Here is a 144,179-nt window from a genome sequence, read left to right on the forward strand (position 1 = left end):
TTGACAAAGTAGAGATTCACAAGGAATTTTGTGGTGGAGAGATGGCATGGCCAATTGCCACTTTGGGGTCGAGAGGCAAATTTTCCTTTTTTTTTTCTTTTTTTTTTTGGAGTGGGGGGAGGCATCATCTGGACTTGGAATTGGGGTCACTATGGGTGGTCAGGTAACTGAATTTCCTACATGCTGCTGGGGGTTGGAATAGAAGACCCTGGAGGTCCCTTCCAACTCTATGATTCCACGATTCTACTTCTTCTCCCCCCTCCCCCACATACACACACTTCCTTTCTGGGTTAGTGAATGGATCACTGGAGGAGGTGGATCGAGTTAACTCCCCCACAGGTACAACTGTTTCACTTCAGAGAATAAGGTTTTTCAGAGGCATCATTTCCCACAATGAAATGAGAGTCACCACATATTTATTCATAGATAGAGGTGGGGGGAAACAAAACGCCAGTTTTTCTTTTCAAGCTGACTAAGGTAGTCAGTGCCTACCATTGAGAACCCCCTGAAATATTCTCCAACCTTCGAGAGACCCTGCAGGCCGCACCTCCCTGCCATGCCCCTGGAAGTCACGCGTCACCAGAACTGACGTTACCCAGCCACTCCCACCAGATGTGACATCACATTCCCTCACTCCCACCCCCAATGCCAGAAACGGCCCAGCGGCCTACTCCATTGGGCTGGAAACAGAACTGGGGCAGGCATCTGCCACTCCATCAACCCCTGCCACCCCCACCCCCCCAGCACAGTTAAGTTAAAACGAGAGTATTGACCTCTCTGGACTCTCGTCTCTACCATGTGCAGTGAACCTCGGCCAGCAAGGATTTTGATAACCAGCCCTCCCTTCCCACTCCCTCCAGGCCCATCATTGGCCATTTTGGGAGCTAACAGGTTGACCTAACTAGCTATGGTCATGTAACCTGATAATTTTTAATTAAAATATATGAAAACTTAATTAACTCCTACCCAATCCACAAAACCATTTCAAGGCCTTTGGAAAACCCCAAGGTTTCACAAAACTCCTGTTGAGAAAGCCTGATGGGGACTGTAACATCAACAACAGGTGTGGATTGCCTTTGCAAAAACAACAATCTCCACATAGAAGAAGAAGAAGAAGAGTTGGTTCTTATATGCCGCTTTTCCCTACCCGAAGGAGGCTCAAAGCGGCTTACAGTCGCCTTCCCATTCCTCTCCCCACAAGATTCGGACTTCATGGAGAAGGCTAACCGAGGACAATTGTCCTTCATTGTCTAGTTTTCTATGGGCAGAAATGTTTTGCATGGAGAGAGAAAAAAATATCCTTGCGGAGAGACTCTGCCTGCAGTCCGAAATGATACATCCCAGACAGAGGTTTACTGCCTGAATGAGATCTAGGCCTATATTAAACTGAAACGTAGAATCCACTTAGCCTTCCCTAATCCAGGACTGCGGGTGTCTTGGTTTTCACCGAGCCTGTGCATTGCAAGGAGGGGTTTTGTAAACAGGAGAGGGAAGAGGACCGATTTGTTTTCCCCTTTCAAAACTGGAAGTATCGCAGGGAGTGTGAAGTCCTTCTGGATGATCCCGTCCCGCTGCCACTGGCTTCAACAAAGGCTCCGTCCGAAGGCCCTGGTTCCAGCTTTACCCCCGTTTCCTCCCCTCCGTTATAAATTCTTCTGCAGAAAGTAAAACTTTTGTGTATTTTGAAAAGTCAAAACAGAGCTTTAAATTTTCTTTTTCTCTGAGAGAAAGCATATTGCTTTTCTATTGAGTCATGCTATGGGAATAGAACCCAGACTCCTATTAGGAATCCTATGAGAACTTGTAAGAACTCGCACAGGCTACAGAGCCGAGAACCAGGGGACTCAGCTGCAGTTAATTTTCATTTGCTGTTTGTATATAAATGCTTTTAATACTTAAACTAAATTCAGTTCAATTAAACTAATGTTGTTTGACATAATATTCCTTGTTCCAAAATCAATATCCCTTCATTTGACAGCCTTTTTTTTTCTTGAATTCAGGATGTTTATTATTCTTAAGGCTTACCTATAGACCTGTTTTTTGTCTCAGATGATGTAAAACAGTTCTTCCTTGCACAGTGTACGCCAGAATGTAATGGGGTTCACATTTCTCTGGTAAATATCTTTAATTGTAAGATCATGTCTCCATTATGGCCCCGGTTTCCTAGCCGATTCCCCTTTCTTCTTCCTTCAGACTGCATTCCTTCAAAGACATCGACAGAAGAAGCCATGTTATTTCTAGTGGAGGCAGGCAGGTAATACCTTTCTGGAATTTTCTTTTTGGCAGGGTGCTGTGTTTACCACTTTGAAGACTCTTTAGTGCTCCACTGAAACTCCATCTCTCCTCACAGAAAGGAGGGCCCCTTTAGCATTAAGAAAAAGAAGAGCTTTTCTTATACCCTGCTTTTCACTACCTGATGGAGTCCAAAAAGGACTTACAAACACCTTTCCCTTCTACTCCCCACAACCGACACCCTGTGAGGTAAGTGGGGCTGAGAGAACAGCTCTGAGAGAACTGTGACTGGCCCAAGGTCACCCGGCTGGCTGCATGGGGAGGAGGAGTGGGGAATCAAACCCAGTTCTCCAGACTAGAGTCTGCCTCTCTTAAGCACAGCACCATGATGACAAAATAACACATGCCCTTCCCTCCATTCATTTCTCTGTGTTTTGTCGTGGATTGCTCGAAACTTAGCTATTAAGTACTATCAGCTTTGTCCTTAGTGGCCTGCAAAACTGGGACTCTATGAGCCAAGGTGTTCCCTCTGGGCCTGGGTGGGGTGCTTGCAGCATGGATGTCCCTCAGGAGTCTGGGTGGTGGTGAGAATCTACTACAGGCTTTCTCAGCCACCATTTCACTAAACTTTGGGGTTTCGTGATGGCCCTTCCCAAATGACTGGGAGTTAATTAATTTTAAATATACTTTTTTAAATTGGCTAAACAGTTATCGGGCGATATGACCATATATGGTCATAGACAGGCAAGCTGTTTTATATATTGCTATTCTATCTATCTATCTATCTATCTATCTATCTATCTATCTATCTATCTATCTATCTATCTATCTATCTACCTACCTACCTACCTACCTACCTACCTACCTACCTACCTACCTATCTATCTATCTATCTATCTATCTATCTATCTATCTATCTATCTATCTATCTATCATCTCCCGCCACTACCTTGATGGCTCGTGGCGGGTCACAATGTCTTAAAACCCCATTAAAACTCCCATTAAAAGACTTAAAACCATCCCAACATGGCAGAAAAACCCCTTCCTAGTGGAGGTGGAGAAGGAGGTCCAACGATATTCACTCAAAAAGCCCGGGGGGGGGGCAGTAGGTGTACCTCACCGACCCCAGCCTCAACCATAGACCTGGCAGAAGAGCTCCGTTTTACAGGCCCTGCAGAATGCTGGTAGATCCCGCAGGGCCTATAGCTCACTCGGAAGCACTTTCCACCAGGCAGGGGCCAGGATCAAAAAGGCCCTGACCCTGGCTGAGGCTAGGCGCGCTTCCCTAGGGCCAGGAACGACCAATAAATTCTCACCCGCAGAGCGCAAAGCCCTGCGGACATAGGGCGATAGGCGGTTCCTCAGGTATGTGGGTCTCAACCCACGTAAAACCCTTAAGGTTAGAACCAAAACCTTGAACCGGATCCGGGCAGCAATTGGCAACCAATGCAGCTGCCTCAGCACTGGCTGGATGTGGGCCCTCCAAGGTGTGCCATGAAGGACCCTAGCAGCTACATTTTGCACTAGCTGGGGTTTTCGGATCAAGGACAAGGGTAGGCCGCGTAGAGAGAGTTATAGAAATCTATTCTGGAGGTGACCGTTGCATGGATCACTGTGGCTAAGTGTTTGGAGGACAGGTAGGGCACTAGTAGTCGGGCCTGGTGAAGATGGAAAAACACCTGGTCAGCTACTTTCTTGACCTGTGCCTCCTTAGTCAGGGAGGCATCAATGGTCACATTGCGTCCTGGCCTGGGACGCGATGGTAAGTTTCGTCCCTGCCAGTGCAAATGTGCTTCCTGGTCCCGCCCCCTACCTCCCAGCCACAGGGCCTCCGTCTTGGAGGGGTTGAGTTTCAGGCGACTCTGCTCGAACCATTCTGTCACCGCTTCCAAACACCTGTCAAATGGTTCCGGGGGAGAGTCCGGGTGGCCGTCCATAAGGAGATAGCGCTGGATGTCATCAGTGTACTGATGGCAACCCAGCCCGAAACTACGCACCAGCTGGGCCAGAGGACACATGAAGATGTTAAATAATGTGGGGGAGGGAACCACGCCCTGTGAGACCCCACAAGGGAGTCTATAGGGGTGTGAGAACTCATCCCCCACCGCAACCCTCTGGGTCCAGTTCTGGAGGAAGGAGCGTATCCAGCGCAAGGCTGTGTCCTGTATCCCCGTGCCGGCGAGGCGGTGGACCAATAAATCATGTCAAAAGCAGCTGGCAGATCTGAGGACTAGCACGGCTAACCCGCCTATATCCAGTTGGCAACGGAGATCATCCAGCAGGGCGACCAACACCGTCTCAACCCCATGGCCAGGACGGAAGCCAGACTGATATGGATTGAGTGCCGAAGTTTCTACCAAGAATGCCAGGAGCTCTATTAGTGCTGTGGCGAGCCCAAGGTCACCCAACTGGCTGCATGTGAGGGAGCGGGGAATCAAACCCGGCTCAACAGATTAGAAGTCCGCGCTCCTAACCACTACACCAAGCTGGCTCTCATACAATCTAAACAGTAAAATACGCCGAATGCTCCATTGTCCTGCTACTTCTTCATGTATTTCAGTGTTGGGATTTGGTTCTGGAGGGGGAAGGAGGAAGGCCCCTATGATTTTATTTGCCCTTGTGATTTCATTTGCATTATTTAAGCAGGGCACTTCCTTATGGTTTGGGGCCCTGCCTTCCCTATGTGAATGCAACTCTCACGCCTGCGCATCTTGGAAGCATGCAAATTCCTGAGTCGTGTTGCAGCTACGACGGAAAAGGACCTTAAAGACTGACAAGTTTACTGAAGCATAAGACATTTTTAAAAATAGAAAATAGTTAAAAGGGGGGGGATGACAGCCAGGAAACAGGGCCTGCAGATGTGCCTGTGTGCCAAATTTTTGTCCACCAAGCCTGCGGTGTGTTAGGAGGGTGACAGCAACGATTGCTATTTAATACACATTTGGGAGCAGCAGTAGCGTGCCAGGTCTCCTCCGAGACAGAGATGTGACCCAGACCCTGCACAGGAGGGCTTACAGTCTAAATGAGATGAATTATGCATTTCCCGTCCGTTGCAACATGTTTCTCTCAACGCGTGCCAAAGGCCGAGCCCGCTTACGCTTTGACCTCTTAGTCATCATCCCCCGATGAAATGAAGCCGAGCCATGCAATCCTAAACAGAAGGACTCCTTTCTAAACCTAGTGGGCTTCAAAGGATGCCACTCTGCTTGGGGCGGCACTGTGTACCTGCTCTCTTTCTTCTTGCGTCAGTCCGGCCTCTCCTTTGCCTTGGATCATCTCTATTCCCCCTTGCTGGTTATCCAACAGACACAATTTCGATTGTGATTTCTTTCAGGCCCCGGTTTGTGAAACGTTTGTTTCTAATGTGCGTGCATTGTTTACGACACCCTTAGTAGCACACTGTGATGGTTTCTGAAATGGAAGGTTCCAATGGGATCTACAGAACGCCCAAATGGAACAGCAGCATTCCTAGCCTCTGTGAGCCGTCTCATTTTTTGTAGGTATCTGGAACACAGGAAAACAAAATCTGCCCTGGATCTTCCCTGTTTGTTTAGCACTGGGTAGAGTTTGAAAAGGCTCACCATTCTGGCACCTGACTCACCCAGATTGCTTCATTTGGAAGGAGCAAGGCACCAGCAGGGTCATGGCCAGCTTGACCAGAGAGGAGAGGAGCAGAGTGGAGAGAGAAAGCCATCAGCTGTGCTTCAGCATCCAACCAGAAGAGTTAACCAATGCACAGGCTGAACACCCTCATCCTTGATTGCATTTGTGTGTGTTTGTGTGTGCAGAATGAAAGCTTGTATTATTTTGCTTGTTCTTAATAAAAGTGATTATATGACTATTTTATTTTGCTGTGGGCCAACATTGCTGCCAACTGTCTACTTTGGGAATATCAGACTTGAGCTGACCAAGAAAGGAACACTAAAATTGGAAGGAAAAGAACCTGGGAAAATTCACTAGGTAAATACCATCACAATTGGGTTTACAATGACTCTTTAGTGCATCAACTAAAATGAATCTCTGTTATTTGTATATTTATCTTCTTTTCTTGTGGCCTTTTACGAGATCCTTATGTTCCATTTTGCCTGGAGGATCATTGTCCATTGTCCATGGGGTCGCGATGGGTCGGACACGACTTCGCACCTAACAACAAATGTTCCATTTGGCATCAGAAAGACATTTGATCAAGTATTGATTATTATCTTCTCAATTGGATGGCTTCTATTACTTTCCAACTCCTTAATGGATATTAGAAAGTAAGTTAAGTAGAGAAGGACCAGGCAAAAATGCCGAAAATGAATTACGGTATTGTAGCATGACGCGTGTCCAGCACTGTGTGAATCTTTCGATTTCAGTTCGAGGCTCCCATACTCACCTGGATTGCGACAGTAGAAAAGGGCAGATACTAAAAAGGTTAGATTGGGGGGTTTAAAAAACTCATGACGATGTGTCCAAGTACCTTCTCCAATGGCCAGCAAAACGGGGACACTTCCTCCCTGGAGCTGAAATTTGACAAGATAATAACTGGAATGGGGTGAGGTTGACAGAGAAGGTTAGAAGAAGAAGAAGAAGAAGAAGAAGAAGAAGAAGAAGAAGAAGAAGAAGAAGAAGAAGAAGAAGAAGAAGAAGAAGAAGAAGAAGAAGAAGAAGAAGAGTTGGTTCTTATATGCCGCTTTTCCCTACCCGAAGGAGGCTCAAAGCGGCTTACAGACGCCTTCCCATTCCTCTCCCCACAACAGACACCCTGTGGGGTGGGTGAGGCTGAGAGAGCGCTGATATCACTGCCCGGTCAGAACAGCTTTATCAGTGCCGTGGCGAGCCCAAGGTCACCCAGCTGGTTGCATGTGGGGGAGCGCAGAATCGAACCTGGCATGCCAGATTAGAAGTCCACACTCCTAACCACTACACCAAACTGGCTCTCAATCAGAACTGGGTCACAGTTGTTCCTGTCTGCTTGAAATGATGGAAGGTACATTAGGTACAAGCCCAAGAATTTCAGATCAGCAGGACGGTGAAGAAGAGTCACAAGCAGAAATGGATTCCCCATTGAACCTCGTGGACATGTCTCTAGAACTGGTCCCTACAAATGAGAGAAATTAGACACTCCTTTGGAACTCCTTTGATCTGGTCTGAGTGATAGGAAGTCGTCATTGGGGTTGGATCCAACTAGCTTTTACACTTAGCTTCGTTCAGCGTCCCCTCCTCATTACCATCTCCATCCCTTGTGGCTGTTCTCCAAGAAGTCCCCATGATGTCCAGCATAGCCTTTTGGGTTGGTCGTAGGACCTGCTCCTCTTTTCAGCTGCTGGCTAGATCCAACCCCTTCTTGTTGTTCTTGATAATGCCTTCAACTTCTCCAGGTTCCTTTTCACTCGTTTTCTTGCCCATCAGCCCATATTGCTCAAGGGGAACGGCTTAGGGCCTCGATTTCTGTGGGATTCTTGACTCCAGGAACCTTTTTCTCAAGCTAGGTTTTAGGCTTTCCGGCTTTTCAAGGCTCCAGGATTTGGCCTGCTGCTTGGATACATTACCCCACCCCTTGTTCCATTTCCAATTTAAACAAATGACAGGTCAGGGCTCCAGCTCTTCTTTGCCTTTCCACTGTGGTGCTTATAAATCTTTCTGGTTCTGTTGTGCCTGGCCCCCGTCCAGAAAGAAACCTGCCGAATGAAGAGGCAACGCTGGAATAATTTATCAATGTTAACAGTGGGAATAGCGGGCCGAACAGTAGTTTTTGTGCTGTGACTGAGCAAAACCACTGCGAGCACTTACCTAATTGAAATAATATGGCATACGCTCCCGTAATTGCTCTCCTTTGATAACTTTGATTAGGTCATGTTTTCTCAGTTAATTGTAATAAAACGTATACGCGTATGAGTAATAAGGAGGCGGGGGCCTGAAGGAAAGGGGAACAGGCCACGGTGGGCCTTGTATTCAGACGCAAATGTTGCCTTTAAATTAATTACAATGGAAATGACAGGCCCTGGCAAGCTTGGGGAATGTAATCAACAGCTATGATTACTGAGTAGCTGGTTCGGGATGGAAGACGCATTAGCGAAATCTAAGCTTGGCTGTCTCCGTTGAGTGCGAGGGGGGGTGGGAAAGAGAGGGAAAGCAACATCCCGGCCAAGTCTTCCTCTGCGAAAATGCCGGCCTTGGTCAGCGTTCCAAAAGGCCTGCTGAGAAACCGAGTCCGACGGGCCCTCCGCGGAGGCGACCACGTTGGCCTTCAGCGACGCCTCACGCCCCGGTTCCCCCCCTGGAGGGAAAAGGAGAGGATGCCCGAGAGAACTATCTGGCAATGTGAGGACAAGGCCTCAGTCCCCTTTCACGGCAGCTCCGCACTAGAGTCCGTGCCGTACTCTTCGTGGTTGTAAAGTGTCGTTTCTGCACCGGCTCCTAAGTGGATGGATTTGGGAATTCACAGAAGAGGCCGAAAAGGCTGTTCCTGCTGGTTCGTTTAAACAGGAATGATGCACCATCCGTACTAATTAGCTACAGGGAAGCCGGATGCCTTTCCCCTAGGGTAGCATTTCTGCAGCAGTGAATATCAGATTTTTTTCCAGCATTAAATTATTCTGTCTTGTCAGTAGGAAAATGGCATTCCTTTCCAGCCGGCCCACCTACTGTTCTCCCAGTGGCTTGTGCTGTGGGATTGCACGGAGCGTAACTTGGTCCATTGATGCAGTTTGCCACCTTCCCTGCCGGTGAACGTTCCTGAGTTTTATTAATACAAGATGAGAATAATAATATTGCATCTTCGGAGGCAGAAAAGCACTTTCTTGGCAATTCATTCCCAAGAGGGATCATCTAAGCCTGTTGGCTAAGCCTGCAGTTTTGCCAGTTTTCACAAAGCAATGAACGATTTCTTTTTTTTTTAAATGTAATGTTTATTTTATTAATACATTTGTATTTGAGCTCTTCTGCTTGAGGTGGCGCGGAGGGAGCAAATACAAAAAATAAACAATACAAAATTCAAACAAAAATCGATAAAGTGGTTAAGAAACATTCAACCAGACTAATTCCTCTGGAGTCAAACCAGCAAGAGGTGTGCTGAACTTAGCAGACAAGAAAAATCAACAGCATAAAACAAGCCTGTACATACAATTAGTATCCCAAATGAACCCTTGACGGTTCATTTGGGTTAAGAGCGGTAGCTTCTAATCTGGGGAGCTGAATTGGATTCCCTGTTCCTCCGCATACAGCCATCTGGGCGACCTTGGGCTAGTCACAGTCCTGGTAGAGCTGTTCTCACTGCTTGGTTTTCATCAGCAGAATGGGAACCTCCACATCCAAAGGAAACCAACCTCTGAATACCAGGGCTACCTAGGTGAAGTCCTTGGATTCTGTATATGCTCTATTTGTGTTGGCTTTACAGGACAATGCGCTGGCCACCATGCAAAAAAGGATGCTGGACTTGATGGGCCACTGGGGTGATCCTCCAAGGCACCTCTCCTGTGATTTATGCTGGGTGAAAGCTTGATGGGTGACCCTGGGCCGGCCACCCTCCCTCAGCCTAAACTACCTCACAAGGTTGTTGTGAGGGTAAAATGGGAAACAGCAAATGTTCTAAATCACTTTGGATCTCCATTGGGGAGAAAGTCGGCTTCTCAATTAAATGAATAAAATAAATAACAATACCAGTTAATGGAAAGTGGAAGAGAATCAATATTTTGTAGACAAAACCAGATCCCCCACTGTCCCAATTCTGCTTTTGTTGGGGTTTTTTGTTTTGTTTTGGGGGTTTTTTTTGGGGGGGGGGAGTAAGCTGCTTGCTTAAAACACTGGAGAAAAAAAATCTGATTCTACTTAAATGGTATGGAACCATGACTCTGAAGGCTGATGATTTTCTGTTGGAATGATAATAGCCAGAAGCAGGACTATTTTTGTGCCTTATGATAAATAGTGAATAAAACATTGTGTTTCTCTTTGGAAACTCTGAAAAGATGGTCTGTATTCCCTCCTCCCGGTTAGAAGTTTTTTGCAGTGAATTATTTTTCTCCCCATTGTGGTCGGATATCCTTCAAAAAAGCCCGACTCTGGATAGTGAATGTACAGGAAAGCCAAGTTACTAAAACATCTTTCCTTTTTTGTCCTTGGTTGTTTGGGGCTCCGGGTTGTCTTTGTATATTTTCTTTTACTGGGAAATATCCCAGCTGTTTGCTTGGAACTGCCACTTCTGTCTCTTGTTAGGGCAACTCTCTTTTCATGTCTTGTGTTTTTCTCAGAAAGGAAACCTGTGCTACCATTTTTACCTTCTAAAAAAAATCCTTCTCCACAGATTGTTTTAACTGTTGCAAAACGTTTGCTTTAAGGACATAAGAAAAGCCATGTTGGATAAGCAGCTTTCTAGTCAAGCGTCTTGCTTGTCAAAGCGCCTAACCAGATGCTTCTGCGAGGCCAAATACACAGAGACCTCAGCTGCCTTCTGTTGGAACCCGCTCCATGCAACTCATATTCACAGGTACACTACCTTTGGATATGGAAGTTCCATTGCATCATGATAGCTAATAGGCAGTGATGGGACAATGCTGTTGTTTAAAGCCAACTACACCAATGGCCATCATTATATCTTTGTGATAGTTTTACAATACCGTACCATTCTGTGGCCATTCTGCCCTTTATTGTATCACACCATTGTGTTTGGGGGAATGTAAAAGATTACTAGTCCCAGGAAGTCATGATCAGGACAAGAAGGCAATAGCTTGGTCCTGCTACAAACCCCAGCAACTAATCAGCAAACTGCCTCTGAATATGGTGGTTCTAGTTGGTCATCATAGCGAACGGGCACAGTGTCTAATCTCCTTTTAAAGCTGTTTAAAATAGTATTTTAAATAGTATTTTAAAGAAGAAGGGGACGACAGAGAATGAGGTGGCTGGATGGAGTCACTGAAGCAGTAGGTGCAAACTTAAATGGACTCCGGGGAATGGTAGAGGACAGGAAGGCCTGGAGGATCATTGTCCATGGGGTCGCGATGGGTCGGACACGACTTTGCACCTAACAACAACAACAAAAATAGTATTTATCGCTATAACTTGTGGCAGTGAGTCCTGTGAGTTCATTAGGCATTCTGTGAAGAACTTCTTTCTCTTTTTCTGTCCCAGATTTACTATTATTGTATGACCCTCACCCCCAAATCTAAGCATTATGGGGCAGGGCAAAATCAAGAAATAAATCAAGAAATAAATCAAGAAACTGGAATATGTTACTTATTTTAATTTATATTACTGTTCAGGGTTAATGTTGTACACCGCCCAAAGCTGGCTTGCTAGGAGGGTGGTATATAAATTGAGACCATTGGAGCAACGGACGTATATAAATTGAAAAACAAGTAAAACAAATAAATTATATTAACAATAAATCTGTCCATTGATTTTTTCCACACTATGGGTCTTTTAAACAGTTCTGCCATGGCTCCCCCCCTTCCAAAAGCTGCCAGCTCTAGGTTGGGAAATTCCTACAGATTTGTGGGTGGAGTCAGGGGAAGACAATGGGAGGGGCCTCGAGTGTGCCAAGGCAGCCATTTTGTCTAGGGGAAACAATCTCAGTTGCTTGGAGATCAGTTGTAATTAGCACCGCAGGAGTAGTGGTACAGGGAGAGAGTGACTCTGCACATACATCTGCATAGGGTCAACAGACATGTATAGGGGGGGGAGTGTCTATGCTGTTTAAGGATTTGCAGGACCCCAACAGAGAACAATTGTGGTGGGAACAGTCACAAGGGGTGGAGAGCCCCCCCCCCAGTGGAAAGAGGCATTGCTCCTAGTCTCCGTTAAGTGGGGTAGGGGGAAAAGAGAGAGCCTATGGCCCTGATGGGCCCCTGGAAGCATGGGGACCATAGCACGTGCTACATGTCCTACACGGATAAACGGGCCCTGTTCCTATTTCATGCCAGGGCACGAAATACCCTTCTGACCTGTCTTTTACATTGGGAAGAGACTAGCAATTGCCGCTGAGCAGTAATTATCATCATTAATCAATAGCTGACGACTAAAATACTGTAGTACGTTATGGATAACCAGTTCATCCATCAGGACCAAAATGTACATTTGTGTCTTACAGAAACAATTTCGCCCTACAGATACAACTGAAACATTTCTGGGTTGCCTTTGATGTCTGGTTAATAAATATCAGAAGGCAATTTAAGGCTGTATTACAGATATAATTTAGCATGTTTATTTCTTTTTCTTTTTCAAGAGCCTAATGCCAAGACTGTCCTTTAGCCAAAACAGTTATATAGCCAGGGTACTAATTAGTAGTAATGAAGGTAAGTTAAGCACCTTTGAATAGGCTGATGAAGCTAAAAGCCACATCAAATGCTGAGATTTTTCATGTTAACGAGCGTGACCTTTCATTGTTATTACACGGCTTTTTTCACAAATGTTTTATGGGTCTGTTACTGAAAGTGCAGTTATTCAAGAGGCCTGTGAGCTGAATTACAACAGTGAATGTTTCATATCTGGAGCTATGGCTGTATTATTCTCACTTGGCGGATTTCTCAGTGCAGCGGCTATGGCTCAGTGGTAGAGCATCTGCTTTGCATGCGGAAGGTCCCAGGTTCAGTTCCTGGCATCTCCATCCACCCAAAGATCAGGTAGTGGTGGGGTGGAAATCTTCTACCTGAAGCACCGAAGAGCTGCTAAAAGTCAGAGTAGACAAATCTGACCAGACTAATGGTTTGACTCAGTGTGAAGCAGGTTCGGATGGAAAAAAGAAATGTAAGGCGGAGGGAAGACTCAAAGTGGCTTTCCGCACAAGGACCAATGTTGCCAAATGTTTTCAGAATGCAGAAACGCTATATTAAATAGTGAAATTTCATCATTCCGCATACCTTTTAGTGGAATATTGAAGACCCAGTAGCGTTGTATTCATTCCCCACAGGTTTCCGGCCTCGCTGGAATCACAACAAAGGAAGCAAGATTTTTCTGCGCTTCTTCCCGCCCCGGGCCGTCAATCAAATAGAACAGCCAATGGACTGTTGTGTTCATGTTCCCGAAAAAACCCTTTCCTTTTAAGAACTATTTTTTTTTAAATGCAAACACACCAGTTGCAACGAATCTGTGTTCAATCGTTTCGGAAAGACCTTTTTTGCTGGCGTAGGAGCTGGAAATTAATCGTTTACACGCTCCTCAAGTAACCCCCCCCCATGGGCGTGATTTGTGGCCGAAATTACGGGCAGTGTCGAACAAGGGGCTGTATTGTGCTTGGGAACTTTAAAGACACTTGCAGTACGGAGCTTTGTTTCACTGTTAAGCACTTCTGTGGAGAGACTTCAGCCGGAGAAGCCTCGCTTGTTCGTTACTTTCCCCGGTCTAAGGGGAAAACATGGCGATCGCTTCTCTGGAAGTTTGAGGGCAAGAGCAGGGGAGGGACATTATTTCTATCGCTACATTGAGAATGCACATGTCTTTCGCTGATGTGTTGCAGCTTGTGCTCAGAAGTGTAGCATTTCTTTCAGGAGGAATCCACTTTTCCCGATTCCCTGAAAAGCGCTACGCCGAAGTGGTTTTTGCGGTAGTGTTGCAGGAGTGTTGCAGATTGTGTGCGACATCATGCAGAATGTTGAATTAGTAGTGTTTACCAAAGGTAAGATTTCTGCTACATTTAAGTCATGCGGAATGGCCCAAAATGTTCATTCTAGTTTATGATAAATCAGGAATATCAGTATAGTTTTAGAGAGGAGCAAACCAACTATGTCATTAGAAGGGAAGATATTATGGCTAAAGCTCACTTACTTGGGACTTACATGCGATCAAACTCGCTAGAAAAATCATTAATGCTCGGCATGGTCAGCGGCAAAAGGAAACGTGGTCTTTCCTATAGAATCGCAGAGGGTTGGATATGACTGAGCGGATAACATCATACTATAGTTTATATATAGTGCCCCGCCCCCATAGAGCACTCTGCTCTGTGAGTGTGAATTTACTGGTAATCCTTGGCCCAAGGGAGGTTTGCCTAGCCTGGACCAGAGCCAGGGCCTTTTCAATCCTGGCCCTGACCCAGTGGAAAGAGCTTCCAGGAGAGCTAAGGACCCTGACAGAGCTTGTGCAGTTCCGCAGGGCCTGCAAGACGGAGCTCTTCCACCAGGTCTATGGTTGAGGCCAGGGTGGGTAAGATCTGGGCCTCTCCTCCTGAGCAAATAAGATCTTGCTATTCCCTATTAACCCCCCTCCCCCCCGTTCTTCTGTGAGTGGGGTTGGGATGGGGTTTTTAGTCAGCTACCAACTTTATTGTTCTGGTGTTTTTTCTTGACATTTTATGGGGGGGGGGTTATGAGGATTTTATTGTGGGGTTGTATTTACCGTTACCCATAAGCTGGTCATGGGAGTGGCAGGATATACATTATATTATAAACAAACAAACAAGTCAGTCAGTAAGTAAATAAGTGAATAATAAGTAAATAAATAAATACAATTCAGACAGTGCTTGACACCTTAACTCTGAAGCCACCACAAAAAAAGACCTCTGGAAGGCAGATTCCTGTTTTTGAAGCCCTGACCTGGGCAGCTCAGGCTACCTTGATTTCAAGAGATCTCAGAAGGTTAATATGGTTGGCCCTGGTTTTTATTTGGATGGGAGACCACGAAGGAATACCAGGCAAGCAATGGCAAGCTGCCATTTTTATTTTTGGCCTTGAAACCCTTATGGGGTTGCAATAAGTCAACTGCGACTTGAGAACACTTCCTCCATCACCATGCATTCTGGAGCAAGATCTCACTGGTGGCTCTTGAAGCCTTTAAAACATCTTCCCTATACTTGGATCCAACATCTCCAGGGTACCTGTAGAACTACAAACAGGAAGAAGCTGTATTTTATTCTGGGCCTGTATATGCAACTGGAAGCCTTTTCCATGGTTGAAGGGAATGAAGGATAGCTGTTCATATGAGCCTTCATTTCCATCTCAAACCTCTAAATCTTTACATCTTCTAATCTAACCCACCATACTAATGAATATTCTTGGCTACACTTACTGAATTCAGATCGATTTGAACTTGGGTCTTTATCTCCCCCCAACTGAAACAGAAAAGTGTTCTGTATGTGAAGCTCAGAAGGGGTGGGGAGTGGGTCAAGTGCAGCAGGAACCTCTTTTTTTCTTTTCTTTAATGAGAGGATGGGGGGGTGGAGGATTGGAGACAGCAGAGGTGGGGGAAAAACCAAGAGGCAAATCTCTGCTGAGAAAAGTTAGGGCTTCTGGAGCGCAGTCACTTTAAGACAAGCCTTGCAACCGTGAACCAGGAAGACGTTGAACTGATGCCCTGGCAAATCAGGGAAGACTGCTTTGGCTACAGCATTGGAGGCGTGAGGCACAAGTCAGCAAGTGAATTCGCGAAAAGCAGAAATCTACACATTTACTCATGGAGGTTTCTGAAGAGGGAAATTTTAAAGTGCCCAAAATCAAAATGCAAATCGAATTCATTGTAGACGGGAGGGTTTCATTCGAACTGGGACTGGGTAGAAAGCCCCCGTGCAGACTACACCCATGTCAGGTGTTCTGGATTAAATATGTCAGCTGATCCCTTTGGCCCCATGGTTCTTTAATAGCAACATTTCATTGCATCTGTCAAAAAAGAATTGATTACCCTTATCCCACAAGACCGAGGAGACCCAAAAGCTTTTGAATTTTGAGGGATGTATCTATGGGTAAGACTAAGCAGGCTCTTCGTAGACCAGGCTCACACAGTGTACAGCCTGCCTGCAAGCCCTTGCATTTGAAGCTCATAAACTGAGTAGCCATTTCATTAAATGTCTAAACCAGTACCAGGACTTAGTCCCATTAATTTTACTGCACCTAAGAATTTCCCAGTTCATTTCCCTGGAATGTCCCATGGAGCACTGCAGTGAGGAGTAGAGTTTCCTTTTCTGACACTCACACTTTAAGATACAGGTTTTAAGTTCTAATATTTGTTTCTCTTTCAAGGGTGGGATTTCTTCTTGATCCCTTTCCGTAGACTTCTGTCAAACCATTTTGTGATGCACAGTGCTTTGGGTGATTGCTTTATTTTTGGAACGTATCCGCCGCAGACGAGTGATGTGCTCTAGCAGGATAACAGGAAGATTTGGAACGCCGTTGCCAACCTCTGAGCATCTGCAGAGTGAAATCTGCAGTTTTGTAGACCCCCACCCCTTCCTGCACTTCCTCTCTTCAAATTTCACTTTGGATGAAAAAAGAAATTGATTCAAAGCAGACTCTGAACTCCTAAGCTGAGGGAGAAAAAAAGGATTGTTGTGTTTCAGAGAGGAGGCGAAAAGGTAAAAAGGAATTAAGAGAATTTCTCTTAACCACACGGGTTCCATCTGTTCACTTATTTATTTTTTCCAGGCATTGATGTGCCTCCATTGAAACGGGTTGGGAGACCCATATGCAAGAGTTCTGTGCGTGCATTGCTATGGGGCTTGGTTTCTGTGCATAGGCAGCCGGTATAAAGCTACTCATGCAGATTTTCCTTTCCTTTCCTTTTTTGAATGGCGTTCGGTTGTTTTCCCTGCATGTCATAGGCACAGGCCATGCATTTAGCAACACAGTCCAATGGTTGCTTGCCATGTTTCTAAATTAGATTAGTCTATCAGCATGACACTCCGCAAATGGCTGGGGGGGAAATGGGTTGTGTGTGGTAGTTAGCATTAACACCCATGTGAAGGACATACCGAAAAGAGTGAGACTCTATTGCTAAACATGATGTCAAACTTAGTTACTGTACATCACTTCCAGACATGAAAGGGGCCCTGTCAGGTCAGATTAGGCTCCACATTTTCTCTCTCGCACACAAAAGGAGTAGCTTTCGCAAATCTTAAGTCTCAAAATGGTTTCATGATGTTTATTAAAATCCTATTGGGATCTCCCCCCCCCCCAACAAGTGAAATGCTCCCCTGCTGAGTTTGCAACATAAGCCCAATACCACAGTACAAGACTCAGCCGACAAGGATTCATGAGAAAAAGAATTTGACAGAAGCATTTCTGCTTTATTGTGTTCTATTTCCTGTAGCAAGTCGATTAAAAATTGAAAAAATTGAGTGGACAGTATTTATAGAATGGTAGAATCATAGAATCATAGAGTTGGAAGGGGCCACACAGGCCATCTAGTCCAACCCTCTGCTCAACGCAGGATCAGCTCAAAGCATCCTAAAGCATCCAAGAAAAGTGTGTATCCAACCTTTGCTTGAAGACTGCCAGTGAGGCGGAGCTCACCACCTCCTTAGGCAGCCTATTCCACTGCTGAACTACTCTGACTGTAAAAAAGTTTTTCCTGATATCTAGCTTATATCGTTGTGCTTGTAGTTTAAACCCATTACTTCATGTCCTTTCCTCTGCAGCCAACGGGAACAGCATCCTGCCCTCCTCCAAGTGACAACTTTTCAAATACTTAAATACTTATTTGATGATGACCAATGCTACAATATGAAAAAAATCTAGTGAGAGACCAACTATCACTTACATGTTGTGGGACTCCTAGGTATATGCACACACAGAGCCACATTCCTTTACCCCCCCCCCCTCTCTTGCCTCTCCCACCTACCTCTCCTTCCTGGCCCCTCCCCTCCCTCTCATACAGAATATGGTTGGGAAACATAGCTGTGTGCACACACCCCTGGGGCCCCTCCATGTCCCCCCCCTCCAGGCCCATCAGTGACCATTTTGGGAGGGTGGTCAACATAACTATATATGGTAATATCACCCAATAAATGTTTAACAAATTAAAAAATATATATGTTCCAAATTAAGTCCCACCCAGTTGGGAAACCCTCCCAAGGCCATTAAGAAACCTTCATGAACCCCTGGTTGAGAAAGCCTCATCTAGAGCGATCCCTTCAGTCAAATACGCAGCTGTATGCATTACAGCTGTGGAATCAGGAAAGCCTTGATTATGGATTTCCCCAATCACATCTCATCTGTGAGAGCTCCCCAGGGGTTCCCCAGCCCTGTGTCTATATCCGGCCTTAATGGACTCACCCACAAGCTATTCTTGGCTGCTTCCATTGATCTGGGGTGCTGTTCTTGCATGGCTATCACACCTGGGAAAGGGGCGGAGCCTGAATGCCTTCTCCTGCCTCAAAGTGACTCCTTCCTTTCCCCCCTCAGTCCTGTGGCAAAATCTTCTTTGGTGGTGAGAAAACCCTGTGTGTTGATTGGGAAAAGTCCCCATTGATCGCCTTGTCTGTTTTTTGCACTTCCTTCATAGAATCATAGATTTGGAAGGGATCTCCAGGGTCATCTAGTCCAACCCCCTGGACAATGCAGGACATTCACAACTACCCAACCCCCCCAGCTGAATGCAGGAAATGCATATTGTCTAGTACTTGACTCAAGGAGAAGGAATCAAAATGATGGCCCGGGTAGAGCAACATCACCATCCCCCCCCCCCATTTTGGACTTATATCCCGCTGTCCCTAGAGTGGGACATACCAGTTCATCCTTTTGCTGCAATCTTGAAATTGCGTTCCTGGGAGCCATGGACTCTCAGGAGCAGCTGGGCAGTGGGGAGGTTGCAAACCGAGGGTCCACTGCAGGAAGGGGGAATTGACGGAAATCAATATCTGCTCTTCCACAAACAAAACTCCCCTTCTGTCTGAAAAGTCATGTGGCTGGGTGCATGCCGATATAAGCCAGTGGGGCTCTTTCAGGTGGTTTTTTTAAAAAAATGAATTAATTTTGAAATGCACATCCCCCTGATTAAACGTCATTCCTGGCTTATGGCTAACAAAGGCTTTAGATTTCTTTAATCACACTTAAAAAAAAAAAAGAAACAATCCCACAACAATCCTGAGTTCTGTTTGCAAGCATGCATTTATCCTGTTCCTACATGGGGAAGGGGTTGATGGGGAAGGGGGGTAAAACCAGAGACATTTTGCCGAGCAAAAGGGGAGGGGGGGGGAAGACTCTCCATCCCAAACTTGGTTAAGTGCACGTCAACATTGCATCTGGCTCTGCTCAACGGCAACCACAGGAGTCTCACGTGAACATACCTTGGACAAAAGAAAAGATTCTTGTATGACTTTCGCTCTTGGTTGTCACTCTCTTTTGTTTAGGTTGTTTGCCGACCTGGAATGTAGCACTTTGTTGAAGCCCTGCCCGGGTGCCTTTCGGCCTAGCTGAAGAGCTTAACTTCACACAAAGGCTCCCGCAAATGGCCTTCTGTCATCAATCCAGGAGGATTAAAGGGGGATTGATTACAGAAGCCGGCTGCTGCTGTTATTTATCCCCTTCTGTATCAACACCTCACCCTAGATAGGTGAAGTTATATATATACTACTGAGTGAATAATTGGTGTCTCTGCCCTAGGATTGCCAGGATAGGAGTTCCAGCGTGAATGCTTTTGTCTCACTGTTTGACTCCCACTCAGGGGTGCCAATCACATGGTTCGTTTTCAAGAGGGCAAACACGGTCCCCACAATGAGGTCCATCCAACCATCCCCTTCTCAGCCTGTTTGTAGAAAGCGACCCAGCTGTACTTTTCCCCTTGGTCAACAAAGCAGGCCTGCAAACAAATGGCTAATGGTTTGTTTGCCTCCGGCCGCTCCTGCCCAAGTCTTTGTGCAGGATATATGTTATACGGAATAATTTCTAATTTTCTTTTTGCGGAAGCGCACCTGGACGGAAATTTGTAGGAAGATTTTCGTTCGGTTTTGATTATTCCTCTCTCCCCCCTCTTTTTTTTTGCTTTCTGGTTGTGTATTCTTTAAAGTTGGGTCTGTAGTGCTGTCAACAGTCGAGTTGTTACCTAGAAAGATATTTATCAACAAAAGGGAAATGGCACGGATGGGTTAGGCTACTGCCTTCCCTTCCATTCTGGAATCCTCCTGTGTCACTCAACTTAATCCTGGCAGGCTTTGTAGATCGCAGCTTTGGCTACAGATCAATGAACATAAGAGGAAATGAGACCAAATTTTCATTTAGTCCTACATACTGTTGCTTACAATAACCAGTCATGTACCTCCTGGAAACCCATAAGGAAAGGGCTGAAGGTGGCAACCAGAGAAGGGGCTGGGAAAGAAGAGAGATGATTCAGTTTCCCTTGCTGTCTCTTCTTCCTCTGCTGGGCTTGTGGGCAGGTGGATTCGGGAGCATCAATCTGTGTCAGGGAAAGATTCGCTCATAGGAGTGAAAGCTGTTGGATGAGTCAGATCACACCAGGAAGCCGGACTGCAGAAGAAGACAATGGCCAAACCAATCCACATCCACTCTTGGTTATGTCCCTCTTTCCTTCAGGGTCAAAAAAGAGCCCGCAGGATCAGACCACGGGGTCATTTGCTCCAGTATTCTTCTCATAATCATGCCGGTCTAATAATCAAAGCATGAAGAAAACAATCATTGCCTGTAGTTCACCCCTGACATAAGAAAAGAGCCATGCTGGATCAGGTCAGTGGTATGGCTAATCCAACATCCTGTCTCATACAGTTCCTGTGGCAAGTCAACAACGGGGCATGGAGGCTGATGTTTCCTCCTGGCACTGGGATTCAGAGGCACAACCATTCAAATATATGCCACCAGAAGTTCTGTCAGGGCTGGCTGTCATTGATTAACTGGCCAGTCCTCTATGCATTTGTCTTTTCCATTTATAAAGCCATATAATCCAGGTTGTATGAGCTCATGGTAAGAGAAGAAGAAGAGTTGGTTTTTAGTAGATATTCAAAGAGAGGAAGTTTTATCTAGGCCTCTCCTCCTCACATAGAAAAGGATGCCTTGCACAAAATACAGGTGGCAGATGGATGTTGATTCATAAAGGGATGGGAAAGGGTGGCAAGAGATGCTAGGAGGGCAGAAGCACATTATTTCCTTGGCCCTACCTCCATACTATCCTTCTGTGACTCACCCAAGTGTTCCTGCTAACGCAAGGTGTGTAAAGGATCTGGAACATGGCTATCAGTGGTTGGAAGACAGGGATGTGCAGACGGCTGATCTCCATGAAAAACTGGTAGCCCTATCACATCAGACTTTCTGAGGCTGACCCAGGGTTACTTCTGGATTTTCGTTCCTCCACACTCCCACCCCACCCCACCCCCTTCGATCGAGTGGTTCTGCTTCAACCTGCCCTGATTGTAGAAGTGTGATCGATGCATTTGCTTCCCCTAATTATTCTGCCAGCCTCAATTTACTGGAATTTGTTTCCTTCTTGCCACAGTTTCTTTCATTTGCATAAAATTCTTGGTGCACAGGAGCACATTCGGCATCTTACGTTTCCATTTACATCAGGTTTTGTTTCCATTAATGCCAGATCAGCATTCTGCCCTAGTCCTTTTCACGGTCTCTTTCTTTCCCCTCTCAGATTTAGCCAATTAAATCACAGCATCCGGTTTCAGCAGGCTCAAGGTTCCAGGCATTGCTGTGCCACCCAAACACCTGAGATTTTTTGGGGGACCGTGTCAAAGGAGGGATGGGAGGCACTGGCAATGCACAAGGTATTCTATTTTCTCTCCAACTGTTTCTATGAGAATTCATAAGGAGGCATATGCTAGTAACTGTGGTTGTAATTATGTTGACAATTACATTTGACCTGCAGGAGGGCATTGTGGGTTGACACACCATGGGAGAGGGAGCTTGACCTAGCAGTCAGCGGATTGCACCCAGGGGATCCACACCATTCCCCATTGGGAGAGCAGTTCCCCTTGCCTATTGGAGTCCACCGCTAAGGGAAGGGATCTGTGAGGGAGAGCCAAATGGGGCACCAACCTCAGCTGGTTGTCCCTCAGACCACCTGGCAATGAGCCCCTGGCCACCCCACTGGGTCAGCCATGCTCATTTACATGCTACCTCATAAGGAGACCCCGAACCCCAGGGAATCCGATTGCACACCGGACCCCCCTGCCAACAGGCTCCATCCCGTGCAAACCCACAGCTGTGAAAATATTAACTTTGAAACATCCACTTGAAACTCTGTAACAAGGGTGTTGACATATCAATATAGGATGGGTGGGTGGGAGGGAAGCTTCTCCCAAAGCTTTCCAGGAGAAGAGGCCGGGACCCAAGCACATGGCATCTTTATAGGTGCTGTGGGTCCTGCCCCACCCCTTGTCACCATGCGCTCTACATATGCACAGCACGCACCACAATCAGGCCTCGGAGGTGGTCGCGTCCGCCTCCAGCCAGGCCTCTGTGGCATCAATATGCGGCTGCAGTGAGTCTCGGCCGCATTTAATTGCAGGTATTGTTGGCAGAAAAAAAATATGTAGCAGAAAAAGAGCTCCTAGATTGATTGGTGGAATGTGCTGCTTATGCCTGAAAGGGCTTTAATCAGGTGAGACTTCTCCAACGTTCAAGCCTGGCATCGCTTTTCACTGTCAATCCAATGGAAACACAAGGAGAACAACAGAAAGCTTTGCCAGCCAGAAGGGTTTTTCATTTCCACTAGACTCAGCACCAGAGTTTTTGTTTTTGATGGTGACATGCCTTGGCTTACGGGAGCTGACCAGGGATGCCGGCCTCCTGGTGGGTTCTGAAGATCCCCTGGAATTGCATCTCCAGACTGCAGAACTCAGTTCCTCCGGAGATAATGGATGCTTTGGAAAGGAGACTCTATATGCAGGGGTGGCCAAAATTGTGGCTCTCCAGGTGTCCTTGGACTAAAATTCCCATGAGCCCCTGCCAGCATGCTCTGAGTATACAGAAGATTGGGAGCATCTGGAGAGGCCACTGTAGCTCTCTAGATTTCCATGGACTACAATTACCATAAACTGCTGCTGCTGGCAGTGGCTCATGGGAACTGTAGTTCATGGACAACTTGAGAGCCGCAGTTTGGCCACACCACTCTATAGCATTGTACCCCACTGAGGTCCCCGGCCTCCCCATCTCCACCCACAAATCTCCAGGAGTTTCCCAGAATCATAATTTATTCTCTTACAGTCTAAGACAAGTCATAGAAAGTTCATACAAAATATGGGATTCAGCATAATAAAATATTACATAAATCAGTAAAACTCTATTCATTATTAAAATATATGAAGTATGTTATTACCTAGGTATGAGCAGAATAAACATTTTAGCCATTCTTTCTGAAGCTTCATTGCCAGGCAGCCATGCTCAACCACTTTGAATGTCATTTCTGAATTTGTATCCTCTAGTATTCTAACTAGAAGAAGAAGAAAAGCTGGTTTTATTCCCTGCTTTTCTCTACCAGAAGGAGTCTCAAAGTGGCTTACAATCGCCTTCCCTTTCCTATCCTATCCCCACAACAGACACCCTGTGAGGGAGGTGAGGCTGAGAAAGCTTCTGATTCTCCTGCTCTGTGAGAGCAGCACTATCAGGGCTGTGATGAGCCAAAGGTCACCCATCTGGCTGCATGTTGAGGAGCAGGGAATCAAACCCAGCTTGCCAGATTAGAAGCTGCCACTCTTCACCAAGCTGGCTTCAGATAAAATATTCTATCTTTCCCGGGTATATATAGCACCTATAACAAATTCACATATTTGTTTATATAGTTGACATTCAAAAATTGCATGCTCCACAATCTCAAGATTTCCAACTCTGCATATACATGAATGATCCTTCCATGGCAACCTCCTCTATTTACCCTCTAATACAGCCTGGATCTGGTCACCCAACCCCCATCTCATGCCCAGCCAGTGACCATGTGCAACGTGGAAAATCTAGAGCTAACAGTAAAACAAGGGGGTTACTGAGCACGTAAAGAGTGACTCTCCTCCCCTTAGTAGAAGTGTTCACCATCAGAAAGCTAAATAGTTACAGGAGAAAGACTTCATTCCTACTGTCATAAAGGGAATTAGCGGTGCAATCCTAAACACACTTCTAAACCCACTGATATAGGGGGGGGGGCGTCACTCGGCTGTGAGTTCTGCTTGGCCAGCCAAAAAAAAAAAAAAAGGTCTTCTATTTATTTATTTTTTTTGGCAGAATCTTCCACTTGTAAAGTTTTCTATTGTTCTACGAATGCTTTCATTTATTTTAATAATGGAGGTATGCCAGTAACCATGAATGCTAAATTTAAAATTTGAGTTGACAAGGTTGATTGTGGCTCTGGTTGGCCTGGAAAAAAAAAAAAGAGAAAATGTCAGCCTGGCATTTGGACTCCTGCCACTTTGTTCAAAGGACGGGATTTTAATCAGGTAAGCTCTAATACCAGTGGGTAGATGGGAATTAGTTAACTAACCGGGCTTTTCTACGCTGCAGTATTCCATTCAAAGTTCACCAAAACACACAAGTTTACACGGGAAGAGCTCAGCACTGTCAGACTCGTTCCTGTTTATTTTAAAAAAAAATCCCAAACCCCACACAATTTCTCTCTTTTCAAATGGAACAGTCCCAACATCATCTTCAGTGGGACGAGGGATAAAAGAGTGAATCAAACGCACATAGAACCCCCTGCCTGTGTGATTTCGATGGGACTAAAATAGAACATAGGAGACAACGCAAGTTAAGTAAAATTTCTGTAAAACACAGCTCTCCGACATTCAGAACAATATAATAAAGTCTAGATTTTTGGAACTTTTGGGCAATATCCCCAAGTTAGCAGAGTGCGTTAGACTGCCAGCTGCAAAAGCTGATCATGCAAGAGAGAAAACAACCAACCCAGCAGAGGCTTCTTTAATCTTTTCAAAGTAATAGAAGTCCTTTGTTAAGGAACTGCATTGCTGGGTCGTTCCAGAGAGAGAGAGGCAAGCTAGGATGGATCCACATGCAAGAGCAATGTCTACATCCACAGTGCCAAAGACGGAGAACTCTGACCATGTGTGCAAGAGAGGGTGCTGTAAAATGAGCGGGAAGGAAGGAGAAGATCAGTCAACGTATCAAAGGGGGGCAAGCAGTAAAAGTCAGAGACAAAGAGGACGCTAGTGTACTAGCCTGTCTATCCCTCAAATTCTCTCATAGCCCCCTCTGAAGGCTGAGACTAAGAGACATGGTAAGGTCCTTCTCTTCCAACATATATAACTAAGGACTGTAACAGAAAGCAGAAACCGGCAACAGGCAATGCCTGTGAATTGAGTAAAGGGACTGTGGCTTGAAACAATGTTGTGGTGAGCCAAGTCCAGCTTCTTCAGTCCATCAAGTGCCAGGTTCTTCCCATGTTCTAGTCTTGTACAAAGCAATAAATAGGGCATCAAAGAAGCTGGGCTATAGTCTTCACCTGGAGAAAGAAGAGCTCATACAATGTGATTTATATGCCGTCCCTCTTGGATACGCCGTCTTGGGGCGCTTTGCGAAAGCTAAAACTCAATAAAATCAGTATATTCCATATAAAACTATGTAGAATAGATTAGAATCATATAATCCTAGAGTCATAGAGTTGGAAGAGACCTCCTGGGTCATCTAGTCCAACCCCCTGAACAATACAGGACACCCACAACCCTATCCCTGACACTGTAACCTGCCACCCCCTTGAATCTTCACAGAATCAGCCTCTCTATCAGATGGCCATCCAGACTCTGTTTAGAAATCTCCAAAGATGGAGAAACCTCCACCTCCTGAGGAAGCCTGTTCCACTGAGACAGTGCTCTAACTGTTAGGAACTTCTTCCTGATGTTTAGACAGAATTTCTTTTGAATTAATTTCATCCCCTTGGTTCTGGTCCGTTCCTCCAGGGCAAGAGAGAGCAACTCGGCTCCATCCTCTATTGTTGTTGTTGTTGTTGTTAGGTGCGAAGTCGTGACTGACCCATTGCGACCCCATGGACAATGATCCACCAGGCCTTCCTGTCCTCTACCATTCCCCGGAGTCCATTTAAGTTTGAACCTACTGCTTCAGTGACTCCATCCAGCCACCTCATTCTCTGTCGTCCCCTTCTTCTTTTGCCCTCAATTGCTCCCAGCATTAGGCTCTTCTCCAGGGAGTCCTTCCTTCTCATGAGGTGGCCAAAGTATTTGAGTTTCATCTTCAGGATCTGGCCTTCTATGGAGCAGGCAGGGCTGATCTCCTCTAGGACTGACCGGTTTGTTCGCCTTGCAGTCCAAGGGACTCGCAAGAGTCTTCTCCAGCACCAGAGTTCAAAAGCCTCAATTCTTTGACGCTCGGCCTTCCTTATCGTCCAACTTTCACAGCCATTCATTGCAACTGGGAATACCATAGCCTTGACTAAACCCACTTTTGTTGGCAGGGTGATGTGTCTGCTTTTTAGGATGCTGTCTAGATTTCCTATAGCTTTCCTCCCCAGGAACAAGCATCTTTTAATTTCTTTGCTGCAGTCCCATCTGCAGTGATCTTGGAGCCCAGGAAAATAAAATCTGTCACTATCTCCATTTCTTCCCCATCTATTTGCCAGGAATTGAGAGGGCCGGATGCCATGATCTTTGTTTTCTTGATGTTGAGTTTCAACCCAACTTTTGCACTCTCCTTCACCCGCATCAACAGGCTCCTTAGTTCCTCTTCACTTTCTGTCATTAGAGTGGTATCATCTGCATATCTGAGGTTGTTGATATTTCTCCCTGCAATCTTGATCCCAATTTGTGACTCCTCCCGCCTTTCTCATGATGTGCTCTGCATACAATAGGCAAGGCAACAGTATACAGCCTTGCTGAACTCCTTTCTCAATTTTGAACCAATCAGTGATTCCATGCTCGGTTCTCACTGTTGCTTCTTGACCTGCAGATAGGTTTCTCGAGAGAGAAATAAGATGCTCTGGTATTCCCATCTCTTTAAGAACTTGCCCCAATTTGTTGTGCTCCACACAATCAAAGGCTTTAGCATAGTCAATGAAGCAGAAGTAGATGTTCTTCTGGAACTCCCTAGCTTTCTCCATGATCCAGCGTAGGTTGGCAATTTGATCTCTAGTTACTCTGCCTTTTCGAAATCCTGCCTGTACTTCTGGAAGTTCTCGGTCCACATGTTGCTGGAGCCTAGTTTGTAGGATTTTGAGCATAACTTTGCTAGCATAAGAAATGAGTGCAATGGTGCGGTAGTTTGAACATTCTTTGGCATTGCCCTTCTTTGGGATTGGAATGTAAACTGACCTTTTCCAATCCTGTGGCCATTGTTGATTTTTCCAAATTTGCTGGCATATTGAGTGTAGCACTTTTATTACATCGTCTTTTAATATTTTGAATAGTTCAACTGGAATGCTGTCACCAACACTAGTTTTATTGTTGCTCAGACTTCCTAAGTCCCATTTGACTTCACATTCCAGGATGTCTGGCTCCAGTTCAGTAACCACCCCATCGTGGTTATCGGGGATGTTAAGCTCACTCTTGTATAGTTCCTATGTATAATTTTGCTACCTTTTAAAATCTCTTCTGCTTCTGTGAGGTCCCTACCATTTTGGTCCCTTATCATACCCATCTTTGCATGAAATGTTCTCTTCATATCTCCAATTTTCTTGAAAAGATCTCTGGTCCTCCCCATCCTCTATATGGCACCCTTTTAAATACTTGAAGATCAGATCCCCTCTCAGTCATCTGCTCTCTAGACTTCCATTTCCTCAGTTATAGAGAATATTTTACAGCATCTTTTTTTTTTGGGGGGGGGGGCGGGGGGAAGACCATCTAACCAGGTATAAAATCCAATTTTCATTGAAAGGATAATGGCGTTTGATTTATCTAAATCAAAAGATGCTCACCCTTGTTAGTCAAGAATCTGAAATGCTGATTTAGGGGTGGACCTAGCTTCAAAAAAAGAACACAAGGTTTCTGCTACTTGGTAGGGAGACCTTCTGAAAATGGAAATTGCATTCTGTTCAGGACAGCGTGTACTCTTGACAGACTAATAGCCCACAAGAACACCCACCCAATTAGTTGCGTACCTCTGATTTATGTTTGATTTCCAGATGAGATGGAGTGGCTCTTTTATATGACTTCCTTTTTGTTAAACAAGTCCACTAAAGTGCCTAGAAAGAACAACATGAAACATGCTGTGATTTCTCTACCACACAGCTGAGAACTGCAGGGGGCTGAAATGGAATCTTTTCTTCTTTGCGTCACCTGTATTCCCAGTAGACCAGTTCATGGCATTTTTAAAAAAACCTTACTGCCTCCAGAGTCTGAGGCAGAAACAAGCAAGGTATGGCTGTGAATGGAATGACCCAAACATTCAGCAGTGAGACATGAGCAAGGCTGGGTGATGTACAGTCATATAGTGAGGTGGAACATTTGCAAAAAGATAGTGAAATGCCTCAAGTCCTGCAGTCGATTGGACTGGAGCAGTGTTGATAAAGGTAGTTCTTGGGTCACTGCTTCAGGGTGAATTTGAAAACTTAGATCTGCATTTTGCATGAAATGTTGTCTGTTGAAACCATGCATGTCCACCAATGATCAACATTTTCATGACTTTGGCTCCACCAAACTTGCTTCCTATTGTTGAGTCTATTCTCCTTTAGTTATAAACAACCGTATTCTCCCAAGAAGCCTTTTGAGAACTGACCTGAAAAAAAGAACATATCTGAGAATTTAAAATAAAGGGAAACATGACAGATTGTGAGGGAAATAGGTTTGTTGTGCATATTTAATACACCCTACTAGCATAAACATTTGAGCTGTTCCATAGGATTTTCTTGGCAAATAAGTTTTACAAGGTAGTTGCCAGGTTTCCCCTTAGCCCTCCCCATTTATCTGTCTTGGGACTGGCATGCACAGGAGTACATGGCTGGGTTAGTCCAACCTATCATATTTCCAATAACCTCATTAGTAAAGGGGTACACATATTTATTTATTTATTTATTTATCATACTTTTATACCGCCCTCCCCTGAGGCTTTCCGAAGGTGGACAGTTAAACATAATATCATAATGAGCTTAACCACGCCCACCACCCTGCATACTAATTAACATATTTGCGTAACCACGCCCTCTGACATCACCGGAAGTGGCGTCATCATGCCCCACCCTGTGTCCCATGCCCCGGAAGTGCCACCATGTCACCATACCCCCCTTGACGTCACCGGAAGTGCCGTCAACATGCCCCACCCATGTGCCCCCTGACCCGGATGTGCTGCCATTACGCCACACACACCCTGATGTCACCAGAAGCAGAGTCATCATGCCCTCTGGCCCCTGCCCCCCCTTCCCCAGAAGTGCTGCCATTATGCCACGTACACCCCCCCTCCCTGGAAGTGATGGTGTCATGCCCCCACCTTCTGCCCCTGGAATCAATTTCCACAGACCATGTCCCCGCTGCAAACGCAGCCATTTTTTTTTCCGCCCCTCATGACAGCGTTGGAAGTGATGTGCAGTATAGACCAACCCTCCCTACTGCATCACAACCAATGGGAATGACCAGGTACGGCCATGTGTTCCCTCTAGCAACACGCCCTGTCACCTCTGACCAATAGCAAAGAGGCTGGGACAGCCCCCCCCCCCAAAGAAGTGATTTTAGGAAAGAAGCCACTTGTGCTAGCGGACACTCACCACGACTCTTGCTGAAAACATGGAGACTCCTAGCAGGCCCCTGATCCTTAACACCCCACCACCCATGCTGAGACCTAATGCTGCCATGAGGTGCCTGGTATTTAACCTCCCTACAGCAACTATGGGTAGCTTTGATGGGGATGTTCCCACTCATTTTGTTTACTGGCCCCTCAATGAGGAGCCGGGATGGCCAAATGCCCCACAATTGCAGAAGTAAATGGCCTTGCAAACATAGAAAGTACAATTCTACCATCTTGGGGAACCCATCCTGTTGCAGGCCATATTGTAGATGAGGTGGACTTGGGGATACTCAGTCCTCTGTGTTGCATGCACCGGAATCCTGTGGAGGAATCTGAAGATGAGGAAGCTCAAAAGGACACAGAAAACGATGAGGCTTTTAATGAAACCATGGAAATGGAAGACAAAGCATTCACACAAAAGGACACAGGATGATATATTTATAAAATAAAACTTTGTTGGTCTAAAGGTGCCACTGGACTCAAACTTTATTCTGCTGCTTCATACAAGCAAGGTCTCCCCATTTAAATCTATGCTTTTACCCCAGTTACTTTTAAAATCATTTTGCTCCTACATAATTCAATTTACCCATTACTAAAGGAAAATGTGCCTTAAAAACTTACCTAGTGTTGCCTCTGACTTGGTTTCAACCTGAATGGCCAGAAAGAGCCAAGCTATGGAGATGGTGATGCTGGCTCCTTTGTGTGGAACTGAGAAGGAGGAAGCCTAAAGAAGCGCTAATCCCTTTAAAACAATCTAATCTCCTTTGTGTAAAAGCTGTCCCATGATTGGCCGTTGGCATCAGGTGATTTTCAGGCTCCATGGAAATGCTCCTCCTCCACACTGCATTCTGCTTCCTCCCCCACCCAGGCCCCACCCACTCTTCACTCACCACTCCCCTCACTCTAGCAATGTGTTCCAAGTCCTACATGGCCTGCTTTTGGATTTTGGTAAGCGTTTATATTTTTATTATTGCTGTAAATGGGGCTTATATAATTTTGGGTATCCCAACCTCCCTCCAATACTCTGTTGTGTGCATAAGAGCCCCCACCCCCAATTGGGGCTAATAGATTGTACTAACATCCCTTGCAAATTGAAAAGCTATGGTAAAACCCACACCAATTCCCCCCCCCCCTCCTTCCACTGGGGCATGCCCAGGCAAGAAAAAAACAGGCCTGTGTTTTAAACAAAATGGTTTCTTTATTTACAGATTTATTTACAGCCAGTAAAAGAAGTTGTAATGTCTTGCTCGTGAATTACAACAGTGTCACACAGTTTTATTTTCCATGGCGAGTTAAAAAACTCTTGTAGTGTTTATCCTTAATATAATCTTTAACAACCTGTAACATTCTTTTATCAGTTTTTTTCAAAATTCTTTCAAGGGCTTTTCTTGAGTCCGCGGTGTCACCTATAGTGCTTAAAAGGTTGAAAATCTCATCCGTATTTTCTTGAGTGAAAGCCAGGCATTTTAGTGCATAACCTATGGATTTTATGATCACTGCAATTTGTGTACAGCATAACTCATCACATATAAACTTAACCTTCTGATCAAAAAACTTAGGTGGCCATGTGAGACAATCGTGATCACGTTGGGCAGGTAACATTAAAGAACAGCCTTCGCACAGCTGATGCAAATATTCTCCAATACGGTGTTTTAAAATACCATAAACAGAGGCCCTCACAAGGCTTCGCATGGCAGCCTTATGTCTTTTTGGGGGGATAAAGTCCAAAACCTCATCGATATCCATTTTTAGAGCTTCCCTCATAGCGCCAATTCTCTCGCTGGGCCTCATACATATAGGCAATGTGGTGGTTGGTGGCTGTTCCTGTTAAAAAGGATTTCAAACACATTTAAAAAAAAATTTCCTGCTTGGTAAATGCTAGACATATCCCCCCCGCCTCACCCCACAGACTTTTTAAATGACTTTTTTTTCTCTCTCCAAAATTACCTGTTCCAGATAGTTCTCTGTTAAAGATCACATTTGGGAATCAGAAATATCTCCCCAAACAAGCCATGCGCTGGTTCTGTAGTACTTGGTGAAGGAAATTCTGGCTGGCTGACTGCGGGGGCCTAGAAAAATAAAGAGCATATTTACTTTAAACGTTTGATACTGTCCCTTTGGGTTTCTCTCCCCCCCCCCTTTCCTCCTTCTGCCCACCTCCACCTTTAGTGACCATTTTTCAATTTACCTGTGCTGAGGAATCCTCTGGTAAAATCAATGCCTGTGTATCCAGATAATCTTCCAGCAGCTTCTGCCACATTTCCTCACATCCAGACAACATGTCTGCGGCTGCTTTGCCAAAATCCATGCGGCTCTGAGTCTCGTGGTCAACAACTGGTGATGGAAAATGGAGCTTGGCAGGAACAAGTTCTTCATCCTCACTATCACTTATATATTGCCTTTTTGCATTAGGCCTCAACACCGGTGGTGGGGTGGTGAGGATCAGGGGCCTGCTAGGAGTCTCCTTGGTCAAGTCTGTCTCATCTGCAGCATGGCCGGCAACATGATGGCTTTCCGAAGGTGGACAGTTAAACATCTGGCACCAATCAGGCTTGACCCTCGGTGCTGCCGTGGTGAGCATCAGGAGCCTGCTAGACACAATCTTTCAAATACTTAAAGAGGTTATCATATCCCCTCTCAACCTCCTTTTCTCCAGGCTGAACATTCCCAAGTCACTCAACCTATCTTCATAGGGCTTGGTCCCTTGGCCCCAGATCATCCTCGTTGCTCTCCTCTGTACCCTTTCAATTTTATCTATATCCTTCTTGAAGTGAGGCCTCCAGAACTGCACACAGTACTCCAGGTGTGGTCTGACCACTTCCGTATACAATGGGACTATGACATCTTGTGATTTTGATGTGATGCCCCTGTTGATACAGCCCAAAATGGCATTCGCCTTTTTTACCGCTGCATCACACTGCCTGCTCATGTTTAGTTTACAATCCACAAGTACTCCAAGGTCTTGTTCACACGCAGTGTTACCTAGAAGCGTATCCCCCACGCAGTAGGCATGCTTTTCATTTTTCTGACCCAGATGCAGAACTTTACACTTATCTTTATTAAATTGCATCTTGTTCTCATTTTCCCATTTTCCCATTGTGTTCAGATTCTAAATATATTGCTATTTTAGGCAGACTGGTATCATGATTAGAATGATAGACTAGTATCTTCCATTTCTACCATGAAAACTTGCTGAGTGATCTTTTGTCAGTCACACATTTTTAGCCTAACCTCACTCATATGATGGTTGTGAGGAGGGGAGAATGTGGTAAGCCCCTCTGAGTCCCCAGAGACACCTTGTCTGCCACTTCAGCAGGAGACATACAGCCACTTAATTAGGCAATGGGGGGAGAATTCTGGGGTGCTACACTGATAACATGGCCTTGTTTCCACTGTGGCCTCCAAGTGATGTCATCCCATATGCATAACACTCTGGCATTTGCCCAAAACTACTGGTCAATGCTAGAATGTCATCTGAACATGATGATGTCACTTACAGGTTGTGAAACATGCAATAAGGGGCCCTAGCATGAGGTAAGTCTCCCGCCAATCACCAGCCTCAGGTTGGCAGCCGCAATCACCACTGCACCGAATAAATGAAGAAAATAAATAAATGGGCAGGTTGGTTAGCATGGATGACCCTACAAGATGACTCTTTGATCACATGACTTCCCCAGGTAGTAACAATTATAGGAGTGCCTCTTTGCAGGGTTTCCTGGTACTGAGAGAGTTCAGGAGACTTATGACTTATGTTCATTTTCAAATATCCAACTGGTCACATTCTCCCATCTGTGAAACTCTAAAAGATTTGGTGTAGGGGTTAGGAGTGTGGACTTCTAATCTGGCATGCTGGGTTCGATTCTGTGCTCCCCCACATGCAACCAGCTGGGTGACCTTGGGATGGCCACGGCACTGATAAAGCTGTTTTGACCGAGCAGTGATATCAGGGCTCTCTCAGCCTCACCCACCCCACAGGGTGTCTGTTGTGGGGAGAGGAAAGGGAAGGCGACTGTAAGCCGCTTTGAGCCTCCTTCGGGTAGGGGAATGCGGCATATAAGAACCAACTCTTCTTCTTCTATTCTCAAGTGCCCCCAGTCTTTTCTGGTCAGCTAGAGCTCAGAAGAAGCTTGATTTCACTAACTGATCAAAGCTAACCATGTAACTCTGTCATGGAAGAAGAATCAGGTAGGCCCCATCTGGGTTTCTATACCCAGGATGACTTCCTCAGTGCAATGCTAGCGACCTTTTCTGAAAGGCCCAACTGACATGACTGCTGGGGAAGCCAATAAAAACGGAGACTCCTAAGCTCTACCCCCAGAGCTTGGTTATTCCCTTAGGCAGCTTTCTAGTCCTGCTGTAAAGATTGGGTTCTATTGAATCTACAGCAGTGGTTCCCAACCTTCCTATTGCTGCAGCCTTTTAGTACAGTTCCTCATCTTGTGGTGACCCCCAACTCTCCAGCCAGACGAACGCTCTATCTCGATCTACCCCGCAAGGCTGTTGTGTGGATGGTGCCCCCCGGGCCAAGCTGCTTGCCCTACCAGGGGCCATCTGAAAGGGTCGTTCGACCCCCAAAGGGGTCCCGACCCCCAGGTTGAGAACCACTGATCTACAGAAACTGTTGCAGATGGAGGAGGGCAATGAAAAGACACAATCGTTTTTGTAACTACTTTTTAGCTTTGAGAGGGAGAATTTCCATTTCTTTCATTAACTGGGAATCAGCATGGAAACTTTAATGTCAATCGAACATGTTTTGGCGCTAAGAACTCAAAAACACTTTTCCACCTCATTCTAAGCCGGTCTCTTGGCATGCCCTTCTGCCGTCATTTGTTCACAATATAGCACTGGGTTTCATGATCTCTGATGAAGCTGCTCAGGAGAAAAAAAAAAGCTGTCTATTTTAAAGCACCTGATAATGGCCGTTATGGGACTACCACTTAATCTGTCATGATGTATTAGATTTTGAGAAGGATGAGGTAAGGGCATGCTTCTGACATCTTGATGAGGTATTCGCGAACAATTGAAAGAGACAGGTTTCTTCCCACGTTCCAGTTCCAAATATTGGAATGGAGAAGATGAAACTCAAAAGCTAACAGTCATCTCTCTTACTCAGAGCCAGTGTGGTGTAGTGGTTAGGAGTGTGGACTTCTAATCTGGCGAGCCGGGTATGATTCCCTGCTCTTCCACATGCAGCCAGCTGGGTGACCTTGGGCTCCCCACAGCATTGATAAAGCTGGTCTGACCGAGCAGTAATGTCAGGGCTCTCTCAGCCTCACCTCCCTCACAGGGTGCCTGTTGTAAGGGGGGGGGGTGGGAAGGGAAGGAGATTGTAAGCTGTTTTGAGACTCCTGGTAGAGAAAAGTGGCATATAAGAACCAACTCATCATCTTCTTCTTTAAGAGAGAGAGCCAGGGTCATGGTAGTGGTTCAAGTGTCAGATTAGGGTCTGGGAGACCCAGGTTTGAATCCCCACTCTTCTACAGAAGTTTGTCACACATTCTCAGTCTAACCAACCTCACAGCATGCTTGTGAGGATAAACTGAAGGATAGGGGAATGATGTAAACCCCTTAGGGTCTTCACTGGGGGGAATATTGAGGCATAAATGACATAAATGAAAAGTGTTTTTGATGGTTTTAATTTCATTGGTTCTAGCTTGCTTTCGTTTATCCCCTGATTTCTGTGCATATTTTTTTTCTGTCTTTAGTTTTTTCTTCTTTTTGTTTATTTTGTTTCTCCCTCCTCGGCGGGGGGGGGGGGGGTTCCCTGGCTGTTTGCAGTGACTACTTCTCCCCTGATGATTTTCTGCAAGTTGATTTTCAGTCCCTTTTCCTGATGCAAAATGTTTCTATCTGTTTTCTTTGTCTTGCCGACTCCCACCCACTCTAGCCCACTTTTCAATTATTGGAATGTTATCATCAAACTACTCCCTCCCCCATCAAAATCCCCCAGTACAAATGGTTTCACTTTTGATATATATATATTTTAATGGCCATAAAATAGCCATTTGTCAGTATAGGATTGTGATGATAGGTTTAAAAGGTCCTCTAAATTCCCAGTTTTCATTTTTAAAGAAAAACTAAGCCTCTCACCCAGCCTTTCTCAATATTTTTATAATTGAAACATTCCTTAGGCTTTGGGAAGCATAGCTGTGTACACGCCTACCCAGGGCCCCTTCTCATCCCACCCCCTCCAGAACATTCTGGTATGTCTCCAGGCCTAACCAGGAGGCTGGCAACCCTACAAACTGGTACCTGAGGAAAGATTACTATGTAAAGAACAGTTAACATTCTCTAAATGCAATACAACTATGTTCTTGTTTGGAGATACACTGTAATAAAATCCCAGGTCATAGATTTGCTTCAGTCACCTCGACGAATTTAATGATATTCTGCTGCCTCAAGGAGATGTAAAAAGATTTTCTAAAGATCATACTGAAATGTTCTGAAACGATAATAATCTGCTCCTGATCTCTCTGTGTTTCCCCTTGTTATGGTACATGAAAGGTCTTTTAAACCCTGAATTACCCTTGTCTGAGGATCGCCTTGTGCTTGATATAATCCATGGTGAATGTGGGGGTGGGGTGGGGTGAAGGACTGCTTCCCTAAAATGGTTCCTCATAAAGTTGAGATCTACTACTGTTCAGAAAGGAGTGGGTCAAAGTATTTGACCTGACCCTGACAGATTCTGTCTGGAGCAATGGAAGATCGGCAGGCCTTCTGAAACCAGATAGGATGGCCTGTCCACTTCCCTCCCTCAGAGGCAAGATTTTCCCTTTCCCGTGTGAGCCACCCTAGCAATGTGCTTTCTTCTTTGCTGAAGAAATCTGGGTCTCCCGCCTTGTCACAGTATATTTTGGCTGTTGGCTCAGCTCAGGAATCCGAGAGAACAACCAGAAGCCAGCTTGAGGGGTGTAGAAAAGAAGTATTTTTTGAGTTTGTGTATTTACCAATATTGCCAAATCTGAATAGCGGTATGGTATTCAGATTCAGTAAATATTCAGGAATGCCAATTTTTTTCAGCTCCATTATAGCCTATGGGGACAATTCTATTCCATTGAGAACCTATCTGGGCTGAGACTCTCAGAAGGGCTGGTTTTTGTGGTTGTGGTTGTTGTTGTTGTTGTTAGGTGCAAAGTCGCGATCCCAATGATCCTCCAGGCCTTCCTGTCCTCTACCATTCCCCGGAGTCCATTTAAGTTTGCACCTACTGCTTCAGTGACTCCATCCAGCCACTTCATTCTCTGTCGTCCCCTTCTTCTTTTGCCCTCAATCGCTCCCAGCTTTAGGCTCTTCTCCAGGGAGTCCTTCCTTCTCATGAGGTGGCCAAAGTATTTGAGTTTCATCTTCAGGATCTGGCCTTCTAAGGAGCAGTCAGGGCTGATCTCCTCTAGGACTGACCGGTTTGTTCGCCTTGCAGTCCAAGGGACTCTCAAGAGTCTTCTCCAGCATCAGGTTTCTTCTCCAGGTTTTTGTGGTAGATGCACCAAATTTGCTGGTGTCTCTCCTCAAAAAACCCTCAAAAGTTTGAAAAATATTGGCCCAAGGCTTCCAATTCTATGAGTCCCCAAAGAAGGTGCCCCACCCAGCACTGATTCTAATGGAGGGTGGAAAGACACTGGAGAGCCTGTTTGGTGTAGTGGTTAGGAGTGCGGACTTCTAATCTGGCATGCCGGGTTCGATTCTGCGCCCCCCCACATGCAACCAGCTGGGTGACCTTGGGCTCGCCATGGCACTGATAAAACTATTCTGACTGGACAGTGATACCAGCGCTCTCTCAGCCTCACCCACCCCACAGGGTGTCTGTTGTGGGGAGAGGAAGGGAAGGCGACTGTAAGCCGCTTTGAGCCTCCTTCAGGTAGGGAAAAGCGGCATATAAGAACCAACTCTTCTACTTCTTCTTCTTCTTAAACAAGACAGGCAGCAGTCATAAGCTTTTAAAATTATTTATGAATAGGTGTTATGATTTTATGTATTTTTATTGTTTAAATGTTGTGTAAATATTTTGCTGTTCACTGCCCTAAGATGGCCAGTCCAAGAGGGGTGGTATACAAATCTAACTATAAAACTTTAAAGGGGACACAGTTTCTAAAATATTATTGCATTTTGCAAGCCGCAGAGGTGTCACAAGTGGATTATGAAAGCATTTAAAGGGCACTCTGAAACCATTTAATGGAACTGAAAGCCCTTTAAATACACTAACTGCAGCTGTCTGGCATTCCTGAAAAATCCTGAATATTTTTGGGAATCTTGGGGGGCCATCTGACATAATCCTCAAAAAATACTGAGAATATTTTCAGCTCAGATTGGTCAAATGCACACCTCTAACCTGCTTTAATTTAATAAAATCAGAGTCTAGTAGCACCTTTAAGGCCAACAAAGATTTATTCAGGGCATGCTTGCACTCGAAAGCTCATGCCCTGAATAAATCTTTGCTGTTTTACTTCAGACCAACACGGCTACCGTTTTGAATCTCTGCTTTAATTTAAACAACTTAAATGGCACTTTTCAAAAATAACAAACTATTTTATTTAACAAAGAGGGGAAAGGTCAGGTGAAATCAAGGGCTGAAAATTCTGAGGTAAAATCAGTACATACACAGGCTTTAGTTCTTATGCTTCAGTCTAATGAGAGTTTCTTCAGCTATTCTCAGTTAGTTAAATCTTTACATTGGGAGGCTTTTGTTCCAGGGATTTCCCAAACACTCTAGTACAGGGGTAGTCAACCTGCGGTCCTCCAGATGTCCATGGACTACAGTCCCCCTGCCAGCAAATGCTCTAGTACACTTTCTTTATTATCTGATTCTTTATGCAGAATGCAGTTATGCTCTTTTCAGTGACAAACCCCTTATATTGAAACACTAGTACTTGTATTAGGTTTTTACAGATTCTAAAGGCAATTTTCTAACCACACCAGACCAGGAAACTCTACATTCTTCAAAGCTAACTTCCTGTTTGACTGGGTAGGGAAATTCTCCTCTCACTAGAAGATCTATCCTCTTTCATTGGCTCAAATGGGAGATTTTGCCTACTTCCCAAATTTCCTTGTCAGCTTTCCCCAGTTCTCCTGTCTGTGTTAAACTGCTCTTAAGGCAAAGGTAAAAGTATCCCCTGTGCAAGCACCGAGTCATATCTGACCCTTGGGGTGACGCCCTCTAGCGTTTTCATGGCAGACTCAATACGGGGTGGCTTGCCATTCTCTTCCCGTTTTACCCCCCAGCAAGCTGGGTACTCATTTTACCAACCTCGAAAGGATGGAAGGCTGAGTCAACCTTGAGCCGGCTGCTGGGATCAAACTGCTCTTAGTTAAGGCTAAATTCAGACTCAGTCCTCCTTAATATCCACATCAGAAGTCTTTCTCTACTCAGCTGATGCTAACTAATCAGATTGCTTGGAGAAGCATGTCACTCAAAGGTGAAGATTTAACCCATCACAGTCCTTTATGTGTTTACACAGATAAGCTTGTATAAGTGCTATTTATCACACCAGACAAAATTTAAATGATCCTTGGCGTATCCATGTTCACCCATGCAGACACTAAGCATGAAAGAGAAAACTGTTTTAGAGACAATACTACTTCAACATTTACAAGCAGCAGTCAGTTTGTTTTGGGAGGAATAAAACTCCAACTTTCACAGCAAGCATAATGGAGTGGGGAGCAAGTATGATAACAATGGCTTTCCTCTGAAAGCTTTGTACAAATAGAGAGAACTTGTATGGCCTTTTTAAAACTAGTATGATTAGCTTTGGAAAATGTAGAACATTTCTTTTCAGACTATATTTCCATCAGCTCCTGATTGTGGAAGACCACTGATACCATGGCTTTTTTTCTGCACCAGATAACCTCTTCACCTCCCCCAAATTCTTTTCTACCTCAGCCAAATGTGCCTTCTAGAAGAGAAGCAATATCACCTACTTAATTCACAGCTGTGTCTTGCCCCCTGAAGTAAGCTATTTTACCATCCTTCTTGAAAATCTCTATAATCATATAAGACATTTTGAAGGCAACATGAGGGGGTGGGTCTTACTGTGGGTTAAGATCACAACTGGTGGAATGATACCAATTTGATTCCTGGCAAAATACCATCTTTACACTTCATATTCTACAATAGAAGGGGGGAGGGGTGGAAGTCTTTCCACCTTCTCAGAGATCGAGAGCTCTAGGAATGAAAAGAACTGAGAAATATTCCAAGAGGGATCCAAAAACCTAGATGTGAAGTTGCAATTCTGTAACTGGAAATTCAGATGTTCTGTGGTCTTAAAAAGGACATGAAAGTACCCCATCTAGGGCAGAGAAGTGGGCTATACAAAGCATTTCTGACTGGAAATGTTTAATTAGACCTTGGATGTTGGGTTGCCAAATCTGGGTTAGAAAAATCCTGGAGATTTAGGCATAGAATTTGGGATGGGCAAGTTTGGGGGAGGGGAGGGACTTCAGTGGGTATAATGCCACAGAGTCCACCCTCTGAAGCATCCATTTTCTCCAGGGGGAAGGGTTATTTCTGCAATCTGATGATCAGTGGTAATTCTGGAGGTTCGTAACCCTACCCGGAAAGGGGGAAAACCCTCTTTTTTCCTTGTCAGGGCTTAACTCAACCCTGGAGGGGGAATTTCTGATAAGGGAAATGATGTGGAGAATATGAATATGTTATAGGACCTCCATTTCTCCTAGACTCCAGAGTTCTTCCAGGAGAAGACTTAATCCTGCCCCTTCCCCTGCATCTGAGCCAGATCTGGCCTTCCTGCCATGAAACAAAACTTGACTCCAAGAGGACACGTATATATTTAGGTAAAGATACATTCTTGCCCTGATTTTGTGTTTCAAGGTGCTTAGGCTGTGGCAGGGTAAAACAAGTCGCAAATCTCATTTGCTAGTTTCATTGAGTTTGGTTAATTTTTAGGAACAGGAAGGTACAGAAAAATATATTCACCCTTATTCTTTTTAGCAAAGGTACGCTTGCCTTTAGTTAGTATGACAAAATGCTTTTGTAATGCCACAAATTTCTATGTTCTGAAACAGCTTAAATATCACTTTGAAAATTACCCTGTTATCTTGAATGGTGGAATCCAGTTAATTGTACTCTGGCTACAATCCATATAAGTGACATTTGACCTCAGCAAGGAGCATTAATGTACTAAATAGAGCTTAAAGGGTTTTAAACATGCATACTTAAGCGCCGTTGGAATCAGGAGGACTTAACTTCTGAATACACATGGTTAGGATCAGGCTGTAAATATCCCTAACTGTGGCAGAAGCTGATGCCTGTTTCCTTGTATAGACCTCAAAAATTAATACAAGATTGTCCACAGAAACTGTAGCCCTCTAGAACACCAATTTCCACCCTTCAATCCACCCAACCCCAACAGAACCTAACAAGGTCCTGGGGACAGTCCTGTGTAGTGTTTGGACTAGGCTTTCTCAACCTGGGTTGTGAGAAACGCTTCTTGATGGCTCTGGATGGGTTTTCTGAATGGGTGGAACTGCTTTTTAAGTATTTTTAAAAATTGTTCAACATTTGTCAGGTGATTTGAGCATATATGGTGATGTTGACTTACCTCCTCCTCCCAAAATGGCCAATGATGAACCTGGAGGGGGTGGGAAGAGAAGGGACCCCAGGTGAGTGTGTACACAGCTATACTTCCCAACCATATCCTGCACCATCACACCACTTCTAGGAAGCCTGAAGAATGTTTCAGGGGATTCTCAATGGTAAAAAAAGTTGGAGAAGGTTTAGTCAGACTGGCTGCCATAGAAGCTTTCTGAATGATCTTGGGCCTAAGAGACCTCATAGGGTTGTTGTGAGGATAAAATGAAGGCACGGAGAATGTCGCATGCCGCTCTGTTTCCCCACTGGGGAGAAAGGGAGGATAGAAGTGACATCAATGAATAAATCGACAGATAATTAGTCCCAAAAGAATGTTCTAATAAGCTACCAAAATTTATGTTTTCTTTTCGACCCCGTTTCTCTTTGTCTGATCCTATCTGGATCTTTGTAGGAAGGAAAGGGGGTATTTATCAATAAACATGTTTTTGCTTATTTAAAATTTAAAATGTTCATTGGCCATTGTGCCAAAGGTGTCCTAAAAAACTAACACTTTTAGTGGTAATTATCAGTATAACAATACTACATAGTGCAGGGGGTTGGATTAGATGACCCACGAGGTCCCTTCCAACTCTATGATTTTATGATTCTATGAATATGGTAAGAGCCATATTGTGGTGCAGAGTGGTAAGGTAGCAGACATGCAGTCTGAAACTCTGCCCATGAGGCTGGGAGTTCGATCCCAGCAGCCGGCTCAAGGTTGACTCAGCCTTCCATCCTTCCGAAGTCTGTAAAATGAGTACCCAGCTTGCTGGAGGGTAAACGGTAATGACTGGGGAAGGTACTGGCAAACCACCCCGTATTGAGTCTGCCATGAAAACGCTAGAGGGCGTCACCCCAAGGGTCAGACATGACCCAGTGCTTGCTCAGGGGATACCTTTACCTTTACCTTCTAATATGGTATAGGACCTCCATTTCTCCTAGACTCCAGAGTTCTTCCAGGAGAAGCAATCTCTGCAGCCTGGAGATCAGTTGATATTCTGGGAGAACTCTAGGACCCACCTGGAGGTTGGCAACCCAAGTTACCTTCCATACTGAGGCATTCTCCTGGGAAAACTGCAGCAACTTCTTCTCTATCAGTTCCACAGGTTTGACTGAATCCCCATCCTTCAGCCGTGGAAGTCTTTTGGAGAACTTCAGCATGGTGGGGAGACAGTCATCCTACTCATGATAGCATTCATTTTCAGGTGTGGGCTGAACATGCTGCACAGCTGCTTTCCAGCTACACACCCCAGCCTCATTCCTCTGGGTCTGTAAAGTGCTGCCAAATCATGGCTGACTTATGACAACCCCACAAGGTTTTCAAGGGAAGAGACTAACAGAGATGGTTTGCTATTGTCCTCCTCTGCATATTGGGCCTGGAACTCCTTGAGGGTGCCACTCCTTTTCTTTCCCCACAACATGCACCCTGCAAGGTAGTAGAGGCCGAGAGAGCGAGATTGCTCTGTGAGAACAGCTTCTAACAGGGCTGTGATGAGCCCAAGGTCACCCAGCTGGCTGCATGTGGAGGAGGAGCGGGGAATCAAACCCAGCTCGCCAGATTATAAACCACCACTCCTAATCACTGCACCAAACTGGCCCACTTCTGTAGCTGGTGAGTCTCATTTGTTTCTTTGATGCCATCACTCTGTTGCTTGTGTTCAAACGGTGCAAGAACAGATGCCAAATCACTGAAGTTCATTAATATGATGGGGGGGGGGGCAATAGGACTACAGTTCTACCCAAGTGGGAAGCACACACATCTAAGACAGTGTTGTTTTCAACTGTTTTGTTTTGTCCTCCGTTTTCGAGAGCCAGCTTTCGAGAGCCAGTGGTTAAGAGTGGTGTCTGTTTGTTTGTTTGTTTGTTTATTTATTTATTTATTTGCTGCCGTTCCGAATTGGGCTCGCGGCGGTTTACATAGTGAAAGAATAAAAACACAACAAAACCCCCATAATGCTCTTAATACATTATTAAACAATAAGACGGCAGACGAAAGAAAACCCACTAGCAACTCACCCCCTCGACCACCCCCTCGACCAATTTAGAGAACTGGGTTTGAATCCCCACTCCTCCACGTGTGGCCAGCTGGGTGACCTTAGGCCACCCACAGTTCTCTCAGCCTCACTTACCTCCCAGGGTGCCGTTTGTGGGGAGAGGAAGGGTAGGTGATTGTAAGCCACTTTGAGACTCCTTCGGGTAGTAAAAAGTGGGGTACAAAAACACCACCTCTTCCTCTGCCTTTCCACCAGTCCTCTTAGATAGTTAGCAGCAGTGGCATCCGGGGGTCTTGCAGAACCCCCCTTGTCCCCACTCCCAGCATTGCCTCAGTGGCTAAAAAAAACAATTGCATGGAACTCTGCATTTCCCGTTCTGTCAAAGTATAATAAATTGGATAGAAAGAATTGAGTGAACAGAGCACGCTTATTTAGGGGAATTGGGGCAACATGACCCGGTTGTTATTTTTTGACCAATAGTTAACTACACGACTTGTTATTTTTCGCATGAATGTGTCCACAGAATGAGATGGTTGAAACAAGACAGATCACTTTTCAGTTCTGGAGTGTCCAATTATATGGGTGAATTCAGGTTAGTCTACACCAGGGGTAGCCAAACGGTGACACTCCAGATGTCTGTGGACTACAATTACCATAAGCCCCTGCCACAAAGAACTGGCTCGGGATTTACAGTATACATCAGGGGTAGTCAAACTGCGGCCCTCCAGATGTCCATGGACCCCAATTCCCATGAGCCCCTGCCAGCGAATGCTGGCAGGGGCTCATGGGAATTGGGATCCATGGACATCTGGAGGGCCGCAGTTTGACTACCCCTAGTATACATTTTAATAAAAAAGGTGATTATTCTGGAATAACCCCTGTCAGGACAATCCTTATATTGCTGTTCCGTTCCCTCCATACCTTGAGCACTTTCAACCTTCTTTGTGCTCATCCTCTTCTGGGGTGAAGAAAAATTACAGACTGAGGCAGCAAATTCATCCTATGACAGCCTGCATGTCTGCATATCCATGTGTTTAAATACCCTCCCCTAACATGGTAATCGTGCACACCCATCTAAATAAACGCAAGTGCTGCATTTGAGTATCATTTGAATCCCATGGCGTAAGATCTTTCCTATCTGCTGGGTTGCCTCTTCCAGGACAGAGACTTTATTGGAAGATAAGAATGAAAGTTTGCTACTATCCCACATTCATAAAAACAGATCCAGATGTTAGAGGATGCATGGAAGACCCTGCGTGGCATTCCATCAAACAAAACTATCTCAGCTTCCATAGTACCTATCATCGGGGGTGGCGTCCATCCTTAAATGTAAGTATTTAGACAGCTGTTTAATTAAAGTTTCAAGGTTACATTTCGGAGGAGGTAACTCATTTATAACCGGCAAAGCTCAGTTCTTTTCTCTCCCCCCCCCCTCCCCTAGGCACCATTCCTTCTCCCTTCGAGGCTAATGCTCTTATCAGTTGCTTCCAGTTGAGTGCAAATAATAGTGACAGCTTTAAAGTAAGCCATTTGATCTCCCCACCTCTACAAATCTGTTTCATGTGTTTTATGTACTTGTCAAGGGGATGGGGGAAAGGGATGCTACTCTGCTTGTTGGCATCTTAATTGTAAATAGAATCCCTCTGTTCCCCTGTTCCCAATCAGATTATATCACCGTGCCACTTATTTTGCAGATAATTCACGATCATAGCAGCCTTCGTCCTCTTATTTTGGAAACTATATTTTCCAGATATTCAGGGAAATAAAGTCATTTGAATCATGGTGTTATTAGGGCCTGCACTTCACATTCTGGAAAAGCAAAAAAAAAAAAAAAAAGCATTCCAAATTGTCTTGCATTTGTTGTTGTTGTTGTTGTTGTTGTCAGCCATTCAGTTGAGTCCAACTCTTGGCGATCCCATGGCACAGCTGTCACCCTGATCCCGCACTGCCAGCCTTAGCCATGCAATGTTCTGGCTGGTGTCCATTTTGATCATGGACGCCATGCTCTTCGTTGGTCTGGTTTCCTTTTTGTACTGACCAATCCTAGCATAAATGCTTTCTCCATTGAGTTGGATCACATGATATAGCCAAAGTAGGTGAGCCGGAGTTTAATGATTTTGCGTACCAATGATATATCAGACTTTATGCGTTGTAGCATTCCCTTGTCCTGAATATAGCTGATAATAAATAATTGCCACATATTATGCATGGCTCTGCTTCTTGTACCCTCAGAGTTAAAGCATGTGTACCACAACCAACTCATCAACTATCCTGTGTCACACTTTAATTATTTTTGTTGCTACTAGAAGTATAGCAGAGGCAATGGATTTCCCAACTCAATCTCAAAACTGAGAGCCAATAGCATCTTGGGGAAGGAGTAATTTTGTTTGTTTGTTTGTTTGTTTATTTATTTATTTATTTATTTGAAAGAGTGAGATCAGCATGGTGGGACAAGAGGCAGAACTGAACTGAGAAACCCTGAGGGGAAAAAAACAATTGATATACAATCATGAACAATGGATCTTCATGCCATTGGTCAGTTTCGGTTTAATTACTGTGAAAGAACACTTGCATAGTTTTACGGTTGGGGGTCACCACAACATGAGGAACTGTATTAAAGTGTTGTGGCATTAGGAAGGTTGAGAACCGCTGCTCTAGGACTTCCAACTCTGGCTTGGGGAATTCTGGGAGGTTTAGGTCCCTTGGGAAAGTGGAGTTGTGGAGGGAAAGGAGTTCATCAGGCATGTGATGTCATAGAGCAGTGGTGGCCAACCATGGCTCTCCGGATGGCCATGGAGTACATGATGTCAGGGGCTCGTGGTAATTGTAGTCCATGGATATCTGGAGAGCCACAATTTCGCCATCCCTGCCATAGAGTGTACACTCTGAACCTGTTATGGCATTTTCTCCAGGGGAACTGATTGCTGAAATCTGCTTATCAGTTGTAATTCTGGGAGAACTTCAGCAACACCTTCAGGCGTTTCCATGTTCTTCTCTAGTGAAATGATGTCTGCCATGAATACTGCTTGTCACAAACTGCTGGGTATAGCAGAGTATATTTTATGTAAGAGAGTTAATATATAAATTATGAGACCAGACAAGGAAGTATCGAAGTATATAAAAAAACTGTTTTACTAGCTAACAAGATAGGGGAAGATACAACAAGGAAAATACATAGCTTCCTATGAGCACAGTCAGGAGGTCTATTCCTTAGCTGTTTACATGGTGAAGATTCAAGATGGGTCTCCCTCTGCCTAAAGCAGATCTCTTCTCTTCCTGTCAAAGTTACATGAGAACAGGCACGTTCACAATGGAGTCAACAATTTACATTTCAAGTAAACAAGTCACATGATCCACATTGCCCATTCCCACTAGCAACAAGTGTAAACAAACTGTTTAACTGACAGTCAGTGGCTGACTCTTGCTAAAAAGACAAAGTATAACACAAACTTTATTGAATTGTGGTTTCTCTTCCCTTTGTCATTGCAGGCTTCCTAAATGGAATTTATTTATTTATATTATTTATAGTCTATTAGAACAGTGCACTTTGACAGGAGAAGCATGGATGCAGTTACTTACATAAGCCCTGTTCCTTCAGTTGTTTGGAATCATGTTTGACCAACCAACCGTAAAACAGTGTAATCCTAAACTCTTTTCTAAATTCGTTGAAGTTTATCAGTCTAGAAAGGTATAAAACCCTTTAAAATTAAACTGAAGGTCTCCTTCCCCAGGAATATAATGCAAACCATCAGAATGCTAGTAGCCATCTAATGTTTCCATGATCAGAGTTAGATTTATGTACAGGCTAAGGGAAGGCAAATGTGATTCTGCGCTCCCCCACATGCAGCCAGCTGGGTGACCTTGGGCTCACCACAGCACTGATAAAACTGTTCTGACCGAGCAGTGATATCAGGGCTCTCTCAGCCTCACCCACCCCACAGGGTGTCTGTTGTGGGGAGAGGAAAGGGAAGGTGACTGTAAGCCGCTTTGAGCCTCCTTCGGGTAGAGAAAAGCGGCATATAAGAACCAACTCTTCTTCTTCTATCACCTTCTAATGTCTGTTCCATCTTCAGTATTTCAACATATTTTCTTAATTGTACATCTCATTTTAGTTTTCTAACGATTACACCAGGTGAAATCATAGCAGGTTAATCACAAAAGCAGCGTTGCTGCACAACTTTTACAATTCTGATCCAGCAGTTTTAGAAGTCCCACCACAAAATCTGTTTCTACACATTAAGTTTGACACACATTCCTGCAAAAGATTTAATTGAGTAGAGCCCACAACATTTGGATCTTGTTTATAGACATTTTTAATATTGTGTGTTCTAATTCCATTGCATACATCTGGCACTGCAAAGTGACTCATGCATTTATGACATCCATGCATTTATGACATCCTGGTTTCATGGAAGTCTACACAACGTGCTGAAGCTGCAGTTTTCACGAACTGACTCAGAAAATGTACCTGATCCAAAATGTTTTGGCTAGGGTGTTGATAAGCACCCTATGCAGTGAGCATGTTATTTCTGTATTGAGAGATTTTGATTGCCTTTTAGTATATTATTTATTCAATTTGTATACCACTTCTCACTGAAGAAAGAGCCTCTTGTGGCGCAGAGTGGTAAGGCAGCCGTCTGAAAGCTTTGCCCATGAGGTTGGGAGTTCAATCCCAGCAGCCGGCTCAAGGTTGACTGAGCCTTCCATCCTTCCGAGGTCGGTAAAATGAGTACCCAGCTTGCTGGGGGGTAAAACGGTGATGACTGGGGAAGGCACTGGCAAACCACCCCGTATTGAGTCTGCCATGAAAACGCTGGAGGGCGTCACCCCAAGGGTCAGACATGACCCGGTGCTTGCACAGGGGATACCTTTACCTTTTACCTTTACCTCTCACTGAAGTGCTGGTTTTGAGCACTAAAGCCCATAATGGTTTGGGGCCAAGATATATGAAGAACCATCTGCTTCCATATTGTCCAGCCAGTTATGGTCATTGAATACAACTATGGGGACTGTGCTCTTTGTGCCTCCAATTAGTTAGGAGGAGGTGAGATGGGAGAGAGCTTTTTGAAGGTGTTGTGTGATGATTCTGAAATAGCTTCCCCTTACAGGCTTAGTTGGAGCTGAAATTTCTGTTTCACTTAGCATTAGTATATTGTTTATGTATTCTTCTGTTGTTGTCCTTGTTTAGATGCTCTTGAGTTTAATGTGCATTTATTTTATCTGCTAGGCATCCCTCCTTAACATCACCTTTTTCTCTAACTAAGATGAGATATTTTGTCTGTATTCCAAAACCCCTTGTTAGAAGAAGTAGTTTTTATATATCCTGCTTTTCACTATCTGAAGTAGTAAAGCAATAGTAAATTTTAGTAAAGTGTTAGTAAAACAATAGTAAAGTCATGGTGAAGCTGTAGTAAAGTCATGGCAAAGCCATAGTAAAGCTGTAGTAAAGTGGTGGTGAAGTGTTAGTAAAGTGTTAGTAAAGCAGTAGTAAAGTATTAGTGAAGCAATAGTAAAGTCATGGTGAAGTTGTGAAGTCATAGAAAAGCAGTAGTAAAGCAGTAGTGAAGTGTTAGTGGTGAAGCTGTAGTGAACTGTTAGTAAAGCTGTAGTGAACTGTTAGTAAAGCTGTAGTAAAGTAATAGTAAAGTGTTAGTGAAGCCACAGTAAGGTAGCAGTAAAACGGTAGTAAGTTGCTAGTGAAGTATTAGTGAAGCTGTTGTAAAGCAGTAGTAAAGTGTTAGTAAAGCTGTAGTGGAGTGTTAAGCTGTTGTGAAGTGGGAGTAAAGTGTTAGTAGAGTGGTAGTAAAGTGGTAGTATTGTGTTAGTGAAGTAGTAGTAGAGTGTTAGTAAAGCTGTAGTAGAGTGGTATTAGAGCAATAGTATAGTGGTAGTATTAGTGAAGTATTAGTGAATTATTAGTGAAGCGGTAGTGGAGTAGTGGTGAGGTGGTAGTAAAGCAGTAGTAAAGTTATAGTAAAATATTAGTAAAGTTGTAGTGAAGCAATAGTGAAACAGTAGTAAAGTAGCAGTAAAGTATTAGTAAGGTAGTAGTGAAGCAATAGTGAAGCGGTAGTACAGTAGTGGTAAAGTAGTAGTGGTAGTAATAGTAGTCTTAAAATGAAGCTTTGTGGCTTTGACAGGAAAGTGCCACCTGCCTACCTCTTTCAATTTTGCACTAGTGGAGCAAGCTGTATGAATGTAGCGAAAGCTTGCATAGGGCAGGCAGTAGGGGATAGATTTGGAACAATATCAACTTTTTGTAGCAGCCCACTTGTACTACATGTTGGGAGGTCCCCCTAATCTTAAGCAGTAACTTTTCCATTGGGTGCATGATTTGCTGTTGAAACTGGTTGCCACGATCTTGTTCCATTCACAACCCACTGAGAATAAATTTCAAAACTAATTATAGTCGGTCACTTAAAAGTTACCATTAATACCTTTTCTGTTCAGACAATTCAGAATCTACAAGTTATTTGTGTTCATTACAGGCATACATTTATGTCTACTTGTAATGCTTATCTTTGATTTAGTGCTAGACTTTTAGCATTTGGTTTCAAAAGGCAAAGATGTCTTGCCAAGTCTACTGCCTTAGTAACCAATATCATACACTGGGTGTGCTTACTATAGTAGCTATTTATTTGTATATCTCAAAATGCAGAGCTGCCTTTCCTAATTGCCTTGTTCCCCTTCCTGAGCTGCCTGTAGCCTTTGGACTTCTTATAGCAAGCTGTCTAGAAACATGCTTTCCATTGCTGCCTCTGAAGATTCAGGTCATTGCGATGCTTGGAATATTTATCTATTAATACTGTGTAATTTCCATGGTGATAGTTTACTTCTTGACAGGTATTATATGCAGGACTGGAATTTTGCAGTTGGCTAATCACGTGTGCTGAATTCAGTTTGCTGAGTACAGCTTTCCCCCAAAAGTTCTTTCCACCCTGAAAGGACAATATTGTTTCAGAAAATAACACTGAATCATAGCAGAGTATGAAATAATTATCACCCTCTAGATCAGTGGTCCCCAACCCCCGGGCCAGGGGCTGGTCCGTGGATCAGTCGGTACCAGGCCACGGCTCCTCCTCGTCCTCCTCCCTGGGTCCCTCGTCCTCGGAGGCTTCCCTGCCACTCTGCTGCCGGCTCACCTTTGGTGCTCTCCAGGGCCGCCATGGCTGGGGCTCCCCCTTGGCGTGGCAGCTGCTGCTGGCAGCGTCCCCCCAGCGGGCGGCGGTAAGTCAGGGGCGCTGGCAGGAAAGCAAGTGGAGCAGGGGCTTAGGCGGCGGCAACGTCCCTCGGCAAAAGACTAACCCCCCTGCCGGGCCTCAGTAAAATTGTCAAGCGTAGACCAGTCCCTGATGATAAAAGGGTTGGGGACTACTGTACTAAACCATATTCTGTTGCTAGTCCAAATGATACAACTCTAGTAGAACTGCAGAAAGTCCAAGCTTTGGCTTTCAAGTAAAGCTGAAATGTTAAAGTCCCTCAAAAGATTCAAATTGTCTGAGCAGAGCTACTAGGGTGTAGTCTGCACAGGGCTTTTTACCCACTCCCAGTTCGAATGAATCCCTGCAATCTACACTGAATTCGATTTCCGCTTGATTTTGGGCGCTTTAAAGTTTCCCTGTGCAAAATGCATGATTGATTCATGTTGACCCTACCTTTCCCCCACAGAATCCAGAATGGCGTCTTTTTGCAAATTAATTTACTGCTCTGTGTTTGGGAGCAAGGGAGCCTTCCCTGATTGGCCAGGTCACCGGTTCAAGGATTTCTTGGATCCTGGTTGCAAGGCTTTATTCCCCTTCCTCTGCTGGCTCCAGTCCTCCCCCTCCCCCCCCCCCCCCGGTTCAAGAAAAGAAAGAAAGACCCACCTGCTGCGCTTGCCTTCCCTCCCTGTTCTGAGCTTCCCTAATCATGTGCAGAACACTTTTCTGTTTCAAGGGAGGGGGGAATAGAGGAAGACCCAATTCAAATTGATCTGAATTCAGCAGGATCCACACTGGAATAAAAAAAGTAAGTGCAGAATCAGCCTAGGTCTCTTGGCTAGGGCACCCTTTGCACCCATTGCCTGATGTTTGGAGAAAAATTAAAAGCATGTCTGTTGGACTGATAGCCTGATGTCAATTCTTGGGAAAACTTGGGCTTTAGATTCCATAGAGGCACGACTTCACTTTCAGGGTCTCCTAGAAGTTAATATGTCATCACCAATGGTGGCTCCCTCACAGTCTCCAACCGGTTGCTACGACATGTCGAGCAGCCCTATGTCAGTGTCTTGAATTTTAAAAATTATTTATTTATATGCAATACCAAAATTATCCCCCCCACACACACACAGTCAAAGAGGAAGAGTCACTCCTGAGCCATCAGGACTAAAGGTAAAGGTAAAAGTATCCCTTGTGCAAGCACTGGGTCATGTCTGACCCTTGGGGTGACACCCTCTGGCGTTTTCTTGGGAGACTCAATACGGGGTGGTTTGCCAGTGCCTTCCCCAGTCATTACCGTTTACCCCCCAGCAAGCTGGGTACTCATTTTACTGACCTCGGAAGGATGGAAGGCTGAGTCAACCTTGCGCCGGCTGCTGGGATCGAACTCCCAGCCTCATGGGCAGAGCTTCAGACTGCATGTCTGCTGCCTTACCACTCTGCACCACAAGAGGCTCTTTTCCATCAGGACTAGGGACTAAGAAATAGTTATTTTTAATTATTTACTGAGTTTAGATTAGATTCTTACGCTAAATTACAAATATGTTTTATTTGATTTTGCACTTGTTTCCTCTGAGAGGTGAACTGCCCTGAGCTTTTTGGAAGGGCAGTATTAAAATGTAATCATAATAGATAAATAAAATAAATGTTCAGCTTTAATCCCCTGACAAGAGTTTTGCTACCACATCATTCTGTCTAGGTCTAACCCGGATAAAATTAGCAACCAATTGATCATGTTGGTGTATCAGAAAAGGGCCTAATCTTATCTGCATTTCAGAAATGGTTCCAGTGGTAGCTTGTGACTTTGATTACGCAGAGAAAAGCCCTAATCAGATTCCTTTCCATAAAACTGCAGTTGATCCAGCTTCCTTGAACTGACAGATCAAAGCCCTTTCTTTCCTTCTATCTGCAGGGTGGCTCATTAGGACGAGGTTGTCAGGGTTAGAATCATGCAACAGTTTTACTTCTGGGTTAGAACGCTATTCCTCTCTTATCAGTCTGTGAGGTCCAAAGTGAGAAGAACAAAGTAGGTATTGCTGACATGAGATGCATTTAATACAACCGGGAGCTGCTGAACTTGGACATATGTATAATTCTTCGTTTTTTAAGATCTCTGATTGTGTCTTAACAAGAATCGCAGGGAATGCAGGAAAACCAATTCTATCAGAAATCTTCAGAGGTGAACCATGTAGCTGAGCAGTCTGTGCAGATAGATTCGAGTGGGTAGCTGTGTTAGTCTGAAGCTGCAGGACAAATTTAGAGTCCAGTCGCACCTTTAAGACCAACCAAATTTTATTCAAGATATCAGCTTTTGTGTGCACGCACGCTTTATTGGATACATTGCTGCTGGACTCTAAATCTGTGAAAATGCTTTGTAAAACATGAAACTCAAAAAGCATTTTTTTAGATTGGGAAAAAAAAACTTCCTTTAAAAAAACAATTGGCTACTGATAGATTTTCAGAAAACCGAGATATCTGACATTGCAATTCTGAACAGATTTATGTCTTTCTGAGAAGGGTGTATCTTTACTTAACATTGTATTGCAAGCGTGGGGAATTTTAATTTTGAATATTTATTGACTTTTGACATGTTAAAATGTGTTAGACAAAGGTAATTTGCATCGAAGAACCATTTTGCATTGAAGAACTGTTGCTTTGTGCTGTTTATGCTCTAATATGAAACCTTGAGCAGAATTCATACTGTTTTGTGATCTTTTAGAAAGGAGAAGGAGGGACTTTCTAATTAAAGAGAAGCTGGTTGTGGATCCCACTGAAACATTATCTTGATGAAGAAGAAGAAGAAGAAGAGTTGGTTCTTATATGCCGTTTTTCCCTACCCGAAGGAGGCTCAAAGCGGCTTACATTCGCCTTCCCATTCCTCTCCCCACAACAGACACCCTGTGGAGTGGGTGAGGCTCAGAGAGCCCTGATATCACTGCTCGGTCAGAACAGTTTTATCAGTGCCGTGGCGAGCCCAAGGTCACCCAGCTGGTTGCATGTGGGGGAATGCAGAATCGAACCCGGCATGCCAGATTAGAAGTCCGCACTCCTAACCACTACACCAAACTGATGCTATTTCCTTGCCATCTCAACATTTATTTCATTTATCAGATGATATTATTCACATCCTTACCACAGTTCCTCTATATATTCTTGAAATGGCCATCTGGGCGGCACGGTCCGGGTCTCTGGTCTGCTGTCTGGGTCTGTCCGGCCCTAGGAAACCACAGGCAGTGGGCCAATCCGGAGGCGGCCAGCTTCAGATTGGGACAGCCCGTAGTGAGCCCGCCTCCCCCGCAGCGTTGGACCACTCGCCCAGCCTCACCGCCACACAGCTCCCGGGAGGCGAGGGCTGCGCTTGGCCAATTTGCCTCCTTCCTGACTCCAGGGCGCCCGGCTGCCCTCCGCTGAGGCACCCACTCCCAAAAAGCATGACCGGCAGTGGTGGCCCATGGCCCTCCGCCCGCCACGGAGCCGCCACCTCTACAGAGGCCTTCCCACCTGCAGAGGTCCACCGCCCTCTGGCTGCCCACCGCCACATAGTTATTTGTATTGCTAAAATACAAGAACATTTCACAAGCCACTGACATTGTAAATGCAATAGCCGTCTAACTAGAAAGGAATCGCACCTCAATTTATTAAGTATTAAACCTCTTTTGCTACTTATTTCTTCTTTTGTATTTCAATCAGAAACCTACATTCATAATCCAGCTCTTCGTTCCGCCATTACTCTCCCTTTCTCCCTCCCATTAAATAAAAAATCTTACATGATTGGTTACCAGTTATGGCCCAGGTCAAGAAAATGAGATGATTACTATACTATTCAAATCTAGTTATTCCTGAAGTCAGTATAAATAATTTTCAACACTCATGGCTATAAGAAATAAATCACAAGGGCCGGGGTGGATATTGAGGCCCCTCATCCTCTCTGTGCCATGGTCCTGAGCAGGATATGACTACTACAAAATGCTACAAAAGAGACTTTTGACCTTCATAAACTGAGAGGCAATGATCCTTCCAGAGGGAGAAGGGTCATTGTGACAACATTCAGCATACCTTATTTCAATCAGTGTCTCTAGCCAGTGTATAAAACAGAACCCTGAATATGCCTCAATGCCCAAGTCTAAAAATGTCTTTCTTTTTAAAGCAACCAAAATGTGTTGCCAACTGGCCTGTGTGATTGGCTGGATATCCTAACATCTTGTGTCGGAAAAGAAATGTCACTTGACGAAACGAAACATGCAGCAGAATATTCCATTGTCATCGAGTTGAACGAAACTCCACTTTTAAAAATAATCGCTGCCCCATCTCCATCTTGAGCATGACACTCTGAGTGACTTACATTCAAAAATGTTCACACTTGGAACAAAACTTTCATTTTGTTCAGTTTCACCTTTTGGTTCTTTTGTTGCATGAAGTAAGGGCTGCTATCTTGGCTCAGTCGAACTGAAGCAAGAGCTTATGCAGCCAGTGTGCCAGGCTCTTTATAATATCTAGGAGCAGATTCTATACTGAAGGGCTTCTTGGGTTCCAAGAAACATCTATCTAGCTCCAAACCCCGGGCCAGAGCTTTCTCCATCCTGGCCCCCACCTGGTGGAATGAGCTCCCGGAGGAGATCAGAACTCTAGCGGAGCTTAAACAGTTCTGCAGGGCTTGCAAAAAGGACCTCTTCTGCCAGGCTGAGGTCGACCTGAATTCAATCACTTCCCATTGGTCCCTGAGCCCCCCTCCCATGAGAACCACCAGTGACATGTCCACCCTACAGGGCCGTCAGTATGTTAACAGTTAAAATTGGATGTTCTCACCGTGTTTGTTCCATTATGTTATTTTTCTTTTGTTATGACTGTTTCACTACTGTTCAGTTTATCATGTTATCTGTTTTTATTCCAGTTCCACGTAAACCGCCCTCAGCCTCGGGGTGGGGTGGGGTCGTGGTATATAAATATACTATATAAATTATATAAATAAAATTTGTGGTTGGAGGTGATAGGAGGCGGTGGGTTCTCCTTCTTTGGAAGTTTTTAAGCACAAGCTAGATAGTCATCTGGCAGAGATGCTGATTCTGTGAACTTAGGCAGATGGGGGGGCAGTGGGGGGGCAGAAGGGATTGTATTGGTGCTTGGCTCTTGTGGCCCTTTCTTGCATCCCCAGGGGAAACCTGATTGCCACTTTGGAATCAGGAGGTGAATATATTCCAGGCCAGACTGGCCAGGGATTCTGTTTTTTTTTGGGGGGGAAGCATCATCTGGGCATGGAATTGGGGCCACTATGCATAGGCAGGTAGCCGTGATTTTCTTGCATTCTGCAGAGGGTTGGACTAGATGACCCTGGAGATCCCTTCCAACTCTATGATTCTATGAAATGATAAATATTAAGAAGACTAGACTAAAGACATTGGTAGTGATGATGCTTAATGCGTATTGTGACACAGTTCCTAAACAAAATCGCAGCCTGACATTTTTCTTCAGGGGATCCTTTATGGATTATGATGCTGGCTGTTATCTTGGGGTGAGGGATCATCATTTAATGACAGTGGCTGAAAGTTCCTGTGTCAAAATCAGAACCCCTACATACTCCTAAGGCTCCATGGCCAAGCAAACAGAATCTATAGTCACACTAGTACACCAAGAGAGCCAGCTTGGTGTAATGGTTATGAGTGCGGACTTCTAATCTGACGAGCCGGGTTTGATTCTGCACTCCCCCACGTGCAGCCAGCTGGGTGACCTTGGGCTCCCCACAGCACTGATAAAGCTGTTCTGACCGAGCAGTAATATCAGGGCTCTCTCAGCCTCACCCACCCCACAGGGTGTCTGTTGTGGGGAGAGGAAAGGGAAGGCGACTGTAAACCACTCTGAGACTCCTTCGGGTAGAGAAAAGCAGCATATAAGAACCAACTCCTCCTCCTCCTCCTTCTAATGCGACGTCATCTTGCATACAATAAAATTGGCAGGTGATGAGTATGCAGTTTAGGAGGGTGGAAGTTTCTATGTTTTAGCCAGAGAGGGAAATCAAATGGATATAGATTTAAAAGATCAAGAGCCAAAATACAGCCCTGTGGGATGCCTTATGTTACTGGGATTAGGTTAGTTTCCAGTAGCAAGACATCTAACCTTAACAAAACATGTAGAATACAGTGATTTAATCAGAAATTATAGCCCTGGTGGCATGTGCAGCTGTTCCAATTTGTTCCAGAGATGTGGGTGAGAGATTGAATCAAACATGGTACACATATTGATAAAAGCTGCATATAGCTTCCTTCTATGAGAGAGAGAATCCTAGAATCATAGAGATGGAAAAGGCCGTACAGGCCATCTAGTCCAACCCCCTGCTCAATGCAGGATCTGTTTATCTGCCAAGAAAGAAAAGGTATAGATGTGATGAAGTATAGAGAAATCAATTTGCTTTGGTCCTATTTAAAGGAGTTTGTCATCCTTTCACACAGTCTAGACTTCAGGAGAGCAGTGTATAATTTTCGAGGAATTGAGAGTAAACCGAGGAAACAATAATTAGCTACTAGACAAAATGATCCATTCTTGCAAATGGGAAGAAATCTAGCTCGATTTTATACATCCGGGATTTTGCTAGCGTTACCAATGGTAGTGAATACAACAGATAAAATGGTGCGTACCAAAAACTCAGCAGCGGCCGAATCAGGACCAGATGATTTCCCAACGTTTCGTTTTCCCAGTAAGGTTAGAATTCCTTTGGTTTTCCAAGTGGCAGGGGTTTAGAGAAGGGGCTTTTTGGCAAGGAGACAAGATTGTTAAAAACTTTTATTTCCTCTCCATCTGTGAGGATCACGGAAAAAGTAGGCGCAAAGTGTCTTCTGCTATTGTGGTTTACCAGATGCCAGAAATTGCATGAATCCTGCGCAGAGGAAGCCTGAAGTAATTTCAACAAATAATGCTTCTGATAGACACTTTTCTTTAACTGGCTATATTTAGGAAGCTGATGTTTGCCTATAAATTATTCTGTGAAAGCTGGACAGCAGTTAGAATTTCCAGCATTTTACAGAGTCTATCATTTCAGAAGGGTCCACAATCCGTTTTTTTTTTTAAACCTCTGAAACTGTTAAGAAAGGTTGCAATAATTCCCGTTAATGGAGGAAGTTTTTTTTAGGATGCATTCTAGTGGGCCACAGAGAACCCTGTTCCTTAAATCCATCAAAACTGGTGAGTTCTGCATCAACAAAATTTATTGCATCAACTTGGGAGACCATTTCCTGGCTTTAGCAGTGGGGGTAGGGATGCCATCCTCCTGGTGGGATTTGCAGATCCCCTGGAATTACAGCTCATCTCCAGACTACAGAGATCAGTTCCCCCTGGAGGAAATGGATGCTTTGAAGGATGACTTATAAGGTTCCACCCTCAAATCTCCAGAAGTTCAGCACCCGAGAGCTGGAAACCCTACCCCCTTGTTCCCTACCAGTAGCCAGGAGGGACGTGGCAACTCTAACTAGAGATCATTTACTGGCCCTCATACATAGTTGCATGCAGTTTTAATCCAAGAATACTAGTGCAGGGATTTCTCTCCTTGTGGTCAGAGATGGAGAATGAAACCAGGAAGTTGTTGTTGTTGTTGTTGTTACTGGATTTATTCCCTACCGCTCTCAGCAAGCCGTTTCGCGGCTGGTTACACAGTACACTGAGAGCCAGTTTGGTGTAGTGGTTAGGAGTGCGGACTTCTAATCTGGCATGCCGGGTTTGATTTCCTGTTCCTTCACATGCAACCAGCTGGGTGACCTTGGGCTTGCCAGGGGCTGATAGAGCTGTTTTGACTGAGCAGTGATATCAGGGCACTCTCAGCCTCACCCACCCCACAGGGTGTCTGTTGTGGGGAGAGGAATGGGAAGGCGACTGTAAGCCGCTTTGAGACGCTGACTGGTAGAGAAAAGGGACATAAAAGCGGCATATAGGAGCCAACTCTTCTTCTTCTTCTTCTTCTTCTTCTTCTTCTTCTTCTTCTTCTTCTTCTTCTTCTTCTTCTTCTTCTTCTTCTTCTTAACCCCCCCACATAAGAGCACACTATAATATCCCTGTTAAAATTAAGAGCCCCAGCAGCTAAACCTATCCTCCCACCCCAGAAAGCCAGTAGCAGTTAGACAATTTCTTTTCTGTCCAAGGTTCTCAATGCTCTCCCAACAACTTCCTTCTCCAAAAGGGCGGTATAGAAATACAATAAATAGATAGATAGATAGATAGATAGATAGATAGATAGATAGATAGATAGATAGATAGATAGATAGATAGATAGATAGATAGATAGATAGATAGATAGATAGATAGATAGATAGATAGATAGATAGATAGATAGATAGATAGATAAAACTACAGGACCTTTACACACAACAGAGACTGCGCCAGTGTTCAGTCAGCAATGCCATTTGGTGAAATCACTCTAGATTTACAAGGCTACATTTCGGATTTATGGCACAGTTTTGGGGAGGGGGGGATTCCAGATGAGAACATTGTAATTCCTTTCCGGTCAGAGTACAATGGAAACCAGACAGTCTCCTTCTTTCAAGCCAGCCAGTGCTGCTGGACAAACTGGATCGAGACCGTAGACATGTACTGGTGGGCCTCAATCAGATCAAAACAGGTTTCTTGACAGCCCTGGAAGGATTTCCTGAATGCGTGGGAACCAATTAATTTTTATGCGTTTTAACTTGTTAAACGTTTATCATGTGATATGGCCATATATGGTCACGTTGCTCTGCCGTCGCTTCCAAAAATGGCCAATGACAGTCCTAGAGGAGATTGGAAGGGGAGGAGCCCGGGGGGGGCATGTACACAGCTGTGCTTCTTAACCATTTGCTGCGCAATTGTGCCACTTCTAGGGTTTCTCAAGGCTCGAAGAATGTTTCAGGGGTTTCTTAATGGTTAAAAAGTTGACAAAGGAAAGATTACACCCTCTGACAGAAAGATAATGTCAAAACTAGCATTTCCAGTCGCAATTATTAGTCCCAGTACACTAAGTCTGCTGAGAGAGGGCAGAATAGAAGTTAAATAAATGAATAAAATAAATAAGAAATGGGTGAGGGCCTGGGACTGCGGGCCTGGGGGGGAAGGAAGGAGCGGCCACCAGCACCTGCCCCCACCACAAGCAGCCCTGCCATGGCCTCGCCAGGCGTCAGCAGGCCTGCCTTGGGTGGAGGCTAGTGCCCATTGTACTTTTTCTACAACGGGCTTTTCTTCTAGTATTACATAATGTTAAGTTTCAGATGAGAAGGAGATGGGGTGATTTATGTTAAGAATTTAGAGAAGAGGATAAGGGGGTAATTTAGATCTTTATTAACCTTTTCAGTATTCTGTTCTAATGAATGGTTCCTAAAACGCTATGTATATTTTTTTCTGTATGTATGTATGCATGCCTATTTTGTCTTTTTGAAAAATAATTTAAAAATATTTTATATAAATTGTCCTTATTGTCCTGGTTCTGGTAATGTTTTAGCCAGCATCTGCTTTCTCTCACTGTCACCTTCTCCTTTTTGCTGTTTCATCCTTTCTTCTCCACTGTGCATCTGCCGTGCATTGTGGATCCTATAAGCCCAGTGAGGTGTTTCGAGGAAGTGTGGCCTGATGCATGTAAACTTTTCTTCTTTATACCCTTGAAATCACAGCACATCTCCCAGAGATTGAAGTGGGGGAGAGTGATTCCATCCTTCCCCATGACAGAGTCCCCCTAGAGACAACACATGCATGATGAGAGCAGAAAAGCAGGGTTTATTCTCAACACTCATGCAAATAATTCTTGGCTCACCTCAAGCCATGATGTCACTGTGAACATCTAGCAGAGGAAGAGGTAAAGGGAATAGGCTCATTTTTATACAACAGCTTAGATATGTCCAGGTGGGGTTTTGTGGGGAGAAGAACATCTTCCAGAGTGGTAGTCCACTACATCTGAATCTTGAGGCACAGCTCACAAATGAGCAGGCTGGTCCTACGCAGAGTTACTCCAGTCTAAGTCACAGAATCATAGAGTTGGAAGCGTCCATAAAGGCCATCTAGTCCAACCCTTGCTCAATGCAGGATCAGCCTCAAGCATTCAGGATAAGTATCTGTCCAGCCACTGCTTAAAGACTACCATTGAAGGGGAGCTCACCACCTCCATAGGCAGCCTATTCCACTGCTGAACTACTCAGACTGGCCCGGTTCAAAGTAAGGCAAACCTCCCTTGGACAGGGATCTCCGGTAAGCTTGTGCCTGCAAAGCAAAGGGGGCGTAAGCAGAGGGGTCTCTCAGGGAGTTCATAGTCTGAGGAAGAGTGCTTGCACTCGAAAGCTCATGCCTTGAATAAATCTTTGTTGGTCTTAAAGGGGCCACTGGACTCTGATTTTATTGTACTCAGACTGTGAACAATTTTGCCTTATATCTACACATAGTTTAGAACCATTACTGCATTACCATTATCCTCAGCTGCCAAAAGTGGGATTTTTTTTATGCTATCCCTTCCTCCTGCTGGCCAATGAGTCCCCCAGGTTCTCCTGGAGGGAGCAGTGACTCGCATGAACAGCATAAGGGCAAAGTGGGGGTCTGCAGTGGGAGGGGTGAGTTAGTGGAAAGTACCCCCTCATCTCCCATGAACTGCAATGTTGTTCCATCAGAAGAAATGTGTGGAGGGTATATGCAAATACGATGTCTGCATAGAAATACGCCATTATAGTGATATATGTTTTGATGGTTTAGAGACCACTTGGTGAATGTTGGTGATGAAATGAATTCTTCCTTTCCCAACGTTTATAGCATAAATTATGATTGGAGACTGTTCCCCTCCCCTGTGGAGGGTCCAGTGGTGTGTTTTTCTTTGGAAGGGGGGGGGGGGAGGGAGAAAGGGATCTCAGCAGGTTATAAAGCATAGAATCCACCGTCCAAAGCAGCCATTTTCTCCAGACAAGTTGATTTGTGTAGTCTGGAGATAATTTTCATGCACCCCTCCCCCTTGGAGCTGGCAGCCCTCTGTGTAAATTCTCGTTCTCTGTGGGGCTTTCACATGTACCAGGCTACCGTGTCTCTATTCCAAAACTGTCTTGTTGAATCTGGTATTAACCACTGAGTACAAGTAGAAACACTCTTATGTCTCCCCCACCACCACAGACAAGGCTAATGTAAGGTGACCAGATTTGAAGGGAGGTAAGGCAAGATGCGGCGGTGGCGGCGGCCCTCCCTCCCCCCGACTGGGCTCACCGTCGCCTCCTGAGTGTGTCTCCTGCGAGACCATCAGTTTCCTGCCTGCGCGGTTGGCGCAAGTCAGGTGGGGGCCAAGGGCGGGGCTCTGCCTGGTGCACCTGTGCAGGCCAGCCACAGGGCCAGCCAGGGCAGAGTGCTGCTGCTGGCCATCCTGCTGGCCGGAGGGCAGGGAGGGAGGGGGCAGGGAGGGGGCCCCGGCTGGGCCATGGCGCTGCAGCAGAAGGCAGGCGGAGCCAGAGGCTGGCAGAGGCAGGCGGAGGGTGGTCCATGGCTGCAGCAAGAGGAGGTAGCGAGAGGCAGGCGGCGGTGGCAGCGAGGAAGCGGGACTTTGGGAAACAGGCGGGACGCGGGACTTTTTCACAAGGTGGGAGGGTCCCGCCATTATTGGGACGCCTGGTCAGCTTAGGCTAATGCCATCACAGAGGGGGCAATCTAGTTAAATGTTAACTAATGTTAACTAGCTAAACATTTAGATGTTGGGTTGGAAATTCTGTCTCCAACTCTCTTACCCCCTTCCAGGAGATGCTGTTCTTGCAATAACATGAATCAAGGTTGAACTGCCCCCCTCCTACAAGAGCCCATAAGAGCTTTCCCCTTGGAATAAAAAGAAAATAAATAACATCTGCAAATAGGCCTGCACCAGTGATTACAGAATCCTATGTCCTTGATATATTTTAATTGTTTTAACTAATTTAGCTGTTCGATATTACAATGTTACTCTCATGCGTTGTAAACTGCCCAAAGCTGGTACCCGGGAGGGGCAGTCATACAAATCCAAATAATAAACAAACAAACAAACAAACATGTGTTTTGGTCTTAATCCTGTCAAAAGGCCAGACACTATGAGCAGATGGTTACCACTCCACTCAGTTTGGCGTCGAGCTTTCATCTGGTACCAGTAGCCTTTCTCCGGGCCCTGGTGAAGCCAGGAAATCTTAGACTCAGAGCTGATGAGACTCTTCATCAATAATGCCAGGCAATATGCGGATGGCCGTTCCCAGAAAGCACTGGACAGGAAGTGATGGAATAAAAATGGAGTTGAGGAGGATGGCGTTTGCCTGTTCTTGGCTATCGCCCTACATCTAAGGAAGGTGGGGGGGGTTGTTCCACAGACCAGCAACCCTCATGGCACCTGTCTGTAGGCATTTGGCTGCTGATGCAAATGCCAGCCAAGGAACTAACCAATCAAAGGAACCTGCTAAGGTCTAACCAGAGCTCTGCTTAGAGCCAATCGGATTGCTCTGCTTAGGGCCAATCAGAGGCAGCAGCTGGCTGCCTGAAAGGTATAAAAGTGCATGAGTTTGCCTGTTTTTCCCTGTTCAGTATTTGGAGTTGGTTGCTGGAGTTGCTAAATAAAAAGAGCTGTTCTGAAGAATCTGAACCTGCAGACTCAATAGCACCAATGGAGGGAGAAGATCCTCTTCACGTTGCTGAGCAGAGTGACGGGATCACACAGTAGTGGCTTCTTTTAATTTTTGTAAAGAACAGGATCCTGTTTAAATATTAAGTAAAGTTTCCCTTCAACTAACACAGATGGTAAGAATATTGTTTACAGGTTCTTTTTCAACATCAGAAGTTGGAAATATCCCATTAGAGATATCATGTAACTAAAAGGCGGAATTAAAGAAGGATGACAAGATTTTGGCACCAAACAGCCATAGACCATTGTTTTAATTGTAAAGGATATTGAATTTCTTTCTTTCTTTCTTTTTTTGATCCAAACATGAAGTTGGTTTAGCTAGCATTTTTAAAAAATCAGCATGACAAATAAATGACGTTGAAAGGAAGACTTCTGGCATTGAAGAATGCAGACCGCCTCGTCTCCATATGGATATTCTGATTTCTCTGACAAACAGACTCAGAGCATTCCTGATTGGTTCTACTCAGCAGTCAGTCTCCTGTGACTCAGTGGGGCTTACGCCAAGGAAAGTGCTATTAGGACTGCAGACAGAAATCCTACCAACACTTTCCTAGGAATACGCACCATTGAATAACATCGGGACACACTAAAGGGAAGACCTTTTTAAGATTGCTGCCTTATTGTTTGAAAATAAGATTATTAACATCCAATAGGTAAGTGTGGCCATGACCTGGATAGCTCAGGCTAGGATGGGAGACCACCAAGGAAGTCAAGACTGCTGCCAGGGTTGCCAGATCCTCACTGGGGGTCTGGGATTCTTGTCCTGAGGCCCTGTCCCCACTGCTGATCATATTTTCTACAGTGGAAACAGATGCAAATAATTTATTTAATTTCTCTGCCATCTCCCCCATCTTCCTAAAGCATTTCTTTGATTGTCACATAAGGGTCCAGATATCTCCCTAGCTGGTTTCCTGCTCCTGATATCATGGCTTAAGTGCCACTCAGCGCTTAACACCCACTCAGGGCGGCTGTCCCACCCCTGAGTGCCTTCTCCTCCAACCGGCTTGTCTGTCTGTCTAGCAGCCAGCCAATCGCCTTCCAACCCCTACCCCTGACCACCCCCTCCTCCTTCCACTTCCCTCTGAGGCTTGGAGGCTGCAGATCCCTGCTGCATGAGAGCTGCCCTTGCTGGTGAGTTCCTGAGTGGATGGGAAGGCCATCTGCAGAGTTCTTCCACTTCACCTCCGTAAACTAGCGCCCGTTGTATTCCTGAAATACAACGGGCTTGGCCCCTACCATTAAATAAATGCTTTTAATGTTTTTGGCTATTTTCTCTACAAATTCTATTTTTGTTTTCCTTATTGTCAACTTGCCAGAACTTGTAGCTTGGGGTTGCCAGGTTACCATTTAAGGAGTGGAATTTTGTGCCCTTGGCTGGTCTTTCTGGTTGCTGTTCAGTTGGATTGTCCAAATCCTTGGAGATCTCCCGTCCAAATCCTAGCCAGGGTTGGTCCTGCTTAACTTCCGAACTCTGAAGGGATCGAGCTTGCTTTCCTTGCATCTTGGCTCCCCCACTTCTGCATTCGCTGCTTCACTCTGTTTTCTCAACTTAACTCAGTGTGCAGAGAGGAGACCAGAATTCTGACCATTGGTCTTAAATCCAGATGTCTGTTAGTTCAAAATGCTGCAAGAAACAAAGACTTAATCTCAAGTGAAAGGTTCTGAATGTCCCTGGTGTTTCTTTCAGATGCTCACCTGTATATGGAGGCATACCAGACCTGACTTCCTTTGTGCAGGTGGAATGTATGTCTTCTTGACAGCTAAGACATGCGAGAACCTTTAAGGCAGGGGTAGTCAACCTGTGGTTCTCCAGATGTTCATGGACTACAATTCCCATGACACCCTGCCAGCAAATGCTGCAGATCCCTGCTGCATGAGAGCTGCCCTTGCTGGTGAGTTCCTGAGTGGATGGGAAGGCCATCTGCAGAGTTCTTCCACTTCACCTCCGTAAACTAGCGCCCGTTGTATTCCTGAAATACAACGGGCTTGGCCCCTACCATTAAATAAATGCTTTTAATGTTTTTGGCTATCTTCTCTACAAATTCTATTTTTGTTTTCCTTATTGTCAACTTGCCAGAACTTGTAGCTTGGGGTTGCCAGGTTACCATTTAAGGAGTGGAATTTTGTGCCCTTGGCTGGTCTTTCTGGTTGCTGTTCAGTTGGATTGTCCAAATCCTTGGAGATCTCCCGTCCAAATCCTAGCCAGGGTTGGTCCTGCTTAACTTCCGAACTCTGAAGGGATCGAGCTTGCTTTCCTTGCATCTTGGCTCCCCCACTTCTGCATTCGCTGCTTCACTCTGTTTTCTCAACTTAACTCAGTGTGCAGAGAGGAGACCAGAATTCTGACCATTGGTCTTAAATCCAGATGTCTGTTAGTTCAAAATGCTGCAAGAAACAAAGACTTAATCTCAAGTGAAAGGTTCTGAATGTCCCTGGTGTTTCTTTCAGATGCTCACCTGTATATGGAGGCATACCAGACCTGACTTCCTTTGTGCAGGTGGAATGTATGTCTTCTTGACAGCTAAGACATGCGAGAACCTTTAAGGCAGGGGTAGTCAACCTGTGGTTCTCCAGATGTTCATGGACTACAATTCCCATGACACCCTGCCAGCAAACGCTGGCAGGGGCTCATGGGAATTGTAGTCCACGAACATCTGGAGGACCACAGGTTGACTACCCCTGCCTTAAAGGTTCTCGAACATCTCAGCTGTCAAGCTGCCTTAAAGGTATCATTATGCAACATCTACATCTTTTCCTTACGTAAGTAGCTCAAAGCATAGCAGACTTAAGACAAGGCCACAAAATTATAGTGCACCATTTACATCACACTAGTAAAATCTGATAAAATAATCAGAGACAGTAGCTAGGAAAAGGACAAAGCATGAAGGGTCTGGCTCCTAAATTAACGTTGCAATGATGACTTCTAGGGAAAAATAGTTTTAAGGAGAAGGTACTTTGGAGCTGGGAAACTGCAGAGGAAGAGGATGCTCACTGTTCACAATCATATGTATGGAATAAGGTCTTGGGGGAAGAAAAATGGGAGTCAGAGAGCAGTTTAAGTACCAAGGGCCACAAGAGAGGAGGAGAAAATAAAGAGAAAATGACACAGGCCCTAGATATGATGGAAGGCAACATTGCCAAGCAGCAGCAGAGCTTGTATTGAGAGTTTGAGTAGGCAGACTTGTGTCCTTTAAGCGATCACTGTTAGCTATTTCTGCAAACCTCCAGGTGGGGCCTACAGATCTCCCAGAATTACAACCGGTCTCTAAAGATTAATTCCTCTGGAGGACATGGCAGCTTTGGAGGATGGACTCAATGGCAGTATGAACCACTGAACTCCATCCCTCCACAAAGTCCTCCTTCTCTGGGATCCACTCCCAAATCTCCAGGAACAATCTAGAGTTGTTAACCCTACTCTGAACCTAACTAGCTCAAAAGATTTGCTTAGGATCCGGTGAGGAGAAGGCTTGTGCCAAGTTTATTGGAAGAGAGTGGGAGGGACAAAGAAGAAGTCAGGACATAAATAGAAAAACTGACTGTCATCCCATTCTTGCTACTCATACTCATTGTTTTCACATCACATTTGGGTGTATTCTGGGTGATGTGGGCAAGGAAGAATGGAATGGTTGTGGGTGGGGAAGGCTCTCAGCAGCCCTGTATAAACACCCCTCTTGTGCCATCTTTACTTCAAGTTGCCTACTTGACTTATTCAAAACAAATGCACTTGGTTGCATCTTATAGCTTGACTCTTAAGTAAGGTTTGGTCCATCTGGTGAATTGACTAGAGCTATTTTATAGAGCAAAGGGCTGAAGCAAGGATATGGTTAGGACCGTGGATGTCTAATCTGGTGAGCTGGGCTTGATTCCCACTCCCTTACATGCAGCCAACTTGGGTGACCTTGGGCTCTCCAGAGCACTGATAAAGCTGTTCTGACTGAGCAGTAATATCAGGGCTCTCTCAGCCTCACCTCCCTCACATGGTGTCTGTTGTGGGGAGAGGAAAGGGAAGGTGAATGTAAACTGCTTTGAGACTCCTGGTAAAGAAAAAACAGCTTGTAAGAACCCACTCTTCTACTTCTTCTTCAGTAATATCAGGGCTCTCTGAGCCTCACCTCCCTCACAGGGTGTCTGTTGTGGGGAGAGGAAAGGGAAGTTGAATATAAACTGCTTTGAGACTTCTTTGGGTAGAGGAAAGTGGTATATAAGAACCAACTATTTTTCTTCTCCTTTGTTATTTATTTTGTATTTAATTTGTTCATCGATGGTCTAAGCTTTAACTGCCCAGAGATGAATTCCAACTGCAATATCTTGTTCATGTTATGCTGCGTCTTTAGTGTGTGGATGAGACAGCTCTTCTCTCATGATCTGTGTCTGGCTCACATACATTCATACCCTCCTTTTCAGAGCCTCTCCTGGTACATCCACCAAGAAATGCTAACATCTAGCAATAGGAATTTGCTCAGGGTCCCCTGACCCAAAGAGGTGAAATTGGCCTCAACCAGGGTCAGGGTGTTTTCAGCCCTGGCCCCAGCCTTGTGGAACGCTCTGCCAGGTGACATCATGGCCCTGTGGGACTTTAATCAATTCCGCAGGGTGTGCGAGACAGAGCTATTCCGTCAGGCCTACAGTTGAGGTCAGAATTAACATCAAGAAGAACCTGACCTCCCCATTCAAAAGTCCACCTGCAAACAATATCTTAAGCACTCCAGATCCCCCCTCCCTAAAAAAAAAAAGTAGAATCTCTGTTGTAAGTCATCCTGAGACCTTTTGGGGGAATGGCAGGGTCAAAGTAAAAAACTAAAGAAATAAGAGTTGGTCCAAAGAGAGCCTAACTATTAATGTTTTTAATTCAACTGTAGTCTTTAGTTGTTGTTTTTTTAAGTTGAGGAAATGTAAGTTGGCAGTAGTAGGTCAGTCTATGGAGCAAATTAATATTTAGGAGTTATATTTCAAGTAAATCTTTCTTGGAAGGTGCATTTGAACTCTGTCATAAGAAGAGCCATGAGTACTGGGAAGGCTGTTTTGAGATTCTGTTATTCCTCTGGCGGGGAATATGTTTTGGCTGCAGCTAAAGCATTTAATGCTAAAGGATTTGGGCAGTTCTTGTATGCTGTAGGAATTTGGATTAGTGTGGTATCAGATCAGATTGTGTCAGATTTGTTACTAAGATTTTAACATCCCGGGGACTCCGAGACGTGTGGGCGGGAATAGATCTGAGAGCCGAGATTGAAGCAAAGGCTTGGTGGAGTAAGTGTAATCTGAAAAATTAGGACATTGAAATTTAATTTAGAACCAGATCATCTTGGATTACTTATGCAGGATCATCATTCAAGTGACTGGGACACATACTTGGAATTTAAATTATTGATGTGGAACATCTACTGGCGTGGTCCCTCCAATGGAAGTCTACAGACATGATGTCTGTAGTCCCGCCCCCAGGGACTGCGCCAGTAGATGGACCGTAGCAGCGGCGCCAGAGCACTGAGGCGTGCTCAGCTGTGTTGGTCTGAAGTAGAAGAACATTTGAGCCCCATGGCACCTTTAAGACCAACAAAGTTTTATTCATGGTGTTACATACACACGAAAGCTCACACCTTGAATAAAACTTTGTTGGTCTTATAGGTGCCATGGGACTGAAAATTGGTTCTTATAGACTCTGTGGATATGATACTAACTGATTGCTCTGAATTTTCAGATTGGAGAGCTGAATTGATTCTTCCTTTGGTTAAGCACAACTGCATTTCTTTAGAAGCTAAGTCTTCTTGGTTAGTAAAATATGAAGATAAACAAGTCATTTTGTGTGTGGCTATATTTTTGGCAGTTGTAGTAACTTAAGCAGCAACACTGAAGCCTCCCTTTCAGTCTGTGATGGCTTTTGTCATGAAAACAGTGAAGAAGAAGATGACAACGGACAACCCACCCATAATAGTGTTATGTCTGTGGTCACTGATGCAAATGAGGGCTTCTGCCAGCCAAGGAACTAACCAATCAAAGGAACCTGTTAAGGCCACCCACAGGCCACCATCCTATGCATCCTTTCTAAGACTTACAAGTTTTTGATGGGTTTAGAAGTTTATAACTCTGTTATAGGTTGTAATCATGCAACCACTTTCCTGGTAGGAAAGCCCATTGACTGAAACTGGGGCTTCTGAGTAGACTTCATTCATTCATTCATTCATTCATTCATTCATTCATTCATTCATTCATTTGTATTTTTATACTGCCGTTCCCTACGGCTCTGGGCAGTTTACATGGAATGTTGCACAAAATTATATAGAACTTTATGACTATAACATTGCACAAATTTCATAGAACATCACAATATATCAGGTAACAACCACAACACAACATGAATAACACTGATATACCCCTGGGGAGATCAAATTGTTCAGTCATGGAAGGGGTGCTTGAGGGGTGGGGGTGGGGGAGGGACCAGCAGATGTTCTGCTTAGGATTGCACCCTTAGTGAAGAAGCTATTTTAACCTTTGACGTCATATCTTATTTTTGCTTTGAGGTTTTCCCCCCAGTATCAGTATAACCTGGCCACCAGAGGCACTTTCTTTATTGAAACAGTTGATCTCCAAAGGAAGTAATTACTACAGAATCAGTCCCCATTGCATGATGGGATATATCTCTACACAGTCCCTGTTTCTCCCAAGAGATTTACAGCATCTACTGGAAATTTGAACTAGCTATTGATGATCCCAACTGAATCAGCCCGTGCTTTCTATTTTGAGGTTCACATTTCCTGTGGCTGCATCACCGATTGTTAAAAAAGCATAAAGAATTTCATGCCATGATGTAATCCAATGCAACCTGTCCAAAACAATATTAGGTTTATTCCATTTGCTTTCTTTCTTTCTTTCTTTCTTTCTTTCTTTCTTTCTTTCTTTCTTTCTTTCTTTCTTTCTTTCTTTCTTTCTTTCTTTCTTTCTTTCTTTCTTTCCTTCCTTCCTTCCTTCCTTCCTTCCTTCCTTCCTTCCTTCCTTCCTTCCTTCCTTCCTTCTTTCTTTCTTTCTTTCTTTCTTTCTTTCTTTCTTTCTTTCTTTCTTTCTTTCTTTCTTTCTTTCTTTCTTTCTTTCTTTCTTTCTTTCTTTCTTTCTTAAAATAGATATATCACTAGAATACAACCTATTTGGCAAAGGTTTTCTCACAGTCCCAGGCAGTGTTTCAAGCACCTGTTGCTATGATACTGTGAAAATATTGTCTATTTTAAACCACTCTACCTTTAATTGAATAAACTGTTACTTTGAAATATTGCTGTAGAAAGCTCTTAAAGATTTGTGTCGCTCTTCATCTTACTAGGGAGATGGGCTTGTTGAACACTTTTAATGAATCAACTCAAACTTGCATTTCTGAATTTAGCTAGTGTTCGGGGATTATTTTAAGATAGACAATGCTTGCGTGTTGTGAATTTTAATGCATGGGCTTTAAAATTCAAACCAGAGACCAAAAATAGACACAATCTTGATATGAGACTACTGCTTAAACTGGCCCCTACCTGATGGAATGAGCTCCCGGAACACATCCGGGCCCTCCTGGAGCTGCACTGTTCTTCAGGGACTGCAAGGCAGAGCTCTCCACCAGGCTTTTGGTTGGGGCCGATGAAATATGAAACATCTAACTCTAATGGGCCCCACTGTTTTCACATACTATTTATTAAGTCTGCTGGTTCAGTGAACACAGACTCCAATTCTTCAGATCAGCTCTTTTTATTTAGCAACTCCAGCATCAAACTCCAGCTAATGAACAGAGGAAAACTGGCAAACTCATGCAACTTTTATACCTTTCAGGCAGCCCGCTGCTGCCTCTGATTGGCTCTAAGCAGAGCAATCTGGTTGGTCCAACCAGATTAAGGTCCAACCAGGATTGCATAAGATTTCACAACACAATGTAACACTCCTAATTAACAGTAACCATGAAGAACAATATAGAACCCAGAACCCAGGGTGGGAAGGCGGGATGCTGCTCGTCGACTCGCTGGGGAGGAAAGAGGCAGTTTGTGAGAACGTGGCGCTATTTAAGTGCCACGCCTAGTTCCTCCTCCCCCCGCTGCTGCACAAGCCCCGCCCCACCGGAGGAGTGCCTCCTGGACAGGGCGGAAGGCCTCCATTGCCTTCCGCCCCGTCCCGCCGCTTCATTAATGGTGGCCACGGTAAGTCGCAGCTGCGCTTTGCCAGTAAATAACTTTGAGCTGTATTTTAGCAACCCAAGGAGAATGAGAAAGCTGCTTATGTGTTGTGGAGAGCATCAAGTAAGGGATTCATTGCTGAAGTCTAATTACCGTTGCAGTTGATCTGGATTTCAATCTGATTCATGCTTGGATCAGGATTTCAACCCAGGGTAAGAGAGCGCTGCCACGATGCAATATTGATAGAATGAGGCCAGCGGTCAAGTTTAGTCAAGAGAACGAGTTTTGTCCCTGAAAGATTTCTGCCACAGCAAACCATATTTATTCCATGGGAGCCTGAACTGGCCTTGAGAACTGGCTTGAAGGAAATGTTCGTAAATCTTTTTTTTTCTCAGTGTTATGTGACAACATTCAGTTCAGACGTCTCAACTCTTCCTTGGCAATTCTTGGGCTATTGAGATCCGATTTCACTTCACCACATTAACGGGGACACAAGACTTTTTGATCTAAATGTAGATATCAGCTCTCTGACTGCACTACAGAACATTTGAATACATCGAGCCCATCCATAAACTTCTCTAATCTTAAAAAAAAAATGACAACCGGTGAGAGAGAGAGAGAGAGAGAGAGAGAGAGAGAGAGAGAGAGAGAGAGAGAGAGAGTGTCTTGAGAGTCGTTTCTGAAAGGAATATACTTTAAATACTTGTTTTTTCCAGAAGTTTTCTCCAGTGATGAATCACAAACTTGGTAAATCTGGAGCAGTAGCTACTTCTCGGCCATCCTGACTACTCCTCTGCATCGTGGCAGGATAGATTACTTCTGATTACTAAATAATTCCTATTTCGAAACAGATGGGTGGCCTAGCCTTGAACACAGCAAGCGGTGGAAATTCTCAGCCACTTCTGGCAGACCGTCCCTCCAAATGACCCTCTGACTGTCTATCAGCTTCTTATATAATACTTAATCTATGTTTCCCCAGCTGTGCTTCAAAACTTATCACTGTTTTTCCATTTCCAGTGGCCTAGTGGGAATCATTGGCCTTCAGCTTTTCTGTCGAGCTTCCCTTCCCATCTTTCTGATATCTCTTCATAAAATGTTTTAGACCAGGGTCATTAGGCAGTTCACTGAATTTTGTCTGTACACACCCCACCCCGCCCCCGGAGATGCTGCTGTTAAGGTGTTATTGGACTATACCGTTTCATTGTATAACATTAATTTATAATGTAAAACCCCCTGGTGTTGCTCTGTTTAGGAGTACCTCGACACTGCATCCAAAATAACAGAAGAAACCTTTTTCCAAAACCCACAATGACGAATGCTGAGTATAAACTGAGCTGCTGTTACAGTTTAGGACAACTGTGCTGGATGTGTAAGGCAAAGAGAAAAGGGAAGCAGTTGGCTGTGAATAGAAGAAGAAGAAGAAGAAGAAGAAGAAGAAGAAGAAGAAGAAGAGTTGGTTCTTATATGCCGCTTTTCCCTACCCGAAGGAGGCTCAAAGCAGCTTACAGTCGCCTTCCCATTCCTCTCCCCACAACAGACACCCTGTGAGGTTGGTGAGGCTGAGAGAGCCCTGAGATTACTGCTCGGTTGATGGTACAAGTTTGTATTGTTTAAAACATTATGCCTTCAAACCAAGATGTTATACTGTACTTTATTATGAAAGTTCCAGTGTAAACTGCCCTAAGCCACAAGGGAGGGTGGTATATAGATGTAATAAAATAAAATATTTCAACTTTTAGCTCCAGAGGATGTCCCTATTTATAATGGGGATGACCAAAGGCAGGAAGGGGATAAGGACAGATCTGTAGCCATAATGTTTTTGTTAGGAGGGCAATTTTTTTCTTAGGAGGGCTGGGGTCCTGGAGGGCAGGTGGGACATATGTTTGAATGGGCAATGCCTCACCCTGCCCACCCATTGCTATGGCCCCGGACAGGAATGACTTAAGGCAGGAACTGGGGAAGTAATGCCTGTGCTGAGATTGCTCCAAGATACTTCTGGCAGGGGGTGACATACACTGTCACTCAAGGACAGAAAGCTCAACAAGTGGCTTCCCTGCTGAAAACATCAGGCCAAACTATCACCAAATTGTTAAATTATGTTTACATCATTGTCTTGTCAGAGGAAAGGAGGTAGAGTCTGGAATGAATTTGTTTTAAACTGGAGTGCAAATTAATTTATGATTTTAATGCTATTGTTTTAAAATGAATACATTGAGTTATTTTATTGCTTATTATGCTTGTCGTTAATGTGCCGAGTCCTCAGGGAAGGGTAGGTTGTAAATAAAATTATTGTTATTGTTATTGGATCAAATCAAGCCTGAGCTCCCTTTAGAACAGCCTCTCTCAACTTTTTTTACTGCTGAGAAACCCCTAAAACATTCTTCAAGCTTCAAGAAACCCCATGCAAAATATGATTGGGAAGCATAGCTGTGTACATGCCCAACTGCTCCCCCTCCCCTTCTGACCCCCTCCAGGCCCATCACTGTCCATTTTGAAAGGGGTGGGTTGGTTGTTAGGTGACTACAAATAATCATGTCACCCAATAAATGTGTTACATATTTTTAAAATATCTTAAAACATTAACTCCCACCATTCAGGAAACTCGTGCAGGGCCATCAAGAACCCCAGAGTTTCATGAAATCCTGGATGAGAAAGCCTGATCTAGAAAATTACTAAACTGAGGCTATCACATTTAGGTCACATTATGAAAAGACAAGAGTCACTTGAAAAAGACAATAATTAATATACATGCACACAATTTGAAGGAAAGCTAAATGATTCATACTTGTCCCTGTAGCAACCACCTAAATGCTGATTCTGTGAATGTAGACAGATGGTGATTAGGAGGGTTGAAGAGACTGTGTCAGTGCTTGACTCTTGTGGCCCCTTCTTGCACGCTCAGGGAAATGCCAATTACCACTTTGGGATCGGAAAGCAAATTTTTTCCAGGGCGGTCTCGCCAGGTATTCTGGGGTTCTTTTTTGGGGGGGGGCGTCATCTGGGCATGGAATTAGGGTCACGGTAGGTGGGCAGTTTGTGGTGAATTTCCTGCATTCTGCAGAGGGTTGGACTAAATAACCTTGGAGGTCCCTTCCAACTCTATAATTCTATGATCCCAGACCACTGCCCACGGAATACGGTTGTCAACTTCTAGGAGATGTATTGAGACCTATCAGAACTACAACCGATTTTCAGAGAACATTGCTCCTTGGAAAAGACGACCAACAGGTGATATGATAACCATCTTCAAATACTTGAAGGATTGTCTTATAGAAGATGGAGCAGAGTTGTTTTCTGTTGCTCAAGGGGGTTGACCCAGAACCAATGGCTTGAAATTAATTCAAAAGAATTTTCGGTTAAACATCCGGAAGAATTTACCGACAGTGAAACAAGCTTCCTCAGCAGGTGGTGGATTCTCCTCCTTTGGAAGTTTTTAAGGAGAGGCTAGGTGAATTTCCTCCAGGCCAGGCTGGATTCTGGAGATTTTTAGTGTGAGGGGGGATCATTTGGACATGAAATTATCGTCACTGTGCTTAGGCAGGTAGTTGTGAGTTCCTGCATTGTGCAGGGTGTTGGACTAGATGACCCTGGAGGTCCCTTCCAAATCTATGATTCTATGAGAGTCACTCTGAGTGTCCTTAAAGTAGGAAAAGGGGAAAGGAGAGAGGCTATGGCTCTGAATCACAGTGATGGTGGGGAAGGTACCATGCAGGGCTCCGGGAAGTGTGGGGCCCGTAGCACGTGCTACATGGATAAACCAGCCCTGACCCTGTCCAATAATTCAGATTTGTTTGCAAATGATACTTTTTAAAATTAAAGACATACTACTAACTTCTTTTTGATTCCCTAACCATTTTTCTTGCAATTTAAAAAGAAAAGTTATGGTTTGCACCTTTCTGTTTACAGCTGCCAGCAAGGGGGGGGTGGTGGTTAATGGGTGGGAGGAGAAGCTCAACATGGGCCAAATTTAAGGGATGCTTGGAAAGGATTTGGCAAATAGCAAAAAAATGGCAACACTCAACAAATTATATAAGCCTTGGAGAAAGTCAGCAATGACAATATTGTAGCCCATGTCATTTTTGTTTTAATTTCCATCAGTTTAGGATTTCGGCCTAGGGAGCCAAAGGTTACTGAGCATGAGCAGTAAGTTAAGTTGCTCATTTATTAGTTGCAAAAGCCCCTCAACTCAGTCAGTCTGGCCCTGCAGCAGGGGAGAGAAGGCCCAGAGCTTGACTGAGGGAAAACTGCTGATTCTTTTGCAGGCCCAAACCAGGGAGTGAGTCCCTGAACAGCAGCAGCAGCAAGTCAACTCCTGAAGCAGCAGGTAAGATGCAGCAGCCGTGCACTTCTATAATTTCAAGTTGAACTTCCTTCTTTCAGTGTGTGTTAGGGTTGGTTCTGTTCTGAGTGCTCTTTTTGAACAACACTGAAGATTTTGTTCCCATGAATGCTGCGATGCTCATAGCCATTATGCTTTTGTTATATATCTAGTTTTACAGTTCTGGGGTTGATGATAAATATTGTTATAGTTAAAATTATTCAATGCCTGAAATGGTTTCTTTTCTTTTGAAGCAATCTCTCATTTTGTCAAGCCATAAAGATGCTGTCATTGATTGAATTGAACCCTCTCCATTAGAAAGAGTTACAAATACATTTATAGGACATTGCACTTTAACCATTTCTTGAATGAAAAAGAAATGAGTGACACTCTGCAATCACATATATTGTGCACATCCCCAGAAAGATTAAATCCTGTTGACCTGAATGGGATGATTAAGCCAACCATCCTCCTTAAAAACCTTATGTATTAATCAGCAATTGGAATATGATGTGGCCCATCAATTAAGTCATAGCCGAAAATCCATCATTTTAAAAATGACTTCAGAACGAATTAAGAACTAATTAAAGCCAGTAACTAGTTGTCTTGGTGATTAACCGAAGGATTAAAATGAAATTTTTAGCACAACAGGATAATTAAAATACTATTTTGAAAGTAGAATAGATATTATTAAGGCATCACCATAAAGGTAAAGGTAAAGATATCTCTTGTGCAAGCACCGAGTCATGTCTGACTCGTGGGGTGACGCCCTCTAGCATTTTCATGGCAGACTCAATACGGGGTGGTTTGCCAGTGCCTTCCCCAGTCATTACCGCTTACCCCCGAGCAAGCTGGGTACTCAATTTACTGACCTTGGAAGGATGGAAGGCTGAGTCAACCTTGCGCCGGCTGCTGGGATCGAACTCCAAGCCTCATGGGCAGAGCTTTCAGACTGCATGACTGCTGCCTTACCACTCTGCGCCACAATGAAAGGTTTAACCATAATGTAAAGAAGAAAAAGCTAAATCAAGTTTGTAATGCTGAAATCACCCCCCCCAATGAGGTGCATCTGACCTCAATATTCATAATTTTTTGGCACATTATGGTAAAAGAAAAAAAAATCTACATTGTATTTGGGCTTAATATAACATCACACACCTGAATGCAGAGAAATGTCATTTCCTACTTTATTCTAATAGGGGAAATCATGCTCCAATAATATTGTAGCTTTAACATATCAATCCTTTAATCTTTCTTTTCTTTTGCCTGCTGGTAATTCTTCCCTGGTTAGGAGAAGTGAAAGCCTGTGGGTTGGAGGCCCTGCTGCTTTCTCCTCTTAACCCCTTGCCGTTCCCTAGACCAGGCCTCATAATTTCTGTGCTCAACTGGAGTCCGTAGGAGAAAGGAGGGTTAAGTAGGTATAAATACAGACAGAATGCCTGCTCATTAATGCACATGACTATGTTAAAAACATTTCGATTTTGCGAAGACTGTGCCACCAGCAAACAACGAATGGCATGCCGCTGGGGAATTGCAGGTTCAACTGGCACAAGGGAGAATGAAATGGAAACAGAGATTCAGCAGTCAAAAGAGCAGGGATGAGAAATTTGAAATCACTATTAGATAGCCTCCCCTTCGTTCATTTCCATCTCCCGGGCATCCCAATTTGTGCAGAAGTCAGCATAAGGTCTCCTTATCTCACAATGGCTTCTCTGGTTTATGGCTTGACATTTTGTTAGCAGCTGCCTTCTCCCATTCTTTCTTTCAAATGGATTTGGGTGGTGTTCCGTTGTGTTTTTATTTTTTTATTTTTTACGTGCTTAAGCTTCTAATCGAGTTTGTTTGTTTTTGATTGGGTAAAGATGTTCTGCTGCTTTGGTGAAAGTGATGTCACCTAATTGACTGCATGTTGGCTTAACCATGATGCATAGAAGATGTGATCTGATTGTGTGTGTTTTTTTTTTAAATATTAAGCTTGATTAAAGCAAGTTCCTCAAGTGGTCTTTTAATGGCAGGCCTCTCTAGAAATGTAAAGATTCTCAAATGCTTTGTATTTTAGAATAGTAGAGAAAAAGGAGAGAGAGAGAGAGAGAGAATGTCTCTCTTCAGCTAACAACAGGAAATAAAATGTTAATGGAGTTTGGGATGGGGGAGCATATTGGGTCCACCCCCCCCCTCTCTTTTGAACCACTATAAGATTATTTCCCCATCATGCAAAGACATTTTTCAGTGCTTCATTTCCTCAAGCTTCATATATGTGGAACAAGGATTGCTCTTAAATCACCAGTTAGCGGTTTTGATCTAAATCTCATCATCTAATTATTTTTACAGTGCATTCTTGGAAGGGTAGGAATGGTTCTGCCAGGAGATGTTTCACAATAATTAGAAGCCCCAGTGGATCTTTTAAGGAAGTTTAAAGGGTTCCATATGCAGGCTGCTGACACGGAACTCTACCAGATGCCACTCTTCATTTCGAGCCCTGACTCTTGACAGCCCGTGTTGTATATTGTTAACATGAACAAAATCAGTGCCAGCCACTTACACTTCTGAATTGCTGGCCGGCATCGACTTAAGGGGAGCGCAGAAGTGAAACGTCAGTTTCGGAACTGATAGGAAGTAGAACTGCTTTTGTGCCTCTTGGGCGGCTGAGGTAGTTGTGGAGGGAACACAATGGTGTCCAGGGGTTAGTCAAACTGCAATACACCAAGTTAATCTTTCTTGTATGGGGATGAGAAGGAAATGTACAGCCTGCTGTGGTGAGCATTCAGGTGACCTGTGGTCAGCACTATCTCAGAAGCCTGTCACAAATCTCATAGCATGAGAATCCCCAATGAAGGGCAAGAGCGTACCTTTTCTTAAGCAGTCTTTTACAGGCAAGGAAACTCAAAGCCCAACAACAAAATGAGTACGGAGTATATCAAACACAACATCCATCACCCCAACCATTTCAAAGTCTTTTAGCATACATATTGTACATATTTATCTGTGTTAAGTCCTTGGATCTCACTGATCAAGTTATTCATCAAGTAACTGTTACATGAATTCAGGTGGGCAGCTGTGTTGGTCTGAATATACAGTATTTTCAGTACCAGAAGAAGTGTGTGTGCACACAAAAGCTTATCTGTTTCACGTACTATTTCTGGTAAGGACTAGGAGGAGGAGCTGGTCTCATAGCTTAAGTATCACTTATAGTAGCGATCCCCAACCTGTGGGCCTCGGACCACATGTGGTCCTTCGACTAATTGGAGGTGGGCCCCGAAGGACGCCTTCTCCTCCCCCCCCGGCCCTTTACTTCATCCCCCCCAGCCCTTTACAACACACTTCATTGTTGTGGCATGTCTGTATCTTATTTTGAAGGGATGTTTAAACATTACCATAGCGATCAGTGGTTGAGAGTAGAGGAGTAAACTACCCCCCCCCACCGGGCCTCAGTAAAAGGCGTTGAGTGATCCCCGGTGATAAAAAAATTGGGGACCACTGACTTAGAGCTTAACACCACTCAGGGCGGCTGTTTGTCCAGCAGCCAGCCAATCACCTTCCACCCCTCCCTGACTACCCCCTCCTCGTTCCACCTCCCTCCGAGGCTTGGAGGCTGCAAATCCCTGCTGCATGAGAGCTGCCCCTGCCTGTGAGTTCCCTTCCCAGGGGCCTACAGCCTTTCCAGGTCCTGAGGGGAAGCTGTCTGCAGAGTTCTTCCACACACACATACACCCAATCTGGTGCCTGTTGTATTCCTGAATGCAATGGTCTTGGCCCATAGTACCTCGAATAAAACTTGGTTGATCTTAAAGGTGTCACCAGACTCAAATTTCGTCAACCAAGGGATATTCCCTATTAAGTTTCAGACAGGCAGGATACCAATTGTGTAGGCAAATTGGCCTACACACCATATATCCTACCTGTCTGTTATGTAGACAGGGATTCTGTTTTGTAGGCAAAGCAGGCTCTAACTTGGCTAGCCTGATCTCTTCAGTTCCAGAAAGCTAAGTAGGGTCAGCCCTGGTCAGTATTTGGATGAAAACTTCTAAGGAATATGAGGGTCGTGACAGGGAGGCTGGTAATGGCAAACCACCTCTGAACATCTCTTGCCTTCAAAACCCTATAGGGTTGCCATAAGTCCTCAGTGACTTGACCGGACTTTTCAACACTCATCAGGCCAAATGGGAAGAATGACAAATTCATCATTGGAGGTACCACATTTACCAGGAAGTTGAACCTGGTAGTCTCAAGCATATTCATGGAAGGATTGGATATAAATTCAAAGTTATCTATGGGCTATGCCATAGGCAGTAGAAAATTCATGGTATGAAAGAAATAAAAGAACTATATACACTACATTTGATGGGAAATCTTAGATGCTTGATATATATTTCCACAACCTGCATTCTGTAGTGCATCAACATGACAATTATGTTGGTCCTTTCTGACCGTAATGTCTCTGGCATTACTGAGTGATAATTATTCTGTTTCTGATTGTAATAAGGTCATCTACTTATGATTTCAGTAATAAGCCTTTTGTTTACAGGGCCACAAGTCTAGCAATCGCTTAGAGGGTTCCCTTTATTTCATATTATATCTATGGTTCATATTAAAATGAAAGCCAAGCAAGAAACCTCAAGACTCTTCAGAAAGCACATAATTACCACCTAGTCCGGACTAATTGCAAGCAACTGGTAAAAACTGATCACAAGAAATCTGGCGTTGCTCTGACATCAAGATTTGAATATCTCAGAAACCAACATCTCTTTAGAAAAAGTATGCCATCTCTTCTATTGTACAGAAAAATTTATATTAATGAAAAATTAGATGCCCTTGGATGTGTGAAGAGAACTAGATATGAACTGCATAGTAGAAAATGCAAAAATAAAACCCAGGTTTATGAAGTGGTGTATCATAATTCCAAGAATACTATCAAGATTTTATGTTCTGCTGTGTGAGTACGAGTGGATTTCCTATACCGATATATTTTATACTGGAAGATTTTTTTAAAAAGTTGAATTATGAATATTAGAAAAGGATAAATGGATAAAAGATTACAACTTTCTGCATTAGTTTTTTTCTTCCTTTTCTGGAAAGATGGCTTCTAGTGTCTTTGGTTGTTACAGAGAAATGGAAGAAGTGGATGAATGTATCTGATGTAATGTCCAAGAAGGAGATTCATGAATTTGTACCATACCTTATGCTCATACTGTCATCTTGGAAGACAAGCACAAATTATCCTTTCTGCTATCACATCAGAGACACTAAAAAAGAAGTAGAGAAAGACCTGCAAGACCTGTGACCCGCCAAAACCAACATAGCCCCTGGCCAAGGATTTTGATGTGCCACATACTGTGTATGGCTGGTGGGATGTATTAGCTTAGAGAGTCCCGTAATGAAATGAAGGTCTGACAATAGTCATTCACGCATCTGTTTTTGCCACTTAATGACTGAAGCTCCTCTTTCTCATCATGCTTGCAATCACAATACCTTCAAAGGGAGAAACAGAAAAGAACAAAGAACAAAGTTGTACATCAACATTCTGGGCTCCAAAAATATCGAGCCAAAGTTAAGCCAAAATGCAAGTGGAATAATACTCTGACCCGTTCTGCACACCTTGGAGAATGCACTCTTAATGTGCATTAATGGCCTATTATGCATGGAGGGGAAGGTCCACATTCGAGGTGGGATAGCAGCAGCTAAAATCACCAATAATGTATGGCACTGGCAGGAGCCAGGCGCAGAATTACTGTATGCCGCCGAAAAAGCTGCATTCGTGAAACACGGAAGAAAGTGGAGCTTCCCGGGCGACCAGGTGCAACCAGAAGTGGCTCCGGAGTGGCTGCGTGCATAATCAGGGAGGTCCGTGGTATACAGGGCTTCCGGGTGTGCTTGCTCTCTCCCCTTCTGTGTCCTTCGGTTCCACCAGCAGGTCCTGCACGTGCCGTGGCCGCCATGCTTGGCGGCCCAGCCTCGGTCAGGACCGTTCTAGCCTCCCTTGTTTGCTCTGCATCACCGCTTTGTTGGCCACAGCCAGCAGCTGCTCTGGGTTTTGCCGCCGTTGTGTTCTGTCCCGTGTGTTTGCGGTTTGCTTCGCTTCTTCCTCCGCCGTGTTTTCCATGCGACCGCCAACCGCCGTTTCAGCGCCCGTGCATAATAGGCCAATGTGAGGAACAGGAAAATCTTTCTAAAGTGCACTGAAAATGCATTATCTAACATGAGCAGAATGGGCCTCTGTCTCCCTCTAGAGCGAAAGATGGTTCTACTCTTTAGCAGGCAAGGGGGAAGCAGTAATGACTTGACAGAATCTTGTTTTTCGGTCCCATTTAATATTACTGCAGTTCACAGAGGGTTGCATTGCATCCGAAAAGCAATTATATGGGTTAGGTAGGCCCTTGGAGAGTCACACCTTCATTAATGTGCTCCGGAGTTCTCAAGGCAGCTGGACTTTTCCCTCCTCCAATTGCCCGAGGTGACAGTGAACCTGTGGTTTATATTGCAAAAGAGAGATTCCATCAAGCCTCAGGCTTTTTTAGGCCCGATTATTCTGAGGCGCAAAGACACAGCTCTCTGTGACAGGACATCTTGGGGTAAGAGAAAAGTTGTAATTTAAGTTGTGCCATAAAACAAAATCCTAAACCTTGATGACTTGGCTGGGCCCTTTTGTTAGGTGGTTAGTCAAGTGTATCTAATACAGCATTTAGGTGGGGGGAAGTTGTTGGGGTGTGTGTGTGGGGGGAAGGCCATCTATGGATGGTTAAAGTATTGAACCAGGTCCTATATCCAGGTTCTAATTCCTGCTCATCTATGGCCTATTATACACTGCTGCTTAAATGGCGGCATGGAGAATGCGGTAAAGGAAGAAGCGAAGCAAACCACTTATGCACGGGACGGAACACAACAGCGGCAAAAACCAGAGTATCCGATTATGCACGTGGCTACTCTGGAGCCGCTTCTAGTTGCGCCCTGGTCCCGGGAAGCTCCACTTTCTTCCACATCTCGCTAATGTGGCTTTTTCGGTGGCATATGTTGACTCTGCACCCGGTTGCCTCCTCTGGTGTGCATAATTGTTGATTTTAGCCGTCGCCATTCCACTCCGAATGCGGACCTTCATGCATAATGGGCCTATGCCTTGAGACTTTCGGCCTAATTCCACCTTACACGGTTCAGGTTAGGGGGGAAAGGAGGAAGACAGAACCATCCGTGATGCCCACAGCTCCTTAGGGGGAGGGCAAGATAAATATATGATTGAAGGAAAATTTAATGGCAGCAAAGTATGACTACAGCTCCTTGAAGACTATTACTTGAGGAAAATAGGCTTTGGTTTGGTTTTGGAAGCAAGTGTCCTTCACGAACCATAAAAAGAGAACTGGAAACAATTTTTTAAAGAAGATTTTCCTGTCACAATATGATTAAAATTGGTACACCACAGAGAAATGGACACTTTCCCCCCTCTTTTTCAGCCAAGCTAAACCACTCTCTATTTAAAAAAACAAACAAAAAACAGCCCCCTGAACTCTGTTACTTTCTGGCTTGCAACTCTGCATTTGACAGTGAATAGAGTTATGCTGATACGTTTCTTTAAAACAAGACTCATAAAAGAGAATCTGTTTCTATCAGAAGAGGGTCCAGCATGTGACTCCATTTTACGAGCTTGGAATCTAAACACAAGCGATATATGCATTAAAAATCAATCTATTTATTTTCTATCAATAAACTCTGCGGAAATTGCTGTCTTAAAAACCAGTCTATCATTTTAATTGTTCCCTTGATAGACGTGGGGGCATGAAAACGTGCTATTTTTATAGCAGCGCAGTGTATGAAGAAGATGTCGCAGGAAAAAGTGTGTGGGGGGGGGGAGAGAGAGAGAGAAATGTATAATTTAAAACCTTCAAGGGCCACTGACTGATTTGTATAACAGCCTCTTATGTCATATTACACCAACGGTTAGCTGAACGCTTAAATTATGCTAATAACGTTTTTTTAAACTATTGCCATAGAATTAAATAGAAAAGGCTTTGTTGGAAAATAAGTCCTGTGGGTTTTCTTATTGATACCCTGCCTTTCTGCCTGCACAGAACTTGAGGCAGTGTATGTCAGAGTTTTAGGCAGCCTTCCCATTGAGCCACTCAGCAGATCTGTTTAGCTTCAACTGGGGTGCTGTGGCATAGGCCTTCTCAACATACAGGGACTTTGGGAATTCTGAGTGACTTTCTCACCCCAGCCAAACCTTTCTCAGTGACCAAGAGCCCCCGAATCTTTAATTCCCGGTGTTCAAAATAATGACATTTCAAAACATTCACATGAGAGTGATTTTTATTCTGATTCCAGAGGCTTTAGGGCATACTTCTGCCACATTTTCTTAATTTTCTTTTTAACCATGAATGTCAGAATAATTACAGTTTTAAAAAACTGAATCTTAGGACATTAATAGGCCCCTCAGCAATACTGTCAGCTCTAGATAAACAGAATGCCCCCCCCCCCAATATAATTTTAGAGATAAATGTGTAATTGTTACCAGTTTTATCCCAGTTGGGTTGTTTTACATATCTATGGAATATGTTCTGGAATTCCAGAATTCTGTTTCTTCTGGGAAAACAGTTGTACTTCATTTCTGATGCCCAAGTATAAATTTATTCTAAAGCAAGAACTAAATAGAGGGAGGGGGGATTACCCTTAGACAACTCAAAAGTGAAAGTTGAAGCAAAGTTGAGTGAGAGGCCAAAAGGATTTTTAAACAAGGATATAAGAAGAGAACCAACTGTTTAGAAGTTGTAAATCATCTCGGAACATGAGCCATAATATGCTCACATGCAATTACTCGGTATGTTAAAAGTAAATAATTTATACATGTATTTATTTACAATTTTATAGATCCATAAATATTTTGGAAAAATATGAAGATTTTATGGGAGAAAATATAGTGTGGAGAAATAGTCAATGGTGTAAAGTGAAATAACACAGTTGAGTGAAACTGGAAAAGGGTTCCCCCACCCTGTCAGAATTACAGGATGAAAAGTTAGAAATAATTTCTAACATTTGTGTTTGTTGCACTGAGCAAAAGATCAGTGAAAAATTCATGGATAATTATTACCTTCCTGCTTCAGTGGATAGGAGTAAAGATATAAAAGATTCAGGTATACATCTGCCCTGAAATTTGTGTTCAAGAAATCAGAAAAGCCAAAAAAGGAAAGGAAAACAGAACCCTTTGGATCTGCCTGGAGCTGACTTAAATTTACCAGCTTCTGACTGTAAGATGGCAAAAAATTACTTGGAAGTTTTCATGGTCTCATAGTATCAGTTTGATTTTCCCTAATATAAAGAAAATGAAAACATGGTAAATTGGGCCCAGTAAAACTTGGACAATTCAACATCCCCCCCCCCCCAAAAAAAGCATACACAACCCCTGTCTGGAAGGGTTAACTACAAACTAAGTAGATACCAAGTTCAGGACGTAAAATTCTTTGTTAGTGAAAGCAAATAAATCAGTGAACATCAGAGAGTAATGAGAAACAGATTTCCCTTAGTTAATTTCTGGGATATGTCATGGCTTTGGCTAAAGTCTGGCATAACATATTCATGATGTACAAATTCTACCACCCATGATAGACTACAGTTTGCGAACAAAGCGAACAATTATTCACAGCTATAGCAGAACGAACCCATTTCTAATTTCAGTTGCGTTCGTCGAAATCTGGAGTGTTTCAGCGAAAGTCATATTTAGACAACCTCTGCATGCGTATAATCTTATAATGACCATAGACACACTTGAAATACCATGGTGAAGATCCGACTCACTCTCCACGTGCAGGTAAAAAGCGCTTGCGTGAGCAGTGGAGGAAAAGTGATATTTCCTTCCAGTGGCAGTCCTTTACACCTCATCAAATGCTGCTCTAGAGTTCCCCTGACCTTTAGGCGCTTTATGCGGGGTGTGTGTGGGGGGGAGAACAGGGGTTGCTGATCATAGCAGAAGCCGAAAGGTTCCGATAAACAAGCAGAACCATCATTCAGGGTGTTTTAAATCTTATGCTGTATGAGCTCAGTAAACGGTCCTTAGAACGGTGCAAACAGTCCTTGTGCAAACAGTTAAGAGTGGCGGCTTCTAATCTGGCGAGCCAGGTTTGATTCCCCCCTCCTACACATGCAGCCAGCTGGGTGACTTTGGGCCAGTCTTGATAGTGCTGTTCTGACAGGGCAGTCCTGTCAGGGCTCTCTCAGCCCCACCTCCCTCACAGGGTGTCTGTTGTGGGGAGAGGAAAGGGAAGGTGATTGTAAGCCACTTTGAGACTCCTTCAGGTAAAGAAAAGCGGCATATAAAGACCAAGTCTTCTTCTTCTTCAAATATTTTACCAAATATTTCTGCAGATGAACTGCAAAACCAGAAGTGAAAATTATCCAGGAGTGCAATTTTGTGTGGCAGTTACATCAGTATCACAAATGTTGACTTCTTAGAGTGTGTGTCTGTTCCCTTTCCCATTCTCACTGCTTACTCATATCTTTCTCCAGCTAAGTATTTGGTTCATTACTTTGGTCACCTTTTCAAATTTCAAATGGAAATGGCAGCTGCCAATGAAGAGTGGGTTACTAAAAAAATAATATTAGATTATTTTCCCCCCCAGCAAATACCCCTGAGCCCAAGGGCTGAAGGCTCATGTGAATGTGCTGTGACTTTTGTTGATATGTTCAGACATCTCTTTTAGCATACCCATCAATCAAATGCTGATACAGTGAGGTCAGTCTCACTGCTCCCTGGTTTCTGGCCTGCCTGGCTATCACTGCAGCTTTTTAACTTTCTTTTGGGACATAAAGCACCACATTTCCAATTACTTGGTGTGGTAGCACTGCTTCTCTCTCCAGAACCTATTTTGTGCTTGCTTAGTTCGTTTGTTCGTCCATTCATTCAGAAAGCATGAACAGGTACAATATAAATTCAATAATAGAGACATTAAGAGCCTCTTGTGGCGCAGAGTGTTAAGGCAGTGACATGCTGTCAGAAGCTGTCTGCCCATGAGGTTGGGAGTTCAATCCCAGCAGCCGGCTCAAGGTTGACTCAGCCTTCCATCCTTCCAAGGTCGGCAAAATGAGTACCCATCTTGCTGGGGGCTAAACGGTAATGACTGGGGAAGGCACTGGCAAACCACCCCGTATTGAGTCTGCCATGAAAACGCTAGAGGGCATCACCCCAAGGGTCAGACATGACTTGGTGCTTGCACAGGGGATACCTTTACCTTTACCTTTAATAGAGACATTAGTAGTGGTGATAGGAGCAGTAACAAGCAATAGTAATAATAACAGCAGTAATAATTGAACTGTAACTGTAACCCCATAAGAGCCTCTTGTGGCGCAGAGTGGTAAGGCAGCCGCCTGAAAGCTTTGCCCATGAGGTTGGGAGTTCAATCCCAGCAGCCGGCTCAAGGTTGACTCAGCCTTCCATCCTTCCGAGGTCGGTAAAATGAGTACCCAGCTTGCTGGGGGGTAAACGGTAATGACTGGGGAAGGGACTGGCAAACCACGCTGTATTGAGTCTGCCATGAAAACGCTAGAGGGCGTCACCCCAAGGGTCAGACATGACTCGGTGCTTGCACAGGGGATACCTTTACCTTTAACTGTAACCCCATAGATTGGTCAGTGCAGAATTGCCCTTTGATGTCTTTAATGTGCATATCTGTATGGGAAGACGGTTCTGGGGGCCCACTAGATGCTGCTGGTTTGATTGACTTCAACCAAATGACTGATATTTTGCAGTAAACAGTTTTGGTGTCCATCAAGAGCTTGAGTGTGATCTTGGATACCTCTCTATCACAAACTTTATCCATGTCTGTCATATCATCACTTTAAATTCCAAGGCAAGTATGATGGACTGCACCAAGTTAATCTTTCTTGTATGGGGAAGAGAAGGAAATGTACAGCTGTAGAAACAGCTGAAGGTCTGTGAAGGGTTAATTCTTCACAGAGACAGCCATGAGTTCCAAGCAATCTGACTGGTTAGCATCAGCTGAGAAGAGAGAGATTTTAGAACTGAATGTTGAGGAAGAGACTTCATTCAGAATTCAGCCCTTACTGAGTGCATTTTAATGCAGACAAGAAAACTGGGAGGAAGCTGGCAAGGATGAGTGGGTAGTTAGATGAAGACCCCTATTCAAGCCAAGGAAAGGGTATAGATCAGCGGTCCTCAACCTTTCTGTGGTCAGGGACCGCCTCCGGGGGTGAGGGGAGAGCCGATGGCCCGGGCGTTGTACACGTGTGGCAGCTGCGCGCAAACACGCACGTGCAGAGTTGCTGCACATGCAGTTTTCGCCACCAGGCGACGCTAACGCGCATGTGCAGTTGCCGCACATGCGCATTTTCACCACCAGGGGGCGCAAACATGCATGGCAGCTCCACGCATGCGCGCTTGTGGCGCCGGCGTGCCGACGGCCGCGCCTGCTTCCTCCCCTCCCTCTTGCAGTGGGAAGCTAGCCGGGCCTGGCGAGCTTCTCGCTGCAGGGGGGGAGGCAGGCGTGGCTGCCGGTGGATCGATACCATGGCCTTTGCAGCCCGCTACCAGGCCGCAGACCGGGGGTTAACGACCCCCGATATAGATTGTCTGACTGCAGCCCTCAATGGATGTGATTTACTCAGTTTGTTTATTCATCTTCTGGTAATGAGAATTAACTCAAGAAAATTCTATGGAATGGAAGCCAGTGCTTGCAGATTTGACCTTTTTGCTTGATAATAAAATGGACTCTACACCTTTTTGTTTACATATGTAAATATTGTTGGAATATGCAAGATCTTTAGTGTGCATGATTCAAAAACATATGAAAAATGTCCCACAGGGGGCATTGGAGGAGATATATATTTAGCATAGTTGGATTAGGAACTTCCTAGTATTTCTCAAATAGTCCCAAATAGCCCCCCTAGTATTTCTCAAATAGTCCCTCCTATGTCCCAGTCAGCTTATTTGGAGACTCCATGCTCCGTTGAGCATGCTTCCTCCCTGCTCACCTCTGGAACTGACCGAATGAATGCAAAACAAAAGTTAGATAGTTACCTCGGTTAGTTATCTCTCCTCTTTCTTTAGAAAGTTGTTTCTCTTCTTAATAAAACTATTTTATTCTTCTAAGCAGCCTAATGCTTCACTGCTCTTAGTGTATTTAAACTCTCCCAACTAATATAACCTGCATTAGGAAGACTAGATTTTTTAAAGAAATGATGCTAACAACATGGGATGAACAGATTTCCTTGCTCAGTTCTTTGTTTGCTCTGGAATTTGCTCTGTGTTTCATTTGATTTTCCTCCTTAAATCCTCTTGAGAATGACTAAAACTAATTATAGAGTATAGAGCACATGCAGGTCATTCTGTGAGACTGATAAATGCTTATTCACTGGTATATCCAAAGACCCGTTCTGGTGCACATATGATTGAACTGCAATTGTACAGAATTTGACCAATGTTCTGATATGCTCTTAGGCATTCGTGAGACACCACACAGAAAGTACCTTGATACAACATACATATGGGCAAGGTTGGTTCTTTTGAGCATTTTCTTAACATAGACATGCACATCAGTCATGGGAGGTGGGGACGACAGGGAGATTGAACTGACAAACCGAAGGGTATGGGAAAATGCATTGGACATTGCTCTGACTACAGTTTGTTGTTGTTGTTAAGTGCGAAGTCGTGTCCGACCCATCGCGACCCCATGGACAATGATCCTCCAGGCCTTCCTGTCCTCTACCATTCCCCAGAGTCCATTTAACTTTGCACCTACTACTTCAGTGACTCCATCCAGCCACCTCATTCTCTGTCGTCCCCTTCTTCTTTTGCCCTCGATCGTAAACTACAGTTTACCCAGGGGCAAAAAAGATCGCTGTAGGATTCCCGATGCATCCGTTCCACTCCAAGCCATTCTGGCTTCTAAACGGCAGAAAGAAAATTCAGATGAAAATATTGCCGAAAGTATCACAACAGTTAGATGGCGTTTGCCCAAATTATCTAGCAAGCCTTCTGCTTACTCAATCTTTACTGACTATCCTACAAGTGATTTAACTTTATCATGAGATTCTGGCACCCTAAAGTGCTTTTCTTCCCAGTCTCCATATTTACCCTTTGTTTCTACCACTTTATCAGCAGTTGCTTCTTGGATCCTTCAGAAGGATGAACCTGGACATCTTTAACAAAAGGGTTGTCAACACTCAGCGATAATATCTCCGTGAATCTGTATTGATCAGTCACTTTTATATCTTTCTGATTGGGGTGGGGTGACTCTCTGTCTATATGATTATGTTTATTTTCTAGGAATTTTGCTTACCAGAGTCAGTATTCCTTCTCTGCCAAATGCAGACTATAATGCATTGCAGGCCAACGTTTTACGACTTCACTTAATGCTAAAGATTGTATAACCTGATCTCCAGGACACAGCAAATTGCAGGTTAAAGGCACAGTATATGCTGCTACCAGTTACCACATCAACAGCTCTGATATGTGCTTATGATTTAAGTTTCAATGACCTGAGTTGGGTGGGTGTGTGTGTATGCTTTTTTTTTTAATGTCATAACTTTAGAAGCAATCAGGGTATGCGCTGTCTAGAACGACAATGGGAGCATTATAACCGCCTCGCTTTCCCTTCCATTAAGCGATCTCCAGTGCTCTTTTTGTGCTACATTAAAATAATTCCCAGCAGACCATAAACCTAGACCCCTAGTCTGTGAATCAGCCGCATTAAATGGCTGACAGGTAAGCTAACAATGGGCTTTGTGGGAAGTCTGACATTATGCAGGTGCTCATCATCACAGTAAAGTAATTAACAGGTACTTAAAGGAATGTACATTTAAGCTCAGAAAACCTGTTAAGGGACTTCCTAAGTGGGCTGCTATATTCCCTCCCCTCTCCCTTTCCACCTCTCCTTTTTATGACCAGGTAAAAGAAGTGCAGAGAACAAATCCAATCTCAAACTAGCTCAGCAGTCATTAGGGCCTCTATCGGTATGGGGCCCTCCCATCAATGTTTTACAGCTTCTTGTGAGCTCCCACTGCTTTAAGATTTAAAGTAAATAAACTCCTGTGGTAGCTGGGAGGGGAGAAGGAGGATTTGGGTAGGATCTGTTGTTTATAACAACACAGTGGCAGGGTGGTGGCAGCAGAGAAAGGCTGACTATATGAGCAACAAAAATACACTCCCCCCCCCCAATATCTCAGGGTTGTTTAAGAAAAGGGGCAAAGGGACAGGTTGTACTAAAGATATCAATCAAGTTTTCCAAAATCTGTTGCACTGGTGATTCTCAATGGCACCTGTCAATGAGTTTCCTGATACCCATCCAATAATAACAACTATTATTATTATTTTATTATTTATTCTATTTGTATGACCGCTGCTCTTGGAGACCGGCTCACAATAATTCACTACAAATCAATACATTAAAACCATTAAAATTCCCCATTAAAACAAGGACTCAGTCACAATGATGGCGATTAATAACTATTCCCACACAGGACCACTGGATGAGCAGAAGGGAGCGGATGGATAGTTGGGCATGGGTGGAAGAAATATTTTTGTTATTGTTGTTATTGTTGTTGTTGTTATTATTATAATATTTCAATTTATGACCCACCACTCCCAAATGGCTTGTGGAGGGTTACATCAATCTGATTAAAAACCCTAGTAAAACCCCATTAAAAACCCCAGACATAAAAAACATCACAATCCAATAGTCTCGATATAAAAAAGAGTGGTGGAAAAACAATACAAACATATCCCATCTTATTTATGGCTGTGTGCATATTCTCAAAAACATTTATTTCCCAAAATAAAGAGCCCCCTTCCACTTCAGTAGAGCAGGAGGCCACTGCGAAGAGTCCAGGAGACATTGCCTTTGCGTCTACATTTGGAAACAGATCCCTCCGTTATCAGAGGGCTCTTGGCTTAGAACCTTGTAATGCTTTTTGGAACACTCGGGTCTCTTGTGCTTGGACAGAGCCCCCACCGCACCCCACCCTTGGCAGTCATTCTTAGACTGATAACAATCCCTACAGCAGTCAGCATGGTGATGTGATTCTAATATGGCAAGCCGCGTTTCATTCCCCGCTCCTCCACATGCAGCCAGCTGGGTGACCTTGGGCTCGTCAAAGCCCTGACAGTGCTGTTCTGACAGAACTGGACATTTCTTACAAAGTTATTTTTATTGATTGATTGATTGAGTGATTGATTGATTGATTTGATTTGATTTCTATAACGCCCTTCCATATGGTTCAGGGCGGTTTACATACAAGATGGAACGAATTCGTACATAACATAAACAAATACAACAACGACAACAACGCAGTTTCAATAACGCAGTTTCAGTGATAAACAATACAACAGGAACGGAACCCAGCCAAGGCCCCCAGAGAGGACAGACTGGTTCAGGCCATGGAGGGATGTCTGAGGGGAGACCTGTTGACGGTCTCAGGCAAATGCCTGGTGGAGGAGCTCCCTTTTGCAGGCCCTGCGGAATTTTGGGAGTTTGGAGTTAGTCCTCAAAATTGAGGAGTTAGTCCTCAAAGCATGTATCAGAGAAAGGAACCCAAAGTACATTACTGCTATGAATCAATGTCTTGCATTTTTATGAATGAGGCATCAAAATATGTTGGTAAAACCTGTGAAACAAGGATGTATGGGGGGAAGGAGAGGGGAGAGGAACACCTAGGATGGAAATCATAAGTTTGGGGAAAGGGAGGTTTGTTAAATTATGGAAGGATTACCATGCAGACTGGGGCATGGTATGGTCTGAATGAACACTTAAAGAGTGAAAAAGGGACAAGTTAAAACCAATATGGCCCCAAAGCCCTTATCAGCATTCACTCTCCTTTTCCACCTAGCACAACTTGGTTGGTTAACACCCCCCCCCCCCAAAAAGTATCTTTTTCCGCATTCATGTTTATAACATGAAATACTTTACTTTTTTCTCTTCTTTGCTTGAGCATATTCGTTCCGAATACTAAGTATGCAGGATACTGCTTTAGTATAGATTATGACTGAATCTATTTCCGTAGCTTTCCTGAATAATTTCTACCAGCAGAGTCTGCAGTTTTCCCAGTGCTTGACAATTCCTTACTTTTTCTGTTCATACTCTGGCATGCAGGGAGATCCGATTTACTGCACCTCAGCTGGACTAGTGGGTTGTGCTGGGCTTGGTTGTCAATAGTGACTGCAAATATCATTCAAGAATGGTTATGCATTGCCTGCGTTGATGTTGAGACACTGGTTTGACTCACTTCTGGAACTTTCCTGCATGTGCCTTTCTCAGCAGAAAAAAGATATTTCTGAAGTCCTGCGGTGTATCGTTTCCTTGAGACAACGGGAACACTTTCATTCTGTGAGACAGCACAAAGTGATGAAGAACATAGCCTAGCAATGAATTCACTCCAACCGAAGGTACATGACCTGTTTAGACTAATTTTTTTTTTTACTTCATTGTGTGGTTAACAACCAGTGTGGCACAAAGGCAGCAGTGGAGGCTAGAGGAGGCTCCACTTTCTGGGGAGAAGGCAGCAGAATTTCTGGAATAGCGTGTGGCACCATGCCAGAAGACAGTAGCTGTCTTATGCAAACCCAGCTGGTGTAGGATAAGGCAAGAAAGGGGTTAAGAGAGCAACAAGGCTCTTAGAAGAGAGGGGGGCTGTTGGGCTTGATCAGCGTGGGTGGAGCCCCTGGAATAGAAAAGGCAGTGCCAGAAGAGATATGGGAGGTCAGTGTGAGGTTCCAGTCAGCATTTCCCCAAAGAAGAAACTAAAGGAGGAGCAGGAGCAGGAGCCTAGAGCAAGATAAGGCTACCAAACTAGGACAGTCCTGGGCCTATTCTGCACACATAGGATAATGCACTTTCAATACACTTTAGAAGTAGATTTTCCTGTTCCGCACAGGAGAATTCAGCTGCCAAAGCACATTGAAAGTCCATTATCCTCTGTGTGCGGAATGGGCCCTGGTGGGACTGCCCCCAAGGCAAAAACACAGCCTCCTGAGGTTTGTAGGGGCAGAAACAGGTGAGGAAGCCTGTGTGGACTTGGCTGAATCCAATAAAGAGGCAATTAAGAGATAATATTATGTTTGGTGAATCTCTGCTGACCATGGAAGTCAGTCATAATGTTCTGCTGCTTCCTGGGCAGGCCACAACCAGGTAGTAATAGTTTGTGTTATTAATGTAGGATATGTATGCCTTTGTGTGTAAGCTCAATTATATATTACACATGGAAAATGAAAACCTTGGCAGACTAATGTGACAAAAGAGATAAAAATCAGAAAGAATGAACTAAAGGTAATTAAAAATTCTCTTTTTGCCACTGTGGGTAATGCTTGTCAACAATAAAGTACCGTCAAATATTGGCATAATGCATCATCAAGTATAAAGCAAATATTTGCAAAATACTTTCCAAATCTTTGATACCCATGCTTGACCCAAAATGATATTTGATTTCAGGCCGTGACTGTATTTAATAGTTAGCCATGCATAGATATTTAGTATTTGACTGTTTGTCACAGTGATTTTCAAACCTTCCACTTTCAGAATTCACAATGGACTGACCTGCTAAAGAACACACATTTACCACAGAGACCCTGCATGCTGCAAAGAATTCTGGGGCATTCACTAAGTTAAAAAAAATCTAGATGAGGACTAAAGACAATACAAGAGGACAAAATGATTGAAAGCACCTCAGAGTTGAGCATAGGAGGGTAACAGTTTACAAAAGCCTTGGGGGGGGGGGGGAGAGAGAGAAAGAGAGAGAGAGAGAGTGTCAAGGTTAGATTTCCTAACTGGTCCCACCTCTGGGAGAGACCACTTAATTCATTCTTTATCACTTTTTCCTTGTATTAAAATTATTAAAGCCCAAGCTTTTTATTGTTATTGTTGTTGATAGCCATATTTAATGTCGAATTTGGCTGTCGTTTGTTGCTCTTTATGAGTAAGAAGTTTTATTGAAGGTAGAAGCTTTCGTGTGCATGCACACTTCTTCTGAAGGACTGTGCATGCACATAAATGTTCCAGTGGTTCTCAACCTTCCTAATGCCGTGACCCCTGAATACAGTTCCTCATGTTTTGGTGACCCCCCAACCATAAAATTATGCAAGTGCTCCTTCACAGATATTAAACTGAGCCTGACCAATGGCGTGAAGATCCATGGTTCATGAGTGTATATAAAAAACTTTTCCAGGGTTTCTCAGTTCAGTTCTGCCTCTTGTCTTGCCGAGCTGCACCACCACCTGTAGCACCTGGCTGGAGACTGCACTGCACTCACTGCTGGAGCAGCGGTGCCCCCCATGGCCAGTGCCCCCCATGGCTAAGCTGCTCACCCTGCCGTGACCCCTGTGAAAGGGTCATTCGACCCCCCAAAGGGGTCCCGACCCCCAAGTTGAGAACCACTGGTTTATACCTTGAATAAAACTTGGTTGGTCTTAAAGATGCCACTGGACTGGGACAATTTTTCCTGCTGCTTCAGACCAACACAACTACCCCCTTGAAACCATCATTAAGGGTAAGGGTACTGTCAAAAAGCGTGCTACCGGAAGTTTGCCCTGATGCCCTCACTTAGCCTTTTCCCTTTTGAAATCCTTGCCAGACAGTGTTGTTTAGGAGAGCAACTGTGACCCTGAGTTGTGGACGTTCCCAGCAGTTTGTTATTTTTAATTTTTCATGTTTTAACTGCCTTGGCAATTGTTATAAAGATCCGGTGGCATTTTATTGTATACAGTTTGATTTAAACGTGCTTGTTAGTTGCTTCGGCTTTAATGAAGTGAGATCGAGAGGTTTAAATAAATAAAACAATCTAGAAATGCCAATACGTCGAAAGCAATTTTCAGTTTTTGAAGAAAAAGTTTTACGGGAAAATGCAGACTGGAACGTTTAATCCAGAGTTTCTCGGTCCAGACGGTGAACCCCTAAACGTGACCCGATTTCTCAGTCGTTCTTTCTGTTCCAAGCAGCAAAACAAAACAAGGCAAAGTCAACAAAAAGAGACTCTTTTCTCCCTCTTCTTTTGAGATGTCGTTTGTTCAAGAGTACGATGCTTATGAAAACAGTTGTAAAAAGGGAATTATGGATATCATTTGTTCAGGAGTATAAGGGTGTAAAGAGTAATAATGCATTATAATGTATGCATGCAAATGTTCCGTTTATCGTAATGAAACCAGATCTTTCCTATAGCTAATAAGTGATGCGAGCCAAAGAAATTTAGAAATTGCTATTCATGAACAAAATGATAGATATGATTTGGGTGTTCAGCTCCCCCTTCCCCCCCAGAATCTTGACTGTCATGAGCCAGACATCCATAATTATATTATTTGTCTCATGCAAGTGAACAAGAATAAATTAAAAGTGGACATGTTGCAACAGGACTGTTGACATTATATACCAAGTCTGCTTATTGTCATAAGACACTCTTAACCTTTAAGCCAAAATCTTTCAAAACTATTAGTGTTAAATCTCACAGCTGTTGTCAAATTTCTCCAGTCCCCTGGTTTATGCATTGGACTTTATTTGAAATGTTTGGTGCATTTGTGTATATAACTTTCTACAAGCTGCCCTTTGAAAGCCCGGGGGATTTAACATGAAGGCTGAGCCAGATCAAAGGGAACAAAAGTTAACAAATTAAGAGGAAAAAATGTTCCAAAATGAATGTTTAAGCCATTTAAATATTTAGTGGTATTTGCACTGAAGAGGGCTTTTCCCCCCCTATATAAAACAACAGGCATCGTTTATATAAATGAGGCTATGGGAAAGTTTATTAAAGCATTAACAAATATTGATCTGCATCCTTCAGCCTCAACCTTTTATGAGAATGGGGAGTTATGAAAAAAAGAAAAGGAAAAAAAGGACCAAATGAGTTATTTGCAGGGGCACATGGATACTGAGAACCCCAGTGGTCCCTCATTGTAACAGGAAATCTAGAAAAAGAAACACAGGACATGACAACATATGGTTCCATAGTTTCCAGCTTGCATTAGCATTCATGGTCTGCTGCTTGAGGTGACCCGGAGGAACCTTTGAGCACAATGGTATCCATCACATATTTTGTTCCTGGGTACCAAATTAAAGGAGACAAACAGGGGAACTTGCAAGGACTTATGAGGGGCACCTCAGTTTCCCCTGCATCCTTTCCCCACACTACTTCTTTCCCTCATCCTGGCAGCCCCATATCCTTCCCCTACTTCCTTCTCTCCTTCCTACCCATTAACCTACATTTTATAGCTGTATCATTTATTTACTGCAGTTATGCCTCATCTTCTAGTACAATGGTACACTTTCTAGTAAGGCGGAAGAGAACTTGACCCTCAGGCTGAATGGGGTTGAGGGTGGGGATTGGGAGGTTAGAATTCTCTTTAGAAATTGATCGCCATCTGTTTAGTTGTTTGTAAGGGGTGTTTTTACGGGGTTTTGTGGTATTTTTCTGTATTTTATTTTGTTGTGAACCGCCAGGAGACCTTTGGGGAGCAGCGGTATAAAAATCAATCAATCAATCAATCAATCAATCAAAAGCATCTTACACCAATCCAATGTATCTTTACAACAATCCTTATCTTCACATCAAAGGCTTATTCACATGCTCATCTTCTAACATTGTATATGCCATTAAATGCCAACAATGCCCCTCTGCTCTCTACATAGCACAAACAGGTCAAACCTTCTGCCAAAGAATAAAAAATCACAAGTCTGAGAAACCTGTAGGGGAACATTTCAGCTTTCCAGGACATTCAATCAGGGACCTCAGAGTAACTGTTTTATTACAAAGAAACTTCAAGAACAGTCTGGAAAGGGAGATTGCAGATATGCAAATTACTACAACACTCAAAACAATGGCATATCCTGGACTCAATTGGGATGTTGATATCTCACATATGCTAACCTCATTCAACTCCTATATCTATATTTCTTACAATCCCCTCCTCATTTCATTTGAGACAATGGGACTGTAATGTGATATAAGCATGTATGTAATGTAATTTAGAATCTAACTCTCTGGTCTTCAGACAGGAGAACAAATACAGCAGGCTTTTCCCTTGTGGGGATGTTTCTCTGCTTGGGTGAAGGTGGATGGAACTAGCAACAAGCCTCTTTTAATTACTTCTTTGCACAACTGGGAAAGTGTCTGCCATTAATCACTAACCTTAACAGTTTTATATCCCCCATGTTTCTGTGAACAACAACTGAATCCAAAGGATTTGTTATTCTAGCAAGAAACTATACTCTTCATCATCATGTTGTATATTTGTTGTGACGCTGTTTACTACTAATTTACTCTCTCATATCTGTACTCTTATGATTTTTGTTCTATTGTCTGAGGAAGTGTGCATGCACATGAAAGCTCACATCTTGGCTAAAACTTTGTTTGTCTTAAAGGTGCCTTTGGACTCACATTTTTGTTCTGCTACTTCAGACCAATGCATCTATCCACCTGAATCTAGCCCAAGGAGTGAGTGAGCCAATTTCCAGGGTGTGAGTGAGCTGTGAGGGGTAAATTACTTCTCTTGGTCTGGAAGCAAATACAAGCCTTAAAAAGGTAAAGGTATCCCCTATGCCAGCATCGGGTTATGTCTGACCCTTAGGGTTCAAAAAAAATAATGCCTAAAGAAACTGCTGTTTTTTCATCATCTGCCATTTTGAACAATAGAAATTTCCCTGGGTTCTACTATAAATTTTGAATATAATAAATTTGATTATACTTTTTAATGCCACTTTTGTGCTTGAGGTAATTCCGCCTGTCATCTTGGGCCATATTTTCAGGTTTCATCCCTAGATAATACTGAGGCTCTTGTGACAAGAGATTATTAATACAGTGGTTCCTGGAACCTGTTAATGGACAACAAGAATTATTACAGAGTTTGGCCATGCTGAGGTAATAAAATGGACTGGGGTTATGACTCCAATAGACATTCATATCCCTACTTTTCACAGAATGACTTGCATCATAATTGCTTGATACTGGATACCATGGTGCATATAATATGACTTCTCTGTTACATAGTCAGAGGTGTTCTAGACAGGAAATGTCATATGATTTTTTCATACTCCAAACAGAAATTATACAATCCTGTCTTGTGAACAATGTGACATGAACACACTGAATGGCTTGGAAGGGCACTGCCTGTTTTCATTTGTAACCACCTGAGAGGACCTGCCAATCACTGGCCCAGTCTGAATGTCATGTTTCTTCCTTCTTCCAGTGATGAAGAGCTTTAGAAAGCAGTGCAGAAAAATAATCAGAAATGGAGTATTCCATTTTTTGGCACCACCCAAAAATTTGCAGGAAAACTGGGGGGTAGAGTTGGCTAAATTCTCATAAAATTAGATGGGGACAAAAAAGTCATGAATCTGCCTTCTAGGTTGAGTGCTGGTGGAGTTTGGGCGAAAGTAGATAGTACCTTTTTAACAAGTTGGGCCAGGGGTCCCAAGTTCCCCGATCAAGGTTTCATAGGACTCACTCAGACAGCAGCTGCTGGAAAGAAATTTCCCAAGTGCCACAAGGATCTGGACCAGACCTGTAGCACTGGAAGAGAGGGGGTTTCTGCCCCTCTGCTCCTGTTTTCATGACCCAAAACATCCCGGGGGGGGGGGGGGCGATATTTGCCCATCAGTAAATATGCAGTCCCCCAGCTGGGCTAGAAATTACCAAGGCAGTTCATATCAGTTGTTGCCTGACTCAGTTATATGAGAGTCAGGTTGGAGAAACATTTTTTTTTAAAATGTAACATACATCTTAGCCCTTTTAGGACCATTCTAAGTGGAGTTACACCCTGCTATGTCCATTGACTTAGAAGTGTATAACTCAGTTTATTTTTTTTAACCTTGCTTTTCTGACATCACCAGGGCCACTAAGGCAGTTAACAGATTAAAAACATACATCATAATAAGAAATATTTTAAAAACACATTACAACCATTAAGATCTGTTTGGTCATGTAACCCCATTTTATTATTTTGTTGAAATTTTAAACCCTATTTTTATATGTCTTATACTTTTTATGCCAATAAAAGGTTACTGACTGACTGATTGGCCTTCCCCAGTCATGTGTCTTAGATGAATACAAATGTATGCACTGTGCCGATGCTATGTACTTTACCAAGGTTTCAGATCTCAGTTTTCAGCATCTTGACAAAAATATCTATGTGCTATTTCCTCCTCTCAGGATCCAAATTTTCTCCACAGGAATGCAAGGAAAGAGAATATATATAAAAAACAAAGTAATATTCACAAATATTATGGGCTGATTTTATCAGTCCAGTCTGCCAGGTGGATTAAGATCATTTTACTAATCTTTGTCTCCCGTATTGATGTTTTAATACAGCTGTTCTTTCATATGGATCTCTTCTTTCAAGGTTGAAGCCAACATAGTATTATAATGAAGCAGAGTTACATTCCAATGGTTCAGCTAGCCTTAAGTATTAGAACTGAGTCCACAACACCCTCACAAGAGATGGAGTTGTCATGAATTCAAATACACGTCCGTCTCCGGCTGGAATTATGGGATGCAGATGAAGCAATTACACACCCAAGTTCCTCCGACAATGCAGGAGACATTAAACATCATTAATTATGTCTGACCAGGAGGGCAAATTCATTCTGGATCCTAGCCAGATGCTGACAATTGTAATAATACTAGGGGCCAAGCCAGTTGCATTCAGGAATACAACAGGCACTAGATTGGGGAGGGGGTGGAGCGGAAGAACTCTGCAGACGGCCCCCCTCCCCCCAGGACCAGGAAAGGCTGCAGGCCGCTGTTAGGGAACTTACCGGCAGGGGCAGCTCTCATGCAGCAGGGATCTGCAGCCTCCGAGCCTCAGAGGGAAGTGGAAGGAGGAGGGGGTGGTCAGGAGTGGGGGAAGGAAGGTGATTGGCTGGCTGTTTGACAGACAGGCAAGGTGGTTGGAGGAGGAGGCACTCAGGGGTGGGACAGCCGTCCTGAGTGTGTGTTAAGCGCCGAGTGGCACTTAAGCCATGAACACACTCCTCCTCTAAGCCCTTTAAAGTAAATAAGTGAATGAGTTAAATAAATAGACCAAAGTGAATGAGTTAAATAAATAGACCACATTTTGAGAAGACAAGTGTCACTAGAAAAGACAATAACACTAGAACAAGTTGAAGGCCGCAGGAAAAGAGGAACACCCAACATGAGATGGATTGATTCAGTCAAGGAAGACACAGCCCTCAGTTTGCAGTCCCTGAATCCCTGAGGGACCGCCTCTCCCAATACACCCCCAGTCCCTGAATCCCTGAGGGACCGCCTCTCCCAATACACCCCCAGGAGAGCACTCAGATCATTTAGTAGCAAGCAGTGCATCTGGCCTCCACCAGGGACAGGGCCTTTTCAGCCCTGGCCCCAGCCTGGTAGAACATGTTGCCACCAGATACCCAAGCCCTGATGGAACTAGCAGAGTTCCACAGGTCCTGCAATATGGCATTCCCCCAGGCATATGACTGAGGCCAGAGCATTATAAAACCAATGGGTTTCTCCAGCTTGAGATCCAGCTTGGAGTAGTGGTTAAGAGTGGTGGCTTCTAATCTGGTGAGCCCGGTTTGATTCCCCACTCCTCCTCCACATGCAGCCAGCTGGGTGATCTTGGGCTCGCCCTGGCACTGATAAAGCTCTTCTGACCAAGCAGGAATTTCAGGGCTCTCTCAGCCTCACCTACCTCATAGGGTGTCTGTTGTGGGGAGAGGAAAGGGAAGGTGACTGTAAGCCACTTTGAGGCTCCTTTGGGGTAGAGAAAAGCAGCATATAAGAACCAACTTTTCTTCTTCTTCTTGAAATGAAATGGCCTAGCAAGCTACTTTTCATCCTGATAGAGAAACCTAAGGGGATGTGGGAAGAGGAGTTTTGAAAAAGGCCTGTATTTTCCGCTGCTGTGTAGAAGCCTGTCGTAGTATAGGAATGTTCTGGGGTTAATATCTTTGCAAAGGGCGCTGTGGTATTTTAAAGGGGAATGATGTTATTTCTGTCAGAATGAGTCTCGGGACTGTTTCAGATGTCCAGTTCTACAGTAGAGCGTGCAGCATCGAAGTCTTCATCTGCGTCTTGAAACATTGTAGGGAAGCCCAAAGTATTTACCTTTGAAAGATGGCCAATTAGATGTGTAATTAGATATCCACCATTGCCCAGGAATACACAAAGTAATTATTGGAGCTTTTAAAGAAAATGCTGGAGGAGGATTGAGTTAGATTCATTTAGGCGGGTCCTATCTCCATCGCCATCAACCTAATCCTGCTCATTCTGCCCATGTTGCATTTTGCACTTCCAGTGTCCTTTTGCAGTTGGGTTTTCCTATGCGAATCAGGAAAACCTGATTCGAAAATGCATCAGAAGTCCATTATCCAACATGTGCAAAGGAGCCAAAGATAACTGAGGCAGGATTCCTGCCACTGGGAAGGGGTCAGACTGAAGAGCTAGTTTTGTGGCGGTCAGGGAGGTCAGCTGCACTTAGTTATGCATTATGACTTTTTTCTAGAATCACGGAGGATAGGAAACGATTCCTCCTCCCCCCAAACGAAAACAGGATTTGAAATCAATGAAAACTGGATCTCCGTCAACCAGATCTGTGCTGGCTATAGGTCCTTCCATGCCCACAATGCACCAAGTCATGCGTTGATAAATGAAATCAGAGCATCATCCCCAATGGCTAGACTCAATACATTTCTAAGAAGGTTGGAAGGAGAGAAGCAGGAGCCCTGTGCAATTTGCCACCCAAAGTGAACTGCTTCACATCACTTTACAGCTGGCTCTGAGCCAGATTCCCCGCTATGTGGCATTTTCATGGAAACAGTTATGTTTACATATTGGATACCCTCTAGGTATTAGGAGTGTTCGGTACCAAGGCTGGGTTTACTATTATGCTAAGTATGCTGATGAGCACTGTGAGTGATTGCAGCTGCTGTGAGAGGTTTGCCATGTGCAATGTGCAGGAGAAAACACAAGAGTCCTTGGGAATGCAGAAGATGGAGTTCACGATGTGAGCTTCTTCCCAATGAGAGCATTACTTTAGGTCTACCTCCCACTGACAATGAGGTAGTCGGGGAAGGGAGCCTTGCTCAGTGCTGGAGTATGAGAAGGTCAGTCTCCAGTACCTCCAGTTGAAAAAGGATTGGGTAACAGGTGATGTGAAAGGTCCCATCCCAAGACCCTGGAGAGTAGACAACTCTAAGAAGAAAATGCCTTATGCTGAAGCTGACCTCCAGTCCATCAAGGTCAGTGTTGTCTAGCCAGACTGGGTCTCAAGCCAGAGATATTTCACATCCACTCCTACCAGATTCTTTAACTGGAGATACGACTAATTGAACCTGAGATCTTCTGCATGCCAAGCAGATGTTCTGTTACTGAGCTAAAGCAACTCCAGTGGTCCAGTATTTGATTTTTTTCTACCCGAAGGAGCCTCAGTGGGGCTTACATTCGCCTTCCCTTGCCTCTCCCCACAACAGACACCCTGAGGGGTGGGTGAGGCTGAGAGAGCCCTGATATCACTGCTTGATCAGAACAGCTTTATCAGTGCCGTGGCAAGCCCAAGGTCACTCAGCTGGCTGCATGTGGGGGAGCACAGAATCAAATCCAGCTTGCCAGATTAGACATCCACACTCCTAACCACTACACCAAGCTGGCTCTTTGGGGGAGAGTGCTGCATGTGTGGTAGCTGGAGATCTCCTGCAATTAAAACTGATCTCCAAGGAACAAAGCAGAAAATGGCCACTTTGGAAGGTGGACTTTCTAGCATTATACCTTATTGAAGCCCCTCCCCCTTCTCAACCCTGCCCTCCTCAGGCCCCACCCCTCAAAGATCTCCATGTATTTCCTCATCCTGAATTGTTAACCATAGTATTTATCCTGCTTTACCTCTATGACTAATATAACGGAACTCAGCACAAAGGTGTAGGAGCTTTGGCTGGTCTTCAAAAGATGCTTCTCTGGAAGAAAGCATCAACAAATAACATGGGGTCTAGTTAGATGTAGACCTGCGTAGGACAGCTGCTGCTGTTGTTGTTGTTGTTGCTGCTGCTGCTGCTGTTGTTGCTGTTGTTAGTTGTGAAGTCGTGTCTGACCCATCGCGAATCCATGGACAATAAGGTTTTACTGTAAACTGCCGTGAGACCTTCCGGGGAATGGCGGTATACAAGTCCAAAAATAAATAAATAAATAAATAAATAAATAAATAAATAAATAAATAAATAAATAAATAAATAAATAAATAAATAAATAAATAAAAATAAATTATCCTCCAGTCCTTCCTGTCCTCTACCATTCCCTGGAGTCCATTTAAGGAGTGCTGTACGCCTCTGTTAAAGACAGTCACTGGTTCATGTTTTGTACATCATGCTTGCATAAATCTTAGCTGGTGTCTTTTTTAGTTCTTGTAACAATTTTAGGTAGAGCCTCTTGTGGCGCAGAGTGGTAAGGCAGCTGGGAGTTCAATCCCAGCAGCCGGCTCAAGGTTGACTCAGCCTTCCATCCTTCCGAGGTCGGTAAAATGAGTACCCCGCTTGCTGGGGGGTAAACGGTAATGACTGGGGAAGGCACTGGCAAACCACCCCATATTGAGTCTGCCATGAAAACGCTAGAGGGCGTCACCCCAAGGATCAGACATGACCTGGTGCTTGCGCAGGGGATACCTTAACCTTTTAAACCATTTTAGAGACTCGGGACGGTACCCCAACAAGAAAGTTATGTAGCATTTATTTATTCTGATAACTTACATAAGCTTCACCAGGCTATTTATATGAATGGGGAGTGAGGGGGGAGATCACAGTTTCCTTTTGAATAATAGACTCATGGGTTTGTTTGCAAATGGTCTTATAGCTTAACAGTGCAGACAGGACACTGAGTAAACACCGTGGTTAGAAAGGAAGAGTTTGATTTTCATCGTAACATTATCCCTTCGCCTCTGTTTGAGACAATTCACTCATCAGCGCATACACACACACACATACAATAGGGCCATTTGTGAAAGGAAAAGCCAGGGATCCCGAAATGCAGATTTCATTAGGAGATAAGGAGCTTGTTTACTTAAGTAGAGAAACAGGAAGATATATTGCAGAAAACATATGGTTGCTATTTAATTTATGCTTTATCATTTTTCATTCTGACATTAAAGCTGCTACGCTGGTGGAGGGAGAGCACTGTACATTGTACGATCTAATACAAAATGAGGGCTACTTCTCTTTGCCAGAGGAAACGTGATTCAGAAACAATTTGAGGGCAATTGTAAGGTGATATGGCACAGAAAATCAGAAGCTATTGTAACCTTAAAGATCATTTCTGGACAGTATAATACTTGCTGCAAGATGACTTGTGAAAACATGAAAACATTACTTTCCAGGCCTTGAGAGTTGGAAATCTTGAAAATAAGGGGTAAAACAATTGTTCTTGAAAAGCTATGTGCTTTCCTTTAGGCCTGCTAGTATTTATTGTTAACCATTTATGGAGTGGAAAGAAAGAAAGAAAGAAAGAAAGAAAGAAAGAAAGAAAGAAAGAAAGAAAGAAAGAAAGAAAGAAAGAAAGAAAGAAAGAAAGAAAGAAAAGTCTATTTCTGGCCTAATTCTCATGGGAAATATGATGAGAATACATACAGCATTTGAATTTTATACTTCAGTGTTTTCTACAACAGGATAATTACAGTTATTTTTCAACAGCTTGCAAGCAAAATATGAAATAAAGACTTCTCCCTCTTGTTTCCTTGGAAACAGCCACCTCCAGCAACGCCCAGTTCCATATATATATATATATATATTTATATATTAAGGGGCCCGTCCATCCTGACTTCCGCATGACAGTCCCGTGTTTCCGGAAGGTGCTATCAACTGGTCCCCCTCTCCTCGGGTCACCTAGATGCTCCAAGAAAGGCTCTTTCTGGGGGGGAGTGGAGCGAGGTGTCCACAGTCCCGGGCAGGGTGCTCCGTGTGGCCTCCATTCATAGCATCCACGCCACGGCTCTGAACAATAAATCCAGTGCCGGAGAGCCTCTCACCTGCCAGCCTGGCTGTGTGCCCAGTGCAGCCCATTTTTTGGCGGGGGGGGGGCAAGTGGCCGGGGTCCCCTCCCCCTCATAAATATTTGTCAACAAGCCTGCCTTGGCTTTGTTTTTGTCTTTTCCTCCTCCTCCTCACCCTGCGCCGCTCGCTCGCCTGGCCTTCAGGAGCTCTCTCTCTCTCCCCCCCTATGCTCGCTGGAGGTGGTGGCTGGCTGGCCAAGTGAGGTGGGGCCTGTGATCCCGCTTTACCGATCTTAAAATCTGGTCACCTTAATATATATATAAATCTAAATGTTTCTGTAGGAAAATGTTACCATCGCAATTACTTAGCAAGACCTATGCACGGCTGTTAATGATAGGACATTTTGGTGATTGTTAATTCAAAGGGCTGCCATAAGTGGGAAGCGACTTGATGGCACTTAATGCACATGAGGAATTATTTACAAGACTACAACTTGATGCTTGCATAATGCAAAACCCAGGCTTATTTTAATTATGACTAGTTTATGAAGTCTGGATTCAGCTTGAAGATGGTCTTTCAATTGTTTCCTTAAGTTTCAACACCATCACCCTTTCTGCTACTCATTCACAGGCCTAGTTTAGTGTAGTGGTTAGGAGTGTGGACTTCTAATCTGGCGAGCCAGGTTCGATTCTGCGCTCCCCCACATGCAGCCAGCTGGGTGACCTTGGGCTCCTCACAGCACTGATAAAACTGTTCTGACCAAGCAGTGATATCAGGGCTCTCTCAGCCTCACCCACCCCACAGGGTGTCTGTTGTGGGGAGAGGAATGGGAAGGCGACTGTAAGCCGCTTTGAGCCTCCTTTGGGTAGAGAAACGTGGCATATAAGAAACAGCTCTTCTTCTTTTTCTTCTTCTATGCTGTGGCTTCTGATTCCAGGTGAAATCCTGGCTGCATCATAAATGTTTTGCTGCTGGTAAGGCTAGCCTTGCCAGAGCCATCTCTGTCTGTAGTTGGCACAACCAGGAATGAAAGATTTGTACTATTTTTCCACATATACTTAAAAAAAAAACCTGCCAGGATTTTAATACTCATCATACCAGCCCAGAGAATATCATCCTCTGTGCCAGGGATGGCCAAGCTGTGTTTTTCCATATTTATTTATTTGTTTGTTTCTTTGTTTGTTTCTTTGTTTATTTATTGGATTTCTATACTGCTCTTCCATATGGCTCATAACCATGCACTACAATTACTATGAACCCAGGGAAAAAGGTCTCCTCACAGGCTTGGCTTAGGGTGTGCCAGATAGCTGCGAATACCTCCCAAACCAATTTACACTCAGTTTCCCCAAAACTGCATGTGCATACATTCTGTTGATTCAAACTGAGTGGCAGCCATTAGTATTTCCAATGACTATTTAGTCAAACACCAAAGGATAGGATTTTATTGAACCAAAACATATATCGATGACTGTTCTATATGACCCGTGAGTGATCTAATTAGTTATTTAAACAACTATCTTCTGAACAGAGCAGTTGTGCAGCAAGAATTTGAGGAATGGTAGTACTCAATCAAGCTATGCGAGGACATGCATGGATGAAAACACTGCTGTTATTTATTATTAATTATCGTATCATATGTGTGTAATATAGGCAGGAGCCTAAGATTGTCTGGCTGCCAGGGAAGAGACTTTCAAATAGGGTTTACCAGTGCCTACTCCCATGTTGTGACCCTGGTATTCCTTGGAGGTCACCCTCCCAAGAGCTAGCCGGGGCTGACCCTGTTTAGGTTTTGAGATCTGATAAGATCAGGGTTGCCTTGGCCGTCCACTAGTCGCATACCTGTGAGGAGTACAGTAAAACTACCTGTTGAATAGCTGTGAAATATGGGCGATCAGACTGATCGTTAGAAAATTAAGTAGCTGTTTGCAATTGGTTAACACGGTACAAGTCAAATTTGGGAACGTTTAGGCATCCCTGATTATGCCACTATGTTTTGTGAACATGCTTTTTCAGTTCAATAACTCTACTTTCTAACATGGGTCCTCTCTGCTTGGGATGAAACTGCACTCATCTTAATTTTTTCCCTGACTGTTATGGCCCAGTTTCTTAGGGATGTTGCCACTGAAATGGTTGGACACATATTTTCCATCTATTGCAATGATCTGCAGAGCTGAGATGCCAACGTTTCCAATAAATAAATAAACGGCATAGAAACAGCATGCAGGAAACAGAATGAACCAGGAATACTACCAATGGAAACAGGCAGATTTGAAAAGGCTGACCACCACAACACAAAGAAACAATGTTGCATCTAGAAAAACTAAAGGACATATTTGTACATTCTCAATCCATGTGTCTGGATTGGATGGGTAATTGCTTGGGATCACCGTCACCACAAAAAGCACAACGTTACCTATGTTCTATTTATTGTAGCTAACGGTGCATTCAAAGTACAGTCTTCTGCTCCAGGTTAGAGATGCTCGAACACCATCTGAACTGATAGTCTATTAATAACCACGTTTGAGGATTTTCTGCAGGTATCTTTAAACGTCCCGCGGCGCAGGGCACTGCGGACTAAATAAAACAGAAAGCCCAGGTTGGGAGGAGTTATGGCGGGCTCCTCCTTGGCTGCCAGAGACTGCGCGTCAATGCGGGGAAAGGAGCAGGGACGGCCCTGCTCCTTTCCAGCCACACACCTTCCCAACTTGGCCCGGGAAGTGGCCCGAAAACGACCACCTATGCGGGGGCTGTTCTGCCTTCTGCCGGCCGCTGTAGCAGCCGCGCCGTGTTGCAGACGTGGCGCGGCTGCTCCAGCGGCTGGCAGAAGCCTCATGATTGTTCCCGGGTGGGGGCCGCGCTGCCTATTCCTGCCCGCTCCACTGGCTGGGAGCCGGCTGAAGATCCCTGCTGTTGGGGGGGGGGCCCTGCTGCCTTCTACCGCCCGCAGCAGCAGAAGCCTCGCTATTGCTCCCGGTGTGGCGGGGGAGCTGCGCCGCCTTCTCCCGGCAGCTCCAACGGCTGGGAGGCGGCTGAAGATGGCTGCCGTTGCCAGGGGGGGCCCTGCCGCCTTCTCACCACCGCTGCACCAGAAGCCTCACCATGGCTCGCAGCATAGAAGAAGAAGAAGAAAAAAAGGAAGAGCTGTTTCTTATATGCTGCTTTTCTCTACCCGAAGGAGTCTCAAAGCAGCTTACAGTTGCCTTCCCTTTCCTCTCCCCACAACAGACACTCTGTGAGGGACGTGAAGCTGAGAGAACAAGTGTGCTGGGCACACAAAAACTTACACCTTGAATAAAGCTTTGCTGGTCTTTAAAGGTGTCACTGGTTCCCTCAAACTCTGTTCAGTTTTTTATTGTTTGTGGAAAGCCATGAGAGTGGGAGACTTCTCAACTTCATCCAGGAGTGCCTTTCTGAAACGCATGTGTGTGGGCAGTTGTTGATTCTGTCCATTTGCAGGTTGGCACCTGCAGAAGACTCTGCTTCGATGAGCAAAGCTGTTGTGTTGGAGCATCAGGGAACAAACAGTCTCACAGGTATGAGGGTCCATGGCCAGAACGGACTTTGTATGTGATAGCTAATACTTTAAATTGAGCCTGGTAACTTATAGGCAGCCAGTGAAGTGCCTGCCATCATTTTCAACCAGGGTTATTCTCAACCAGGTTTACTCCAAAGCCCCAAAAGGGTTACTCCAGTTGGGAGGAGGGGGATGTAATTTTTGAAAAATACATATTAATTTTTTTAACTAAGGCAGGAAGGAAAGCAGAGTGGCCTTCTGTTTATCTGTCTGGTCCACAGTAGTTTTGCTGAACTCACACAATGGAAACAGAACGGGAGGGAAGAGCTGAATGTGTTTTGATTTGCTGGGGCAAGGTACTGCACACACCAAAAATGAAACTGACTTCTTATTTCACAAGCATTTTATTAGCGATGCCATGCACACTGTAAACATTTGACTTCCAGGGGTGAGGTAGGGAGGTATGGTCAGCTGGCGTCACTTCTAGGGTAGCTCAAAGCTCGAAGAATATTTCAGGGGTTTCTTCACAGTCAAAAGGTTGAAAAACACTGGTTTATTGGCAAGTGTCTAAGTCCAAGAAGAACCCTCGAGGTCGTCTTTTATGTGTGGCCTTTCAGTTCAGAAGCTGAGTTGCAAGCCTCAGATTAATCCATCTTGGAACTGGTGAACCAGATTTTTCCATCTTTTAAAGTCTTAAAACCCAACACCGTGATGAGCAAATGGACTATGAAAAAAGTGACCTTGCTTTCTTTGCTTGCTTGCCCTCTTCTCATTCCTTGCCAATTTGCAGTGAGCACCAATAAAAGTCTCAGCAGATTTAAAGTCTGCCATTAAATATTTCCATGTTGTTTTGGATGCCGTGGCATTAGTGTAATAGAATAATGGACTCTTAAGTAGTTCATCAGTAAATAATCTACAATTAGGGAGCTTGCAGACTGATAGAAAATAAATAGATGAATTTTGTATAATTAAGGCACAATCAAATACCTTCCTATATACAAATGATAAAGTGTTCCCTTGGGCAGGGGCCAAAAGTGAAGGCTTTTATTCTTTTTAAAGAGCTAAATTCCGCAAGTGCCAAGTTTATGCAAAAGAAAAATTCGCTAATAGAACGGATGGGTCTCTTTCTACACTACAAGAGTCTAAGCCAAGGAAATTGTCTCCGTGTTCTTCGGGGTTACAAATTCTTTTGGAAGTACTTCAGACTGAGCCTTCATTGAGGTTTGATAAAGATACCTACTGACTATGAAACCGGTAGGTTTTGCATTGGGTACTATTTCTTGATAGTTTCTGTTTTAAACTAGGATCAGTCTTCCAGGTCTTGCTTTCAAAAAGGGGAACAAAAGTAAGTTTCTCACATTTTAGCCTTCAACTCAACCACTCAATCACACCTATCACCTGTCGTGTAACACCGGAAGTGGACATTGCAGGCCAGAATCATGACCCGGGTCCACCAAGCTAGGATTTCAGCCACTTATAAAGGTAAAGGTAAAGGTATCCCCTGTGCAAGCACCGAGTCATGTCTGACCATTGGGGTGATGCCCTCTAGCGTTTTCATGGCAGACTCAACACGGGGTGGTTTGCCAGTGCCTTCCCCAGTCATTACCGTTTACCCCCCAGCCAGCTGGGTACTCATTTTACCGACCTCAGAAGGATGGAAGGCTGAGTCAACCTTGAGCCGGCTGCTGGGATTGAACTCCCAGCCTCATGGGCAAAGCTTTCAGACGGCTGCCTTACCACTCTGCGCCACAAGAGGCTCTTCTCAGCCACTTATACAGAACCCTAAAGTGTTAGTTTAGGCAGTCTTCTGATCCAGTTCTGGATCCAATATGAAATGTTGTGCTGCTCAAGTTGTGTGAGAGCAGGAAAAGAGCACTGGCCAAGGGCCAAGCTACAAATGACACAAACTATATGACAATACTCCAATGAACCCACATGCAACAGAAAGGGAACTTTGGGAAAAAGAGCCCTCTGTAGTGAAGAAGCAACAGGGTGGGTGTGTTTTGGTGTAGTGGAGTGCGGACTTCTAATCTGGCAAGCCGGGTTTGATTCCCTGCTCCCCCACATGCAGCCAGCTGGGTGACCTTGAGCTCGCCACAGCACTGATGAAGGTGTTCTGAGTTAACAGTAATATCAAGGCTCTCTCAGCCTCACCCACCTCGTAGGGTTTCTATTGTGGGGAGAGGAAAGGGAAGGCAAATGTAAGCCGCTTTGAGACTCCTTCGGGGAGAGAAAAGCAGCATATAAGAACCAACTCTTTTTCTTCAGTAATATCAGGTCTCTCTTAGCCTCACCTCCCTCACAGGGTGTCTGTTGTGGAGAGAGGAAAGGGAAGGCGATTGTAAGCCGCTTTGAGACTCCTCTGGGTAGAGAAAAGCGGCATAGAAGAACCAACTCTTCTTCTTCTTCTTCTTCTTCTTCTTCTTCTTCTTCTTCTTCTTCTTCTTCACCATTTCCTAGCATGCAGCTCTCCCAATAAGTTCTCCCTCAGCTGATTTAACCCATGGGTTTCCAAATGTTGAGGCAGGAGTTTGCATTAGCACCCTATAGTGAAGTGGAACTTGATTTGATACTTCCCAAACCAGAAAGGCTTAGCCTCCAAGTATGTATGTAACCTCCCAAACCAGAAAGCCTTAACCTCACCCTGCACCTCCATGCTTGGGGTGCAGGCTGAGGAAACTGGGAGCCTGGCAACAAGCTTTGTTCATGTCTCTCTGAAGCCTGCTCCACACCTGCAGGGGAATGAGGATGTCACAAAGGTCATGAGGATGGTCCACCATTGAGGTGGTGGAAAGGACTGTACCATTTCAGTCAGCAGAGAATGGATGACATGATAGTGTCCCTCTATGTTCATTATTCATAGCAAGTGGGAAATGTAGCCCTGCGCAAAGTGCCAAGCTAGAAAAAATGGGGGGGCGGGGAATGTAAGTGTAAACTCTTTGCACCAAGAGCAGTATCATCAGAACTGCCATTCAATTTGAATGGCGGCTGCAGTGGGTTGTGCTGAATGCCTGTGCTTTGCCATTTGATGGTTATTCATAGAAACAACCCACGTGGGTTTTTAAAAACTCCAGTGTTCCAGCTGTAGCTGTGGTGGGTGGAGCAGAGCATTTCACAACACATAATTATGTTTGTGGCATGTGCATGTGGGGAAACAAGGGCAGCGATCCTTGATAGGACAGTAGGAGAGTCACAGTCATGACCTTAGGAAGACCACCAGCCAGTGGCAGAGGGGAAGTTCAACAGATGGCCACAGTCTGGCATTCTGCTACTGGCTGAAGTTCAGCTGCCCACACTCAGCAACTGAAACCCATAATTAATTAATTAATTTGTATACCACCTTCCCCATTTTTTCAAGCAGGCACTGAGCAGGTTGCCATCATCAAATGAGAACATTACAATTAAAAGGCTTCCTCAGGACGTGGTGGGTTCTCCATCTTTGGAAATTTTTAAACAGAGGCTGGAGAGCCATCTGACGGAGAGGCTGATTCTGTGAAGGCTCAAGGGGGTGGCAGGTTACAATGGATGAGTGATAGGGTTGTGAATGTCCTGCATAGTGCAGGGGGTTGGACTAGATGACCCAGGAGGTCACTTCCAACTCTATTGTTCTATGATTCTAAGATTCTAAAACTTCACCAACACATTAAAAAGGACTAGTATGTTGTGAGCCGGTCAACTGGACAGCCAGAGGGGACAGCTGGAGAGGGCCAGTAACAGAATTTCAGTGCCCATCCTCCAAAGCTCTGGCAGAACAGCTCCGTTTTACAGGCCCCACGGAACTGAAGAAACTCACACAGAGCCCGGATCTCAACCGGAAGTCTTTTCCACCAGGTTAGAGCCAGAGCAAAAAAGGCCTTATCCTGGTTGTTGATACCTGTCTTGGATCCGGTAATACTAGTAGGTTCCCATTTGGGGAATGCAACTAGAAGAAGAAGAAGAAGAAGAAGAAGAAGAAGAAGAAGAAGAAGAAGAAGAAGAAGAAGAAGAAGAGTTGGTTCTTATATGCCGCTTCTCCCTACCTGAAGGAGGCTCAAAGCGGCTTACAGTCACCTTCCCATTCCTCTCCCCACAACAGACACCCTGTGAGGTGGGTGAGGCTGAGAGAGCCCTGATATTCCTGCTCGGTCAGAACAGCTTTATCAGTGCTGTGGCCAGCCCAAGGTCACCCAGCTGGCTGCATGTAGGGGAGCGCAGAATCAAACCCGGCATGCCAGATTAGAAGTCTGCACTAGGGAGTATACCGTGGGTATAATGCTAGGGATGTTTGAATGTGGTATGTTTTGCCTATGGATGCCAAGGAGACGTTATCAGGATGGGACCAGAGTCTTGCTTCCAGTTAGGGTGACCAACTCAGGGTTGGGAAATGCCTGGAGATGTGGGAATGGAGCCTGAGGAGGGCAGAGCCTGGGGAAGGAAAGGAGGAATTCAGTGAGGCATTATGCCATAGTTTCTACCCCCAAAGCTGTCATTTTCTCTAGGGTAACTGATCTCTCCCATCTGGGGGTCACTTGTAATTCTAGGAGATCTTCAAGCCTTGCCTGGAGGTCAGCAACCCTACTTCCAGGTATGTTTCAGGAAGATGTACTAAATTTTACCTTGTTTAAACTTGCCGCTATTCACTTATTGAAATCCCTCCCTATCCTTTCTCATTCCCTTGCAATCTCAAATGGACATAACAAAACAGGAGTCCGGCGGCACTTGAAAGACGAACAACATTTAGTTCATTCTCATCCATCACGATAGAAAAGTAAGAAATAAGAAATTCCACATCCTTGCTGTTTTAGTGCAAGGCAAAAGCCAAAAAATGCAAAAGATGAGAAAGAGTCACATTTTGTTATTCTCCAGTTACCTAAGAAACTATCTTCAAAACAGAAGCCCTCATAAATTCTCTGGAGATGCATCAGACACTTTCCCCTGCAGTACAATGTTGTGTGTATATGGTTTGGCAGGAGTTCATTTTGTGGAAGATAAACTAGCATACAAAGCCAGGATCCTATTACTCTTGACCCTGACCTTTGGCTGTATGCTGTTTCCAGTTGCTCTTTGTCAAAGAAAGAAAGAAAGAAAGAAAGAAAGAAAGAAAGAAAGAAAGAAAGAAAGAAAGAAAGAAAGAAAGAAAGAAAGAAAGAAAGAGGGAGGGAGGGAGGGAGGGAGGGAGAGAGAGAGAGAGAGAGAGAGAAAGAAAGAGGGAGGGAGGGAGGGAGGGAGGGGAGAGAGAGAGAAAGAAAGAAAGAGAAAGAAAGAAAGAAAGAAAGAAAGAAAGAAAGAAAGAAAGAAAGAGGGAGGGAGAGAGAAAGAAAGAAAGAAAGGGAGAGAGAGAGAGAGAAAGGGAGGGAGGGAGTCCCCTCTTCCCACCCCCTTTCTTTTGGAATTCCTGTTTTCAAATGTCTTTCTTAAGTATGCATTTAACAAGCATCCTTTCCTATATCCTGTTGGCAAATCAATCAATCAAAAATTATGGTGTGTCCCCTACACACAGCTATGTTGAATATGTGTTCCATATATCTATGCCTAGTTCCTTCACAATTTCTAAAACAAATGTGTCCAAAATAGTACGATAATTCTAGCCACACGTGAGATGGAATGACAAAACCAAGGAAGCCATGGCCTTCTGTCTGCAGCTGAGCAAGGCTGTTAATAAGAGGACATTTTGAAGGTCCATCACTCATAGGGTCGCCATAAATGAGATGCTAGCTGATAGTTCTTAGGAGTGGTTGGGTTTTTTATGCCATCTTGATTGTAACCTTAGCCAGTCCCTTTTTTTGACACTTGTCCCAAAGTTATCAAAAAATAAACATTTACTTTAAAAGACTGAGGATGGGCACAATCATGCATCACAGGGATCGTTTTGATAAATCTGAACACTGTATACAATTAGACAGGGACTAGAGATCCTCAGCAAAATAATAATAATAATAAAGCTTTTTATTAGGACGAGCAGATATTTCAACAAACTGCATGCAAGCTTTTGAATGACTGAGAATTGGATGTCAAAACAAAATGGGGGGGGGGGGAAGGCAGGAGGGGGAAAATCTTTCAGGCCGTACTTAGACACAGCCTTCAATGGATGTGAGTGGAGTTACCTTCGGGTTTTCTAGGAAAAAGCAAAATAATGAAAGCCTAAAGAGAAATAGTTGATCACATGTGTCTTTATGGCCAAATGGAACACACAAGTTGCTTAGAAGGCCAGGTTGGGACATCTCACAGAGATGAAGAATTCATGGTCATCGCAAGCAACATCGGTCACGTTAACTGGAGTGTGTCCAAAAGGCAACAAAACAATGAGAGATTTGGAGACCAAGATGTATGAGGACAGGTTGGGGGAGCTTGGTCTGTATAGCCTGGAGAGGAGGCGACTGAGAGGGGATCTGATAACCATCCTCAAGTATTTAAAAGGGTGCTATATAGAGGATGGAGCAAGTTGTTCTCTCTTGCCCCACAGGGACAGACCAGAATCAATGAGATGAAATTAATGCAAAAGAAATTCCGTCTAAACATCCGGAAGAAGTTCCTGACAGAGCGGTTCCTCAGTGGAACAGGCTTCCTCGGGAGGTGATGGTTCTCCGTCTTTGGAAATTTTTAAACAGAGGCCTGATAGCCATCTGACGGAGAGGCTGATTCTGTGAAGGTTCAAGGGGGTGGCAGATTACAAGGGATGAGCAACAGGGTTGTGAGTGTTCTGCATAGTGCAGGGGATTGGACTGGATGACCCAGGAGATCCCTTCCAACTCTATTATTCTATGATTCTAATGTACTCTAATATACTGAAGTCCATTCCATATTTTACTAAGTTCCAGGGTACCAAAATCTAGGACCATTCCGCACCTGGATCTATGTAGCAAATTGGTTGCGGAATGAAAAAACGCCATTTTAAATAGTGGAATTCGTCGTTATGCATACCTGCCTTTGTAGTGGAATCCAGTTGCGTTTCTATCGTTTCCCACAGGTTTCCGGTCTCAGCAAAAATCGCTAGCCAGGAAGCGATATTGCAGAGCTTTGTCCCACCCCTGGCCGTCAAGCAGCCAATGGGCGGCCGTTATCATGCTCCCAAACAGGCCCTTTCCCTTTAAGGAAGGTTTTTTTAAAACACACACACACACACATTGCAACGAATCTGTGTTGATTCGTTGCAACAGAGAGACCCATCTAGCTAGCAGGTGGTGTTTGAGCTGCCGTTTCATCGTTGCCACACTCCCCCCGAGTGAAAAAAAATAACCCCTCCCCCCTGCACAGGCGCGATTTTCAGCCGAAAATAGAGTGAAAAATAAAGGGAAAATAAACCAGCAAACGGGCCTCTGTGTCGCTTGGTGCTTGGTAACTTAAAACAGCTCTGGGGAGGGACTGCAGCCAGGGAAGCCTCGCTGGGTAAACGGAGGCTAGCTAGTGCGTTGATCTCCGCTCGCTCCGAGAAAAAAAAATGCCGATCGCTTCGCCGGAAGATCAGAGGAGGGGGAGGGACTTTGCAGAAACCGCAACAATGGTAACGCACAGAACTTTCCCGCTAGTGATGCAGATTGGTTGCAAGAGTGTAGCGCTTTCCGGAGGGTGAATCCACTTTTTGGGATTTCCCTGAAAGCACTACAACGAAGCGCTTTTTGCGGATCGGTTTCAGGAGTGTTGCAGATTGTCAACGACGTTGTGCATAACAGCAAATCAGTAGCGATTTCAATTTGTAAGTGCGGAATGGCCCCTAGTATATTTCCAGACCATGTTTTACTTTCCGCCCTGGATTACCTAGATCTAAGACAAACTACTTTCAAGGGCTTGGATAGACTTTCCCCCTCTAATTGTCATACTGCTTGCTTTGAATGGAACTGGACTTTATTTGCTTAAGAAGACCTGCAGCAATTGCCGGGCGACAGCAACTTGCACCCAAATTTGGTGTACCCTGTGTCCGGAAAGCCATTTCAATATCAGTTTATTCAGATAGGCAAACCCACAAGACATGTCTGAAGGGAAAGGGCATGGAGGATGGGCTTGGATTTCAGTGTAGAGACCTCTATTGCAATGTTAAGCTAAACTGTCTGGATTTGGAGCCCTGTGCGTATCCCCAGCTACGGCCATTAGTTGCTGGGCAGGACTCAACAACTTGACTAGAGCTGGATCATGGCCATAGACTTTACGGGCTTTAGAGTCCCCCTGCCGTTAAAAAGAAACCAAGCAAAACGATGGCTATTCTGAAGGATTCCAAAGGACGGGTATACATTCGCATAAACACTCTCTCGGTAATTGTGGAAAAGTTTGCGAAGCCAATGCATCACCGTCAGATAAAGATCGCTCGCACTCTGCAGTTGGAGGAAACAAATACGTGTTGCAAAACAGTTTGCCCAAATGTTTAGCTTAGGCCAGAAACAGTGAATGTTAACACGGTAATTGCAAATTGTTCATACAGCCTTGTGAGTGTGTGAGTGTGTGGTTGTTTTTTTTTTCTCTGACCCAAACTGAAATTGATATAAACAAAGGCCTCCTTAAGATTGGATTTTCTTCATTCTGGTTTTGGCTCACGAAAGAGTGAAATGCGGAGCAGTAAATGGACAGAAGCAAGGAACATCAAAGGGAGGGAGATGGCTTCGCGGTTAGAGCAGGGGCGCATTTTTTTAATAGCACCGGTTTGTCTTTTCTGGCATGAGAACGAACTGCGATTTTCGGTTAACTGGTTTAATTTCTCCTGGGTTTTCGGGGACAAAGAGATGCACCCTTTGGGTTCCTGCCTATACACTTTGGGTGCAGTTGTGGAGTTCTCATTTTCGATGCTATTTGGTACTTTTTAAATCCAGGCACAATTTAGATGTGATTTTTACGTACAATGCAGATCCTTTATGCAGTGGTCCCCAACGTTTTTATCACTGGGGACCGGTCAGAGCTAGACAATTTTACTAAGGCCAGGGAGGGGGTTAGTCTTTTGCCGAGGGACGTTTCCGCTGCCTGGGCCCCTGCTCCACTTGCTTTCCTGCCGGCGCTCCTGACTTCCTGCCACCTGCTGGGGGGCACTGCCAGCAGCAGCTGCACAGTGCCATGCTGAGGGGGGAGCCCCAGCCATGGTGGTCGCCGGAGAGCACCAACGGTGAGCCAGCGACAGAGTGGCAGGGAAGCCCCCGAGGCAGCAGCCGGGGAGAAGGACGAGGAGGAGCAGCGGCCCAGTACCGACTGATCCATGGACCGGGACCACTGTATACGTCTCAAAAGAAGAAGTGTTTGTTCTTATATGCCGCTTTTCTCTACCCGAAGGAGTCTCAAAGTGGCTTACAGTTGCCTTCCCTTTCCTCTCCTCACAATAGACATCCTGTGAGGAAGGTGGGGCTGAAAGAGCTCTAGGAGAACTGCTCTGTGAGACCAGATGCAACAGGACTGTGACTAGGCCAAAGTCACTCCACTGGCTGCTCATGGAGGAGGGGGAATCAAACCCGGTTCTCCAGATTAGAGTCCTCTGCTCTTAACCACTGTACCATGCTGGCTCTCCTGTGTTCATGGTCTTTGGAGTGTTAAGAAGAGTAATGAATCCTAGGTGGACACTTCCCTTGTCCAACGGCCACAATAAAACCAGAAATGTCAAACTTTAAATAAAAATACTTCTATGAGGATATTGTGAGTGACAGCTCATGCGGGCCATTCATCACTCTTAATGTGAAGAGTCACACTATGTGCTGGTTAAGAGTCCAGGAATTAATTCTTTTTTCTGCTAAAGGTGCTTTTAGCAGTGTCCCAAAGTGGAAACTCATCCTTATCCATGGTTCCTCTATATATTTGTGAAACAGCCTGAGGGTTGGAATGTGTCCAGCTGTCTGAGTTGGAATCGGGCCAATCAGGGTGCAGCCAGCAAAGCTGCCTGCACCCTGATTGGCCCTGCCCCTACAGTTCCCACCCTCCCTCCAGCAGGACCGAGCATGAGTGAGTGAGAGAGAGAGAGACACAGAACCCTGCCAAACCGCTAATGCGCCCTGCTTCCCTGCTAAAAACAGCCCCTGATTACCTCTATAGCTCCTGCTGCGACAGAGAGAGAGACAGACACACAAAGAGCTGCCCCAAACTGCCAAGGAAGCCTCATTACCTGCTATGGCTCCTGCTGCAAGGAGAGAGAGAGAGAGATCTGCGCCTGCCGGTGTTCCCTGGGTCCTAGCGCCCATTGAATTCCTGTTTGCGATGGGCTTTCTTGCTAGTTAGCTCATAAGAGCAATTCTCTGGTACAAATGCCATTTTCCGTACAGGTTGTAGGAACTGTGATATCCAGAAGAATGTCGCCTAGCTTCTCAGCAGGGTGGGTTCCGTCTGCTGATACATCGCTCCGTGCCAAGGGAGTACTCAGGGCATGCTGAGAGTTCTTAGTGCAGGCGTGCTGAGAATTTCAACATGACTTACTTAGGAAGCATGGAATCTCTTGCTATTTCTGCCCTCTTTGTGCCTGTGTAGTTGGATGCATATCCAACTGAACTGAGTGCCAGACCGCATTGGCTCAAGGGCAGGCAACCAGTTGTGCACACGGGGATATGAATAGGAAGCCTTAATTCAAAACCTTCCCATCCTCCTTTTTCATCTATGTGACTTTAAGAAGAAGAGATGGCAGTGGCAAATAATGTTGGCAGGATCGGAATAAACAGAGAGAGCAAAGCACCAGGTTGGTTAAAGAATAAAATAGTTTTATTTAGGAAGAGAAACAAATATGTATAGAAAGGGAGAGAGACCTAACTATCTAGCTCAGGAAGGGTTTCCTGAATAGGTGGGAGTTACTTGATTTTGTAATATATATTTAAAAATTTTTAAACATTTATCAGGTGATATGACCAAACATGGTCATGTTGACTCACTCCCTCTTCCCAAAGTAGCCAATGATGGGTCTGTAGGAAGTGGGAAGGGGAAGGGGAATAGGCATCTATACAAACTCCCAACCATATTTTACATGATCACAAAACTTCCGGGGTTTCTCAGAGCCCACAAAAGCATCAGGGTTTCTCAATGGTAAAAAGTTAAGAACGGCTGATTTAGCTAGATGTTATCTGCAGACATTCTTCTTTTCAGCAGCTTCTCTGGAGGCAAGCAGGGAGGAAGTATGCTCAAGGAAGCAGGAAGTCTCTTGTTGAACTATTCAGGAAACTGGAAGAGATAATTTGAAAACCATCAGGAAGTTCCTTTCCTATCTATGCTAAATACATCCCCTCTGATGCCCCCTGTAGGACACCCTTTATATTCTGTTCAATTATGCACACGTAGATCTTGTGTATTCCAACAAATAAGTGGTGGTGAAGCGGCCCTGAGAAGGCAGTTTTATACTGTGATGAAGCAATCAGATCATATAAATGGACCCATCCGAACCGCTTAGTGAATGATCAGCTATCTGATTATGACCAGCTCCCAAGTTATGAGACAAATCAGCAGATAATCATATATAATGTGAAAGGGCAAGAAGGTAGCGACTTCCGTCTCAAAAGACTTATGGAGCCTACTGTGGTACAGAACCAAAAGTAGCCCAACTTTGCTAAGGAAGAACGACAAAGACAGTTTTTTACTGCCGTTCTGCAAAACAACATTGGAGTCCAAAGTCACAGATACTGACCAATAGGTACTTATAACTGTATAATCACAACTCCACAGCAGTTTACTTCCAATACGTACTAGCATCAAGGGGTGGAAATAACAATACAAAATATTGGCAGTTCTGAACCTAACTACTATACATGCGTCCACCTGTAACTAAATCCAGATAACTCCTCCCCCCAGGAAAAGCCTGTTTATTTGGTGCAGAGCTGTGGGAAGTAGATGGTGGTTTGTGATTATAAATCAAGCGAATGGCAGTGGTGTACATGTATAAAAGACTGTAAGCTGTCCCTCGATGCTCCTATGAATTCCTGGAGGCACGGCAGGGGAAGATAAGATTCCCTTGGTTATTAAGACAAGCCACAAGGGCACCTGCAGTTTTCTTGTTTCCTGGAGGGGGGGGCACCCTTATCTAAGGCACAAAGCATTCCTTCCACACAATCATTCAGCTTTAATCTGAGAAATGTTCTTTCGGGAAACAACAATCATCCGGCTGCTTAATGAAAGAGCTTAAATAGAACTTTACAATTCAGCTGCTTTTCGGAATGGCCTCTGGTCTGGTAAACATTGTGAAATGCTCTCTTGAGAAGATGAGAGGCGGCGACGGACCCATCTGCCCTCCCTGCAACTTCGAGGAATGATAATTAAACTTGCCAGGGTTTTATAAACAGTTTGGTTAATATGCAGTGACCAGGAGAGGAGAGGCAGCAGCCCTTTTTGCGCGAGGAATCGGAGTTGGGCAACGGTAAACTGGAGTGTGTGCCGGAGGACAAAGTGAATCGGAGGGATCAACGTTTGGGTGGAATGGGCAGTGGAAGAAACAAAAAATGGGTGGAAAGTAAACGTATGGGATTCCAGACAAGGCTAGATACTATGCTTTTTTGTTGCTCAGCAGATCAGTTGAGCAAATTCCTTAAAAACTGAGAGCAACAAATCCATCATATAGAAATTGTGAACTTGTCAGTCAAAGAGAAAGTAACCCAAAATAAGTGAGATGTTGGATCAAAATAGTATTGGGAGTAAGAGAGAACCCAAGCTTGCCATGTGCCTGTCTAACTGCAGAGGACAAACCCCTTCCCTCAATCCTGTTCCAAGGAGCGGGGGGGGGGGGAAATTGACAGCATAATGGCCTCCAAGCACACTCTAGGAATTTCTCATGACTACAGTCTTTACCATAGAGATTTGGTGGGGGGGGATTCCTAGAATGTCATATCCACAAAATACATACTCCCCAAAACACAACACTGAGTATCATGGGGTAGGGACTGTAATACAGAGGGAAATTGAGAGCGATTGGAAGAGTGATTGGAAAAGCTATACATCTATTAGCTATACATTAGTTTACAGTGTAAACTTTACACAGCAATCCTGGGCCTGAATGCTACAGTCTAAGCCCATTGACTTCAACAGATTTTGACTGGAGCAGCTCAGCATGGGATCGCTTTGCCAGTTTTTGTTGTCCTGGGGGAGGATTTGCAATGTTTATTGACCTTAAGTCAATTTTCTACTTAATTTCAAAGGATCGTCTCTGGATGAAACTAGCAAAATCAATGTTAGAGATGTGACTTACTCCTGGTGAGATGCCCATAATACACCTGTTAAGGTTCTCTGCTCCAGTAAAGGTCACCTCAGGCTGATTCCGCATGGTGGTGGCTGTCCTGGGCACTCTGCAGCTTTCTGTGTCCCTGCGGGGTAGACACTTCAGCAGGTCCCCTGGTCCCCTGCTGAACGGTGTCCCCCCCGTAAAATGCAGCAGTGCCTGACAGGTTCTGCCATCGAGGGGTGGTGGGGGGGTGTTTTTTTATTTTGCAGGAAGGTGGGATTGTATGGAGCACAATTCTACCTTCCTGCAAACAAAAATACAAACTTTGTTCCTCCCCACAATATGATGAAGCTGACCGGGATATGTTTTGCCCCCTTGGGGCCACCATAGGACAGGGAGGAGCCGGACCTGAAAGGCCAAGTTCTTCCCTGTCCACACGGGCCTTCTTTTGGACAGGCACCATAGGCTCCAGTTTTCAAAAAGGCAATTCAAATTCTTCTGCGTTCCCTCCGGATGGGGCAAACGAGGGCCTGATCTGGGGCAGGAGCTCCCTGGCGGCCTTTTCTGCCCATGTGGAATTGGCCTGGCTGATTCAACCTTCACTCCTAGGGTTGTACAGGAAGGGTCTCAGAAGCACTTCAAGCCTCTTCAAATATGACATCTAATTTAATTAAACTGTTTCATTTCCTTATTTATTCTTTATTTTATTTTATTTTATTGCTTAAGCATGGGGAGAAGACCAGGCATGGGGGCGGGAAAGTTCCACTCAACAAACAAACAACAAAATCAATCAACGGAAACATTTGGGAAGAATTTATTTCATAGCTCTCTAAAGCTAATAGGGTTGTAATTTTAAACTGAGTGGAAATTTTATGCAAGGTTGATTGTGCTGTTTATTGTGTTGTTATGCAGTTGGACTGCATTTCTTTTAATTTTGCAATAGCTTTATTGCAGTGTTTATTGTATGTATTAGATGACTTTTTATTGTATTCTTTACTAGTTTTCAAACCGGTTTATGCATTCTTTGTTGTATGTGTCATACTGTCATTTTTATGTATTCTAAAGGGGGTGGGTGGGTTATGCTTGTTTCTATGCTTGTTTTATTGCCTTGTTATTGTTTTATTTATTTTATTAATTTATTGATTGACCGATTTGTATAGTGCCCCTCTTGGATTTATTGACTCGGAGTGCTGAACAGCATATTAAATAACAGAGCAATAAAATCAGAACATTTCATTAACAGTAAAAACAGACCAAATGCACTTTTAAAACAACAAGAAACAATACAATCAGCAATCAGCACAACAGTAGTTACTAAGCTTAACTAGCCAGCTGTGGTGTTGACTGAGAACGGGCAGAGGAGGAAAAGGGATGGGGAAGGATGGGAGGGAGGCCTGGAAATTTAGTGATGTGGCCACCTAACTGACCTCATCCGTAAGCTTCATCTTGCAGGCCCACCTTGAGTCTGAGGAAGGAAAGGCAAACTTGAAATAAAAGCTAAACTCCCTGTAGGAGTCGCAAACTGGCTTACCCTTCCTCTCCCTACAACAGACATCCTGTGAGGTCGGTGAGAGCTCTGAGAGAACAGTGACTGACCCAGGGTCATTCAGCTGTCTGCATGTGGAAGAGGGAAATCAAACCCAGTTCTCCAGACTAGAGCCACCTACTACGCCAAGTTGGTTCTCATCAGATGCACACCCAGTCCTGGCCCAGCCAAAGAACTTCAAGGGTGGGGTGTCGTGGATTACAAATTTACAAGGGGAGGCCGAAGTGGATGGCAGTCAGATGGGGGAGTCGGGAAGAATTTCAAGGGCGGGGCATAGTGGACTGTAGTTGGATGGGGGAGTCGAGAAATTTATTTTCTTCGAATGAAGCTCTGATTGATTGATTGATTGATTGATTGATTGATTGATTGATATTTTGACTTCTATACCACCGCTCTCAAAGACTCGTGGGGGTTTACAAAAAAAGAATAAAATAAAAGAAGAATAAAACTACCCAGCCCGCAAAATCCCCAGTACATTACAAGATGGCTGTTCTATGGAGTTAATACCCTATCTCTCCTCCCTTGCCCAACAGCAGTCAGGGTTCTTTCCTTAAGAGCAAGGGTGTTGTTCTAATTCTAGGGGATCCACTGATGATAACCCCGGGACCTCAGCCCGGCCTCAAGCATGCACCTGGCGGAAGAGCTCCGTCTTGCAGGCCCTGCGGAAAACTGATTACTTCGGCAGGGCCCTTAGATCTTCCGGGAGCTCATTCCACCAGGTTGGGCCCTCTGATTGGTTATGGCCCTCTGATTGGTTATGATTGGTTGAATCAAAGCCATTTGACCTTTCATGGCAGCTCCTCCTTTCTGTGTGATACCGTGCAAGTCGGTCAGGACGAAACTCGTGCCAATTAACTCCAGCATAATATTTGTAATTTAATCTGCTACACGAGGCAAGGGAGGGGAGACAACCATCACAACATGCTAAAGATCGTTGGACCCCCAAAGCATTGCATAAACAGGCGAAATTCATACTGGCTGCAGGATCCAAACTCTGTTGCCGACAACAAGCTGTCTGCTCCCAAGTTATATGGGGCTTGGCCGCAGACAGTCCTGTCTTGCTACGTTCATTCAGCAGAAACAAACAGTTGCGCATTGAGCTGTCACGCCGGGTGAAAGGCAGCTGTTCTGTGTATTCTCCATCTCCTTCAGCCAAGTCACAGAGAAACAATCCTTTCCTCTCCCTAGCAGCATTTCAGAAACAGATACTGACCCCCTTCTCCGTGCAAATTAATCATTTCTTTTTTGTTTTCCTTATGCATGTGTATACAGATATATATTTAGAGTAGCAAAATGACTACTGTGTAGTAAACATTGTGATGTATAACTCAATTGTTGGAAGTCCATTGAGAGGAGCGGTGGCCAATTTTTCATTTCGGGAAGAAAGACCAGCAAATTCGGGCAGCGGGGGCTGGCTTCAAGACTGAGTCACTCCTACAGAGGCAAACCCTGCCCGGCTTGTGAAAGTTTTCTCCCAATCTGAAAGAAAAAAACAGAGTTACTCTCCCCAGACTGGTTGAGACACCCCCCCTCAAAAAAAAAAAACCCTTTCCAGCTGATGTCAAACAATTACCCATGGGGATACCTTTGTATGGAGGACATAATGTTTGACCATGGCTGTTTGTGGGCAAAATGGCAGATTCCCAGGGGCAATCTCTGGTCCCACAGCAAGACATTTCACAGCTGCCAGAGCTGCCGTTGTGAAACCCAGGGTTCACGAAACCCTGGTTGAGAAAGCCTGTTCTAGCTGAACGTTGATCTTGGAATGTTGATCTTGGATGGTACACGTATGGCAACAAACGTACATACTCCAGGACCCATTCTGCACACTTTGAATAATGCGCTTTCAGTGTGCTTTTGCAGCTGGATTTTCCTGTGCAGAACAAGAAAATCTGCTTCTGAAGTGCATATCTAACGTGTGTGGAATGGGTCCAGAGTCCAACAAAATATATTAATACTCCCTCAACTGAATTTGTCAATGATTACTGATAAGAATAGCTATGGACAGCTACATTCAGCAACAACCATTTTTAAAATGTATTTCATAACCCATTTTAACTGCAGCATGCATTTTTCTAAAAAAATCCAGTCTTAATTTCCACTTACATATTTCCTAAAATAAAGTCTAGAGTATGTATAGGGGATCTAAAATCATGGAAATATCATTTATAATGAGGCAAAAGCTCAAGTTCACATAGTTTATGGGTTATACCTGGAAAATGTCAGCTCCTCACAGCAGCTTATCTTTAAAGGCAAATTTATGCAAATAAAAAAAAAGAAGAAATAAAAAGTGAGATTAAGACACAAGAGATTTCTCCCTCAAGAAAACATTTAGGATTACAGGCCAGCATGCCGTTATCATCCACGGGACTGGAAACAAAACACTGATATAAACACAGTGTCCAAACCACAGAATATGACTTGTTTAAAAAAATTAACGTCTGTGAAGTAAGGCAGGAAACGAGATTTATCCTTCTGGGAATTTTTTGGCATGAATAGAGAACTAGGCATGCTCAGAACCTGTCATATCCTTCATCTCTCACGGCACTCTGAAGTAAATCAAATTTTTACTCGAGTGAAGGCGAGGGGTGGGCAAGCGCCATCTGAAATGTGTAGAAATCCTTCTGTTTGACACGGCATTAAACAGAAGATGGCAAATTATACAGTGTTGCTTTAAGGATTATTGTTGCACATTCTGTGCCTCCTGGCCATGATGGTTGGTTCCCCCACCCTTCCATGAAATGACCTGAACCCAAGTCATCATTAAAAGGGAGCGAGAGAGAATGACTGTACCTGGTTAATTAGCACTCAACATGTTGCTTGGATCAAGGGGCAGAACCTTCAATCAGCAATAAGGTAGTGATTTGAATGGGAGATGAACTATTTCTTGGAGCTGTACTCCAGTCCTGTGCAGGAGCTCTGGCCATTAACAGTGTTCGGAGAGGAGGCAGGGAGAGATTGTTTGCAGTCTCTAAAAAAGGAATGAGGAACTGACTGGAAACTGAGGAATGAAAAACCCCAGAGTCATCAGGACAAAATGTGACAGTGCTGCTGCCCAGTAGGGGGCATGGATTAGTTCAGGGTGGTGGGGCCATGGCTAAATTGTAGATCACCAATTAAGAAGTAGGGAGAAAACCCCAAAACATGAATCATGAGCCCAAAGGTTAAAGAAATCAACACATAAAGCCATTGTGTAATGTGTAATATGTGTGTTTGACCACTGAATAAGGCCATTGGCCAAAACACATATAGTCAAGAGTTGTTCATATGGTTCTTACCTTAGAATATTGAATAATTTTCTTCTGTCTTGAGGCTATCCTTTGGGCCTATAAATTGTTTATAATAAATTCATGTTTTTTGGGTTTTTTTGGAGAATCATGGCGTTGGAAGGGACCTCCAGGGTCCCTAGTTCAACTCCCTGCAGAATGCAGGAAACTCACAACGGCCTGTCCAAGTCCATGCCCAGATGATGATCCCCCCTATGTGGAAAGTTGGATTATTAGGTCTTTGATTTCATTAATCTTTAAGTTGTGGAGCATTCACTTGGTATGCAGAAGGTCCCAAGGACCCTGGGGATAGAAAAGAATCTTCTCAGAGATCATGGAAAGCTGCTCATGTTTCCAACTCTGGGTTGAGAAATACCTGTAAATTTGTCGGTGGAACCTCTTGAGAGAGGTGTCTTGGGAGGGGAGGGATCTTGTCAGGGTATAATGCCCTACTGTCCGTCTTCCAAAGTAGACATTGTTCTCCAGGAGATACAGAATAAACATTTTAAATAAATAAATTATAAAGTCATTAATGTATCATGGAGATCAGTTGTAATTCCAGGAGATTCCCATGCCCCATCTGGAAGTTAAACAGGCTAAAACAGTCAAGTCAATAAGCAATGTCCTCTTTTATTTCAAAAGTAATTGGAATGAAATTGCCCCCGCAGCAAATTCCACAGCAAAAGAATCCCCAGAAAACCAGCTTTCATTTTTTTTCAAGTGGCGTCTAAATTAGGGCTGCCAAATGTGGAAATGCGTGCTATTGGGTTTTTCTCTGCTCCCACCATTTTGAGTTGTTTGGGAATGCCCCTTTTCCTCATTGCTGTCTTCCCTCCCCCTTCCCTCCTCCATTCAGAAAAATCTCCCTTAAAAAAAAAAGTGTGATCACATTACTACCCTGTTTCTGTTTTTAAAAAGCAGTGTTGCAGTCTTACACAGCCATGTTATAATGTTATAACACAGTTTAGAAAAAAGAATTACATTCAGGGCATTTGGGGGGAAGAGGGGGGAAGTGATCAAGGGCACAGAATGGTAGGGTTAAGGCAGTGGTCCCCAACCTGCGGGCCGCGGCCCGGCGGCGGGCCGCAAAGGCCATGGCGCCGGGCCGCGGCTCCCTCTCCCCGCCCCCCCCCGCGCGCAGTAAAAAACTTCCCGGGCCGCAAGCTTGCGGCCCGGGAAGCTACTTACTGCGGGAGGGCGGGGAGAGGGAATCAGGGCCGGGCCGCGCCCGTGCAGGCCGCGCCCGCTCGGCCCGATCCGCAGGCGCGGCCCGCGGGTGCGGCCCGATCCGTGGGCGCGGCCCGCGGGCGCGGCCCGATCCGCGGGTGCGGCTCGCGGGCGCGGCCGGGCGCGGCTCGCGGGCGCGGCCCGAAGCATGGGCGTGGCCCACGCGGGCGCGACCCGATGCCCTGCCGGTCCCCAGCCTAATAAAGGTTGGGGACCACTGGGTTAAGGGACACAATGAAAACACAGGTGCAAGCAGGCCCCATTTTGCAAGAAACATATTTTTTTGAAAAGGGGAAGGGAGCAAAGCATGATGGGAGAAAGAAAGCACGTCATGAATTTCAGCCTGGAAAATCATGAGAGAAAAGCTCAAATGTGGAATGGCTAGTGTCAACACGCAGAATACAAGGGGAATCTAAAGTGAGGCTAAAACAAGGTGCGTCTCCTAATGTGGAAACAATCTTGATCTGGCGTCCTCTCTGAAGCCCCAGGCTGTTTGGAAATAGGTGGCATGTTATGAATATCCTCATTCCGCACATGTTGGATAATGCGCTTTCAACGCAATTTAGAAGCAGATTTTCCCTTCTCGCATGGGCAAATCCACACAGCAGCTGTGGGGAAAGAGATTTTTAAAGTCCATGGGGGCCCAACTCAACTTGTGCCGATGGTGGGGGGAAGAGCCAGGAGAAGGGGTTCCTGCTCCCACCCCCCCACCCCAAGCCATTTCACAAGCCAACAAATTCCTTGGGCAGCATAATCTGCACCACATTAACAATACATGTGGGACAATCTTCTGTTCTGACCAAGCAGGAATATCAGGGCTCTCTCAGCCTCTCCTCCCTCACAGGGTGTCTGTTGTGGGGAGAGGAAAGGGAAGGTGAATGTAAACTGCTTTGAGACTCCTTCAGGTAGAGAAAAGCGGTATATAAGAACCAACTCTTCTTCTTCTTCTTCTTCTTCTTCTTCTTCTTCTTCTTCTTCTTCTTCTTCTTCTTCTTCTTCTTCTTCTTCTGTAGCCTTGTTCGTTCCATAGACCATGTTTTACTTTTTATTGTTCTCCTCCCCTGCTATGCAATGAAGTTACATTTTAATCTGACCATGGCATCAAATAGTTCCTCTGATCCCCCTCTCCCCTGTGAGGGTTTTAAAAAGCAATTTCAGTGGAAAAACTCAGCTTAAATTCTTTCTCTCAAGATGTTTCGTGAAATGGCTTAAATGTAATTCATAAAATCCTTTTGCAAATCATTGTTAAAGAAGCGTAGCAAATGTGGCACTGAACGTCCATGATCGAATTCCAGTGTGAAAATTGATGGTTTAGAGAAGGAAATATCCTTCCAGTCTTTTTAACTTCCTGTGATAAAGCCACCATTCCTCTGATCTCCAGCTCTTTTGGACACCTTCACTGTCTAATCCCAGTCAGTCCAGGCATCATATCGTGAACATAACAATGCAATGTCCTGTAGCCAATCAGAGTAGGGTCCATGATGATGTCATTGAAAGCAACCACATTTCTCTGCTTGCACTTGATGTAATGTGCTAGTGGTTTCATTCCCCTGGAAATATACTAACTAATCCAGATCCAACTCAAACCCACACTATTGGTTATGTTCGGAATGAATCTGATCTCTAGGAATCGTGACAGTAATCAGGAAATGTCCATTATTTGGCCCTCACAGCAAGGGGAGCTTGGTCAGATTACCTAACAGCCCGACGACTGAGAGGGGATCTGATAACCATCTTCAAGTATTTATAGAGGATGGAAGGAGAGTCGTTCTCTCTTTCCCCGGAGGGATGGACCAGAACCAATGGGATCACAATTAATTCAAAAGAAATTCCGTCTCAACATCCAGAAGAAGTTCTGGGCAGTAAGAGCGGTTTCTCAGTGGAACAGGCTTCCTCGGGAGGTGGTGGGTTCACCATCTTTGGAGATTTTTTAAACAGAAGCTGGATAGCCATCTGGCGGAGAGGCTGATTCTGTGAAGGCTCAAGGGGGTGGCAGGTTACAGTGGATGAGCGATTGAGATGTGAGTGTCCTACATGGTGCAGGGAGTTGGACTAGATGACCCGGGAGGTCCCTTCCAACTCTGTTATTCTATGATTGTATGATTCAGTGTATGTGTTGCAGGAGAGACTCAGCAGGTACATTGCAAGCTGCCGCGAAAATCTGACAGGTTGAATGTCCACAAGCAAGGGTTGCCAGACCCCAGCAGGGAATGGGAGAATGGGTTGCCGTCTCCAGCTTGGGAAACTCCTAGAGATTTGGGAGTGGTGCCTGGCTAGGACAAGGACCTTAGGGGGTTACTGTGATGGGTAATCCCAGTTTGCACGGGTGTGGCTGGAAATGGCACTTGGGTCAGCCTTTCCTTGCTTGGGAGAAGGCAGGGTTGAAGTGGTGGCAATACTGAGCATTAGGCTGAGTGGTTATGAGGCTTGGAAAGGAGCAGGCAGCATCCCAGCTCATTGTCATCAGGGTTTCAGTTGCGAAAGCTGAAGTTCAGATATGTTTCTGCACTGGAGGCTTCATGCCGGGCTGCAGGCTGATGTTTGGGCCGTGGCAGGTGGCCCCGCCTCTTCCTGCTCCCGTACGGGGGAGCATTTGGCCTGGCACTTCATCCACCCCATATTTGTGCTCCTGTACAGGAGCTGAGGCAGCAAAGTTCCCAGTGCGGACATAGTCACAGTGTTTTCTCCGTAATCAGCCAGAAGTCTAAAGGAGTCAAGCAGTCTGGAATCAGGGCCGCAGAGGTCAGACAAGAGAGGTTATCGGTTTGGAAACAGAGGAAGGCAGAAAGCAGACAGAATCACGTACCGATCTGGATTAGAGGAAAGTGCTATGGGGTCAGGCAGGCAGAAGTCAGAGGGTACCGGTTATCAGGCAGCCAGGCAGGGTTCAGGCTGGGAAACTGGGCAAGATTCCAGGTGTGCAGGTGTGGACGTGACTGCAGTCTCCCTTGTTGCACACAAGGTGCCTGAGCTTCAAAGGAGGACTGTCAGAGGAGCAGGCACAGATCCTGCGCTGGCTTACGCAAAGTGTTCTTGTCGGAGTAGAGCCCGACGGCCTTTCACCGGAATCCATGACATGTAGTACGGGGGTATGTAGTGTGTCTCTTCCTCCTTTGCTCAAGAGTCTTGTTCCTATCCCACATCTTCCCTTTCCTCCCTATCGCCTTCTGTCTCATTTACCGAAACTTCAGGCTGACTCATGACAGGTGCAATGCCACAGAGAATACCACCAAAGCAGCCATTTTCTTCAGGGGGACAGATCTCTGTAGTCTGGAGAGGAGCTGTAATTTCAGGGGATCTCCAGGTCCTGCCTGGAGGCCAGAATCACTATTGCGAGCGCTCCCTGAGCAACTCAAGAGGCCTTTTCACTTTCCTCCATTCAGTTTACACAATGAAAAAAAAAAATGAAAAAAAATGAAAAGCATGCCTACTGCATGGGGGATACGCTTCTAGGTAGCACTGTGTGTGAACGAGACCTTGGGGTACTTGTGGACTGTAAACTAAACATGAGCAGGCAGTGTGATGCAGCGGTAAAAAAGGCAAATGCCATTTTGGGCTGTATCAACAGAGGCATCACATCAAAATCACAAGATGTCATAGTCCCATTGTATACGGCACTGGTCAGACCACACCTGGAGTACTGTGTGCAGTTCTGGAGGCCTCACTTCAAGAAGGACGTAGATAAAATTGAAAGGGTACAGAGGAGAGCGACGAAGATGATCTGGGGCCAAGGGACCAAGCCCTATGAAGATAGGTTGAGGGACTTGGGAATGTTCAGCCTGGAGAAAAGGAGGTTGAGAGGGGACATGATAGCCCTCTTTAAGTATTTGAAAGGTTGTCACTTGGAGGAGGGCAGGATGCTGTTCCCATTGTATGATAAATAAAAGTATGATAAATAAAAGAAGTATAAATAAATAAATAAATAAAAGAAGTATGATAAATAAAATAAATAAATTGGCTGCAGAGGAAAGGACACGGAGTAATGGATTTAAACTACAAGTACAACGATATAGGCTAGATATTAGGAAAAAAATTTCAGTCAGAGTAGTTCAGCAGTGGAATAGGCTGCCTAAGGAGGTGGTGAGCTTCCCCTCACTGGCAGTCTTCAAGCATAGGTTGGATACACACTTTTCTTGGATGCTTTAGGATGCTTAGGGCTGATCCTGCGTTGAGCAGGGGGTTGGACTAGAAAGCCTGTATGGCCCCTTCCAACTCTATGATTCTATGATTCTAATGTAGTGTAGAGGTCAGCCAAGGATGTGGGAGACCCGAGTTCAAATCCCACATTCTGCCAGGAAACTTGCAGGAAGGACAGAATGAAAATGTACCAAACAGGTAAATAATTGGGTAAGGACTTCCAGAATAGGGCTAGGAAGTCTTTTTCCCTAAACCACATTGGTGTACTCTGTGCTAAAAAATATTTGACTTTTCCATTTGAAACTGCAAAAGGGCATTCAAAATGGAAGGTTAGAAAGAGACCAAAATGTCTCTGGGAGTCCTGACCTCATCACAAGTTATGACTGTCCTACCAGCTTTTCACCGGTGGATTCCAGGGCTCTAGAGAGGAACTTTATGGAGAAGATGTCAGATTTTAAAATAAAGGAAATCGTCTTTCTGCCCAAAAAGCCAAGAGGAATGTTATACATATAGGAATATTCCTTCTATTTAGTTATGTGATTGTGATAAATAGAAGTATGAAATCCTGCCTTTTTGGTGTCTTTTTGCTTTGGAGAGGGATCAGGTGCAGTAACCTAAGAGACTCAAGAGACAGAAGTCTTTCCTTCCACTTTTTGTCTTCTCAAGAGGGAGGAAAGGGGGCTCTTAATGAAGCGAAGCACTGAAGAATGTCTCTCTTTCCATTGCCTGTTTAGAAGCATCTTTTCAATTCAAAGTTAAGTCTTGACATTACTACATCCCGGGGGAGGGGGAGGCGGGGAGGGATGTTTTCCAAACTGGGTATTTCAGGGCCGACACTGCAAAACATCCCAAGGGCGTCCTTATAATCAGGCAGTAACTGGATAGCAATTTCCCCCCTCCCTGCCAGCAACAAAACCCTTTGTAGACCTGGGAGTTCATTTTGGAACTGGGTATGGAACTAAAATGAGCCTCTTGTGGCGCAGAGTGGTAAGGCAGCCGTCTGAAAGCTTTGCCCATGAGGCTGGGAGTTCAATCCCAGCAGCCGGCTCAAGGTTGACTCAGCCTTCCATCCTTCCGAGGTCGGTAAAATGAGTACCCAGCTTGCTGGGGGGTAAACGGTAATGACTGGGGAAGGCACTGGCAAACCACCCCATATTGAGTCTGCCATGAAAACGCTGGAGGGCGTCACCCCAGGGGTCAGACATGACTCGGTGCTTGCACAGGGGATACCTTTACCTTTATGGAACTAAAATACAAACCCAGAAATTCATTCCCCTTTAAACTCAGTACAAACAAACCCCTAATGAATTTGATTATGACTTACTCTGTGTTTCACCACTTCCAGAAGTCATTTTAACCTGTCAGTCCCCTCACCACAAACTTACCTTTGTAAGTATTGGGGGGGGGGGGACGACGATTTACCAGCAATTTGGTTTGCCAGCTTTGGGTTGGGAAATACCTGGAGACTTTGGGGGGAATCCCTGCGAATCCTTAAACCACTCCTGCCAAGGCCTCCTTCTGGGTAGGGGTCTCTGTCACCAGCGGTTAGAATTTGGGAAGATGGAATCTGGCACAAATTGGCATTGCCAACCTGCAGGTGGTGGCTGGCGATCTACTGGGATTACAACTGATCCCCCAGCGTCAGAGATCAGTTCACCCAGAGAATATAGCCGATTTGGAAAGTAGATTCTATGGCAGGGGTAGTCAAACTGTGGCCCTCCAGATGTCCATGGACTACAATTCCCATGAGCCCCTGCCAGGCCTGGCAGGGGCTCCTGGAAATTGTAGTCCATGGACATCTGGAGGGCCACAGTTTGACTACCTCTGTTCTATGGTATCATAGACCCTGATGAGCACAAGGGCTACTAGCTCCAGGTTGGGAAGTACCTGGAGATTTACGGGGCGGAGCCTGAGGAGGGCAGGAACAATCGAGGCCCCTCCTCTTTTCCAAGGGAGACCAGAGGCCTGTGGGCCATTATACAATTCCGCAGGGCCTGTAAGACAGAGCTGTTTCACCAGGCCTACAGCCGAAGCCTAAAATTTGTCTCTAAAGATATCTTGTTCTCTCTACTGAATGCACTTCAGGACTTTAAATTATTACCAACCCATCCACCATTGACTAGCAGGAATTTAACATCAAGAATGCACTTCAATTCCACGCACGCACACCCTCACCAGACAGAAGGTGACAACTTTGATACAGTTTTTAACTTAAGTTAGCCAGACTGATTTTAAAGGGATTTGAAAGTATTTATCTGTAGGCCTCCTGTAGAATGCTGTGACCTGCCCTGGGCCCTCAGGGAAGAGCATCTACAAATCTGAAAATAAATAAAACCAACAAGGCTATCTGTTGAGGCTTCTGCCTCTGTGGTTCTAGAAAGCTTCAGCATATTTATTTGGTAAAATGAGAGGCATGTACAGCTTTGGCCCCTGTTCACATCAGTGGGTGAGAAAAAGAAAAGGTTTGCTGAACATGTGAAAATGCAGGCAAATGTGACTGAACAGCAGGGAGGTTTTCTGTATGCATTCTTACCTTTGAGGGGTGCCTTAGTGGAAACAAATGCTTCGAAAAATCAAAGGTGGCTGGCTTTGTAAGTAGTTGGTTAGAGAGGCAGTCGTGGGTTCAAACGAGAGTTGCCAACTCTGACTTCAGAAATTCCTGGAAATATGGGGTGTGCTAGGGGAAGATGATGAGCCTCTTGTGGCGCAGAGTGGTAAGGCAGCCGTCTGGAAGCTTTGCCCATGAGGCTGGGAGTTCAATCCCAGCAGCCGGCTCAAGGTGGACTCAGCCTTCCATCCTTCCGAGGTCGGTAAAATGAGTACCCAGCTTGCTGGGGGGTAAACGGTAATGACTGGGGAAGGCACTGGCAAACCACCCCGTATTGAGTCTGCCAAGAAAACGCTGGAGGGCGTCACCCCAAGGGTCAGACATGACTCGGTGCTTGCACAGGGGATTCCTTTACCTTTTACCTTTTAGGGGAAGATGAAGTTTGAGGAGGCTCGGCAAAGATGTGATGCTACAGATTCAAGTTGACCCACTGAAGCTGCCATTTTCTCTGGAGATGTTGAGCTCTGTCACCTGGAGATCAGTGGTACTTCTAGGAAAACTCCATGTCCCACCTGGAATCAGGCAACCCAGGTCAAGCCCCCCCCCCCCCCATCATGACTTTGGGTGAATTTGGCCCGGTTACACATGCTTTTTCTCTCAGGTTCACCTCCCTCACCTTGTTATTGTGGAGATAAAATGGGAGAGAATGTGCATGCTGCCTTCAGCATCTTGGAGGATATAAGGAAAAATTGTAATCAATGCATTATACTGTGGGCATATTCGCATGGGATATTTGCCTGGCTTCAACCAGAGCCAGGGCTTGTTCGGCTCTGGCCCCAACTTGGTGGAACGAGCTTGCGGAAGAGCTAAGTTTCATGTATTGTTCTTATGTAAACCGCCCGGAGCCTCTGGGGAGGGCAGTATATAAATATAATAAATAAAATAATAAATGAAATAAATAAGGGCCCTGATGGAGCTATCAAGGTTCCGCAGGGACTGTAAGATGGAGCTCTTCCGCCAGGCATTCAGTTGAGGCTGGGGGGGGGGGTACCCGGAGTTATGATCTGAGGATCCCACCCTATGTCAAGCACCATGCATTAGATAAATGGTACAAAAGATCTGAGGACCCGTATATACCATCTTCGGCCACGCTGTTGGCTGGACGTGGGAGCATGGAAGTTATTGGGGGGTACTCTTGGATTTGCACCACCATTTTGTTGCTGTTAATTGTTGTTTAAATTGTCTAATTTAATGGAAGGGATGATGGGATTGTTGTTTTAGTTGTTCTGGAGTTTTTGGGTGATGTTGCCCATTTTATTGTGTAAGACGCCCCAACATTGTCGAGATGGGCGGGATATAAATCCAATATAAATTAAATAAATAAATAAGCTAGAGAGAGTGAAGTATCAAGCTGCTTTAAAATACAAGACAGTGTTATTAGGAAGAGAAACAACTATCTAAAGAGAGAGGACAGAGAGAGTCCTACAGTTTTTCTGTTATGTTGATTCTGTCCAGGATGCAGGGAGGAAGTGTGGTCAAAGGAGCAGGAAGTCTCCAAATAAGCCAATCAGGACATAGGAGGATACTATTTGAAAAATACCAGTGAGTTCATATCCTAACTATGCTAAAATACACATCTCTTCCAGTGCCCTCTGTTGGACATTCCTCATATGCTTTTGAATCATGCACATTACAGATCTTGCATATTCAAACATATATATCATCCTCTTAAAAGTTTAGCTCTGTTATTTATGACCATTAGACATTACGCTAAAGATGTTAAAGATGGTTTAAACACTACATACATAATATGCAGAGAAGATATAATGTTTAAACCATCTTTCACATATACATACACAAATTTATTGGTCACTTCCAGTGAGAGCTATGCTTTGGAAATACTTATTATGGCTCCTTTGGGCCACCATCGGAAATAATGACGTTCTGTATAAGTGAACACATCCAGCAGACACCACCAGTCACCATGGCATAAGTAAACCAGCTCTTGCGAAAGGCTAGCAATGAAAGAGGCCAATTTCTCTCTGGGATTATTATAATGGAAGCAATATAAAAATGAAATGTTTTGTGTGCTCTGCTACACCCAAGGAACACACACAATGCTGCTGATTTAATACAGGGGTTGCCAGCTTTTAATGAGACCTATACGGAAACATTGAGTCTTTCCAGGTCTTTTCATTGAATAAGAGCACTCTCTCTTGTGGTCTTTTCCTGGGTCTTCTTGGGGCTGCACAGCCTACTCTTCAGCAACCAGTGGCCTACCTGTAGTTCACGAGTTGGAGACCCCTGATCGAACACAACAGTGGAGCATCTACTATCATCTGTTCCTTTAAATTTGCAAATATTTTCCTAAGGAACACTAAGAATGAAAAATAGTCCTGTTAACCATGGTCTTGTGAAAGAGGCACCATCATCTCAAAAACTGAGTGGGTTCAATATCAGTCCAATCATCTGCAGCATATCCTGGTCATAAATTTTTATGAAGAATAATATATTTTTACCTACAAGTAGATTTGGGGCACCCTACATGGAATAATATAGGAATAATATATAAGATAATCCTATAGGATATAGGATAATATGTAATATAGGAATAATATATAGGAATAATATATTCCACGCAGGGCCATTCTGTTGTGGAATACTAAGATTGCTCCCTTGCAGTAGCCATGTATTCTGTAAAATGTGACTTTATTTATTTATTTGTTTATTAAGATTTTTATACCGCCCCTTATGACATCCATCTCAGGGTGGTTCACCATGTAAAATCCATAAAATACAATATAAAACCCATAAAATCCCTAATCAGACCAACAAAATCAGAAAATAAAAGCCAAAAACAGCAAAAAAGCAGATGACGGCATAATCTCTCCAGCCCAATAACTGTTCCAGCCAGGCCAACATAGGTGATCCCATTAATCCTGTCTGTCCAGGGGGCAGATAGTACACAAAGGGTGGAATCTTTGAAATTGGACAAACAGATGGCCACCATAGATGGCTTTTAACGGGGATGGAGCAGATTCATGGAGGAGAGGTCCACCAGTTGCTGCTAACCATGTTGACCAAAGGCTTCACATCCAGAGGTACTAAAACACTAAATGCCAATATTACTATGCCACATCAGACAAAGGCCTTGACTTCTTTATTCTGTCCGATGTCCTTCCAGAGCAACTTGTGGTCAAATGTGTGAAACAGGATTCTGGATGAGAGAGACAACTGATGTCATCCAGAATGTTCCTTTTATATGTCCTTAAAAATAGAACTGTCCTCAGCTAGGGTTTCCAATTCCGGGAGAATTTCAGGGGCAGGGTGGAACACACTGACTTCGTGCTAAAACACAACATCACTTCTAGCAAAGGCTGGAATTAAGGTCATGATGCTGAGGAAAGGATGCTCTAGGCGTCACCCAAAACTCTTTGATTAAACCACAGAGTTTTGGGAAATGCCCTGAGCGTTCTCATTGTGATGTCACTGTGTCACTTCTGATTTCGCCCAAAGAGAAATTGGTGTATACCCTCAAGTCTTTCCTTTTTTTCGTCTTCTGCTGGCCATTGAGGCAATGGCAGAAAGAGGAAGAATCACTATCACCAACAGCTCTTCAATGCTTAATGAATTTTGGTCATAAGTGAAGAGAAATTTCCTTGCTCTTTGTGACCGATAACATGGGAAGGGTGGCATCAAGACCCCAGAAAACTGCTATATTTGTGCTAACACCATACCTCTAAAAACATAGATGAGTAGGCTCATCAAATCCTTTCTCTTCTTTTGTCTCAAGAAAATTAAGTATGGCCTATGAGGACAACTCCTGGCATCTTGGTAGAAAAGAATAGCGATCTACAAGAAATGTTCCTAATTATGAAAACAGCACACACACACAAAAAAAAAAACTTGTGTGATTGGAGCTATCAAAAAAAATTCAGCTCGTGAAGAATTCGATCCTGCTAATAAAAATAGAGACAAATTTCAATAATTTTTCAAAATGACAGCTGCTTTGCTAATGAATCAGTGAAATATTTTTCATTCAGTCAAACAATACTGGAGAATTTGTGGTACATGGAAAGGATATCCCTTGCTGTGCAGTGTAACCTAATATGTGCTCCATGGAGCAGGAAACTTCAATGATATATGCAGACTTGTTATTAAAAGTGAGTTATATATTTTGCTGTACAGTGGAAAATTGTGACCCAGTATAACATATCTTCACATTGTTTATAACTTGAGGAAAACCAACATTCAGGGTTCCCGGTTCACACAGTAGGAATTACATTTATGTTGGCCAAAAGTAATTTATATAACTGCAAGGAACAATAAAACATGAACTTTATAGTGTTTTCTTGCGTAAAAATAATATAGAGCTTGTAAAATTGAAGAGATTATTATTGTAAAGAACAAGACAATGACTTAAATTTGAAGCTCACTTTACAGACATGATAAAAAATGAAGTGAATCCGACTTGAATTTTTAGGTTCCATGTGCCTTCTCCGTTCTCCTCAATGGAACGTTCCAAGCTCTGCTCATAAACAACAAAGTAGTTCCAGGCGAATCTTGCCTCGCGTCGCAATGAAAATAAATTTCAGAAGACGGATGATTTAATTTGACTGTCCCTTTTGCTTTCCCTTTTCCCTTGTGAGAAATGAACCTGTCTATGTTAATTTCTTGCACCACGTTCTGTTTCTTCATCCCTAATTTTTTCTGTTAGAATTAATGCCTCTTTCAATGTTAGTTTTGTGACGAAGGCACAGAAATGCTAAGGAAACAAGAAAATCAACCACAGACATGAAAATCAGCAAACGTCATGAGATGTTCTACAAGCTGAACAAAAACCATTGACAGCACGCAAACAATTGCAACAATTGTCACGTCACCCCTGCTTTCATACATGCTAACCTGGCGATCACGAATGGCCTCAGAATTTTGAAACAGTGAGACCTCGTCCTTGTGGAAGAACATTTGACTTTCATAGATATTGCTAATTAGGATGGCATGAAAAATGACAATGAAATTAGCAACATAAAAAAGTACTGGGAATTGCAGCATTGATTTCTCTTTTTCCTTCCTTCGTGAAGATTTGGATTCCTGTTGGCATTGTTGTGTGTATAAATCAAATACAGCCGGAAAAGGAGTACCAAGTTGGCAACCGATCCGTGATTCACATATTGTTCACATGATGCAAAGTTCTACTACTTCCTAACTTTTATCTGACAACCATTTGGAAGTCTGTTGGGGAGATGTTTCCATTACTGCAGTTATTTATTAATTTATTATATTTTTATGTTGCCACTCCCAGCACAGCCAGTTTTATCACTGTGGAACATCAAAAGACGTCATCATAGCCAGATTTAGAGATAGGAAGCCAAGAGAATACCTAGGGTTTGATTCTGTAATGGACCATCTATCTCAGCCTTTCTCAACTTTTCTACCATTCGGAAACTCCTTTCTTCAATTTTCAAGAGACCCCAGAAGTGACATGATCATGCACAATATGGTTGGGAAGCATAGCTTTGATGCACACCCACACAGGGGCCTTCCCCTTCCCACCTCCTCCAGGGCCATCATTGGCTATTTTGAGAGGGAAGGCAGATCAACATGACCATATATTGTCATATCAGCTGATAAATGTTTAACAATTTTTAAAAAAATATAAAAATGAATTAACTCTCAACTATTTAGGACACCGTTCCAAGGTCATCAAGAGCCCAGAATTGAGAAAGCCTGATCTAGGCAATCAACAGCTGAAACAAATAATATGACAGCCTTTTCATTTGGGTACTCATGAAACCATGTATACAGAGCCAGATGATTGGTCTATCAAGAACAGTATCTACTCAGGCTAGTAGCAGGTTGCCAGGGTCTCAGGTGGAATGTTTTATATCACCTATCACCAGGTCCTTTCAACTGGAGATGTTGGAGACTGTATCTGAGATCTTCTGCATGCAAATCAGATGTTCTACCACTGAGTCACAGCCCTTCACTCTGTAAAGAGAAACACTTATATAGGTGGCCTTAAGTTAACACTCTAGGGTTTTTTTATTAATCAAAAAATGTACCATTTTCTGAGTGTAGATAAGGAGGTTAAGTTGGAAATAGTTGTTAGGATAGAGAGGGGGTTTGAATCAACTGAGGTGGATGAGATGAAGGTAATAGTGAGGATGTGGAGAAAATTTTATTGAGAGATAGTTGTGATGCTGGATGAGGAGTGGAGTTTTCTGAGGCATCTCCAGCATGCCCAATATGCAAAGGACATTTTGGAAAACGTAGGGCTTTAGAAGTGAGCTTCTTGTGGTGCAGAGTGGTAAGCGGCAGAAATGCTGTCTGAAGCTGTCTGTCCATGAGGTTGAGAGTTCGATCCCAGCAGCCGGCTCAAGGTTGACTCAGCCTTCCATCCTTCCGAGGTCGGTAAAATTACTCAGCTTGCTGGGGGGTAAAACAGTAATGACTGGGGAAGGCCCTGGCAAACCACCCCGTATTGAGTCTGCCATGAAAACGCTAGAGGGCGTCACCCCAAGGGTCAGAGATGACTCGGTGCTTGCACAGGGGATACCTTTCCCTCTATCTTTAGGGCTTTAGAAAACCATGTTACAGGAATACCTGGAGGTGAGGTAATGATGTATAAGTGTAGGTCTTGTGAGTATAGAAGTGAAAGTCCCCAGATGTGTAGCTGGCTTGGTCTTATCTCTTGAGGCAGGACTCCCACAATTAACCACACAAGCCTAGATGATGATCAGTAAATACTAGATTCGCCTGCATTTCAGGCGCATGCAAACAGCTTGACATTCAATAAAGTCTTTCGTATATTACCGCTAAAGCTCCATGCGATCTGATGATGACATTCCGCTTGCTAGCTGACCAATTCTATTCCTCTTGGTACAGGAAAATTGTAAACTTTTAAAATCAAATTGGGTTTGCACGAGGGTTGGGCGCTTCGGCATCCGAAGCGACCGTTTGCGCCTGAAGCAGCCAGCGCCGTGGCCTGTGGGGGAGGGGAGGTGTGGGCGCCAGCGCACCGGCGCACGTGCTTCCCTTCCCCTCCCCCCGTGCCATGTTGCTGGCTGCTTCAGGTGGGAACGGCCACTTCAGACGCCGAAGCGCCGAACCCTAGTTTGCACTGGATGAATTCCAAAACTGGGATGAAAATTTAATATTCCATTGTATCAAACCACGCAACTGTGACATTGACTTCCAGGCGTTGGTGGGTGGGGCGCAAAGAGCATGCTCACCATTAACTTATGACCTCCCTCCTGTTTACAGGTCCCCTTCCTGTACGCTTTCCTACATGAAATAATCCAACACTCAACCGCTGCTTTATGCAAGCGCAATTAAACCTTTTACCATCTGCTTGAACAAGGGGAAGAAAATAAGAACAAGCTCCAGCCAATTGGCTGCTCTTAATGCTTCTTATTTTTACTCATATTTTGTTCTTTTAAATGTTCACAAGAGACCTCTTTACAAACTCACATTTACTCTGAATGTAAATTAACAGGTGTAACTATGACTCATCCAGTTCAGGTAATATTTACAAGTGACATGACAAGTCCCAGGTGTTTTCAAAGCCTATGAGCTGATAGAAAACCTCCCGGAGTTTTGAGCCAGTCGGGACATTATATATGGTAAGATTTCAACCATTCATGTATGAGTTTAAAAATGAGCTACGGTCATTCAGACTTAGAGGAACTTTATATTTGAAGTAGGTGGACATTGCATTGTTTATTTAAAATGAGTATTGAGTATGTCTAACGTATTCAGACCATAAGGGCAAATTCTATCAGAATAAGGTATATTCATCAATCTTCCCTGTAGAAGGACTGAGGGTATAATATTCAATCTTGTGAATAAGAAAGCTGTGCCATATTATGGGATAGAAAGATTGTTCATACAGGGGTAAGGTGACTAGATTGTCCCACTTTTGGAGGGACATCTGGGGGCACCTGGCAAATTGTACTTACGTTGAAATTAAATATATATATATATATATATATATATATATATATATATATATATATATATATATATATATATATATATATATATATATATATATATATATATATATATATATTACTATACTATTTTTGCATTCTATGAGTTCTACGAAACTTTTTGTCGCTCCACATAGACCAAATTTTTAATCTAGAACCCCCACCCCCACCCCCGGTCAATGGTGTCTTGCTTTACCAATGTTAAAATCTGGTCACCTTATACAGGGGGGAGATTTTGGAAAAAGAAAGACTAAACGACAGTGGTGAGCAAACATGACAGGCTCTTAAGAACAAACTACTGCAATCAATTTCTAGGGCATGCTTTTTGAACAAAGAAAACACTTCTGATTTGCCCATAAGAGAAATATGCCGATGGTTATGCTAGTATAAGTGGCTGCCAATAAATGTCTTGTCTAAGTGAAATATGCTAAGCTAACATTCCGACTAACATGATGCTGAAATTATGCTCCCCCACCCCTTAATTAATTTGTCTAGAACAGAATCTTCAAATAGGAGAAGGAACTCTGTTATTCTATGATTCTATGTCCTCTCTGGAAACCATTGCCCTGTTTGGAATGCAACCACTTAACTTTGGAATACTTCCTCCCTTTCCCTCCATGCTGGAGGCATTTTGGCATGAAAAGGGTTAATCTGTGCGCAATATTTCTGTGTTTTGACTTCCAGAATATTGTTCTGGAGTGCCTTGAATGCATCCCACTGTTCTTTTGAGGTTCTACAGTTTGTTTAATGCTCATTCCAGCCCGTTCTGGGGTGTTTTGTAGGTATTTTAGCCCAAAATAGGTTAATGTGCACAATATTTCTGCATTTGGAGTTCCAAAATATTATTTTGCCATGCTTGAAATATGTCCCACTGCCTTTTGAGGTACTATTATTTGTTTAATGCCCATTTATGCTCATTCCATCCTTTTCCAGGATGTTCCAGAGGCATTTTGGCCTGGACGGGGTTAATAATGGGGTGAAAGATCAACTTTTTCAGTTCTAACATATTGTTCTCAAGTGTCTTCAATTCATCTCACCATTTTTTGTGGTATTGTTGTTTGTTTAATGTCTGTTCCATGTGTTCTGGAGGCTTTTTGGCCCGGTAAGAGTTAATTAAAGGTGTGGGATTTCTGCCTTTTTATTTCTAAAATATTGTTCCCAAGCATCTGTAATGCACCCCACTGTTTTTTGGGTACTCTTGTTTGTTGAATGCCTGTTCCAGCCGTTTCGAGCCCTTCTAGCTTTTACCCTGTCCCCTCTTTCTCATTTCAGATCGATAGTTTGAGTCATGTCCCAAATCAGCATCAGAGCTGAATGTAGAACTTCTCATTATCTTTAGTCAGTAGCTCATCCTGCAAGGGCATCATCTTTCCCAGCCTCCAAGGAGAGGGTACTTAACCTATTGTAATCCTATTGTTTTCTGGGCAGATTTGAGAACTCCCTTGTGTCTATAATTCTTCTGCAGTAAAAAAAAAAACAAAACATTTTTCTCTCAGTGTGATTATTTGGGGCCTGGACAAAAGAACCCTAATTATGTCATTTGGCTATCACAGGCGGGGCCTGGAGATATTCCCAACTTACAAAAAGAAATTGGCTTTGGATGGTGGACTCTG

The 144,179-nt window shown here is 44.2% G+C and overlaps 1 long non-coding RNA gene across 1 annotated transcript; it reads left to right on the forward strand.

Annotated features, from left to right (window-relative positions):
• Positions 1–30,400: 30,400 nt before the first annotated feature.
• On the forward strand, positions 30,401–94,187 carry LOC143820385 (uncharacterized). Its single transcript, XR_013225329.1, has 4 exons — positions 30,401–30,479; positions 44,266–44,435; positions 92,606–92,733; positions 93,863–94,187. It is a non-coding gene; the product is annotated as an uncharacterized LOC143820385 (long non-coding RNA).
• The last annotated feature ends 49,992 nt before the right edge of the window (positions 94,188–144,179 follow it).

The sequence above is a fragment of the Paroedura picta genome, chromosome 1 (genome assembly GCF_049243985.1).
Source record: "Paroedura picta isolate Pp20150507F chromosome 1, Ppicta_v3.0, whole genome shotgun sequence".
NCBI classification, from domain to species: domain Eukaryota; kingdom Metazoa; phylum Chordata; class Lepidosauria; order Squamata; family Gekkonidae; genus Paroedura; species Paroedura picta.